Consider the following 144,179-nt stretch of genomic DNA (forward strand, 5'->3'; position numbering starts at 1 on the left):
ATCACACACGAAAACGCTCTCAATCGTTTTCACTCTATCTCTTCTTATCGAGAATCTCTCCCAAATATCTCTTTGTATGTGAAATCTCTCCAAGGATGTCAAATCTCTCCCAAATCTCTCTAAGTATGTGAAATCTCTCCCAAATATCTCTTTGTATGTGAAATCTCTCCAAGAATGTCAAATCTCTCCCAAATCTCTCTAAGTATGTGAAATCTCTCCTAAATATCTCTTTGTATGTGAAATCTCTCCAAGAATGTCAAATCTCTCCCAAATCTCTCTAAGTATGTGAAATCTCTCCCAAATATCTCTTTGTATGAGAAATCTCTCCAAGAATGTCAAATCTCTCCCAAATCTCTCTAAGTATGTGAAATCTCTCCCAAATATCTCTTTGTATGTGAAATCTCTCCAAGAATGTCAAATCTCTCCCAAATCTCTCTAAGTATGTGAAATCTCTCCCAAATATCTCTTTGTATGTGAAATCTCTCCAAGAATGTCAAATCTCTCCCAAATCTCTCTAAGTATGTGAAATCTCTCCCAACTCTCTATAATCACTCAGGGCATCCCGACCCTCGAATTTGGCGAAAACAGCCCAAAAACGGAAGTCTACGCGAAAAACGGACTTAAGGAACCGAAACCCCTCTTAGGACCCGAAAGTCCTCTTAGGAACCGAACCTCCTGATAAAGAGGAACCGAACCGAAGGTACTGTTCACTACTAACCGAACCTCGCTTAAAAGGAAGAACCGAACCGAAGGTACTGTTCACTATTGTTCACTACAGTTCATTCGGTTCTGACTTCTCGCCTTTATCTCCGGACCGAACCCTCACCTTCGCTTCTGACTTCGGACCAAGCCCATCGCCCTCGTTCCTTCTTCTGGCTCAGCCTCTCGCTTCCGAATCAGCACCATCCTGACCGAACCTCGGCCTAGGGACCGAACCTCGGCCTAGAACCGAGAGGTCTCGCTGGGAAGCCTTTTTCTCCCGGTTTTCGATTAAATTCGCGTTTTAAGCCCGTTTTTAATTGTTTAAACACAGGATTTTCACCCAAAACTTTATTTTAAAATATAAGACCCCTAAATTAATGATTTAATCACATTTTAAGGATAAAACCTTATCCAAAAGAGAGTAGGTAAAGTACAAAGGTAGAGTGTTGACTTTACCTTATTTTATGACACAAGCAACCCCATACCCACTCCATGATTAACCCACACTCCTCCCCACCATACCTTGTCACTTCCTTGTACTTTTTACCCCTCTCACAAGCCATCCCCACGTTCTAGGGCTGGTCACTCAACCTCTCTCCTCATTTTCTTTCAATCACTCTCATTCCACCAAAGATCCAACTCCAATTTTTCTCTCCAACTTTTCTCTCTAATTCAAGATCCCAAGGCTGATCATCAAGTGTTCTTCCACTCTTGGTAAGTGTAATTCATCCTCCTTGTGATTTTTACACTTCATTCTACTCAAATCATTGATAGCTTATACAAACTCCATAACTATGATGCTAGATTCCCAAAACTCTTCAAGGCATCTCCAAGTGTTCTTGAGTTAAACACCTCCATTCTGCAACAATCATCTAGTGAAAACACTTAAGGTGAGTTCATACCCCTACATTTTTATGTTTTCTTAAGTTTTTAGGGGGGGAATACAAGTTAAAACACCAAGAACATAACTAAAATTTTCTAACAGCTTTCATCAGAAAAGTTGGACTCCATTCACGGACTGTTTTGGACAACTTAAACATTTTTTTTTTTGAAAAACTGTTTTAGTTGTAAGTAGCTCCAGTTCTTAGCTTTAAAATGACTACTTGCACATCTCCATACGATTTTTCTACAATTTATGGTGATTTTTACAAAACTGCCTATCATTTCAAACACCAATCCGGACCAGTCTGTGATTATGGACTTTTTCACCCAAGTTGGAGGTCATTAAAAATCATGATAAAAATTATGAGTAAACTAGACACATTTTCGGAACTCTCAGAATTTACGGATTTAGTTTTCAGCTTCGTATGATTTTTCTATGAATTTTCAAAAACAGTGTAGAAAGGTTGAAAATTTGTTAACAGCTTATAACTTTCATAACACTTTGTATTATGTTGAGCAAAGTGTATAACGATAAGTTCCAAATATTGAATGTGTTTCTATGTTAGTTTATCATCATAAACTGAAATATAGTCATTCATGATAAGATTATTCATTCATTTAGAACACGTATATTAAGCTATAATGAGCATAGTTTATGGATTCATAGCATTAAAGCATTCATAAAAGAATTCTTATACATTACAAACGTTTTGGATAAACTATAATAGGTATAGTTTATGTATCATTTACTTCTCAAACTTATTTACCAAAGGTTTTCAGTTTAGTTCACGTAAATCTGTTAATGAATAAATTTGTGAGTCATCCCCTTCGGGTTACTTCCAAAGTAACAAAGTCAAAAGTCCTGTAAATTGTAACCAGAGTCTCTTGTAGGGAGAACGTGATAGTTGTATATAGATCTATATTGGGTTTGACAAACCCACACCAGAGCTGCTTGCAACAGTTAGACCGGCAGGTCTGTGGTGACAAGTGTCATTTAACGGCGACGCCTGAAGAACGTCGCATTACGAGGCCGTCTATGTCAAGTATGGTTATAATAACTCACAGAAAGTATTAACAAACTTAAGAATTTACGAGAATTTCACTAATATCATACGCGTTTATATTGAAATAAACTCACGTTATTTCTGTAAATAAGGAAGATTACTCATACGTTTCAGTCTTTGGATACAAGACTATAGTATTCATTTTAAGGAAAATATCGGATTTTTCTGGAATAACTATACAATTACGAGACAAGCTTTTTTTCATAATTATATACAAAAACTTATGAACTCACCAACCATTGTGTTGACACTTTCTCAAACTACTTGTATTCTCAGGAAATCGCTAAACAGGTAACAAAGTACTTTTGAGGATGGGGCGTTGAGGCGTCAAACTTATCATATTTTGACAACATATTGTAATTGATTTTGAAACATGTAATTCATACAATGATGTAACTCATTCAATTATATATATGTTGGTTGTGTTTACTTTCATCACTATTGCCATTGTTGTTATGATACTACACATGAAGTCCTCCACCCCCGGACGTTTCCGCCATCCTTGGTTTGGGGGTGTGACAAATAAAGAGTATTCATTTTAATGAACAATTAAACTCATAAGTTATGAATTGAAGAGTCTTGAAATAGTTTCAAAACTTGCCCTCAAGTTTTGGAATTTGTAAAATCTTATACTCTATTACTTTAATTCCAAATTAAAACCTTAGAATTTTAAAAGTTTAAAATTCAACCCTTATACTATTATTATAATTGAATTATATAGATATGTATAAGATAAAGTCAATCTTACCATTAGTAGGCCTCATTCACAAAACCGGTCTATAAGGGGGGTATAAGGTTACTGTCTATAAAATGGCAATTTAATGGGTCTCCACTCTCACCCACCGCTTCCTTGACTGGTGAAGGGTTGTTAGCCGAACGGGTAGGAAAGGACTATAATTCTCCCTTCATTAAAAGTATAATGATAAATACTAAGTAAGTAAATACTTATAAATCCCTAATATCAATTACTTAGGAAAATGTGAAATAGGTGCTAACTCATGAAATTACACTTTGTACCTTACCAAGTCGTTAGTGGAGTGTGTGTGGTTAACCGGCACACTAATAAGGACTAGTAAGAGTGGCAAAGGCTAACTTGACTTTATTATAGATCGGTGGATCGTGTCTGATTAACCGGCACATCGATTAGGTGATAAAGTTAAGGGTACCAAGTCAATTTGCATGGTTATTTACACCTTGTTTGTGATCCTCGACATCCCAGTCACAAACTTGAGAGGGCACAATAGAGATTCAAACATGCCATTGAAAGTTCAATGTATCTCAAAAGATCTACGAGTTTCAAATCCAATTAAACCTTAATTATATTTCTTTTTGATGGTGGAAATTGGTAAATCTTCATTTACCTACCTTCAAATATTTTATAGCTTGGATTACGGCATCCCTCTTACGGTTATAAATTGGTTGTTGGATCCTAGCCTTAATATTTCATATTGGGTGTTATGTTAAGGACTTTAAATTAACTAAACTTGAATTTCTCCCATTATAGATGTCTTCTTAAGACATATATGGTCTTCCCAAATCCTTAGGAACAAGCTTTACTAATGAAGATGATATCCCAAATGGCAATCAAGGTGAAAGATCAATCCTTTTGTTGTGCATTAATGGGACTGGAAAATCATGCTTCACTTCATCCACCTCCTCCTATTATTCTCCTTATCCCACAAGGTTCAAGACTTGATAAGTTCTAAGTCACTCAATCCATATTGGCAAGCAAAGTCTATATGTGCTTACATCTTAGAGGTTAATTCATATATTGACAAGTCGGGAGAGTCGGGTGTCGAAATCTCGAAGTAGATGGTTGTTGACTTGGTTCTTCAGTCACTCCCCGATGACAGATCACGACATGACCCTTAATGATCTTACCTATTTGCTTGATGATGCTGAATCAGCAATGATTCGGAGCATTTGTAAAGCTAATTAGATTGGAAGATCTACTTTCCAAACTTTCATGGACATTAACAATGATAACACTAGAAGTTCAGAAAAGTTTTCTCTTCCCAATGGAAAGGGATCAGTCATGGTCAAGTCATTTGACGCAATGGCCGGTAAAGAGAAATGCTAAGTCTGTGATAGTCTCGTGTACCATTTCCAAAGAGTCCATATGTTTCTTTTTCTAAAGGAAGGGGCATTAGTTGCGAAGCTGCCGAATTTACCTAAAAGTCCATAAGGATGGTAAAGTCAAATGTTTGACTCTACTTTAGGTAAAGCCCATTATCTAAGTCTATTAAGATCCTGCTTGGGGATTCTTAATACATAATGCAATATAATTGCATTTTGATGTTTTGGAAGAATCAAATGAAGCTTAAAGAAAGAGTGAGATGATTCTGATCGCATGGTTCGATGACCAGAATTTTGAGCCGCTGCATATGAGTTATGAAATATTGCTTAGGAATAAATAACAACAAGTTTTCATATGTATTTGCATTATAAGGATAAGTTTTTCCGCAAGTTTTAAAATAAAAGAAAATTTTTGTTTTTATTTATTTTTTTTAGTATCCTTACAATGGCATTTGTGAAAAAAAATTTGTTTATATGTTTCCATTGATAAGCACTACTAGTAAATAGATTTGATTCTTTCATTTGTGGTAGTGTCATAATTTACCAAATAAGGAAAGATTCTCATCACCCAAGGTTTCAAGTGGACAGAAACTTGGAAATCATGCAAGTCGTATAGTATGATGAATGAGAATTGACATCTTTGGAAAATTAAGACTAATCCTTTGTTCGCATGTATATGTGAGTCAAGTGAAGGAATAAGGGATCGAGTACACATTCTTGTGCACTGGTCAAGCCCACCACAAAAGATCGAGAAGACTATTCGTCATGATTTACTAACATTTAGTAAATATGGTTATACTTACAAGTTTAAGTGTATTTCTAAAGCTTTGGAAAAGTTTCAATGTATGACAGAACGGATAAGAAGAATCAAATAAGGCAGGAAGATAAAAGTTTCTCCAATCTGAAGAGATGGGAGAGTGCTTGAGTATCTTGTTTTATGATTATTATAGTGATTATGAAACCATATCACAATTGATCCTCTAATGACACCTTAGTTCATTTGTTTGGCTAAGGAGAGGAATCATGAATTCTTGAAATGGTTAAATCAAAAGATAAATCGTACTTCGCTCCAAAACCAATTCTTAGAGTCATACTCCAAGATTGTAACTTGAAAGACACATCTTAAAGAAGGTTTATTAACACTAGTCAAATGTAAGAGTAAAAGGTTTTCTACTCTTGTACATTTGAAATTGGTAAGTTGTGATGTTTTGGATACAACAAAGACGAACTTAGGCCAATTGTGTGAAGTGTTTGTCTTGATAAAGAATCCACACTATCTCTTGAATAGTTGGCAAGAGAGTCTTATATGTCAAGAGGATTGTGGGAGTCTTAAAGGTCTTGAGAACTAATCAAGAATAAAACTTGAAGTTCTTCATTAGCACACGACTTGAGGTTTATAGCCTATTGTGTTGACTTATTCTTGTTTCTGTGCCATTCCTGTTAAAGGCAGATATGCTTATGAGTTCTATGAGTTCTCAATTGTTTGTATAACAACCTGGAAGCAATGGTAGGCCCTTGTGCTGACGGGTGACAAGAAAATGAGATTGAACAAGTCCAGTCCATTTGAGTTTGGATTTGTCACTAACCTTGTCTTTTGATTATGGTTTTGACAAATTCACATGGATAGGAACATATACACCATAAAATCTAAGTGTCATAAGGTTTCTATTTGATTCATGAAAATGATGGTGAGGAAACGCTTTCACTACGAAGATTTCAAGTAGATAGCAGTTGTGATATTTTCATTCTAATATAGTTAGTGGAGCGTGTGTGGTTAACCGGCACACTAACTAGTGAGAATTGCAAAAGGTCTAGATAAACATGTGAGCTATCTAAGGAAAGGTGTATGATATTGATAAAGTCTTATCAAAGCATCTCGTATCAGAAATCTGAACTTTGGTAAGAAAGTCAATAAAGTATTGATTTCAAGAAGTCCAGCTGATTTCTGGATACATGTCAAAGCTAGTGGGAGCATAAGTGTTATGCTAATAATCATCATGTTAGTGGGATCATGATTATTATATTAAGTGTTGCAAGTTAGAAATGTTAATTATAGGAAACAAAATTTTCAATTCGGGTTTGAAAAGTTGTTTTGCTATAATTAAGGGAGAGGATTTTATACTTCATTCCAATTCTACAACCTTAGATTGAGATTTTAATAAACCTTAGTCAAGGATATATATGAATGTTATGTTGGATTGGTTCAACATAAGTAAATTCAATATATGTGGTGTTCTCAAAATTTGATTATGATTACGACATCCCTCTTCATAGTTCGAATTGTGAGAACATGGAAAATAAAAAAAAATTAGCATGAATCATGTCCCATATCCTTTGGGTATAGGTTTGATTACATGCGCTATAATATTTATCCATTCTAAAATTTCCAAATGCCTAGGACTTTAGGAGGGAAAACGAATAGAACTGGATATGACTAAAATGATTAACCAATTATCGAGGACAATCTGAGGTTTACCAAAGATTGATTGCTCATGGACAATTGGAAGTATATAGTTAGGATCATATTGACATATTTTGAAAAGTGGCAACTCTTGTTCAGAAGTGATAGTCAAAATGGTAATGAGGAATTGTTTCCATAGGTGGAAGTTATTCTTTGAATCTGTGCAAGATTAAAGAACTTAATGTAAAGAAGGATGTTCAAAGGAATGTACTTTGAATTTGAGACTTCATTTCCATGGAGTTGCTTTCCATTAGAATACTCTGTAATGTCTGTTGCCAAGTCTTTGTGACATTGTGCATAGTCATTACAAGGGGATCATTGCATATAAGTTTACAATCTAACAGATTATAGTAAATGGAAAGAGGTTGATATTCTTACATTTACAATAAGGATTGGAATTATGAAATAAACATCATAGAAATCTTGTCAATTGATCTATTTCACAAAGAGAATACCATATGTAAACATAGTGTGCATACTTGGAGTATGGCATAGTTGTTGTTTGGACGAACATAGTATGCATGCTTGGTGCATGGCATGACTATTGTTTCAATTCATGTATTAAGTTGATAAATTGAAACAATGAATAATGAGTAATCAATATGGTGCTTAGATAAAAGGGTTTTTATTTACACTCAAGAGTTTGGGACCATATAGGATTAAGTACTATTCTTGTGTTTCACTTTGCATGTTTTGACTTCCAGAATAATTAGATCATTCTTCGTGAATGATTAAGTTATTCAAACCATCCACAATCGGTCATATGTTGGAAGTAGATATGAATCAAGACTGTCACGAATATGGCTTTTAAGATTTGTCTTAGGTGCATTAGACATAGCAATGGTTGCTAAAACATTCATGAGTGCTCATAAGTTCTGAGTATTTGATTAAACCCACGCTCATTTGAATCACTTCATGGATTTTATCACAAGTGAATCATGAGACGATAATATCTTATATTCTTCAAACCTAGAGATATGAGTTGTTGACTATGAGTTGGCTATACATTGATTGCACGAAAACGCATTGGTAACTCGATGTTATAAAATGTGCCTTTGTGTACGATTCAACAAGTAGTCGGTACAAGCATATGAGTTGAAGTTTATCTGTTCCTTTTATCTTCAGGATAAAAGCGATATCTGTGGACCCCTCGATGATTTAGTGATGGCACCCATAAGTGCTTGGCCAAGCCTGGACTGAGTTGATTTGTTTAATTAGTCGGTCATCATAAATCAGACATCGGGAAAAAACAAATGGACAGAGACAGTGATTATAATCTATGTCTCAGTCCATATGATATCTAGAATGGAGGAATATATGATCACTTATCTAATGGACGTGTCATTGATTTTTTCAGAGTTCGGCAGAAGCTTTTAAGAGCTACGATTGTTGGTCGGGTTGTGAAGGCTTACTTACAATAATAGTTATTAGACTTATCCAAGTGGGAGATCGTTGAATTAGTGTCTAAGTCCATAACTATAATTGGTATATACTTGACCCGACCCGGCATGGTCCATTTGGGTTGCATGGCATCATGCATTTGGATAGACTAAAATGAGAGAAATAACACTTAAGGTTTATTAATATATTATAAGTTATAATATATTAATAAGATTATTTAATTAGTATTGATCAAGAATTAATCTAGATTTAATTAAGTGATCAAAAGAAGACTAATTAAATATATGGGTTGATTGTGTAAATCATCCATACTTGTATAGTGGGCTAATGCTCCATGGACTATCAAGTTGGGCTAAAACCCATAGGATGCTCCATGGAGTATTTGAACCCACGGATCCAAGGAAATGGAAAGCCATGCCAATTAGGGTTTAACCTAATTGTAACAACTATATAAGCATCATATTCTTGTGCAAAAATCGGCGACCATGTGTGTATGTAGAAGGCAAGCCGATTTCATGAAGTGGTCATTTCTCTCTAAGTTATTCCAAGTGCATATGATGTTGTGTAAACCATTTGAGGTGTCACATTTGGGGCACTAGGCTCTTGAGCTCCATGGAATCAAGCACCAACAAAGAGGTATGTATTTCTACTAGTTTCTATATTACTTGTACTTCATAATATGCTAGTTAGGATAAATACCTTGGAAATTGATATTTGCATGTATAATAGAGAAAACATAGATCCAAGGTATTTAGGGTTGAATGTACACAATAAGAGTGTTAGAATGCTCAAAACCTAACACTTGTATGGTCATACATAAGAAAACACAGAATTAGTTATTAATTATAGATGGGCTATGTAAGATGTATCTAAGCAAACACAATTATGGTCACAATTATGGTCTCCATCACAGCTAAAATTAATTACTTCAGTTACTACCTAAGATTTGGTCGATCCTAGCTCTAGCAATTTAATGTTCACTAAATCACTAGGTTTCAAGTTCATGTAATCTAATAATCACTAGCTACACAGAACAAGAATTTAAGCAACTAAAGAAACAAACATAAGCATGCTACGTAATAATAATCAAACACAAGCAATTTACCAACTAATCAAATCGAATAGTCATTAAGCTAAACCATATGTCAGAAGCTTCATCTAGCTAAACAAGAGTTGCTAGATTCAGCTACTCATAGTAGCAAATAAACAAACACTAATCAAAGTATAAGACATGTTCAAGTATCAACAACTGAACTAATTATGAACCTCTACTCTTTTGGTGTTGAAAACCTTTCTCCAAGACTCTGCTTTTGCTAAACTTCGTCTTCTGAAACCCTTTTCTCCAGCCAAAAGTCTTCTAAGTTGTAACGAGCAAGAGAAATTATACTATCTGATTTTACCGAGTTCACGTCGTGAATGCGAGTTTTACGTATTCGACAAGGACTCTTTTACCTGGATGCATATCTTCTAGAATACTCTGCTCACGTCGTGAATCATGAACTATTCACGTCGTGAGTACGTTTTTTATTGATTTTTTTCATCCTTCTTCCCTTCAAGCCTCCAAAGCTCCATGTTTTGTCAATTTCAATCCCTATCTTCGAGAATGCTTATATTTTGGATGCAAATAACAATTTATCCTTATAAGTACCAGTATTCTATACAAATAAGCAAAATATCAATAAAAATGTAAATAAATATTGCCTAAAAATATGTATAAATCTGGCAATATCAGTATATTATCGTGGTTATGGGTATTTTGGGGGTAGTTCACAAAGCTTTCGAGCTTACAATTTTAGTTTGTTGTTTCAGGTACTTATGGTGATCACGGGAAGGCGAAGGCATGATCGTACCACTCCTCCTGCTGTTATGATTTTATGATTTGATACTGGGAAACTCTGATAATTATTATTTTGAAAACAATTTATGTAATGTAGAATGGTTTTAAGTATTTTGAAAAAGTTTAAAATTGGCTTAAATTTTATGGTTATTAGATGAGGGTAGTATCTCTATAGACTGCAAATAAACTCTTTGAATCTCCATGTACCGTAACACCCATTGGTTTTTGAATAATTTCTTCCTTCCTCCTTTTTGTCATATCCCTGGAACACAAAACTAATGGTTTATGAATAATATCTCCATCTTCACATTCTTTAATGTCTATTTTTCCTTTCAACAAAACCTTTGGAACTTTCGAATTTTTGTTAAAGGCAATAGAGAGATCAATATCAGTCAAGGATAAGTGAGCAAAATAAGCATCCAAGAAGGCTTTTATGTGCCTATATCCAACGATGTACATAGCCTTGTCTGGAATTTGAGATTTGCTTAAATCACCAATTAACTTTGCAGTTGTGATAAGATCATCTACATTCATTAGAGGAAGTCTGCAATGGTGAAATCAAATAACCCATTATTCACCCTAACAACGTTGTATCGAATATTTTGTAATACTCCTTCAAAAAAAAGCATCTAGAGTTATCGAGACAAGCTTGATTATCTTCACCAAGGACCATACTTCTTCGTCTTTCTTCCCAAGCACATAATGAAAATGAATTTTCATCTTCTTAAACTCATCCTTATCCTTATAACTTTCTACAAGCTTGAACTAAGGAAAGACAATTAACAAATAATTAACTAGGAAATCTAGTTGATTGAACTCCGTATCTTCAATATGATAAATCTTCATTGGCTTCACAATAAAGCCCTCTTCTTCACTAAAAGTTATGCTTTGAATTTTTAATAGCACCAAACTCTGTTAGGATCGCCTTTGTTGAGTCATGGTGGATCATCCGCCCTTTGGCTCATAATACTATTCATGCAACAACCGAGAGGTTTCCATCACTAATCACCAATAGGAAAGAGTAGGAAAAATATATGTAATTGAATGAACATTTAGATTCACAATTCAAACAAAGATAAGATTTACAATAACACACGATGTAAATAAGATTTCGATTGCATTAACGAGTAAATCATAACAATTCGATAAAACGTAAAGAACAATCTGCAAACTCTTACCTATTCTTCTATCTAATATTCCTACATATAGGCATTGCATGAATAAAATAAAGTCATCTCAAGTCAACAGCTAGGACACGAACTTAAGGAAAAAAATGTGCGAGATCACAACTTAACTCACACAAAGTAAAGACATGGAAAATAGAACAATACAAGTTGACACAAAAAAAAATTACAAACTCTACAATATCCCCTTTTGTTTCAATTTGCTTCGATTGTCTTTACTTCAGGTCTTCGTGGAATCAAACATTTTTGGCATTGTATTCAACAAAACAGAATGAACCCCGATCCACCACTTGATTATATCTTAAACTCATTTCAAATGATCAGAAGAATTTTTCTTGAACTTCTCAGCATTTGAAAAGATTTTATTTAAAGCCATTAAAGAATACAAGTGCTTATCAATCAAATAAAACATACACTTCTTCGGAACTTCATTTTCTTTCACTTTCAATACCCCCCCCCCCCCAAGTTTTCATTCTCAATGAACCTAGCCTTCATAGAATCAAGATATTCAAGAGTATCCATTGTTTTCATGATAGGATTTCTATTCAAAACAGATGATATTTCAACATCCATCTTTGTGATTTCAACTATATACGCTTTTATCAACATCTTCCTATGTGAACAAATGAGTTCATACTTTACAGACATTTAAAAAGTTGGAAAAGATATGGGGGTATGAACTCACCTTATGTGGGTGATTCAATTGAAGATTTGAGTAAGGATGATAAGTTCCACAAATAAAGTCCCAAGGCAAAAACGGGTCCAAAGGAGTGCTAGAAGCAAGTTAGGAGGTTGAAAGGGTGTTTACGGTTGGGCTTGAGGTGTTCATGGCCCAATTGAAGAAAACTTAAAGATCTTGGTGTTTTGGCAAGTTTTTGAAGATCCTAGGAAGCTCCTAAGGATTATCAAGGAAAAAGGGTGTTTAAGAGTGAAAGATGGTGTTCTTGAGGATGATAATTGAGACAGAATGGGTTGTTTGCGGCCAAGAGAAGAGAAAATGAAGATCAAACACTTATATATATCGAAGTGATTGCCGCCGAGGAGTTCACGGCCGTGAACCAAGGGTTCACAGTCTGAGGGTTGATCACGGTCCGACAATCTTCATGGCTTCACAGGTTCACGACTTGGTGGTTCTTGGTCCGAAGTTCTTGGCTTCTTTCAGGCTGCGAAGCTTTGTTGGTCAATGTGAAGGATCTCTATTCCTAAGCCTTTTTCCCTTCCAAACTATAACATACTTAGATACAAGGCTTCAAATCTTGTAAACCAATAATCCACCTAATTTAAGATAGATGGAAGAAATAAGTTTGACCATGGTTGACTTTTAAGAACAAATATTTTCGGGTTGTGACATCATCCCCCCATTAGAGAGAATTTCATCCCGAAATTAGCTTTCTCAATAGTACTCTTGGGGTCGTGCTTCTCTGAACGTTAGAATACCCTCTCGTAGGCCTGGGCAACTTTGGCCTGATGTTCATGATAGGATTCATACATGGTATATCTATCAATACATTGTGTATACAAGTCATATATAATTAAGATTGGTAAGATGATCGGATGTGCGACTCTGCCCCAGGACCACAACCAGACAAAGAACACGAGATAGGGCAGAATCACACATTCTCAGTCCGCAAAATCTTGATTATATACTACTCTCACATATATATTTAGTAATGATAGGTTAACTATATTCGTCCTTAGCCTCTGTGCTCGAACATGACCTGCTGGATGAGTGGTAGTTCTGGTAGGTTTGCTGAGTATACATCGGCAAGGTTTCGAAGGGCAAGGTACTCCTCACATGAGTACTTCGGGGTTAAGGACATGAGGGAGACGATTCTAAGGTCGGGGTCAGGCTGTCGTTACGAATGACGAGGGTTTCGTTAATCGGTCGGTTAAGGCGATGGAATTTCGAAACACATGAATTTGGTATGGTGAGGACCACGCCAATCTATGAAGAATGATGGCGACATATTTTTTTATCGAAACAAATGTTAGGCCAATTTGAAAGAAACGTTTGTTATACGTTGGTGTATCCCGACTGTACTCGACAAAGTATTATGTGAAGACTTTCTAGTGCTTTTAGTTTTCTCATTGATATTACCACTGCCACAAATCGTACCGCGATAAGCGACTACTAGCAGTGAAAATGCTTTGATAACTAGTGTCGATACCTTATATTACGATCCTCCTCGGTACTTCTATGATCACTTGGCATATACAAGTTATGTATAATTTAGATGAATAAGAAGGTCGACTGAGTGACTCTGCCATAAATCCAAAACCAGACAAGGAACGGGAAATAAGGCGGAATGACTCACTCTAGGCCTCCAGAATCTTAGTTATGCATAAACTTGATGTACACACTTATCCATCATAACTCACCTGCACAAATCTTTAGTTCTCTTATGAATGTTGTGACTTGTTCAGACGAGTTAATAATTTATAATTACTTTTAAAACTTTCCCCAAGTTTAAATATTAATGTTAATATAAACTTAAATCTTTTAAATAAATTTTTAATTAGAAGACGTATTGTTGTTCACTGGTGGTTCTGGGGCAGCTTCTCCTGTAGTGATCATCAGAATTCGTCCATCCGCACCTGAGTTCTTCGTAATCGGGTAGTCCCTCTTGTAGTGCCCAGTCTCGCCACAGCCATAACAGGCCTAGTTTACTTCTACTCCTACGACTTGGGATATTAATTGTGTCGGCACCCTGCAGAAACGAGCAGTGTGCCCCTTCCTGCGGCAATCCATGCACTGCATTTCCCGGCATACTCCAGTGTGGTGGTAGTTACACTTACCACACTTCGGGTTCTTCTGTTGTTCTCTCCTTTCGCATGTTCCCCGACTTTCGTTTATAGCCCCTCCTTTTGATGGCTCGAGAACGGCGACCACCACACCATAACGAACTCCATGTTCAATGAGTCGTTGGGCCAAGCGTTCGGCGCTATCGAAGGTAGTTGGATAAATAAGCCCCATATGTACCTTTCTATCTTCTTACTCTCCGGGGTAACCATCCCGGGGCATAGTGTTGCCAGGTCGCTAAACCTGTCAGTATAGGTTACTATATCTAAGCCAGCCATGCTATGATCCCATAGCTCTTTCTCCAGCTTTTGAATTTCACCTCTGGGGTAGTATTCTTCCTTCATCATTTCTTTCAGGTTCTCCCAACCCATCGAGTTAGCCACTGATAGGGTCAGTGACTTAACATGGCTATTCCACCCTGTTAGGGCTCTGTCGGAGAAGGTGCAGGCAGCAAACTTCACTTTGCTCCCTTCTGGCCACAGATAGATTTCAAAAACTGAATCTGTTTTCTCGAACCACCGCATTAGAGGGATGAATCCCCTAATTCCATTAAAGGATTTAGGTTTGCAGTTCATGAAGTCCTTGTACGAACACCCTCGTGGGTGTCCACGGGTAAATCTGGGGTTAGATAGGTGGTTACCGCTACCAGATCCACTGGTACCTTGCACGGATCTCAGCTATGGCAGCCATTGTTGCGATTGTTACCATTGCTTGGAAAGCAGCAGGATTGGGTTGTGGTGGTGGGTTCTCTGTTGCTTTTATGACTACGCGCCTTGCAGGTCTACCGCGAGGCATCTTTTGATAAAATGAATACAAGATGAAACGGTGATAAGTCTATAGCAATGGTTATAAGTCGAATGCTAGCTGGCTAAGTTATCCTAGTTCTGAGTGTATCCGTTTCTAACTCTCATAAGGTTCTGAAAAACAATTCATAATGGGAGTCTATATAAAATAAACTTTATGAATTAGTAGCGACTACTCTCGAATGAGTCTCTATGAATTTGAATGACTGACACAAGTTGTTACGAAAGATGAAATAATCCTATCACATAGTGTGAGTAGTGTATTCACTAGCTCACTAAGTCATTTTAGATTACTATTTATTAGTGTGATGTATAGGACGTTTGGTTTCTTTGATTGATCCCTCCTTGGAAAACTCGTCACGAATCTCTTCTTGTTCCTCCTTGACTCTTCTGATGTCGGCTATCATGGAGTGGTTACATCTATCTAGGTTTCTCTTATGAATGTTGTGACTTGTTCAGACGGGTTAATAATTTATAATTACTTTTAAAATTTTCCCCAAGTTTTAATATTAATATTAATATAAACTAAAATCTTTTAAAGAAATTTTTATTTAGAAGACGTACCGTTGTTCGTTGGTGGTTCCGGGGCAGCTTCTCCTATAGTGATCTTCAGAAAATTCATAATAGGGCAGTCCCTCTTGTAGTACGCGGTCTCACCATAGCCATAGCAGGCCTGGTTTAATTCTACTCCTAGGACTTGGGAGATTGGTTGTGCCAGCGCCCTGCAGAAACGAGCAGTGTGCCCCTTCCTGAGGCAATTCATGCACTGCATTTCCCGACATACTCCGGTGTGGTGGTAGTTACACTTACCAAACTTCAGGAGAGTTCCATCATATCGAGCGACAAGTGCTGGAGTGGCAGGTGTTGTGGTGGCGTGTACAGTAACCACTTGTTGCTCCTGCGGGAGTTCCTATGTTGTTCGCTCCTTCTTCTTGTTCCCCAACTTTCGTTTATAGTCCCCTTCCTTTGATGGCTCGGGAACAGGGACCACCAGGCCATGGCGGACTCCATGTTCAATGAGTCGTTGGGCCAGGCGTTTGGCGCTATCGAAGGTACTTGGACTAGAAGATAGTGTTGGATAAGGTTTCTAAGTCCATATCTATTTCAGGTATGTACTTGACCCGGTTGACATGGTCCATTTGGGTTGCATGACATCATGCATTTGGATAGACTAAAATGAGAGAAATAACACTTATGGTTTATTAATATATTATGAGTTCTAATATATTAATAATATTATTTAATTAGTATTGATCAAGAATTAATCTAGGATTAATTAAGTGATCAAAAGATAACTAATTAAATATATGGGTTGATTATGTAAATCATCCATAACTTGTATAGTGGGCTAAAGGCTCCATGGAATATCAAGTTGGGCTAACACCTATAGGATTCTCCATGGAGTTTAAACCCATGGGTCATGGAAATGAAGAGCCTTGTTACATTAGGGTTTACATGGTGCAACCCTAATTGTAACACACTATATAAAGAGCATCATACTCCCCATTTTCGGTGACACTAGCTATACAAGAAGGCAAGGCCGAAAATAAAAGTGTTCTTATTTCTCTCAATTTTACTCCAAAAGCATTTGGTGTTGTGTGAAGCATTTGAGGCAACACACTTAGGGTGCTAGGCTCTCAAGGTTTTCAAGGAATCAAATCATCAACAAGGTATGTTATTCTATCCATCTGTTAAGTTAAAAAGTTCCCTATGTATGCTAGATAGGAATATGAGCCTTGGAAATCATATTTTGCATGAATATTAGACAAACATAGATCCAAGGTTATTAGGGTTGCATGTACACTTAGGAGTGTTAGAATGCTCATAACCCAATAGTGGTATCAAAGCCTTGACTTGTTTGTTTGTTATTTGTGCAAAATCATGTTCAAAATTGAAATTGGTTGTTGTCTGGACAGTGGACTCGCCGAGTTCATGGGGGGACTCGACGATTCCGAAGAAAAATCCATCCTACTCGTCGAGTAGGTTCATGCACTCGACGAGTAGGAGGCTCTGACAGCCGTTTTTCGACTTTTGCTTTTGGAAATGGACTAGAAACATTACCCTAAACTGTTTTGGTGTTTTAAAACTTGTTTTAATTATTGTAATGGTTGTTCTAATCCATTTACAATGGCTAATATCAAAATTCCATGATTTTATGTGTACTTGAAGTTTTGATATTCATATTCATGTTCTTATGAGATTAGATGATCATAGGAGTTATTTGTACCTTCTTGTTAGTTTTAATTCTTGATCATTATGTGTTTAACTGGAATCCATAATTTGTCCTCAAGTTATACATTACCAAAAGTTTTTATCTTTTAAAGTTCACTAAAATCACATAGGTTACATAAAATGAAGAGTCACTCATTTTAATAAACCCATTAATCTCATAAGTTATGAATTGAAGAGTTTTGTAAAGTTACAAAAACTGCCCTCATCTTTTGGAACATGTAAAGTCATCATAAAACTATTGTTCCAACCCTTAGAATTTTAAAAGTTAAAATTCAACCCTTATACTTTATAATATTATAAGTTTATATATATATATATATATATATATGTATGTATGTATAAGATCAAGTCGTCTTACCATTAGTAGGCCTCATTCACAAAGCCGGTCTATAAGGGGGGTATAAGGTTGTTTCCTATAAAATGACAGCTTAATGGGTGCCCTAAGCAACCCTAATTTGGATGCTTGACTGGTGGAGGGTCGTTAGCCGAACGGGTAGGACAAGGACTTATAAAATTCTCATTAAAAGTATAATGATTATTATAAAGTAACTAAAAGTTTTATTAAATTCCTAATCTTAGTTACTTTAGGAAAATGTGAATAAGGTGCTATCCCATGAAATTACACTTTGCACTTTGTCAAAGTCGTTAGTGGAGCATGTGTGGTTAACCGGCACACTAACCTGGACTTAACAAGGTACGTAAAGGGTGACTTAAGGTTTATCATAGGTTCATAGAGCGTGTGTGGTTAACCGGCACATTAATTGAGTGATAAACATTACGGGTACCAAGTAATTTGCATGGTTACTTCACACATCGTTTTGTGATCCTCGGTATCTCAGTCACAAAACTTGGAGGGCACATTCGAGATTGAAACATGCCTTTGAAAAGTTCATTGAATCTAAAAAAAATCTAGGAATTTCTAAAGACCAATTAAAAACCTAATAGTTTATATTGTTGGATTAGTGTCTAAGTCCATAACTATTTTGGTATGTACTTGACCCGATGGTGCATGGTCCTTTTGGGTTGCCTTCATCAAAGCAACTTGATAGGATGGATTATGGAGAGAAAGGATTAAATATGATTTATTAATATATTATGAGAATAATATCTTAAAGGATAAATCATATTGTTTAATTAATATTAGTCAAGAATTAATAAGAATTAAGTTTGTGGCTAAAAGAGATTAATTAAACTTAAGGGACTGGAATTGTAATTATAAGATAGTTGCAATTGGGCTATGGATTACCTTATAATATAAGGTTGGACGAATTCTATGGGGAAACCCATTAGAAATCGTCCAAGGCTTATTAAAAAGGGGTTCATGGGTTGCTTAGGGCCTAAGCATCCAAATTAGGGTTATCATAACTTGTTATGATAACCCTAATAGCCTCACTATTTAAAGAACCCTTAATCCCCAAAAACATGGTGAACTAATTAGTTAGGGTTTCCACACGTTTTGGGAAGCCTCCTTCTCTTCTCTTCTTCATCCTCTAGCTCTTGGTGTTTGTGAGCCATTAGAGGAGTGACATTTGTGACTCTAAGCTTTCTAACGTCAATACAAGAAGGATTTGAGATTGTTATTGCTACATAACAATCAAGGTATGATCTAAACCCTAATTCATATGTTATATTGATTATCATATATTAGATATAGGGTTGGAAGTCTTGGATGAATAGCATGTACAATAGAGAAACCTAGATCCAAGCATTAGGGTTTGTATGAGCACATAGGATGTTCTTATGGCTAAAACTCATCATATATTTCGTTTTTATGGTGGAAATTGGTGAATCATCATTCGCCTACCTTCACATATTCTATAGCTTGGACTACGACATCGCTCTTCCAAGTTATAAAATATTGTGTTGGGTCCTAGCCTTAATATTTAAAATTGGGTGTTATATTAAGGATTTTAATCATCTAACTTGGATTTCTCCCATTGTAGATGTCTGGTTTAGACAAAAATGATCTTCCTAAATCTTATGAAACAAGCTTTCCTAATGAAGATGACTTCCTGAGTTTGGCTCATGGAAATCATACTTCTCTTCCTCCTCCTCCTCTAATTGTTCTCCCTGACCCACAAGCTCAAAGGCTTGAAAAATTCAAGGTCACTCAAGCCCTACTAGCAATGAAACATGAAGATGGAAGACCGATGTGCACTCATGTCTTAGGAATGAAGGCACACATTGAAAGGTTAAGAATGTTGGGTGTCATTGTCCCAAGGAAGTTGGCTATTGACTGGGTCCTTCAGTCACTCCTGAGTCATATAGTAAGTTTATTAAAGACTACTATGTGACAGATCTCGACATGACCCTAATAAATCTTTCTTATTTGCTTATTGTTGCTGAATCAGAAATGCTTTAGTGCAATAGTCAAGAAAATATGGGTGGAAGGTCTACTTTTCAAACTTTCATGGACATGGACAATAGTAACATTGGAAGTCCAGAAATGCTTTCTCTTCCCAATGGAAAGGGATCAGCCTTGGTCAACCCGGTTGACCGGAAGGTAAAGAGAAAGTTTAAGTCTGGAATAACCTGTTGTACCATTCCCGAAGAGTCTATATGTTTTCATTGTGAAGGAAAAGGGCATTGGACGCGAAAACGCCCTAGCTACCTGAAGGATCTGGATGAAAAGAAGAATCAAAAAGTTTGACTCTGATTCAGGTAAGTCCACTATCTAATTCTGTTAAGTTCCTAATTATTGATTGTTATGACATGATGTGACTAAGTTACATTTTGATGTTTGACAGGATCAAGCAAAGGGAAGGAAACTTAAAGTAAAGTATGCTGAATTTGATCGCGAAGATGGATTTCTATCGCATGGTTGAAGATCAGATTTTTGAGCTACTACCTAGGGGTTAGGATAGATTGCTAGAAAAACATGTAATAGCATAGTTTTTTTTTTTTCATTTCAAGTTTCATTGTAAGGAAAAGTTTTTCCGCATCTTTATAAATAAATAAAAATTTGATTTTATTTTAGTTTATATCTCCTTGCAATGACTTTAAATGAAAATTGATCTTTATATGTTTCTAGCAATAATGGAAATGTGAATTTGATTCTTTTCGTTTGTGGTAGGGTCTAAATTTATCAAATAAGGTAAGCTTCTCATCACCCAAGTTTTCAGTTGGAAAAAAACATGGAATCATACAAGTTGTATAGTATGATGAATGAGAACTTTCAACTTTGGAAAAATTAAGACTAGTTACTTGTTCACATGTATATGTGAGTCAAGTGAAGGACTAAGGGACCGAGTACACATTCGTATGCACTAATCAAGGTCCACCACAAAAGGTTGATAAGACTATTCGTCATGATTTACTAAGGTTTAGTAAATATGGTTATACTTACAAGGTTAAGTATAATGCTGAAACATTGGAAAAAAATTCAGTGTATGGTAGGATGGATGAGAAGAATCAAATTAGGCAAAAGGATAAAAGTTTCTCAAATTTGAAAAGATGGGAGAGTACTTAAGTATCATGTTACGTGTTCATCTTAATGATTAAGAAACCACGTCACAATTGGTCCTCTAAAGACATCTTGGTTCATTCATATGGCAAAGAAAAGGTATCAAGAATTGCTGAAATGGTTAAATCAAGAAGATGAGTCAAACTTCGTTCCAAAACAATTCTTAGTCATACTCCAAGATTGTAACTTGAGTGACATATCTTAAAGAAATGTCTATAACACTAGTCAAATGTAAGAGTAAAGTGTGTCCCACTCTTGTACATTTGAAATTGGTAAGTTGTGATGTTTTGGATAAAACAGAGACCAACTAAAGGCCAATTGTGTGAAGTGTTTGTCTTGATAGATAATCCGCACTATCACTATAAAATTTGGCAAGTGAATCTTATATGTCAAGAGGGCAGTGGGAGTCTTAAAGATCTTGGAAATACTTCCAGATCTAATCAAGAAGGAAAAACCTATAGTTTATCACTAGCACACGACATGAGGTTTATAGCCTATCGTGTTGACATATTCCTATTTCTGTGCCCATTCCAGTTAAAGTTGGCTTTGCATATGAGTTCTGAGAGTTCTCAACTGGTTGCATAACAACTTGGAAGCAATGGCAGGCCCTTAAGCTGCCAGGTGGCAAGAACTTAAGACAACACAAGTTCAATCCATAAGAGTATGGATTTGTCACTAACCTTGTCTTGTGATTGTGGTTTTGACAAAATTCACATGGATAGGAACACATACACCATAAAATCTAAGTGTCATAAGGTTTCTCTCCGATTCATGAAAATGATGGTGATGAAACACTTTCACTAAGTAGATTTAAACTAGATAGCAATTGTGACATTTGCATTTTCAAAGTCGTTAGTAGAGCATGTGTAGTTAACCTGCACACTAACATGGACTTGTAAGAAATGTCAAAGATCTAAACAATTGCAATTATGATTACGGCATCCATTTTCATAGTTCTAAAATTGTATAGACACACATGTGTGCTATCTAATGAAAGGTGTATGATTTTGATAAAGTTGTATCAAAGCATCTCGTATTAGAAATATGAACTTTGGTAAGAAGGTCAATAAAGTATTTATTTCTAGAAGTCCAGTAGATTTCTGAGTACATGTCAAAGCTAGTGGGAGCATAAGGATCATGCTAATAATCATCATGCAAGTGGGAGCATGATAATTATAATAAGTGTTGCAAGTTAGCAATGTTAATTATAGAAAACAACAGATTTCAATTGGGAAAAAAGTTGTTTTGCTATAATTAAGGGAGATGAAATTATACTTCACTTCAATTCTAAAAGCTTAGATTGAGGTTTTAATCATATTTAGTCAATGATATGTATATGAATTTCATGTTAGAATGGCTCAACATAAGGAAATTCTATATATGGGTCTATTATTTGGAGTTTTTTACAAAAGTCTTGCACTTAGAAAAAAATAATTACCAAGTGACGGTACTTTCAAAGATATTTACATATTAATTGCACTTCAATTAAAAAAGAAAAAAAAATATTAACCACTCCTTTCCTCACGTGTTATTCTCTCTCACCGTTTCTCACGCGCTTCTTCCTCACGGTTTCTCTTCCATTGCCGGTGATATCTTCTTATCAACGACCACCTTCTCACGCCTGCATCACCCATAAGATTTACATTTTTAATGAGTCCCTGAATTTATTTTTATGTTCTTCGACTTAGTCAAGATTTTTTATTGAATTTTTTTTTGTCATGCTGATGACCTTTCTAAGACTAAAAATAGATGTTTTGAAAATTGTTTTATGTTTTTTGATTGGTTTTTTTATGATTTTATCTTGTGCACATGACATGTTTGATTATTGGTTGCTTTTATAGAGTTTGTTCTTGTGAAGCATGTGGAATTTTCAGATTTTTGTACACAATAGAATTCCCCCCTTGCACAAGATTTTTGTTTTTGGTCCGAGCCATTTGTACGATGGTTGCTTCCAGATTCAAGTTTTCCTTGCTACTGATTTGAAATGATGTTTGATCAAGTGGGATATATTAAAATACTTTTAGAGTTTTATGTTAAATGTACATACCCCCACACTAAATGAATGAAAACAGAGGACAAAGTCATTACCAGATCTTTGAAGTTCTAAAAAAAATTATGTATAGTTAGTTGTGAGCACAACCCGCCAATACATAATAGCTTTGAGAAACTTGCATCAACAAGTATAAAACCTGATACATTCGACTAGAAATGATACAGTATAATTTCAGTATTCTAAATAAAAAAAATATTAACATGATTATACAACGACCATTTAATTTATTCATGATTTTTCATAAAAAAAATTCTAAAGTTAGTTGTTTTTTATAATTTTATTTTTGTGAAAATAATAATCGATCATAGACTACATATTAAATGATTGAAATAAATGGAAATTGTCAAAAAAAAAATATAGTATTTTGGTAATTAAATTTGAGACCATCGTATTTTGGTAAATATTTTTAAAAAAGACTATGTCCAAGTAGAAAACTCCTATTATTTGCATTCTAAAATTTGATTATGATTACGGCATCCCTTTTTATAATCTGAATTATTAGAACTTGACAGATAGAAATAGAAATATTGTAGCAAAAGACTGGTCTAGTATCATGTCTTTATGTGAGTCATCATGAATCGTGTCCCATATGCTTCGGATATAGGATCGATTGCATGTGCTATAATATTCATCTTTTCTAAACTTTTCAAATGCTCAGGGCATTAAGAAGGGAAATGTCTAAAATTTGATATGACTAAAATTATTAAGCAATTGTCGAGGACAATCTAAGCTTTACCAAAGATTGGTTGCTCAAGGACAATTGGAAGTATAATGTTAAATTTTTGCAAGGACCTAAATGACATATTCTGAAAGGAGGTAACTCTTGTTCATAAGTGATTGTCAAAAGGGGAATATGGAGTTGTCTCCATAGATGGAAGTTATCTGGGTAGATTAGAAAACTTAATGCAAGGAAGATGCTCAGAACAGTGTACTTTGAGACTTTGTTTCCATGGAATTGATCTCCATTGGAATACCCTGTAATGACTGGTGACAAGTCTTTGTGACTTTGTACATTACAAGAGGGTAGTGCATATAAGTTTAAAAATCTAATAAATGATAGGAATTTGGAATTCTTACATTTTGCGATAAAGATTCAGGAGTGTGAAATTAGAATCATTGAAATTATGTTCAATTGGTTTATTTCACAGAGTAAGGATCATAGATAAACATACAATGTATACTTGGTGTATGACTAAGCTATTGTTTGAAAAATGTAGTCACCATGCTTGGAGCATGAGACAACTAATGTTTTAATTCAAGTATAAAGTTGATAAAACTCAAAACAATGAATAATGAGTAATCAATATAGTGATAAATAAAAGGTGTTCTATTTATATTCATAGGGTTTGATACCATATTAGATTCATTTATTCTTGTGTTTCACTTTGCATGTTTTGACTTCCAGAATAACTAAGTCACTCTTCCTGAATGACTAAGTTATTCAAACCATCCACAGTTGCTCATATGTTGGAAGTAGATATGAATCAAGACTGCCATGGGTTGAATTGTAGAGGTCTAAGATGTTGGACAAGGTGGTGCTACAACACTCATGAGTGCTCATAAGGTCTGAGTATTGGATTCAACCCATGCTCACTGGTATCACTTCATGGAATTTATCTCAAGTGATCGTGAGACGGTAATATCGTATAAGTCTTCAAACCTAGAGATATGATTTGTTGCCTATGAGTTGGTTATGCATTGATTGTACAAAAACGCATTGGTAACTCGATGTTATAAAACGTACCTTTGTGTATGATTCAATAAGTAGTAGAATAAGCATATGAGTCAAAGTTTATATGTTCCTTCTTGGATTAGAAGTGATATTTGGGCCCCTCGATGATTTTGTTTTGACCTATGTACCGAGCCCGGTCAGAACCTAATTGATGTGTTCAATTTAGTTCTATGTCAAACAAATCGGAAATCGGGAAACAAACTGCTGGACAATAAGTAAGACATTGTACCATGTATTTGTCCGGGTGATATCTAGAACAAAGGATTATATGATCACTTATCTTAAATGGCGTATCATCATCTTCTCAGTTCCGAGAGACCTTGAAAGAGCTACGATTGCTAATCGGTTCCTGAAGTCATATTTTCAATTATAGTTATTAGACTTATCCAAGTGGGAGACTGTTAGATAAGGTGTCTAAGTCCATAACTATTTCTGGTATGTACTTGACCCGGTTGGCATGGTCCATTTGGGTTGCATGGCATCATGCATTTGGATAGACTAAAATGAGAGAAATAACACTTATGGTTTATTAATATATTATAAGTTCTAATATATTAATAATATTATTTAATTAGTATTGACCAAGAATTAATCTAGGATTAATTAAGTGATAAAAAGATAACTAATTAAATATATGGGTTGATTATGTAAATCATCCATAACTTGTATAGTGGGCTAAAGGCTCCATGGATTATCAAGTTGGGCTAACACCCATAGGATGCTCCATGGGTGCTCCATGTAGTTTAAACCCATGGGTCATGGAAATAAAGAGCCATGTTACATTAGGGTTTACATGGTGCAACCCTAATTGTAACACACTATATAAAGAGCATCATACTCCCCATTTTCGGTGACACTATCTATACAAGAGGGCAAGGCCAAAAGTAAAAGTGTTCTTATTTCTCTCAAGTTTATTCCAAAAGCATTTGGTGTTGTGTGAATAATTTGAGGCAACACACTTAGGGTGCTAGGCTCTCAAGGTTTTCAAGGAATCAAAAAGTTCCCCATGTATGCTAGATAGGATTATGAGCCTTGGAAATCAAATTTTGCATGAATTTTAGACAAACATAGATCCAAGGTTTATTAGGGTTGCATGTACACATAGGAGTGTTAGAATGCTCATAACCCAACAGATAGTACATCTCCCTGAATCAGGGTAGATAAGCCCCATATGTACCTTTCTATCTTCATACACTCCGGGGTAACCATCCCGGGGCATAGTGCTGCCAGGTCGCTAAACCTGTCAGTATAGGTTACTATATCTAAGCCAGCCGTGGTATGATCCCATAGCTCTTGCTCCAGCTTTTGAATTTCACCTCTGGGGCAGTATTCTTCCTTCATCATTTCTTTCAGGTTCTCCTAACCTATCGAGTTATCCACTGATAGGGTCAGTGACTTAACATGGTTATTCCACCATGTTAGGGCTCTGTCGGAGAAGGTGCAGGCAACAAACTTCACTTTGCTCCCTTTTAGGCACAGACAGATTTCAAAAACTAAATCTGTTTTCTTGAACCACCACATTAGAGCGATGACTCCTCCAATTCAACTAAAGGATTTAGGTTTGCAGTTCATGAAGTCCTTATATAAACACCCCCGTGGGTGTCCATGGGTAACTCCAGGGTTAGATTGGTGGGTACCATTACCTGATCCACTGGTACCACTTGCGTGGATATGATCTATGGGAGTCGTTGTTGCGGCTGTTACCACTGCTTGGAAACAAGCAGGATCGGACTGTGTTGATGGGTTCTCTGTTGTGTTATTGACTACGCGCCTTGCAGGTCTACCGCGAGGCATCTTTTGCTAAAATGAATACAAGATGAAACAGTGATAAGTATGTAGCAATGGTTATAAGTTGAATGCTGACTAGCTAAGCTATCCTAGTTCTGAGTGTATCCGGTTCTGACTCTCATAAGGTTCTGAAAAACAATTCATAATCGGAGTCTATATAAAATAAACTTTATGAATTAGTAGCGACTACTTTCGAAAGAATCTCTATGAATTTGAATGACTGACACAAGTTGTTACGAAAGATGAAATAATCCTAACACATAGTGTAAGTAGTGTATTCACTAGCTCACTAAGTCATTTTAGGTTATTATTTATTAGTGTGACGCATAGGACGTTTGGTTTCTTCGGTTGATCCCTCCTTGGAAAACTCGTCACGAATCTCTTCTTGTTCCTCCTTGACTCTTCTGTTGTCGGCTATGATGGAGTGGTTACATATATCTAGGTTTGTCGTGCGAGAATGGGAGTGTCTAAAGAATCTATGTGATTAAGTGGGATATTATGGGGTGATCCTTACCGGGTCCTCCTATAATTATTCAGCATATACAAGTTGTATATAATTTAAGATTTAATAGACCTTCAAATAAGTGACCCTACTCTAAAACCACAACCAAACAAGGAATAGGAAATAGAGCATAAATCACAAATTCTAAGTATATAAAATCTCAATTATATAGAACCTTGGAAGTATACACTCCAGAATTATAGACCTATCAGTAAAGGTATTTTTAATTTTCACATATGTTATTTAGAGTGGCTAAAATACTCCTATAGTATTTTAATGGTATGAACTTGGTAAGTTATACACTTGTTGTGATCTTATAGTATCATAAAATACTCTTATAGTATTTTAACTATTGTGTTCTATTCTAGAAATCCTTTGTACATATTGTTAGGTAAGTTTTAAGTCTGTTGCAACACGACATCACTCCCAAACACATGTTGGTCATATCTCAAATAAATATAGTTGATCTAGCTGTATTGATCCTAGATATGATTACATAACTGTCTAGGTTTGATCGCAGTGTCAAACCTTTAAAGACTTTTGTTTTTTTGTCCTTGTGATACTTGTTCGAGTATGTATATATGTATGCAGGTATGTATAGTTTTATTAAATATTGTTATATTTTAAAAATATACTTTTAGTCAGAGCACTTCGGCCCCATTGTATTTATAATTATATATCTTTTATAGGTTGATATACTTAGTTCACTATAAACAATGCTCTGATACCAATCTGTCACACCCCCAAATAGGAACGATGGAAACGTTCGAGGGTGGAGGACATCATGCTTAGTATCACAACACAAGTATCATAGTAATCAAAGTAACAAACAACCATTGCATTAATATTAAAGTGTTTACATGTACTTGATTCACAAAAGATTGACTCCAAAAGTAAATAACAAAACAAAGACATGAAGCTACTATGCTCAATCTTCTGAATCCTTGAGTGTCTACCTATCTACTAGTTTCCTAAGAATATAAGTTATTTTGATAGAGTATATCGGCATTTAAGCTGGTGAGTTCATAAGCATTTTTGTTACAAAAATTATACTTTATGTTCTTTTAGAAAAGCTTGTCTTTTCCTCTAGAAAATCCAATATTTTCTGATGTGATGAATGATAAGTAAAAATGACTCTACAATTCCTTCTATGTGTACTAAATAGATATAAGTTATATACAATTTAGAGTAAAAAGACAATCGATTGTGTGAATCCGCCCTAAGCCCACAACCAAACAAGGAATAGGAAATGAGGCGGAAGTCACACATTCCATTATTTGTTAGATCTTCACTATATACAACCCTGGCGTATTCATTTGGTACTTACGGAGTTAAATGTAATAGTTCTTTTATATTTGAAGAAAACGTTCCTTAAGGAAATCATATATTTCCTTTAGTAAAAATGGATACCATAATAGTTCCTTCTATAATCACTGAGTTTATACAACCTATATATAATCTAATATCGAATGGACAGTTAAATCTGTGAATCTGACCTAAGCCCACAACCAAACAAGAAACAGGAAGTGAGGCAGAAGTCACACATTCCACTACCTATCGAATATTAATTATATATAACACTGATGTATAACCTCATGTATTATAGAATTTACCATTTAAGGTCCTTTATGTTATACTAGTTTAATAATGCATATTAAACCCGTTTACAGATAAGTTTCTAGTTTCACCAACTTAATTGTGAAACATTGATTTTAGTAATAAATGTTATTGTTTTCAGAAAGATCCATTGAAAACCATTTACCTTTAAAGAATGATGTTTACCACAGAAAATCCTATATTTTCTATAAAACCAAATGGATGTCTATGTTGTTCTAAGTTTGAAAATCACAAGTATACTCCTCATTGGTTATCATCCCATAACCTTTGATTTCACCAAGTGAATTGTTTTCGTAATTCACTCTGCCTCCATCCTTTAGTGCTATGTACTCTCGCAGTTCCTCCTTTCTTCCTGTCATGTGATGCGAGCAACCACTGTCGATATACCATTTAGAATCAAACTGCTCGTCACGTATTACCTGCAAAAGTTAAGCAGATTTAGGAACCCAAAGTTGTTTGATCCCTCATGAGTTTTTCACGGGAAAATAAATAGTAGGATCAACCGAATAAGTTCATTTTATTAAGTTTGTTTTATTTTTCCTTGTGATTTAAAAAATAGTAATCCTATTGTCTTTTGAGTTCGCATCCTTGGTGGATGGTTTCTTTTGTTTATTTTGGATTTGCTGTTTAACCACCTTTTTCTCAACTATCTTAGGATTAGCTTCAGATCATTTGAGAGGAACTTTAGGCTCTGAAACTATCTTTCCTTTTTCTTTAACATCTTGCGATGTCTTGGCTGATTGTGAAACATTCTTGTTAGGAAAGAAGTGAGACTTGGTTTTCTGCATAGGTTTCATATGATTTGAAAGAAATGGTTTTTGAAAAACTTTTTTATTTGAGACCTATGGAGATTTATTTTGATGAAGACTCTTAGGGTTCGTATGTGGAGAGACTTTCACATTTGGATTGGATTTTTCTATACAAACGAAGTTGGGTTTCTTGAACTGCCAGAACTGCTTTCTTTCCTTAAGATTTTTGTTATATCTAGCATTTCTTTGGCATTTTTGAGCTGCGAATTGATCAGATTATTTGTGAACACTAGCCATAGGTTTTGGATTTCTGATAGGAGATGCGGTCTAAACAGACGACGTTTCACTTGGAATGTTCTTAGTTCCACTTGGACTTCCCCTTTCGTAGCTTGAATTGACTTTGTTTAGGGGGTTCTGCGACGTATCGGCTCTTTGTTTCCCACGAGGTCATTTCAGATAGACCTTTGCTTTCGCCTGGATTGTCGATTGGAGCAGACCATAAGAACTCATCACATCCATCTTTGTTATCATCTTCGACCATGGGCGTTACTTTAACTGTTTGATTTTTGTTCAGTCCTTTAGTTGTAAAAACTTGGTTAGGAATAGTTTGGACTTTAAGGAAAACAGTTGCTTTGGCTTTTAAAACTTTATATTTGTTTTCAGAAACACATGCAAACTCAACAGAATTTTCAAAAATTAGAACTTTCGCAGAAACAGGTTCATTTTAACAAACTCAGAACAGTCAACCTCATCCTCCACATAGATTTCACTCATATCAATTTCATCGTCGAATTCATAAACGTTTTCAACATTAAGTTTATTTTCTGAATTTAACTTCTACTAGAAAAACAACCTTTTATGACGCGCAATGCGTGATGTAAAACGCTCAGACGACGCGCTTACGACACGCATTTATGACACACTTTTGCACGTCGTCTATTTACGACGCGCATTTATGACATGCATTTTTTATGCACATTTATGACACGCAATGTGTATCAAGGAAGGCCTTGTCATAAAGGAAGACGACACGCATTTGTGTGTCGTAACCACGCGACGCGCGTGTTTATGACACGCAATGCATATCAAGGAAGCCCCTGTCATAAAAAGATGACACGCATTTGTGTGTCATAAACTTCAGTAACCATTTTCAATACGCATTTACGACGCGTCTTTACGATACTCATTTATGCATAATACAAATATATGTAAACAAATATATACCAAAACAATCAATTTCATCCAATAACATCATGCAAAAAAATTGTAATACATAGATATTAAGGGGATCTAATTGTACATTGTTATTAAGAGGTTTTCCCTAACTATATAACCTAATACTACATTGCTATTAAGGGACACCTTCTACAATGTAATGCTATACAAACTAAGAAGATATACACAAAGATGATAAACATCAAATTCCAACTAAGTAGAGTTGCATCTTGCCTTTCATAATTCTTTAAGACTAATGAACCCTTGCTCCGATAATTCTTGTGACCTCATCAAATAAAAGTAAAAAAAAAATTAATATGCTAATATAATTATTAGAAGAATCAAACATGGAATGTCAGTTGTAAAAGACGAAATTACCCTTTTCTCCATCCAAAGAATGTGGGACCGCACTTGAGATATGATATTTGATCCATGTGGTGTTCCGGGTTCCATTAAAATATGAAGTATTTATCAAGTTTAATATTCAACCATTAAATGTAAGCTCAAAGCCTTCTAATAAGAAGACAAAAGGGATCAATAGGATAAAAGAGATGATGGTCCACTAGTTTGATTTTTTAGATTTTGGGTCCACTAGTTTGATTTTTTACATGTGATGTAAAAAAAGCATATGAAAATTCATTTCATTCATACAGGCCAACCAAATATGATCATGGAATGTAATGAGTCATTCCATTCCTTTGTTAAAGAAAAAGTATATTGTTATTTATTGTATATAATACTTTTCTTTATGGTGTTTATGCATGGAATTATTGAGTGTGATAAATGTACTGACCTCAGCAGATATGATAAAATTAAGACCCATGCTCCTCCTTTCTTCAAGAAAAGCAGATGTGCAACCACTTGAGTCAATCTTGCCTCTAAGCCGACACTGTCAATGTAAAAAAAAGATTTGTTTTTAAAATGTTCCTTTATTAACTCCAAAATTTGATGCCAATTTCCCAAACTTTATTTAAATAAAGAAACATAAAATATAAATTATATTGAATTGACTTGCGAAGTATATAATAATAGCCAAAGCCGGCAGTGACATCTCTTGACATGTAATTGTACATTAAATTAGATGCTAATGAAACCTACATTCAACAAAGGAGACAAAAGTAATGTAATAAGCCAAAAATTAAAACCAAACATTAATATAAGATATGGGAAATCTTTTACCTGAATATAACTAGCACCAAGAAAACCACCATTTCCAAGCTGGAATTGAGTCCAATAGTCTATACCCTATATACAAATTTCAAAAACAGTTACAAATAAAATTACATAATTTAATAAAAATGGAAAACTTGTGAAGCATATTCCTTGTAGACAAATCGACTTACTTTCTGTTATATTTGAATATGAGTGTTCCTTTTTGACTTAATAAAGAATGTCAGGAAATGAGATTTTCATATATTATTTATCCAGACAACATTTAATTCAGTTTTGAACACTTAATTCAGTTTAAATCAAAGTACTTGACATTAATTACATCATCAACTCTGTCAGTGAGCCAATGATACCCATCCTTGTCTCTGAAACAAAATTCAGTTCAAATGAAGCAATAGAATAATGCCAAATAACTTTCCACTAAGTAATTATGACATTTGTGGTTTATATATTACAAGGTATGTGGGTGTTTTTAGCTAATAAAGGTTTGAAAAACACAAATTATGAAAATTTTAATGGCATCTACACATGGTATTATTAAGTATTATTATATATTATATTTGTTGGGCTAATGGTGTTGCGTCATGGGCTCGGTCCTTAGCCCAGTTTTGGTTGCCGGTTTGGGCCTGTCCAACCGTGCATGTTTTGTACTAGGGTTTAGTATTTAAGCTGCATGCATGCAATCTTTTAAGGAGACAAGCTTTTATTACTTTTCTTGATTCAGTTTTTGTAAACCCTAGCTCGCCTCTACAGTGGAAGTTCTTCATCGAGCTCTGCTGAGGCGTGACTATATTTGAATCATAAGCACAACATTGATTCCATTCTGTGTTCATCACATTATTGTGTTTGTTTTTGTTTGCTCTTTATATTTTACATGTGAAAGATCTAATCGATCTAAGTTTTATTCACAACAATTGGTATCAGAGTAGGAGACTATGTAATTCATACACATCTCTTCTGTCGAAGAAGTTATTAGGGTTTTATTCCTCATTGATTGATATTAATTGAGCCGTCATTCCATATTGACGTATCTCATTAATCGTCGATCTAACTCTAACGATATATTACAAGTCTGATCTTAAACAGGTAATCGATCAAACATCATTGCGATGTCAATGGATGATTCTCAAACCAATCCAATCAACATCTCCAACAACATTGGTTCTACCACAAGGATTCCGATCTTGTATACTCAAGATTATGAAGTTTGGACGCATCACTTTGAAGATTATGTGATTGGATTGGAGGATAATGGGTACCTAATCTGGGAAGCTATCACTGTTGGCCCATTCGCTCACTCAAGCACCTCAAAGATTGTCAAAACTCAGAAGGAGCAATCAGCTTGTGAATGATGTAAAGGACATTCCTCAAGACGAGAAGGAAAAGTTTCAATGCAACATCAAGGCCTTGAGGATGATTAGGTTTTCTTTGCAATCAGATACGTTCCGTTTGATGAGTTCTTATGCTACTGCTAAAGAGATATGGGACAAGTTAAAAGAATTGTATTCCAATGATGAAGATTTGGAACATTCAATTCAAACTCTTTTGCTTTCTGAATTTGATGATTTCAAGCAGAAGCCCGAAGAGAAATTGGTTCAGGCTTTTGATCACTTTAATCATCTCTTAAGTAAGATGATAAAGCATGGGATCGAAAGGAAGGTTATTGAACAGAAGGTTACTTTCATGAACGATCTAAGATCTGAATGGATGGCTGTTGTATCCACTGTCAAAGCACATGAACAGTTCAAATTGTATTCTCTGGCAAAACTGGTAGGAATTTTGAAATCCCATGAAAGTGCACTGTCTAAGGAAACGAGTGTGGTTTCTAATTTCAGTTCGTTAGCCCTTGTTTCTAAAGGAAAAAGCTCTGTTGATGAAGAAGAAGAATTGGATCTTGCTAATTACGATCTAACTGGTGAAGAGTATGCCCTGATGGTGTCTAATCCTAGAAAGTTCATTAAAAGAAAGTTCCCATCCAAAAAGAACCGAAACTGGCAGGGAAGTTATAGCGCTGAAAAGCTTAAGGAGGAACTGAAGGTAGGGTCGAAATCAGAAGAGTCCAAGAAAGAAGTGAAAATCGGTGGAGACTCGGGATTTGATTGTCATTACTGTGGAGGCAAGAATCACTTCGCCAAAGACTGTATGCTGAAAAAGACGGCAGAAAAGACAGACAATGATAATGAGGAAGCGAGCCTCTTGAAACGACTAGAGGAAATCAAGAAAAGAAAGTCATCTACTAACAATAAAACTATGAATGCTTTGATTGTATAGGATACTGGTGAACGTGATGAATTCGGTGGTGTGGAAGTATGGTCCACAGATTCAGAGGATGAAGAAGTCGGAAAACCCACTCATGGAAAGGCGATGCTGGTGAAAGAAGAACCTGTTGCAGGAAGGTGTTTAATGGTGACCGAAGGTGTGTCTCCAATGAGATAATATGCAACCGATGGTGGGATAGAAGGCGAGAAGGAGCGAGAGGACAGGTGTTTTGCTGCTAAACCTGTTAGTGCACAGATCAACGAATGTGATGAGTTGATCAAGAAGGTACAAAATATTCTTGCTTCTCTAAATATACATGTTACTAACTATGAAAATGAATTAAATAACTTAAAATCTAAATTTTCAAGCATAAGTAGCAGTCTTACCCAAATCCGTGTCACAAGTTCTAACCTAACTGATCAAATTAGCAGGATATCGTCAAAGAGTGAGGAAAAGAGGATGTGGATTGAGCAGAAGGAGAAAGAGTTGATTAGGTCTAAGGATGATTCGATTTATTTGCAAAGAGACAATCTTAAACTTTTAAAGCAACGAAATGTGTTCTGTTTGATTGCTAAAATACTTTATTTTAATATCACTCAGTTGCATCTTGATTGTGAAATAGGAAAGAAGATACATCGCATGATTTTACCCTTTCTTGAGTTAAAGGAGGATGAAATCAATGTTGAAGCCTAAAACTGTGAAAGCGTTGTATCTTCTGACGAGGTCTCTCCTGCATATAAAATTGGTCTTGACAAAATTGAATCCTACATAAAGTCCAAAGACCACAAGGACATGCTCAAAAATCTGTTAGATGAGAATGATAAATTGAAGTTAAGAACCGAAACTGTACAGAAATTTGACTCATTGAATGCCAAATTAAGTTCAGAAAATAAAATTGATGTTGAAAATGCATCTAAACTTAATGAGGATGATGATCTGAGTGAAATCTCTGTAGAGGATATGGTGGACTGTTCAGAATTTGTCAAAAGCGAACCTGAAACTCGCAAAAATCTGATTTCTGAAAATTCTATTGAGTTCGCTCGCTCATCAACAGACAAGACCAAAATTCTCAAAGAAAAAGTTGTTGTGTATCAAAAGGTTTAAACCACTCCAAATCAAGTCTACACGGTTCCAGGTGTCACTCCACAACAAACCGCAGAATTGACAGTTATGGTGGAAGAAGACAATGCAGCCGGATGTGACGAGTTCTTCTGGTCAGCACCAATAGACAACGTTGATGAAACGAAAGGCCTATCTCAGAAGAACTCATGGAGAGTGAAAGGTAGATATGTACCAGAACCTCTAAATGAGCCTGCAAGATATGAGGTACCAAGCACAAGTGGCACCAAAACATCACTGGGCGAATCGGTGCAAACTACCAGTGAAACTTCTTCAACAATGAGCGAGAATTGGGCTCGTGCTTTACAGAAAAAGGCTAACATCCAAAAAAATCCAAAACAGGTGGCTAATCGAAAACACCAACGAAATCTGAGATACAAGAAGAATCTCGCAGAAACAAAACAGGTTTGGAGGTCACAAAATCCTCACTATGTCAGGAACGAAAGGAAGCATAAGTCTCAAGAAGAATCAAAGAACCGAAAGGGTAGTTTCGGTCCCTCGACTGAAAGGAACCAAAAGGGTCACTTCGGTCCCATGACCGAAAGGAACCGAAAGGAGAGTTTTGGTCCTCAACCCAATACGAACCGAAAGAGCGGTTTCGGTCCTCAATCCAATACCAACCAAAAAACGGCTTCGGTCCTCAGCCCAATATCAACCGAAAGAGCGGTTTTGGTCCGCAACCATACAAGTTCAATCAAACGAACAGAAGACCCAACGTCACTTCTAAACCCAACTTTTCTAATTCTAATTCTGACTCCTCAAAAGATTTAAATGGAAAATGAAAGCTCTATCCAGAAGATGACAGAAGTCCAAAACAGACACGAAAGAATGCTGACGCAAAAATCTCAAAACCTACATCCAATGAACCTAAACCAACCAAAATTAAAGTTTTCACTATAAAAAGAAAAGATGAAACAACTTTAGTTAAACGTACTTATTTGGTTGATATCTCTCTTACTATTCCCTGTCCTGTAAAAGGCTCACAAGGACCCAAGAAACTTTGGGTTCCAAAATCAGCTTAATATTTGCAGGTAATTAGTGACGAGCAGTTTCACGAAGAATGGTATATTGACAGTGGCTGCTCACATCACATGACAGGAAGGAAGGAAGAACTGAGTGAGTTTTGGTTTCTCAAGGATGGTGGTATTGTGAACTACGTAAACAACTCATTTGGTACTATCAAAGGCTATGGAATGATCACTAATGGCGATTTCTCTATAAGAAAGGTGGCTTTTGTTGAATGGCTCCAACACAACCTTATCAGCATATCACAGCTGGTAGTTGGCACTGGATTGAAGGTATCTTTTGATGATGAAGGCTCAGAGATTGTCGAGAAGAAGTCAAATAACATTCTGCTGAAATCGAAGCGAAAAGGGGAAATGTACCCTTTAAACCTCAACCCAATTCGAGGTAAGCCGGCAGTCTGTTTACTCATGAAGGCCCACTCTGATGAAAGTTGGTTATGGCATCGAAGACTCTCTCATCTTAATTTCAAGGACATCAACAAGCTGGTTTTAGGAGATCATGTTTGAGGTCTTCCAGTTCTTAAATTCGATAAAGATCACCTATGCGCAGCCTGTGAAATGGGAAAGCAGAGTAGACAAAGTCATCCCTCTATTATCAATACAAAGGTGATAGAACCATTGGAGCTATTGCACATCGATCTGTGTGGTCCTTCTTCCATTGAAAGCATTGGTGGTAACAAGTATATTCTGGTCATAGTGGACGATTTCTCTCGATTCACTTGGGTGTTTTTCTTGAAGCAAAAATATGAGGCTACTCCAAAGCTCAAGCTCTTCATAAAACAGATAGAAATTCAACTGAGGAAAGTTGTTCGTAACGTAAGAAGGGACAACGGCTTGGAATTCAACAACAAAGATTTCGAAGAGTTTCTTGCTGAGAAAAGAACAACACATAATTTCTCAGCCCCTATACTCCACAGCAGAATGGTATTGTTGAAAGGCGAAACCGGTCTTTGTGTGAAGCGGCTCGAACGATGTTATGATTCGCATCATTACCTTTATATTTCTGGGCTGATGCAATCGCTGCTGCTTGTTACACTCAGAACATATCATATCTGAACAAGTGATTTTCTATCACTCCCTACGAATCTTGAACAATCGCAAACCAAATGTGAAATTCTTCCATGTGTTTGGTTCAAGATGCTTCATCCTCAACTCTAAAGAGAATCAAAATAAGTTTGATGCTAGGGTAGATGAAGGAATATTCTTAGGTTACTCCCTGAATTCTAAGGCATATAGAGTTCTAAACAAGCGCTCTAAGAAGATTGAAGAAACATACTATGTCACTTTTGACGATAGTTATGTTAAAAAGATGAACACAACCGAAGGTGCCGCACATGAAATCTTTCCAAAGACTTGTCAAGTTACAACCTCTATTTCAAATCTTTTCGAGCAATATATGCTTCTTTTTGACGAGCCTCAGACAGCAATTGATTCTGAATCAACGGCGAACGACAACAAGGTTGATTGTCTAAGGCAAATCATCAATGATGCTGCTCAAAAGATGGATGATAATCCACCTAAAACAACCGAGAGGCCAGACAGAAGCGAACCTTCGAATGACCGTCCTAATGTCCAGGGGAGGGTCCGTTACTACAACACGATCAAGGTTCATCATTCCAGGGGAGAATCTATCGTCACAATCATCAAGCTTCTCTGAGAATCCAGTAGAAGGAGAAGATACTAACCCAAATTCTGAACCAGCGTCATCCTTCGAGGGGGAGAACACCAATCTCAATGATGACGACATGCTATCTGAAATGGAAGAGGAAATCAATGCGGAATTGGATCCCTCTTGTGATCCAAATTACCCGCCACTTATTAAATGGACAAAAGATCATCCTCAAAGTCAAATTATTGAGGAATCTTCTTAAAAAGTGTTAACTCGATCTCAGATCAACGCGAAACAAGTTGCACTCTTATCTCAAGTGGAATTTTGTATGTTCAACTCCTTTGTTTCCAAAGTTGAAACGAAGACTGTTAATTCAACACTTGATCGCTCTAACTGGGTGCAAGTCATGCAAGATGAGTTGAATGAATTTGAAAGAAATAAAGTATGGCATCTTGTTCCAACTCCAAAGGATGCTTCAGTTGTAGGTCTCAAATGGGTATTCAAAAACAAGATGGATAAGGAAGGGTACGTGATTCGTAACAAAGTTCGGTTGGTTGTGAAAGGCTATTGTCAGGAAGAAGGTATCGACTATGAAGAAACCTTCGCTCCTGTTTCAAGATTAGAGTTCGTTCGAATCTTTCTTGCCTATGCTGCACACAAAAACTTTGAAGTCTATCAGATGGACGTCAAGTGTGCCTTTCTCAATGGAGAACTTGAAGAAACTGTGTACATTGAGCAACCGCCAGGCTTTGTGAACGAGAAATATCCAAATCACTGCCACATACTTGATAAAGCGGTATATGGCCTGAAACAGGCTCCCAGAGCATGGTATGAAACTCTAACTCGGTTCTTTAAAATGTCTAAATTCAAACAAGGTTCGGTTGACCCAACCTTCTTTCGAAAGAGAGAGGGTAACCACCTTATGATAGTCCAAATTTATGTTGATGACATTATCTTTGGCTCCACGAATCCCATCTTAACAGTTGAATTCAGAAAGTTGATGGAAACTAAATTTAAGATGAGCTCAATGGGTCCAATTAACTTTTTCCTTGGTTTAAACATTAGACAAGGATCCGAAGGCATTTTTATTAATCAGGAGGCATACACCAAGACATTATTGGCCAAATTTGGTATGACGGGGGACTCCAAAGTTAAGGTTCCAATGGCTTTTGGGACAAAGCTTTCGCCCTCATTGGAGAAGTCGGCCGCTGACATGACACTCTACTGTCAAATGATTGGGTCTCTAATGTATCTCACAACCAGTAGACCTGACATCATGTTTTCAGTCTGTTAATGTGCCAGATTCCAAGCTAACCCACGAGAACCTCATTTGCAAGCCGTGAAAAACATCTTTCGCTATCTGAAGCGAACATCCTCTCTCGATTTGTGGTATCCAGCCAACTCATGATTTTTTGTTCAAGCATTCTCAGACGCTGACCTAGGTGGCTGTGGATTAGATCATAAAAGCACTACTAGAGGATGCCAATTTCTAGACGGTAAATTGGTAACCTGGCAATCGAAGAAACAACTTCTGTTTCTCTCTCTACTGCAGAAGTTGAATACATCGTTGCAACGTCATGCACATCTCAAGTTGTATGGATACAAAGTCAGCTAAGAGATTACGGGCTGAACATGAAGAAAATCCCACTATATTGCGACTCTGAAAGTGCTATTAGGATTTGTCATAACCCAGTGCAACACTCAATGACCAAGCATATAGCACTAAGGTATCACTTTATCAAGGATCACGTGGAAGATGGCAACGTGGAAATTCACTTTGTAAGGACAACTGATCAATTGGCAGATATATTCACTAAGGTTTTACCTGAAGCTAGCTTCAACAAGATTTTGCAAGGCCTAGGATTGATGGAAGCAGAATCAGTACCAAAATCATCTTCGCTTCTATAAAGGTAAGAAGCGAAATAGAGCGAACCGAAATGAACTGAACGTTCGGTTTATTTCGGGTTCGGTCTATTTCGGGTGAAGCTCAACCAAGAACCGAAATGAACCGAGTGTTCGGTCTATTTCGGGTTCGGTCTTTCTGAACTTGTCCGCTTCTTTTTCTTCTCAAGGCATTTTGATTGTATTACCATGTACATTTTTTTCACACTTCTTTTTATATTCATAAAATTCACAAATATTTTTCCTTTTTGTTCAATTAAATATTTTTCACAAAATACTAAAATATTTTTTCATTTTACATTTTTTTAAGTGTTATTCTCAATGATGAAAGATCCAGAAGGTATGATTTTTTTACACACAGTCTATACGTCCCTAGAAGCATGTTGTTGTATGTTGACTAAAGCCTCGAAAGATTTTGAGTGAAGCCTTAATAACATGATATATACAAATCATGTTTTCCCAAGCTAGGCTGCAATATTCACTCTAATCATGAGCTACCTTACTCTACTCACATTGAGCTTAGAGTTTTCTACTTAGTCCTTCTTTCATAGCAGAGGTACATCTGTTTCTTATACTACCTCCATCATTTTTCTCCATTATACTTCGTTTCACCAATATAACCCTTGAGACTCTCAACATTTACCACTGAGGTTTATGGTTATACAAAATCAGTGTTAATGATCTTAGTTTCGTGCCATTATGTACTAATTGAAACCCATCATTCAACACCATTACTGAATTGACGGTCAATGATCACTATCTTTCAAATTTTAAAAGAAATCTCTTTTTATTATGAGTGATTCTTCTGAAAATTTCTATACCAAGAATTTTTTCTTCCCCAAGGATCCAGTTAATTTTTTTTTAGATTTCTCTCCTATCCAACAGTCAATACATATCTTTCCTACCTACTTGTTCAACATATCACATTGATCTCACAAGTACTTCGTTCAATTTCGGTCTTATATTAAGTATCGAAATCATGAATTGCAGCGAAAGCCACCCGTTATAAGCTTTAATTTAAAAGATGCCTTTCAATACTTCTTAACAAGTACTTGATCGTTATTTAATGGGAAACCAAACAAGCTCTTTAAAGTCTCTCTTGACTTTGAAGGAAGAGATTCGTGCCCAGAATCAACTGCTTTATGTCTTTTTTAGACATCACAAGTTATCCCAAAATGTTTGCTTTATTTCTTTATCTTTTACACTCCTTGCACGAAAATTTTTAATTTTCCACAATCTGGTTCTATTAATGGTGATTTACTTGTTCCAGCTTCGTTTCATAAGTATTTCAATGCTCGATAAAGTTAATAACCAATGACGGTTCATGTGGAATATGGGGTGTCGATTGGGATAATGTTAAGGGTGACTCAGCAGCTATCCAATCGTCTTTACAATTTGAAAAAGCGATTCTTATGGAATGGCGTGCAAAAAAGGAAACGTCCTTTCTCTTTCCTGCGTCATCATCGGGTATGACAATTGTACATCCGTCAAGTTAGGCGCACTTTTTGAAATAATCCAAGATATCAGTCAGATTTTTCTTTCTCCTCCAGTATGTATAAAAGGTTTTGGCACGCTGATCTTTATCCTTTTATCACTCACAAAAATCTCTCAAAGAACAAAGGCGATTTATCTCACTATTCACCATCCTCTCCAAGCTTCTATAATGGCAGATTATTCTTCAGTTCATGATACCACTATTCACCAACCGCTTCTCATCATCAAACCTCAACAAAACTTGATTATCAATCTTACTCCCTTCATCTATGAACCCTACATGCTCTATGTCGTCGAGTGCCTCAAATACTCGTCTCTCGTCGACGCTCTGACCAAAGTTGAAGTCGTTCCCATGTCCTAACTCCCACTTATCTACTCCACTACCTATTACGACAAAACTGCTGAAAGGATTCACTTTGAAGTCCACAACGAGAAGACTTCTATCTCCAAGCACCGCTTCTCTTCCCTAATTGGTCTCTCTCAAGAACAAAACTTGGTTAACCCTGATTCGATCCCTACTGGTCAGCTCTTCTCAATGTTCTATCAAATGGGGTATACTGAAACCCTAACCACCATAACCAAGTTCAAGAAGTCTTTCCTTCCTCCTCAATGGAATGGCATTTTCACTCTGCTGTTCAAAGGACTCTCTGAGTGAAGCGTCGGCTCAGATGGAGCAAGCAAGTCATTTATGACTGTGCTTTATGGTTTGTACCATGGGATAGATTTGGATTATGGAACCATTATCTGGCAACAACTGGTTCAAAGCTTGGTCTCTTCGTTAAGACACTCAGAGATCTCCCGTGGGAGATATTGGTCTATTATCACTAAGTGGGCAATGGATCGTCTTCACGTTCCAATCATGGTGGACTCTCTTCTCTCCTCCATTGCCACTTTTCACACAACCAAGACTATTGTTACAGATCCCACTAAGTTCTCCTTCATTGGATCTATTCCTGAAACAATGCTTGCATGTGTGTCTGCAGCAAGTAATGTCTTGCAACAATACAGGAAGATTCCTTCCTCGGGTCCACGGGAGCTTACACCAGCCATGGTTCGCTCTATTGACGACGATGACAAACCAGCGAAGAGGGGAAAGAAAGCTGACACTCAGAAGGATATGCAGGTTACTAAACCAACCAAGGGGCAAACCCCTAAGAAGCGAAAGTCAAATAAAGTTGCATCATCACAAACTCAACCGAAGAAGCAGAGAAAGCCCGCTAGGAGACTCATACTCCAATCTTCCAGTGATTCAAACTCAGAGTATGTTCCTCCCAAAAATAAATCTGCACCTCCTTCAGAATCTGAGAGCGAAAGCTCTGATGATGAGGCTTTGGATCGTGGTGATACCCCGTCTCACTCCCCTACCCCAGAAATTCTAGTTCGCTCCCAACCTCCTTCTCCTCCACCTATTACTATCCCCGTATCCATCCCTCTAATATTTCCTATCCCCACCTTTTAACCATCCACCACTATTCTCATCCCTACTCCAATATTCACAGACACTACCACCACTACTACTACTACTACAGGGGCTCATTCTACAACTCCCACCCCACCCATTACAACCGAACCACAGGTAACAACCGAACCTCCTACCACTACCAAACCATTATCTCCTACACCTTCTACTGACACCATCCTAGTTCTAGTCGGTGAGAACTTGGAATTTGATTCCACCTATTTTAGTCCTTACCATGTACAGAGTGATGAATATGATGATGATCCTATTACCAAGTGTCATCTCAAAGCAGTCAACGACAAACTCGATCAACTGCTTTCCTTCTCTTCCTCTGGGGCTTACTCAGATGCTGCTCTCAAGGCATTGTTCTCCTCTGTTGTCGAAGAAACATAATGCCTCCCTTACTGCTGCAGCTAAGGCTATAGACGCCTCTACTTCCCAATGCCAGAAAGTCTCCCTCGCTGTTGAGGCTTCCACCAAGGAGTGCAAAAAGGTGACCGAAAAAGTCGATAAACTAATTTCTGAGGCTCACTTAGTTTTAGACTCTTTGCAGGCGGCTGCTCAGAAGAATTCTCAAACTGTTAATGCTTCGGTGGATAATATTCAACGTTCTCTTCAAACTGAACGGTCCAACCTTGAAGCTGCATGCCAAGAAATCGAAGCTGCCAACGAAACTATACATGCTAATGTTAATGATCGCTTGACCCAACTGGAGGCAGAGTTGGCTGTAGAGAATCGTATCATGGATGAGCTTGACAACCGAACCTCTCAGCTGAAGATGCAGAATCTCAAGCTTCGTGCTGCCACTGCTGAGCTCCATGATGTCAAATCTGATAGAGAAGTTATACGAAGTTCTGCTAGTGATGTCCACTCTATTTTACTTCATCTCCTTGAAGCTCATGATCCCATCATCACCATTACTATCCGACGGCACTTGGCTGACAAACTCAGGCCAGCCTTGGACATCCTTAGTCGTATTGAGGGTGTTCCGGTGATTGGTGTCCAGCCGAAACAAGGGGGAGAGAAGGCAAAAACTCAACCTCCTCCTGCACTGAAACCATCTACTGAACCGAAGGATAATGAAGCTTCGGTCAGTAATAGAGACAAGAAGAAAAAGAAAATTGGGGGGATGACACTGATAATGAAGATGATGTCTATGTTGAAAATCGCGAAAAGCCTTTTAGAAGACAAAATCTTTTGATAAAGAGCTAGCAGAAAAGTTCAAGAAACAACAGGCTGAGCTTGAGCAAAAGCAAAAGGAACAGGAGCTCCTAGAAAAGAAGAAGTCTATTTTTCCTGAATGGACTCTTGATTCGCTTCAACGGTGTGCCATTGTTGAGCCAAGCACACTTTGTCTTGAGCCTGTGATGTCGTTTGGGCTTGATAACTCCAAGGATGCACAGTTTGACATGTCGATCACGCAAAAGTCATTCAGCTTTCATTGCTTCAATTCGACTATTGTCATCCCGTCTCCAGACCCGAAGGTGGATAGGGATATGTTGGAGTTCTACCTAGAGTTTGCTCAACCCCAATACTTGACCTGGAGTTCGAACAAAATTACGACTATCAAGGTTCTAAAGCCCGACTCAGCTGGGAAGTTTATTAATGTGAAATTCAAGGTGACTCGAGGCTCTGAAGGCTCGGCTCATAACTTCACCCTTGCTGATCTACCGAACCTCAATCCCCACGACTGGATACTCCTTAACAATATCTTACTGTCAAATCCACAGGAGTACCAGCCGATCATTGACCATGTCAAGCGAATGCTTGTGTGCTACATTCACGAGGTAGCAAAGATGGACCAGGAAATTGCCTCTACCATTCACAAGCGAACCACGATCAAAACTATGGGCAGAGCAGGAAATGTTAATACAATGGTTAAGGGCTAGATTGATTCAAAGTACCACACTGTCATGTGCATCAGAAGCGAAGGATAGAAATGTCTGTTCACTCTTATTGACAAACACCTCTTCTCAACTACTTGCTTGGAGCAAATATTAGAGATTATTCAGAGGTATGATCAGAACACTACAGCCGACAAGAAGATGTTTACTGATATGCTGAGATGGTACATTCAATTTCGGCAGACTCTTCTTGCTATTATCCCTCGGCTGTTCAAAATGGTCAAGACTGTGAAGCCATCTCAAAGAAAGTGATCTCTCGCCTCATTTGACGCAAAGGGAGAGATTGTTGGGCTAATAGTGTTGCCTCATGGGCTTAGTCCTTAGTCCAGTTTTGGTTGTCGGTTTGGGCCTGTCCAACCATGCATGTTTTGTACAAGGGTTTAGTATTTAAGCTGCATGCATGCGGTCTTTTAAGGAGACAGGCTTTTATTATTTTTCTTGATTTAGTTTTTGTAAACCCTAGCTCGCCTCTATAGTGGAAGTTCTTCATCGAGCTCTGCTGAGGCGTGACTATATTTGAATCATAAGCACAACGTTGATTCCATTCTGTGTTCATCACATTATTGTGTTTGTTTTTGTTTGATCTTTATATTTTACCTGTGAAAGATCTAATCAATCTAAGTTTTATTCACAACAATATTATTACCTGCTACAGCCATCACCACTAAAATAATAGCCAGGTAATGCACTGAAATAAGTTGTTTCATATCTTTCATGATCCCCATACAGTGTCCTAAATGCCCCTGGCCATGACTTTCTAACACATAGATACCTACTGCATTCACCTACAATCTCCTTGCTCTTTTCATCCACTATTACAACCTGCATTTTTTATTTTATGGTGTGATGATTTTAGAAGATTCAATTATTTGAAGGAAAACCAAATGATTTTGTTTTATAATAATAATAAAAAAAGATACCTGAACCCCGAAAAATGGAAAAGTAGCAGAACCAGGTCTTTGAGGCCATGCACCGAGCAAGGGCGTAATCTGGAAAAAGAAAAATGATCAAATTCAATTGTTAATTACTTAATTATCAAATTATCATTAATGCAAATAAGTGTAAATAATAAATACCATGAAACCTCCTGTTTCTGTTTGCCACCAAGTATCTGATATTGATATTGGACACCTTGAGTCTCCAACTACATTGAAAAACCACATGTCATATCAACAAAAAAAACAAAAAAAATCCATAAATAAAAAATTTCAATTAACCCCTAAAAATAAAAACATTAAAAAATTAGTCCCAAAAAGAACCTCCATGCACTTGGATTAATCGGCTCGCCTACACTTCCAAGAACTCGTAAAGACTTACGTGAATAACGAGTCACATGCTGCATTTTAATTTTAAACAACAAAAAATAATTATATCTTAATCTATATAAGCTAAATAACAATGTTTATGATGAGGTTTTATATAATAAATAAGAATAATATAATAAAAAACTTGCCTCGTCACCAGTGTAGGAGCAGTTTAAAATATTGTCACCTTGTATTTGTCAACAATATCCCAACATCGCCCAAAATCTGGATAATTGGGAACCTGAAAGCAGTCAAATGTCATGTATTATATATAAAATCATAAAATGTTATATCATAAAAATAAAAATAAAAACTAAATTAGTTTACCCCTTCATAAAGCACAACTGTTGCTCCATTAAGCAGAGGTCCATAAGCAACATAGTTGTGTCCAATAATCCAACCACAGTCAGCTGTACACCTACGATACAAATATACAATAAAAATGTATTAATAAGTTAAAAAGATTCACTCACTCATATCATATATTCATATACAGCTTAGCTTATTGGATTAAGTCAAAAGATTAACCAGTATACAGTAGACTCCATTTTGAGATGACTCTGAGAGTGCATAATCAACAATTTACCTTTTAGTCAAAATTGATCATTCCATGAGACATGAATGGCTCACTTGTAAGCTGAGAAGAAAAACAAAATGAATTATCGATAACATTCATTCAGCCAAAAAATGCTTGATGTGTATTATATGTAAATAATAAACTAATAATTACTAATCTACCCTTTTACCAGAGCATTGGTCTTCATGGTAAGATTCTCAGACAAGTCACATTTCACTCTGGCATTTACTCTTCTATCAGTCGAAACTCTTCCAATAAGCATTAACTACAACACAACATGATACAGGTAATGATAAGAAACAAAGAACAAGGACCCAGAAAAGAAAAAACAGAAATGAACATAAATAGTATATGAATTGATTGCCTTTAGCTGGAGAAGGGCGATCTAGATCATGACCAAATGCCTTAGCATAAGTGTCATCAGATTCCTCATAAACTGCCCTTCTGTAAGAAACAACCCTAGCTTTGTTCTTTATAAGATCGATACCAACATGCTCAAAACATATTAGATAAACATAAAATAAAACTTGCAATCAAACACAGTAACAAACATCAAAAACTCAAAATAGGTTACACCAAATGGAAAAAAATCAAAAGTCAAAAGTGTTGACTCATCGAATTCAGATTCCAGAGTTTGAGATTGAAGAAATGCGGAAAGATAACTGATAGGGACATAACCTTCAATGAATCCATGTTTTTCTTCCTTAATTCCACAGTTGAATTCCGTTCTTCTCACACACCCATCAGAGAAATCACCAGATTCCATCATTCAATGATTTAGGCACAAAACCAGTCAAGCAACTACAGAAATGTATTTGTACTTCTTTTATTTCCAGAAACCATGATTTCGTAACCAAGAATCAGGATTCAAGAATCAAAAAAAAATGAAATCTGATTTTTGATGTTCTGGAAATTAAATTGAATAAAAATTGTGATGGAAGGGAAGCCAAATATAGGTCAAATTACAGAGTATAAACTTAATTTTAAAGGCTCGCTCATAATGCGATCGAATACAGAGAGAAACGTACGCCAATTAATTGACTTTTCAAATTCCCAATCACGTACCCAATCGATTGCAAACACGTTTTGGAATCAAGGAAGTCGTGATACAAATAGCATCAGGTACGATTGAATTGCAATTTTGGAACGCCAATTTCAGATTTAGAAACGCGATCCCGAGCGTTCCCTGTACACGTTTGTATCGCGTTTCGGTACGGACGAATTGGTACGCAGATCGCACCTCACCCACCGATTTATGTGACTATGAATTGGCACTAGCGTTCTCAATAGCATTGATTGAGTATACAGCTCCAGGATCATAATCAGCTACATCAACAGCATAATACCCTTTAACATCTGTCTTCCTGAAATTTTGCTTACTTCTACACATACAAGACAAACCAAGTGCATTCCTTCTACTCACCTCATCCATTGCCTCTTCCACAGCTTTGACAAAAATTTTAGGTGGTTTTTGTTTTTTTACCTCGCAAAATGTTTGTTTTTTTTTTCATCTGCGGCTCCTTAAATAAACCTAAATCTAAATAAACTTATTTTTTTAAACTTCAAATTGATTTTTTAATATTTTTATGACTTTATTATAAATAATTAATGAATCTATATCAACTTTTATATATTATTGTATAAGAATAAAAATAAAAATGGTATGAATATATATATATATATATATATATATATATATATATATATATATATATATATATATATATATATAGAACAACTTTGGTTGCAAAGTTATAACTAAACATTATAATTAGTGATCAAAAAATTTGATACATAAATGGATGGAAGTAAACTTCGATTTTTTCAATTAAATTCATTAAAAACGTACCATAAATATTTTCTCGAGAAATTGACGATATTGTATTAAGTAATGTTTTACAAAAGTTGGCAAAAAAATATATAAATATATTATGATTTTTTTTTCATATTTATATAAAAAACTACAACTACTATTATTGTAATAAATCTTTATTTATAAATTTGTTAAAAATATCATGTTTGTATCGTCGAACGTTTTTTTTTAAAGCTTTGTATTTTTTTTTCAAATTGTTTATCATTAATAATGTTGGAAAAAATATAAATTTAAAAAAACTTAAAAAATAAAGATATATATGTTTTTTTAGGTTAGAAGATGTTAGAAGACTCTGGTCCACATCTGCGCCAAGAAGAGGGCGCGCAGATATTTTTAGGTCTGCAGTCTTCAAAAAAACAAATAGTCTGCGAAAGCTAATGTCTGCGCGTGGTCTGCATGGCGCAGACAGAAGAGGTCACGCAGATCTGTAGACAAAAACAAACACTACCTTAGAGTAAGTCTGCCGAGACTTTTCAGCAAAATTTGATTCAAGCATAAGTTCTAAAGGATCAAACCATCCATAACTACTATCTCCAAAGAAGGAAACCAAGAGAAGACCCTCCCTTTTTGATCTTCGCACAGAAGTGGTTGCAAACTCTTCGTTGAATACATGACCAGGCCACCAAGGGTGAGACTTCACTTTTCCCCAAACCATATCCCCCACTTCATATCCATGACCAGGCGATCCCAATGTTGATCCCTCCATTGATGACCTAACCTCGATGGCCACACTCCCATTTGCAGCAAAATCATCAAACATCGAGAGCATTAAATCATATGCAGGCGATACTGATTCTTTTGACTTCGTCTCTTTTCTCCGTTGTCCCTTCTTCTGCTAGTGGAAATTACCAGCTAATGGAATTTGGCAACTCGATAACATAACGGAAGCCATCTGGAACAGTGGGGTGGTTAGAAAAATTATATCGAGATGGAATCAGACAAACAACAAAAGAAGGGAATAAGAACAACAATAACCAAGTACACCAAAGCGTGGGCGCCAACACGCTCGGAAATGTGGAGTTTTCTAATTTTTTGGGTTTCTAATCGGAGGTTAATAGATGTTTTCAGACTAAAATCAAAGATTAGAGAGCCGAAGAAGAGAGAATCACAGAAGCGTGAAGTGTGGATTGAGTTTTTAAGGTTCAATGGATGTGGCGGTGGCGGTGGCTTAGGGTTTATAGAGAGAAGGAAGGAGTGAATGAAGGGAGATACTGAGGAGAGAGAGTTGAAGCAGCGTTCTTCAAAATTTTAGAATATCAGATGATTTCGTTTTCCCCCTTTAAAAACGCGCATTTAAGCAAATATATATATATATATATATATATATATATATATATATATATATATATATATATATATATATATATCTACCCTAATAAATAAGAATGATTTTGCCACTTGTCATTCTCCCATTCAATTGGCCACATGTCATTTTGTCATAATTTTGAGATATATTTTTTTTCCACTTGTCATTTACTTCATTTTTCATTTCCAATATGTCATTAATTTAGTTTCCATAAATTAAACCTACAATAATGACTATTCATTTCAAATTTCAAATTTCAAATTCTAAATTTTAATTTCAATTTCAAATAAATTTACAGTTTAAACCTTTGTGTTTAACATTTTGTTATAATTTATCCATTTAGTACACAAATTTGATAACTAAACACATAATTTTAATTTATTTATTTTTTGCATGTTTTTTTTTCTCATAATTTTCAGTTATTTTGAATTTCAAATTCAAATAAAGTTTTCATTTAATCGTTTATATTAATATTTTGTTTTAATTACCCGTATAATATACGGGTCTCACAACTAGTATATATATATATATATATATATATATATATATATATATATATATATATATATATATATATATATATAAAGTGACATTTGAAGAGGACACACGTTTAAGATAAGCGCCCTCCGTGTTTGTATTTTTTTCCTTTTCTGACACTAATTTCAGGGCACGCACAAATGCGTGTCCTCTATCCTTCAAATTTTAGAAGAGATGACATTATTTTTAGGGCGCACGCTTGTTCGTATCGTAAATCACTGCGTGTCATTGTTTGCGTGTCGTAAAAGACTGTTTTTCTAGTATTAATTAGTGTTTAATGAGTCAAAGTTTTGCACAGTTTCGGATTTAATTTGCCCTTTGTCATTTTCATCCAAAAGTTGTTTGAGCATGTTTTTGTGATCTTTGGACTTAATGAATGATTTCATTTTGTCCAGTCCTACTCTATATGCATCTGAGGTTTCGTCTGATGAGACAATGGATTCACACATGTAGCAGTCAGCATCGATTTCGTCCTCTTTCAATTCAAGAAAGGGCAAAATCATCTTGTGAATTTTCTTTCCAACCTCATAATTAAGATGCAACTGGCTGATATTGAAACAAAGTGGTTTGGCAATCAAACAAAAAATATTACGCTGTTTTAAAAGTCTCAAATTATCTCTCTATAAATAAATAGACTCATCCCTAGATTTAGACAAATCAGACTCCAACTTTTCAATCCATATGCGTCTCTCTTCACTTTTCGATGAAACCATGTCGAGTTGATCAGTTAAGTTAGAATTTGTTAAACGAGCTTGTTTTAGACTATCACTGAAACTTGAAAATGTGTATTTTAAGTCATTTAGTTCAGATTCATATCTAAAGATAGGAATATTTAGAGATTCAATAATTGAGTTTACCTTGTTGATCACCTGCTCGCACTCGCTTATCTGCTCAAGAACATGTTTCGCAGCGAAATAGTTAACATCGTCACGTCCACCATCACTCTCAAATCCTCTAATCTCTGACACTTCGTTTGTAACCATCAAACACCTTCCATTGAACTGCGAACTTTCATATTTCTCTACGAAGCTCCTTCCATGAGTAGTTCTGCGAACCTCTTCATCTTCAGAGTCAGTTGACCAAACCTCGACTCTGCTAAAATTGTCTTCAGCTTCGTTTTCCTCCACAATTAAAGCAGGCATGGTGTTATTAGTATTCTTCTTCTTTTTTATCTCCTCTAGCTTTCGGAGATAATAAGCTTCATCATCCTCTCCCTCCTTCTTCTCATTTAATCTTCTCAGCATACACTCCTTGGCTAGATGGTTTTTGCCATGACTGTAGCTACAATCATAGCCAGAGTCCCCCATAAGCTTCTTATCTTTCTTCGTTTCTTCTTTCTAAGAGTTATTCGCACTCTCCTCCTTTACCTTTTCAGAGATATAACTGCCCTGCCAGTTTCGGATCTTATTACGACCGAAGTTCTTCTTTGCGAATCTATTTGGAATAGATACCATCAAAGCAAAATCCTCCTTAGAAAGTTCACAATCTGAGAGATCAGACTCCGAACCATCATCATCCACAACCTTTTTACCCTTCACAACGAGGGCCAGTGATCCCATCCCAGAAACTATTTTCCCCTCTTTCGTCACTTCAGCTTCATGTGACTTCAATATTTCAACAAGATTCGTCAACGTGTAGATCTTGAAATGTTCATGCGCTTTCATAGTAGAAACAACTATCTTCCACTCAGATCTCAGCTCGTTCATGAACGTGACTTTTTTCATAATTAGTTCACGTCCAATCTTGTGCTTCATCATCCTACTGAGAAGATGATTATAGCAATTCAAAGTTTGATCCAAACTCTCTTCGGGCTTTTGTATAAACTCTCCAAACTCAGAAAGAAAGCCTGGGTAGAATGCTCAAGATCAGCATCAGTTGAGTATAGTTCCTTAAGACTATCCCAAATGGCTTTTGCAGTGTCATACGAAATAACCAAATGGAAAGTGTTTGGTGGAAAAGCAAATATGATGCTCCTCATCACTTTAACATTGCTTATCATCCTATCTTTCTCGTCTTGTGATACGTCTTTAACATCAAGAAGAAGCTTGTTATAGTCGGCTTGAGTTTTGATTTCTCTTCTTGTTCCTGTATCAGTAAACGCCTGAACAGTAACGGCTTTCCATATCAAATAGCCATTGTCTTCAAGCCCAAGGACGTAGTCTTCAAAATGCAACACCCATACTTCATATTCATTGGGAAAAAGAATGGGAATTCTGGTCGTAGATCCAATGCTGCTTGAAAGATTTATTGAGTTAACATGAGAATTGTCTATCATGTTTAGAGATTGATAAAACTTGTATGAATCATATGTGTAAACTAAATGGCTTTTCGGGTAATATAAAGATCAAAGAACAGCGTTGATAACAAGATGACGGCTGAACCAGGTCCTATAATAGCGGAAACCCTAAAAACTCTCTCAACTGAAGAGATGCATATAGATTACACGGTCTCCTGCTCTGATACCAATTGATGAGTCGAAAACTCTTAAGATCGATTAGATTCAAACAAGTATGAACAATCAAACACGGAATATGAATCAAGAATGTGTCGAATGATTATAATTCACAACCTCAGTAGAGCTCGATAAAGAATTGCTATTGTAGAGGTGTGTAGGGTTTACAAAGACATGATTTACTTTGCATACAATTCATGCATGTACCTTAAATAGTAAAACACTAATCCTTAATCACGAGTGGACAAGACTAACTCGGATATACAAAAGACTAAATACAAAGGCCCAAAAGACGCAACAAATAATACTAGACAATGTTAATTCATGCTCCAGTTTAATGAAAAATATGGATAAAATACCAAACAATGTCCAAATCGTCTGAATATTTACATGTAATTCTTATTTTGAGAATAAATTAATAATAAAAAATTTCATATTTTTATCTCTCCTGAAACGATTATTTGAATTTATGGTTATTAAATCATTATTTTTATAGAAAAATAAGGATTTTGTTTAAGCACTTGGGATTTCACAGAACACCTCTGAAAACAACTTACTTTCATAAAACAATTTTTCTCACAATTATTTCAAATATGAATGGGGTATTCAACCTCCACAAATTAGGGAATGTAGCACTATATAGTGTATGAGTTCTAAATCTAGCTGAAAGTTCACGAATTTGTGTACAAAATTCTATGGGGTTTTAATCCATGAAATTTTGGGAATTCTTTTATGGATATGTTAAGTTTCTAAAATATTTTCCAACAGATTTAGGGTGAGTTTTAAGACCCTTGATCATGTAATGCAAGACTAGTGATCACAGAAAAATACTTGTTTCTAACCATTTGATAAACGATACTAAACTTTTGAAAACTCGGTTTTTGGTGCTAGATAAGGTTTGTATGTGCTCACCTTTGCTCTTGAATTTGGTTTGATCATGGATCATCACCATTTACAGAACATGAAACATGTTTTTGTTGGTGATCTACAAACATCAAGATCAAACAAAGGTTCTTTGTAAGAACATGCCTTAGAAATTGAAAATTAGAAGGAGAAAGTGAGTAGAACTTGTAAAAGGTGTTATAGATCTTCAAGAGGTGTATGATAATCAATTACCCTTTGATATGAAGCCTCAAGAACAATCAAAATAAGGCTGAAAAATTGGTGGTTGATGGGCTGATTTTTAGAGAGAGAAAGTGAGGTTTATAGAGAGAAGGAAGAGATAAAGTGAGACGTTGTCTCTCTGGATAGACCATTCTCGCATCGTCTCTTTGGGGCTATACTTCACCAAAATCGTCCACAAAACTCCAGTAATGTGAGCTAACTTATGGAAAATGAAATGGAAAAATCTCTCCTAGAGAATATGTCCCTAAGATCCATTTTTTCTCTCATATTATCATGCAAAATTTTTGGGGAGATGTAATGAATGAGAGATAGTGAATAAGAGGTTGTGCATGGCCGAATTTTTTCGGGAGAAGAGAGGGTTATGAGGCTTTTCCTAGTTAGGGTACCCTCTTTGAATCTTCCCTTAACTTTTATAAAAATTTGGCTTTAATTTTTATAAAAACTCTAAATATTTTCATAAACTTCCAAGAGTTTATTTCTTGGTTGTTTTTTTTAACTATTTGTTTTTAGAAGTAAATTCATAAACTTGAATTATCTTGAATTAAGTTATAAAAATGGTAACTTATGATTTGATTTTTATAAAATCAATTTTTTATATTTCAAATAAATGAAATAAAGGTTCATAGCATATGAATATAAGATTAGACAATCCTTGGATTATATTTTTGGCTTATAATTCAAATTATGATGTGTGGATATTATTTCCAACTTGTAATTAAATCAAAGTATGATTTAACTAAATTGAGTTTAATAAGTTATCAAACTAGTTAAACAAGTCATATGTTCCGATTAAGAAATTAGTATTCTACATACGCATGAGCTTTAATCTTCCGAACATGGTTTTTGTGTTTAGTTTTGAGATTGAACTTTGCATGCTACAACCTAGTTGGTGTATACACATATCAATGTGACTGCTTAGTACAAGCTAAGTGACACTACTTGTTCCAAGGGATCTATTAATTCACGATCTATCTCAAGTCATTGCATCAAAAGCTAAGTTATGCGCACACATGGAAATGACAAGGTTCAAGATGAGTCCTAACCTGAGTTTTGACAGTTGTCACAGTCTCCCCCAGTTGTGGGAATTTCGTCCCGAAATTCAACTGGCGGTACCACTGGTTCATACGTAGAAAATAGTTGAGGATATTTGTTCTTCATGAAATCCTACCATTCCTATGTAACTCAGGTTTGTGCTTAGAATTCCAACGAACGTTCATAATCGGGAATTTGATTTGTTTAAGCTGCTTATGATGATTTATATGGGCTCATCCACAAATTTTAGTCGATTGTTAATGTGGAGGTCCTCGATAGGAACATTCAGGGACTCCTCCGCCAAGCACATTTTGAGGTTTGACACATAGAATATGGCGTGTATCGCACTAAGTTCTTCTGGTATCTTGAGCTTATATGTCATTAGACTGATCATTTCAATAATGTCAAAGGGTCCTACATAGCGAGGAATTATTTTTCCTCTTTTTCGAAAGAGTACAATTCTTTTCCATGGCAATACTTTTAAAAGTACTTTATCTCCTACTTGAAATTCCAAAGGTTTCCTATGCTTATCAGCATAGCTCTCATTACGATCGCAAGCACCTTCCAGTCTATCATGATTTTATTGGTGGTTTCTTGAACTATATCAAACCTTATTAATTTCCTATCGCCAATTTCCAGGCAACAAAGTGGTGATCCACACTTAAGCCCGTATAGTGCTTCGTAGGGGAGCACATTTAATGCTAGCGGGATAGTTTACATTATAGGAGAACTCAAATAATCGTAAACAGGTATTCTAGCTATCTCCGAAAAATGATTATAATGGGCTCGGAGTATGTCTTCCAAAGTCTAGATAGTTCGTTCGCTTTTCCAAACATCTAGGATGACAGGTCGTACTTATGTTTAGTTGTGTACCAAGGCTTCCTAAAGTAACTACCATGTCTGTGACGTAAGGTGACTATCTCTATTCAAAATAATGGGAGTAGGTACTCCATGACGACTACAATCTTGATGGGTTTTGGTCATAAGACATCCTATGTGCTCATACAAACCCTAAAGCTCGGATCTAGGTTTCTCTATTGTACATACTTTGAATCCAAGACTTTGAACCCATATTCTAGCATATGGAAATCAGAATTCACATGTAATTAGGTTTAAGAACATACATTGATTGTTATATAGCAATAACAATCCAATTCCTCCTTGAATTGACCTTGGAAAGCTGAGAGTCACAAGTGTCACTCCTCTAATGGCTTACAAACACCATAAGCAAGTGGAGAAGGTATAAAGAGAGAGAAGGGAGGTTAGAATTCGTCCTTAGGACTTCTTGGGAAGGGTTGGCCGAATTCCTAAGCCCTAGGGGGTTTATATAGGTGTAAAGATTAGGGTTTTAGTCCTTATCCTTATCTAGTTGCTTGTCCACCAAGCAACCATAAGATAAGTCCTAGAAATCCTTATCCTAGTCGAATTCTAAGGGATTTACACCTCAAATTCGTTCACCATATATATAAGATAATCCTTACCTTATTTTGTAACTATCACATAATTACAATTCATCCCCTCTAGTTTAATTAATTACACTTGATCACAAAATTAATTCTTAATTAATTATTGACCAATATTAATTAAACAAATATGATTTCTCCTTTAATATATTATTCTTATAACATATTAATAAATCATAATAACTTCTCTCTCTTTATTTATTTTTCCAATCAAGTTGCTTTGGTGAAGGCAACCCAAAAGGACCATGCACCATCGGGTCAAGTACATACCAAAATAGTTATGGACTTAGACACTAATCCAACAGTCTCCCACTTGGATAAGTCTAACAACTATTCTGCGTATGACTTCGGATCCCGATCTGCAATCGTAGCTTTCCAAAGCCGCTGTCAACTCTGATCATATCAAATACGCGTGTCCTTAGATAAGGGATCATATATTCCTCCATTCTAGATATCATATGAGACATGATTTCAAATCATTCTCTTTGTACTACTTCTCGATTTCTGATTTATGACGACTGACTAATTGAACAAATCAAATTAGCCCTAGCCCGGCCGAGCATTTACGTTTGTCATCACTAAACCATCGAGGGGCCCAAAGATATCGCTTTTATCCTACTTTGGATAAAAGGAACGGATAAACTTTGATACAATGCTTGCTTGCACTTACTAACCAAATCACACACAACAATATGTTTTATAACACCAAGTTACTAGTGCGTTTACATATTATCAATGTGCAACCGATTTGCAAGATACAACTCACACATCTCAGTTTCAAGAATATAAGATGTTATCGTCTCAATCCAATGCTCAAATCATAATTATAAGCACTCATGAACGTTGCAGCAAACATTTGCTTATGTCTAATACTTTTCTAGACAATCCACACACCAATTCACGACAGTCTTCATTCATATCTACTTCCAACATATGAACGACTGTGGCCCGTTTGAATAATTCGATTATTCTTAATAAACTCAATTATTCTGGAAGTCAAAACATGCAAATGTGAAACACAAGAATAATACTAATCCCATATGGCCTCAACCCTTTGAGCATAAATAAAACATCTTTTATTTATCACCATATTGATTACTCATTATTTGTAGTTCCGGGTAATCAACTTCTTACTTGAATTACAACACTTGTCCCATGCTCCTAGCATGCACACAATGTTTACCTATGGTTCTTACTTTGTGAAATAGATCATATTGAACACATTTCCAATCATTCTCATTTCTCAACTCCAAATCCTTTTTCCATAAGTTAAAGAATATCAAATTCTTGCTACTTATAGAATATGCTAGATTCTAACATTCACTGCAACTTATCCTTTCGTAATGTCACTGCACCAAAGTCACAAAGACTATTGCCAATGATATTACAAAGTCCTCTATCGGAGATTGTTACAAGACAATTCCATAGACGTGATGTCTCTCACTCAAAGTACATTCTTTGAACATCCTTTTGCATAGAAGTTTCTAATCTAGTCATAGATTTTTCAATATTCAATTCCCAATATGGACACACTTCCATATGTTCCATATGAAAACTCATTCTTAATAGAATCTTATCTATTTGTTATGATGTCGATACGGTCCATCCAATATGGAAACATTTCCATATTTTCCAATACTATACTTCCAACTACTCACAAGCGACCAATCCTCGTCGAACTTTGATTGTCCTTTGATAGTTGTTTAATTATTTTAGTCTAGACCGATTCTAGTCCTTTTTCCCTCTAAATGTGCTCGATATTTGGAAAATTTTAGAATGGTCAAACATTAAAGCATTTGCAATCGATCCTATACCCGAAGCGTATGGGACACGACGCATAGTGTTTTATTTGCTATGTTCTCAAAATTCGAATTGTGAAGAGGGATGCCGTAATCATAATCGAAATTCTAAGAACACACTTTGTACCTTTGACTAAATTTTATTAACATTTCTCAACCTAAACCTTTAGATTTGAAATGAAGCATAATATTCTCTCCCTTAATTATAGCAAAACAACTCTTCAACTATTACGACTTTGCAAAGTATGACTCATGTTTTCTATAATTAATATTGCTAACCTTGCAATACTTTCCTTAATAATCATACAATCATAACATTTATGCTCCCACTATCATGATGATTATTATAAAACATAACACTTATGCTTCCACTAGCTTCGACATGTATTTATAAACATCTTAACTTTCAGAAAACAATACTTATTGAATTTCTTAAGTTCATGTTTTTAATACTTAGTGCTTTGATAATCTTTTATCAAGGTTTCTTGAACTTATACACATTTGCCTTCGATAGTTCATATGTGTGTCTAAACAATTAGGACTAATTGCCAAACCTCACAATTCAAATTATGGAAAGGGATACCGTAACCATAATCGAATTCGAGAATGCAATTTTACAATCACTATCTTTCTTAAAATCTGTCTTAGTGAAAGCATTTCCTCACAATCATTTTCATGAAGGAGGAAATCTTATGACACTTAGATTTAAACAGTGTATTTGTTCCTATCCATGTGAATTTGTCAAAACCAAAGTTTACGACAAATTCAAACTCTTATGGATCGAACTTTCTTGATCTCGATTTCTTGCCTTTATGGTAGCACAGCTGCCCACCATGTCTTCCAAGTAGTTAAGTAGCTCACCCTTTCCTATCAATGTACCTTTCATTGATTAAGGTGCTTTGCCTTTTATGCGTTCAAAATGAGAACTCATAGAACTCACATGCATAATTAACTCGATTGGATTGGCACAGAATCAAAATAATGTCAACACGATAGGTTGTAAACCTCAACTCGTGTGCTAGTGATGATCGATAAGGTTTATTTGATTTGTTCTTGAAACCTTTCAAGACCATTAAGACTCCCACTGACTCCTTGACATATAAGATTCTCTTGTCAATAAACATTTCTTGACAAACAAATATTCAAGAGTTAGTGTAGTTTTTATCAAAACACTTCATAAATTTGTCCTAGTTGGTCTTTGTCTTATCCAAGACATCACAACTTTCCACATTTTATGAAAATTACAAACCTTCTTAATACCTTTCACTCAATGTCACAATCTTAACTTTAAGATTTGTTATTGGAACGAAATATGATTGACTTATTGATTTAACCATTTCTTCAATTCTTGATTCCTCTTCTTAGACATACAATTGTACTAAGACTCACTTAGAGGATCAATTGAGATATGGTTCTTAATCATTAAGACTTACCATAAAGCATAAAAGGTACTCTCCCATCTTCTTAGAATGGAGAAACTTTTATCTTTCTGCCTACTTGATTCTTCTTATTCGTTCTGTTATTGATCTAAACCCTTTAATCAATTCAGAATTACACTTAATCTTGTAAGTATAATCATATTTACTAAACCTTTAGTAAATCATGACGAATATCATTTTTACTCTTATGGTGGACTTGATCAACACGCAACATTGTGTGCTCGATCTCTTAGTCCTTCACTTGACACCTTGTCAACGAATTAGTCTAATTTCCATATATGAAATTTCCCATTCATCGTGCAACCAAGTTGCATGATTCCAAATTTCTGTCCAATTGAAACTTGGGCGATGAGAAAACTCTCCCTATTTGGTAAATTCTCGACTTTTCCATAAACACCATAAATAAGAATCATATCCATTTGTTGTAGAAATATGCAAACACCAATTTTCATAACGATTTCATTGCAAGGAAATAAACAAATAAATAAATAAGTCAAACGAAAATTTATTTTATTTATAAAAGCAGCGGAAAACATATGTCCTTACAATGCAAAATCCATTGAAAACTATGTATTTCAAAAGAAAATTTTCTAACAACTCTATCATAACTATCTAAGATCTAATCTTCAAGTCCATGCGATCAAGATCCATTCCTTGTGATTTGATTCATCTTGCTCTTTCACCAAGCTTCCTTTCTTTTCACCGATCCTTTAAAACATTCAAATGCAATCTTATTACATTATGTATTAAGAATTAATGAATAGGAACTTAATGGAGTCAGATAGTGGATTTTACCTGAAGCGCAGCCATACTCTTTGACTCTCCCATCTTCTGGACTCTTTAGGCTCTTTGGGCAGACTTGTATCCAACGCTCTTTCTTTTGGCAGTAAACGCAGGTCGGTTCTCCTAGAACGTCCTCGGAAGTATGGTCGATTGACTCTCCCAACAAATACGCTCCATTGCTTCGCCAAATCATTTCTGATTCAGCAGCAATGAGCATGTAAGTTAGGTCAATGAGGTTGTCGTCATGATCCATCATATAATACTTTCTTTTGAACTCATTATACGATTCTGGAAGTGACTGCAAAACCCAATTTACAGCCAACTCATTCGGGAATGACACACCCAACATTATCAACCTATCAATGTGTGATTTCATTCCTAGAACGTGGGCACACACGGGTTTACCATCTTCATGTTTCATTTCCAATAGGGCTTTAGTGATATTGAACCTTTCAATTCTTCGATCTTGTGGGTTAGGGAGAACAATAGGAGGAGGAGGAGGAAGTGAAGCATGATTTCTCGTTCCTCGATTGAATCGTGGAATACCATCTTCATGTGGAATGCTTGTTCCACGGGATTTGGGAAGACCATAGTTGTCGAACTTTGACATCTACAAAACGGGAGAAAAACAAATTCAAGTTAGTTGATAGATTGAGTCCTTAGTAAGTCACCCAAATGAAATACTAAGGCTAGGACCCAACACAATATTCTACAACTCGGGAGAAGGATGTCGTAACCCTAATTGCAGAACATTTGAAGGTAAGTGAATGACGACTCACTAATTTCCACCACGAAAAACGAAAAAGAAATTTAAGTTTTAAATCTATGAAAACTCCTAGATCCTTTGAGATTCATTGAACTTTCAATGGCATGTTTAAATCTCGATATGCCCCTCTTGTTTGTGACTGGGATGCCGAGGATCACAAAGCGGGTGTGAATAACCATGCAAACTTACATGGTGCCCTCACATGTTACAGTCACCTATTCGATGTGCCGGTAAACCACACACGCTCCACCGAACTATGACAAACATTGAGTCACCCTTTGCTACCATTGCTTAGAACCATTTAGTGTGCCGGTAAACCACACACGCTCCACTAACGTCTTTGCAAGGGCACAAAGTGTAATTTCATGGAATTGCATCAATTCACTTTTGCCTAAGTAACTAATATTGGGAATTTTATGAAACATTTAGTTACTTTAATAATTCATTATACTTATAATGGAAGGTTTCGTCCTATCCTACCCGTTCGGCTAACGACCCTCCACTAGTCAAGAGTGCGGTGGGTAAGAGTGGATACCCATTCAATCGCCATTTTATAGGCAATTTCCTTAAACACCCCTTATAGACCAGCTTCGAGAATGAGGCCTACTAACGGTAAGACTGACTTTTACTCATACATATATATAATGTTAGACTTTTAATGTTATATATAGTATAGGGTGTATTTTATACTTTCAAAATACTAGGTGGTCTAATTTAACAACTATACTTTTAATTCAATTAAATTGTAAACCTAAACTTTTATGGATTTACTAAACCTCTTTTAATTATACACCTTAATTAAAAAAACCATAAGGGTGTGATGTGAACTTTTTTCAAAACAATACTAGAGTTTTAGAATTTAACATTCATAATTAAACTTTTAATCAACTTTTAAATTCCAAAACTTGAGGGCAAGTTTTGAAACATTTCAACACATTAGGGTTTAGAATTTAAATATGCATCAAAATTAAACTATTTAATCAAAATTTAAATTCCAAAACTTGAGGGCAAGTTTTGAAACCTTTTTCAAAACATTAGGGTTTCAACTATTTAAATTTCAAAACAACAAAACTTTTGGGGTTCAAATTTAAACAATAAAACCTAAAGGGCCAAATATGAAACTTTTCACAACAACAAGGATCAAATAACAAATAATTCAAATTAACATTTAATCACATAATTATCCATATTTGATGATTTCTTGCAAAATAATTTATCAATTTACTTAAAATAATTAATCAATTATCTTATAAGGAAACAATTATCTTATTAATTGATAAATATCTTCAATTAGATTAAAAATATAGTCAAATATATCATATAATCGGATTAATATTAATCTAACATGATAAGGTAATTATCCCAATGCAAAAACAGCAAGAAATCCCGAGATAAGCACTATCTGACGCACCGACTCGCCGAGTCACCCTCTGGAACTCGCCGAGTAGGGCTGACTCGCCGAGTCCAAGAGTGACTCGCCGAGTCAGGTCGAACAGTGAGGCCAAAACACGATTTTCAGTTACATCAAGCATCAATACAATAGAAACCAATCATGGATCTGATACCACTGATGGGTTTTGGTCATAAGATATCCTATGTGCTCATACAAACCCTAAAGCTCGGATCTAGGTTTCTCTATTGTACATACTTTGAATCCAAGACTTTGAACCCTAATTCTAGCATATGGAAATCAGAATTCACATGTAATTAGGTTTAAGAACATACCTTGATTGTTATATAGCAATAACAATCCAATTCCTCCTTGAATTGACCTTGGAAAGCTAAGAGTCACAAGTGTCACTCCTCTAATGGCTTACAAACACCATAAGCAAGTGGAGAAGGTATAAAGAGAGAGAAGGGAGGTTAGAATTCGTCCTTAGGACTTCTTGGGAAGGGTTGGCCGAATTCCTAAGCCCTAGGGGGTTTATATAGGTGTAAAGATTAGGGTTTTAGTCCTTATCCTTATCTAGTTGCTTGTCCACCAAGCAACCATAAGATAAGTCCTAGAAATCCTTATCCTAGTCGAATTCTAAGGGATTTACACCTCAAATTCGTTCACCATATATATAAGATAATCCTTACCTTATTTTGTAACTATTACATAATTACAATTCAGCCCCTCTAGTTTAATTAATTACACTTGATCACAAAATTAATTCTTAATTAATTATTGACCAATATTAATTAAACAAATATGATTTCTCCTTTAATATATTATTCTTATAACATATTAATAAATCATAATAACTTCTCTCTCTTTATTTATTTCTCTAATCAAGTTGCTTTGGTGAAGGCAACCCAAAAGGACCATGCACCATCGGGTCAAGTACATACCAAAATAGTTATGGACTTAGACACTAATCCAACAAATCTCGTTTATGTAAATCCATGAAATATTATCCATTCAGTAATCTTCTTGAATGGGAAGGAAGTGTGCAGATTTTGCCTATACATCCACCTCCACCCAAATCCGATCTTTCCTTTAGCATTCCTTGGCAATCTCCAATAAAATAAATTGTATCTACGACCCGGTGGTTTAAGCACCGTATATATGTTGCTAGAGAATCGACACCATTTGTACCATCAAGCACTTAGAGTGCTAAAATTATTAATGGTTAAGGATGATCATATATGCTTGCCGGTTTGGAGACAACCAAGAATTTGAAATGAGAATTGTTGAAAATGTATGAAGCACCCTCTACTGCAAACAAGGTCTACGTGATTCGTTGGCTATGGAATATGAATATGAAAAGGTAGTTATGTGACGATTCATGAGAATAAACATGACTCAGTAACCTCAAGACTAGCCTCTGTTGCCATTGGGTTAGAAGACGTAGCCTTGTTTTTGTCACTATTATCATTTACTTGATAGTTTGCCCAGTACCGGGGCAATAGTTAGCAGCTTTATTAGGGTTGGATAGCTAAATTTTTAAAGCATTCATGATTGGATCCTTGAAAAGAACATGTATAGATAGTGTTCCAAGGGAAACATCAAGTGGGGGAGAAGATGTTAACTAAACAATTGGAAAAACATCTCATGTTGGAATTGTAATGATAACCAGAGCTCCTGATGTAAAACTACAAAAGAGGTGAATGTTGCAAACAATTCTCATGATGATGATCTTATTTACTGTAGTGATGGCTAATAGAATTCTAATTAATAAGAGATGGGGTGTCACTTCCTTCTAGGCATTTCATAAGTTCCATAAAGAATCCCAAGAACTACAACGGGATAGTTTGAGTAGCACACAATATGATATGAGGTATCATTATCATTGGGGAAGCGGTCCCTAAAGCCACCTTTGGTACAAATTTAGAACTTGCAGAAAGTCAAGTTCTTTCCAGTCCTAAAGAGAATGTCGATACACATATACCACCTCATCGATGAGGGTCACCAAGCTATTTATGGTGGTTAGCCATGTAAAGCAACACAAATAAACTTAGTGGTTTCTAGAGATCATAAACAGGGTACACTCTATTTGGAGGAAGCTTGTAGTTATGAAGTGCGTACTGATGATGAAGTTGATTATAATGGATAGAGTAAGAATACTTTACTACATAGAGAGAATGATTCATAAAGGGTTGATAAGGATGCAAGAACATTAATGGAAGTAAACATTCCAAGTTTGACAAGAGCGATGCTAGAAATTCCGTAAGGAAACTAATTAAGTTGTTAAAAGCGGCTAGTGAGTATTTTGAAAATGACCCAAGGTTTGATACTATGTTTTTCTTCTCACATAGAAAGTTGCATTGAGTGAATGAAATAATAGGCTTGGGTCAAGAAGCTAAGTGTACAATGTCCAAAATCCATGATCCTTGTTTAAAATTTAAATTTGATTTATAAAAATACTCGGAAAAAGAGATAACATACAATTCACATGTCAATTAATAATAGTTAAGACCATAATGGTAGGAATTTGATGAAAAATATCAAAGTTTTAAAATTTTCTAATTTTGGAAACTTTCATGATTTATAATACGAAAAGTGACATAAAAGAGTAAATTAAGAGATGTTTTGAAATCAACATTTTGGTAGTGTAATATAAAATAATAGGACCAAAAGGTTTTGAAATGACATGCTCAAACTCGAGAAATCATATTTGGGCAAAGTGGAATACTTAAATGAGACCATTGTCAAAAATGTCAAAGATGAGTATTATGCCCTTACTGAGCATACATGAATACTGAAATAGATATCTAAGAATGAAGCCAAAGATACAGTTTCAGATAGCAAATCCGCAATTGTAGTCCCTGAAGTCTCATTCATATCAATAGGAGGATTCAAGTGATTCACTCAAGTCGGCAAGCTTCCGGTGAGGTATACTGCATTTACAAGCTACTCATTGCCTTTGCCTCATGTTGAGCATCTTCGCTCTGGGATATGTTGAAGGCCTTTGTGTTCAGTAAAGATTGTGCATTTGGTTTCATTGACGTACTGTCTATAGATTTTAAGGGCGAATACTAACGTTCCTAACTCTAGGTCATGTGTGGTATAGTTCTACTCATGCACCATCGATTGCCTCGAAGCGTACGCAATAATCTTGTCCTTCTGCATCAATATGGAATCTAGGGATTGGTGCGATGTGTCACAATATTTTGTGATATTGTCCACTCCCTTTGGTACAATCAAGGTTGACATGTTGCACAACTTGTATTCTACCAAATTGAAAACATCCCCTTATTTTTTTTTACCAAAAGGACTTCCTAAATTTTTGGGTCACTTCATTTAGTGGTTGGGTGATCTTAGAGAAGTACTAGGTATTTTATAGTTGATCGAACAGATCGTTGATTCGGGGAAGAGATTATCAGTGTTTGATCGTCAACTTATTCAGTTCTTTATAATCGATGTACATTCGATCGATCCATCTTTCTCTTTAACGGATATCTCTAGTGCACCCCATCATGATGTATTTAGACGAATGATCCCTTTTGCAAGGGGTTTCTGGACTTGACCAGATAGCTTTTGTATTTCGGAAGGGTGCTAGGCGGTATGATGCTTTAGTTATATGTTTTCCCCATAAATTATGTCAATTATGAACTTGACATGTCTAGGCATGGAAAGTTTAGGCAATTCCTCTGGAATTATATTTAGGTCGAAGGTGAGACATCTAATATGTTGGTTTTTTAGTCTACTTGTTGGATATCAAAAGGTTAGAAAAATAGTTCCCTAGATTGGTTGAGGAGAAGGACCTAAGGATTGCTATGTAAATATTAGGAATGGGCATAGAGAAAAATATAGTTGATGGTATTCTAAAACTCACTTGAAAGAAGTATGTCCGAAAATTCCAAAAAAGCTCTTATGGACAGGAGCAAGCCCAGACATACGCATTTGAGAAGTCACTTAAGACTTTCAAAGAATCCATGTCTAAAGAGAGATAGCAACCTAGAAGGAGTGGCAAAGGCCTTTTTCATATTATTAGTTGGCAGCATAACATATACGACAATATGCATTAAACTAAACGTTCCACGTACATTGGGAGTAGCGAGTCACTTCATGCATAATACAAGGAGACAACATTGGGATGGTGTCGATTAGCTGCCATGGTACATGAAGGGTATTTCTATTTTGTCTAATATCTAAGCAGATCCTAGGTTGTTCATACCGCTCACAATAACCAATTTCGGCCTTGCACTTGCTCTTCCTTAATTATAAATAGTTGATCAGACTATGAATAATTAGGGTCCGGTAGTGCACTACCCGATTTAGTTATACTAGATGGTATGTTTATTAACTCATATGTTATAGTTTAGGCTTTCCCAATGGAAAGGGAAAACCGGTATTCGATTTAACCTTCGGCTCTGATACCAAATCTATCACACCTCGTTAAAGCAAAATCACGAAGGGTGACAGGCTAAGGTCTCACAACACAAGGTAAATAAGATTACCAATCATAATCATTGAGAATTTTATGTTTACATCATATTTGAAACAATAATTACATTTTAGTTCCACAATACATAGTCTAGTACATAACAAAAGCAATAAACATAAATCATTGTGGTGTCTTAAATTGGCTCACTGACCATTTCCTGAAAAGTATGCAAAAACGAGGTTCAACTATAAAATAGTTGGTGAGTTCACAGGATTATAAAGGTGCATCATTTCAGTAAGAAAATATAGATTTGTTCAGCAAAAGTTCCAACTCTAAATGAGTGTTGAATGCCAAAGCACTTCGTTCACAACCTAGCCTAACGACCGTTCTTTCCCCATTCCATCATGCCCATGGTTCCCATGATGTCAGTTCACAGAAATATGCACTCACAGTTCTGGGGTGAGTGGGGGCTTTCTACCCCAAATAGCGTTATCCATAAGACCATCGGCTCGAATACGAGTTAATAGGTTGTAGTTCGGTTCTCGGGGACTTAACATATAAAGTTCATATCAAGAGTTCATAGCATAAACTTCATAGCAAAAGTCCATAACACTAAGTTCAGAAAAGGGTATCGTTCAAAGTTCATCAAGTTCATAAAACAATATCGTTCCAAGTTCATTAAGTTCATAAAACAATATCGTTCCAAGTTTATTAAGTTCATAAAACAAGGCTCGACAAGTTTATAAAATCGAGTTCAACAAACTCATAAAACAACGTTCACAAGTTCATAAATATTACGGATAGCTCATAAAACAGTAGCATGCTTTCCACCCCAAAACATGAAAACAGTAAAAAGGGGATGTGAATACTCACTAAGGAGAGTTTGCGGTTTGAGCTTCGCGGTTCTATGTTGTAGAGATCGATTTCTACTAGTGCCCTACGGAAAAAATAGTTTCTAGTGAGATAAAATTCACTAAACCATTATCTAAGATCTACCTATCCAACTAGTGATGTCACAAAGTGCCCAAAGTTTGTTCGGTTCATTTTTGGTATTATTGAATTTATGGTTCCTTGTGTTCGAAAATCCATAAAGGCATGAAAATGAACTCGAAAAATTGTAAAAAATTTTATTCTGGTTCTGACAAAGAGCATTGGTGTTCAAAAAAATTTTGGACATTTTTTAAGGTCATTTGATATCTAATTGTAAATTAAAGCCCAAATAATAGAGAAAATTCAAAATAAATGGTAAACAGTTTCTGAAATTCTCAATTTAATTTTTACATGTTCCCATGATTTTCCCAAGGTTGCAAAAAATATTAGCTAGGGTCTTCGAGTCCAATTACCTGAATATGTAGGTTCATGCTACAATTTAATGAAAAATATGGATAAAATACCAAACAATGTCCAAATCATCTGAATATTTACATGTAATTCGTATTTTGAGAATACACTAATAATAATTTTTCATATATTTTTCTCTTCTGAAAATGATTATTTTGAATTTATGGTCATTAAATCATTATTTTTATAAAAAAGGTAAGGATTATGTTTAAACACTTGGGATTTCACAAAACACCTCTTAAAACCACTTACTTTCATAAAACAATTTTGCTCACAATTATTTCAAACATGAATGGGGTATTCAACCTCCACAAATTAGGGAATGTAGCAATTTATAGTGCACAAGTTCTAAATGTAGCTGAAAGTCACGAATTTGTGTACAAAATTCTATGGGGTTTTAATCCATGAAAATTTAGGCATTCTTTTATGGATATGTTAAGTTTCTAAAATATTTTTCCCCGTATTTAGGGTGAATTTTAAGACCTTTGATCATGTAATGCAAGCCTAGTGATCAAAGAAAAATACTTGTTTCTAAGCATTTGATCTTACATGCAACCAAGATAGATGATACTAAACTTTTGAAAAATCGGTTTTTGGTGCTAGATAAGGCTTGTATGTGCTCACCTTAGCTCTTGAATTTGGTTTGATCATGGATCATCACCATTTACAGAACATGCAACATGTTTTTGGAGATGATCTACAAACATCAAGATCAAACAAAGGTTCTTTGCAAGAACATGCCTTAGTAATTGAAAATTAGAAGGAGAAAGTGAGTAGAACTTGTAAAATATGTTATGGATCTTCAAGAGGTGTATGATAAGCACTTACCCTTTGATATGAAGCCTCAAGAAAAGTCAAAATAAGGTTGAAAATTTATGGTTGATGGGCTGATTTTTAGAGAGAGAAAGTGAGGTTTCTAGAGAGAAGGAAGAGATAAAGAGAGATTTTGTCTCTCTGGATAGACCATCTCTCGCGTCGTCTCTTTGGGGCTATACTCCACCAAAATCGTCCATAAAACTCCAGTAATGTGAGCTAACTTATGGAAAACCAAATGGAAAAATCTCTCCCAGAGAATATGTCCCTAAGATCCCTTTTTTCTCTCGTATTAACATGCAAAATGTGGTCTCAAATTTTGAAATATAGGGGCTAAGATGTAATGAGTGAGAGATAGTGAATAAGAGGTTGTGCATGGCCAAATTTTTGGGGAGGAGAGAGGGTTATTATGAGGCTTTTCCTGGTTAGAGTACCCTCTTTCAATCTTCTCTTAACCTTTATAAAAATTTGGCTTTAATTTTTATAAAAACTCTAAATATTTTCATAAAATTCCAAGAGTTTATTTCTTGGTTTTTATTGAACTATTTATTTTTAAAAGTAAAATCATAAACTTGAATTATCTTGAATTAAGTTTCAAAAATGATAACTTATGATTTGATTTTTCTAAAATCAAATTTTTATATTTCAAATAAATGAAATAAAGGTTCATAATATATGAATATAGGATTAGACAATCCTTGGATTATATTCTTGGCTCATAATTCAAATTATGATGTGTGGATATTATTTCCAACTCATAATTAAATCAAATTGTGATTTAATTAAATTGAGTTTGATAAGCTATCAAACTAGTTAAGCACGTCATATGTTCTGATTAAGAAATTAGGGTATTCTACATACCCATGATCTTTGATCTTCCGAACATGGTTTTTGTGGTTAGTTTTAAGATTAAACTTTGGCACTTTACAACCTAGTTTGAGTATTCACATATCAATGTGATTGCTTAGTATAAGCTAAGTTACACTACTTGTTCCAAGGGATCTATTAAGTCGCGATCTAGCTCAACTCATTGCATATAAAGCCAAGTTATGTGCACACATGGAAATGACAAGGTTCTAGATGAGTTCTAACCTGACTTTTGACGGTTGTCACCAAGTCGATTTCCTTTTCTATCCACTAATGGGTTCGGAGGAACACTCATCCTCTGTGTCCTCATCAATTGGGGATTCTTGTCGTGATTGCAGTACATCTGATAATACGTCCTAGGTGGAGAGGGTAAGTAGGATAGGCTCCTCCCTCTACTAGGTCATCATCGTCCAACTCATCATGTACGTCCTCAAGTATACCCTAATCGTCGGACTTTACGACCTCCAATAGACCGTCTTCATCTTCCGAAGGGGCTTCCTCTTCATCCTCTGAAGGGTTTTCCTCTGCAACAGGATCATATGGGGCGTCTTCAGGAAAATATAAGTCTCCAGCTAAGTACATCGGGGCCTCGTGATGATCCTCGTGGTCTGCAGGATCAATCCCAGCTCGGTGGTCTCCAGCCATCTGCATCAAGGGGTTGGAAAATTTTTAATTAAGTTAGATGATTTTTAAATATATAAGTGTTTTAAAACTGTGTAAGTGTTTTAAAGCTAGCCTAGGGATTCTAAGGTACTAGGTATTTGCAGCGTATCTTGAGAACATCCTTCAATCTCTAAAACTCTCAACCATTATAGTTTGTCAAATTCGTTGCTCAAGGTTTGTTGATCACTAGCCCGACCACAAATAACATATGCGTGCATCCCATATTTACTTATGGTATGATTTATGTACAATACTAACCTTAGTTGAGGCGTTTGACCTAAAGGGTTGAGTGGCTAGTTCTTAATGAAGGGATGTTTAGAATTTTATTAAGTGTTCCCGTTACGGGTCAGAGTATATATATATATATATATATATATATATATATATATATATATATAACTATTATATATTAGTGTTGGTGAGGTTTGTAGTATTATTAAATTTTGTTTTGTATTCCAAGACTGCTAAGTACAGACGAGGGCCAGACACGAAACACCGGAGGGAAGGACCATTTTGGCAATTAAGTCGTTCTAAAATCTAGCAATCCTATGCGGCCCTTCAAACCAGATACCCCATACAATAAGCAGTCAAGAAGTAGTGTAATTTTTATGTAATACCCTGTTTATTTATTAGATAAATAAATAAGTTAATGAATGAATGGTAGCCTAAAATAAATAATTATTCATGCAGAGTGTTGGGTTCGAGGAGTTAGTTGCCACATTTTTAGAATTCGGGTGTTAAAAGCGTGACTTTGGGACTCATTTTATAAATATTTATGAAGACAGAGGCTCCGTGGTAATTATTTGAATTTAATTTAAAAAGAAATGAGGTGGGAGAGTTGATTATGTCATAATTAAGATATTGGGGGCTATATAGTAAATTTTGTACCTAAGGTGTAAAGGATTTTAATGCTGAGGGTCTAAATGGTAACTTATGGGACTTCATTTGAAAGGATTTTTGAGGCTTAGGGGATGTATGGTAAATTAGGAATTTATTTTGTAAGGAATTATAACTTTTGGGTTTAAATTGAAAATGAATGTTGTGGGGAGGGGCTGAACTTGGAAAAATGAATATAAGTTTGAAGATCACGGGATTTAAACCCGGTGACCCTCCTTTCCGTTTAAATCCATCGTTACCAAACCCTAACCCCACTTATCTCTCCAGCCGCCACCCTCACTTCCGGCTCCGCCAACTCCTCCGTTAACACCACTGTAGATACCAGAAACCACCATGGAGTTGTCATGCGATTTAGCTGTCGGCGTGACGTTCGTGTTACTGTTTCATTGCCACATCGCCGCCAGATACCATTGCTGCACCGCTGACGTCGAAGACGAAACCGCCAAGAGTTGTCGTCGTGGTCGCTGTTGTGGCTAGTGACGGACACTACCGCCCCTCGATCGAGAATGCTATCATTTTCCCCCTTCCGCTTTCGTTCAGGCTGCTGCTAGCCGTCGCCGCCGCCACTCAAACGATTCTTACTTGCTCATGTCATCATTAATCACCGCCATCGCCACCCACCACAAGTGGTGTGGGTTTCCTTTACGAGAAAAAGATGAAGTGTGTGTGTGTTTTTCGTTGCTGTGCACACCGTGTATGTGTTTGATGCCCGACAACCGCAAAGAACAACCATGGCACTACCTTGCTACCATCTTCGTTGCCACCGGCCACAATGGAAGGTGGCTGTGTGCGTGTTCCACCAATGGTTTAGGTGTGTAGGGTTTTGATGTACTATGTTGCATATATTGTTTGTCCGAATTTTGTTGGAACGCCACTGCCACCACCACCTCCGGTAGTGGCTGCCACCATGTGCCACCGTCGGCCACCATTAGGTGGCTGTGTGTGTGTGTGTTTCCCTTGCTTAGTGTAGTGTATGTGCGTTTATTTTTAGTATTTTCTTTGTAAATTGTAAAATGGAATAATGAAAGGAAATTCCACCACCTTAGGGTGGTGACTGCCGCCATCGGCCGCCGTGTCGGGTGGCGGTCCGCTTTGCCTCTTGTGATAGATTCGTTTGGGGTGCTAGAAACCCTAATGGGCTCAAAGGAGCTCTAATGGGCCCAATGAAGGTTAATGGACTCTAATGCACCCAATAAAACCCATATGGGCTTAATAATATTCTAGTGGGCTTAATAGGCCCAATAAAGCCCTAATTGATCTAAAAGCCCAACAAATTAATTAATGGACTAGTATTGGGTTGGAAACCCTAATTAGGGTTTGGAAAACCCTAATTAGGGTTTGGAAAACCCTAATACCATGAAACTCTAATTTGGGGGAATTAATCGGGACACACGGAAATTATTTAATAACTTGAGATATTAAATAATAATCATTGGCAAAGATTAATCTAAACGATATTAGACTTAATGGATTAAAGTCCTTAGAGGATTAAGTCCTTAATGGGTTAAGTAGGAAACCTAACCCTAATCATCATTTTATGTGAAATCCTAATTTCACTTAGGTTTATTGTTGGGCCTTGATGATTGGGTTATTAAATGGGCTATCCAAGATCAAGCAAATGGTCTAGAGTAATTTAATGGGCCTAAGGTAAGGTCCGTGTAAGGGGCTTGGGCCCAATTTGGAAAATTGGGCCATAGATGGGCCATAGTTAGGCCTTAATGATTATATGATGTTGGGCCTTAGAATGAGACCATGTATACGCCTAGGCCTAATTTGGAAAATTGGGCCATATGTTGGGCTTTGATTCCTAGTCAACTTTGGGCCTACGGATTGGGCCTTGGGCTTGAATAAGCCAAGCTAGGGGTAATGTAGTAATTACCCAAATAATGTACTTATGGTTATGTAATGGGACCCAATTATTAATTGGGTGATATTTTGGTGTTGACAGTTCGGGAATCTGTCAGCCAACAGCTAGGGTTGAGTCTGTGGGACTTCAGCCGTGTCGGATTGTGTCTACGGGACTTCAGCAGTGTGAGGTGAGTTACCTTCCGATAGCGGTGGGTCTAAGGCCACAATGCCGGCCCACCAATAGGAATTGTTGTTAGATGATTGTCTATGTTTGCTACTACCTGTTATGTTTATGTGCTAGCATGATATGATGTTATGTGATAGTGGTAGTAGGGGTGAAATAGTCCCCCGGTTATCGGTTGATACGGCTGAAGGGGTAGATTAGTACCCAACTATGCTAGACAAATTATGATATATGTGATATGATATTATGTGGTAGTAGTAGGGGGTGAAATAGTCCCCACTTACCGGTCGACAGGACCGAAGGGGTAGGCCGGCACCCATATATGCTAGGCAGTATATGACTTATGTGTTTATGCTATGCTTTTATGTGGTAGTGTTAGGGGGTGAAATAGTCACTGGTTACCGGTAGAGAGGACCGAAGGGGAGGCTAGCACCCATGTATGCTAGGCAGTATCCGGTCGAGAGGACCGAACGGGAGGTTAGCACCCAGATATGCTAGGCAATATCCGGTCGAGAGGAATGAAGGGGTAGGTCAGGCACCCAGATATGCCTGACAGTATATGTATGTTATATGATCGTATGGTATGTGGTATGATGGGGGAACTCACTAAGGTTTGTGCTTACGGTTTACGGTTTTGGTTTTAGGTACTCGTTTCCAAAGGAAAGGAGCCAACTTGATCGCAGTGCATCACACTATGTTTTCCGCACATGAGATCTTTGGGATTACACTCTGATATGGTTTTATGATAATATGTTTTGATTATTAACACTTTGGTTTTGACATAAGATATTAATATGAATGTTTTTATACTGATGGTTTTATATAATAATGTATTTAATAATGAAATTTTTGGACTTGAAGTTTGGGATGTTACAAGTTGGTATCAGAGCCTTGGTTTAAGGGATTGTGGCACACTCAAGGGTGTGTCTGAACTCAAACTAAGGACTTGGTATGAAAATTTTGAAAAGTAAAATCATTTTATAAAAAGAAGTTTGAAAAGAGAAAATGACTTTGAAAAGAATAAGGTGTGTGATGCGTGCAATCAGCCGAGCTCAAGTAAGTTTTCCCCAAGATACCCATACATGTTATGTTATCGTATGATATGATATGATTATGAGAATTGCATGCTAGATTAGGCTAAGGATCTAGGAGGATGCCTTATACGCCTATTGTATGTGCTCGTAGACTTGCATGCTAGTACTGATCAGTCAGTGATAGGATAACTTGTTTAGGTTATGCCTGATTGTATGAACCTTTGAATTTCATGTACAGATTCCTGATTAGAAGATAGAATGATTTGATTGGTATATGATGGTTAGATTTTCCATTGTCTGAATGTTGCTTGCTTTGTGCTTTGTGGACTCTTAGTAATGTGAGTTAGCTATTAAGTGAATATGCTAAGTCACATGTGGCACAGGCTGGATAATCTCATAGTGATAGATTTAACCCTATTGTGAAGCTCTCGTTTGAGTCTAACTGTTATAGGGATGAGTCTGTTACTTGAAGGATTATCTGATCTCTATTGCATGTGGCTATATTCATGAGGTAGCTAGTTGACATTACTGGGAATCTTTCAGCAACTGAGGACTGGGTGAGTTCGGGAACCTAGGGAAACCTAGGATATATTTCAGTGAGTTAGTAGTGAGGCTCAGTTAGACTTGGGTGTACCAATTAAGGAAGTGACTTGGAGGATCCGGGAGGATTGCTGAGGAAATTATGGATAGGTGTGGAAGGTAGTATTGGGCCCGTACTACTAAAAGCATAGGATCCATACTCGAATCAGCGAGAGTCTTGGAGAATCTAAGAAGCTTCAGGGAAGAGTTTGTGACCCAGTTTGGGGACAGAGGATGTTCCAGTTGTTGCAGCTTAGCCATTGGCAAGCAAGGTAGTGAGCGTGACAGGGTGTCAGACCCTGAAGGATATGATTGATGGGTTTTAGCCATAAGAACTTTCCTATGTGCGCATGCAAAACCCTAATGCTTGGATCTAGGCTTTCTAATAAACATGCTTTGAATCCAAGACTTCTAATTCCTAATTAGGTTAAACAAGAACATTAAAACAGATCTAGAATCATACCTTTGAGTTCCTTGTTGATCTTGAGGTCTTGGAGCTTCTAGAGTCACAAATGTCACTCCTCTAATGGCTTACAAACACCAAAGCAAGGAGGATGATTTAGGAGAGAGGAGAGGGGAGGAATTTCGACCAGAGGTTCCTTACTTTAGGTCAAGTGTCGAATTCCATCAGCCATGGGGTCTATTTATACTTGTAGACTCCTTAAGGATTACAGATAAGTCCCTATCAGATAATCTTCTCTTAAGGCTATCCAAATCCATTCCTAGATAAGCATATGGACGATTTTTAGCTTTCCTAAAGCTCTTAGAATCCGTCCAAAGTATATCCAAATGGATTTACAGTTTAAAGCTTAACTATCAAACAATTGACAGTTTATACCCCTTTATTTAATTAATCTCTTTAAGTCACCAAATTAATTCTAATTAATTCTATGACTTATATTAATCAAATAACATATATATTATTCATTATATTATTCCCATAATATATTAATAATATTTATTCTCTCTTAATAAATCATCCTATCAAGTTGCTATGGTGAAGGCAACCCAAAAGGACCATGCACAACCGAATATAGTTACAGCCTTAGACACTATTCCAACAGTCACCCACTTGGATAAGTCTAGTAACTATACAAGTACAATTCGGTTTGCAATCGTAGCTCTCAAAGACGCTGTCAACTCTGATCTAATCAATCTTGTCCTTTAGATAAGGGAACGTACAGTCCTCTGTTAGATATCATGCTGACAATCCTATGGAATGGTTAGTCAAGCATTTAGGTTTCTCGATCTCTGATTTATTTGACATAGAACTTAATCGAACACATCAATTCAGTTCTGACCGGGCCCGGCACATAAGTCAAATCAAATCATCGAGCGGCCGAGATATCGCTTTTACCTTCTTAGATAAAAGTTACAGATAAACTTCGACTTATATGCATTTACTTATTCATTTACCAACTATACACAACAATACGTTTTATAACACCAAGTTACTGATGCGTTTTCGTATTATCAATGTACAATCAATTAACAAATAATAAACCATATATCTAGGTTTTAAGACTATATGATATTATCGTCTTGCGATCACCTTTTATATCTTATTCCATAAGGTGATTCCAGCAAGCGCGGGTTTATTCCAATGCTCAAAACTAGTTCATAAGCACTCATGAACGTTGCAGCAATCCTTTGCTATGTCTAACACCATTTAGACATTCTACACACCAATTCACGACAATCTTCTTTCATATCTACTTCCAACATATGAACGATTGTGGACCATTTGAATAATTCGATTATTCCTAATAACCTCAATTATTCTGGAAGTCAAAACATACAAAGTGAAACAATAGCTTAAACAATTAACATAAGATAGTAACATTACTCATAAATAAAACTCCTTTATTTAATCATCAAATGTTAATTACATTTATCTATTACACGTTTCTAATACTATCTAATCTATGCTAATATCATCCTTCAGCCCAATACTCCTAGCATGCTGCAAGTGCTTAACCCTACTCAGTCCCTTCGTAAGCGGATCTGCTGGGTTATCTTCTGATGATATCCTCTTAACTACGAGTTGTCCTTCTTCTACACGATGTCTAATGAAGTGATACTTTCTGTCGATATGTCTTGATCTACCATGATCCCTCGGTTCCTTGGTTAAGGCAATCGCACCTTCGTTATCACAGAAAATCTCCATTGGCTCCTTTATGGCAGGTACGACTCCAAGATCACCGATGAAGTTCTTTAGCCATATTGCCTCCTTCGACGCTTCGCTCGCTGCAATGTACTCTGATTCGCACGTTGAATCAGCTACGGTTTCTTGCTTGGAACTTTTCCATGTCACTGCTCCTCCATTTAGGGTAAAGACCCAGCCCGACTGCGAACGGTAGTTGTCCCTGTCGGTTTGAAAACTGGCGTCACTATACCCTCGCACCTTCAAGTCATCACTCCCTCCGAGGACTAAGAACCATTCCTTCGTCCTCCGAAGGTACTTAAGGATATTCTTCACCGCTATCCAATGGGCTTTGCCAGGATTCCCTTGATATCTGCTAACCATGCTCAAAGCGAAGGCTACATCAGGGCGAGTACAAGTCATAGCGTACATGATTGAGCCAACTGCGGAAGCATATGGTATTTGGCTCATTTCTGCTATCTCAGCTTCGGTACTCGGACTTTGAGTCTTACTCAATTTGGCATTACTTTGTATCGGTAGTTCTCCCTTCTTTGAGTTTTCCATACTAAAACATTTTAGTACCTTCTCTAAGTAAGTATTCTGACTAAGTCCAATTAGTCTCTTACTTCTTTCTCTTATTATCCTTATTCCCAAAATGTAAGAAGCTTCTCCGAGGTCCTTCATAGCGAAGCACTTCCCGAGCCAGGACTTAACTTCCTGCAGAGTCGGGATGTCGTTTCCTATGAGTAATATGTCATCGACATATAGAACGAGGAAGCTTACTATACTCCCACTGGCTTTGACATATACACAAGATTCGTCTTCGCTTCGTACAAATCCAAACTCTTTGACTTTCTCATCGAAACAAAGATTCCATCTGCGAGATGCTTGCTTAAGTCCATAAATGGACTTCTCAAGCTTACACACTCTATTCGGATGCTTCGGATCCACAAACCCCTCTGGCTGAGCCATGTAAACATCCTCAGCCAACTTTCCGTTAAGGAAAGCGGTCTTGACATCCATTTGCCAAATCTCATAATCATGAAATGCGGCAATTGCTAACATCACTCTAATAGATTTAATCTTCGCAACTGGTGAGAAGGTCTCATCATAGTCAACTCCGGGAGTTTGAGTAAAGCCCTTCGCGACCAATCGCGCTTTATATGTGTGTACGTTCCCATCCACGTCGGTCTTCTTCTTGAAGATCCATTTGCACCCAACGGTCTTACGTCCGGGCACGTAATCAACCAAATTCCAAACTTGGTTATCATACATGGATTGGATCTCGCTATCCATTGCCTCTTTCCACTTTACAGACTCCGGGCCTGCCATGGCTTCCTTGTAGCTATTAGGTTCATCAAGATTTACTAGTGTACCATCACTAATATACGTGTCCCCTTCGGTAGTAATATGAAAGCCATAGAACTGGGGATGAACTCTAACTCTATCGGAACGTCTAAGAGGTAAGGATTCGTCAATTGGTTCAACCGGAGTTTCCTCCTCGGGTTGAGTGCCAGCGGTAGAGGTTCCTTCATCCATCGACTCTTGAATCTCTTCAAGTTCGATTTGCCTCCCACTGTCTCCTTGGCTTATGAGTTCTCGCTCTCGGAAAACTCCTCTCCTCGCAACGAAGACAACATTGTCCTTCGGTCTATAGAAGAGATATCCAAAGGATGTCTGCGGGTAGCCGATGAAAATACATCGCTCACTTCTCGGTTCAAGCTTGTCGTGAGTATCTCGTCTTACGAAAGCCTCGCAACCCCAAACCTTGATATGTGCCAACGAGGGAACTTTCCCTGTCCACATCTCGTGAGGTGTTTTGGCAACCTTCTTAGTAGGGACTCGGTTAAGGATATGGGCGGCAGTCTCTAAGGCATACCCCCAAAAAGAGATTGGTAGTGAAGCACGACTCATCATAGAGCGAACCATATCCAATAAGGTTCGATTACGCCTTTCTGCCACACCATTCAACTGCGGTGTCCTAGGAGGCGTCAATTGCGAAACTATTCCACACTCCTTGAGATATTCGTGGAATTCAAGACTTAGGTACTCTCCTCCTCGATCGGATCGAAGCATCTTGATTTTCCTGCCCAATTGATTCTCCACTTCATTCTTGAACTCTTTGAACTTTTCAAAGGTGTCTGACTTTTGCTTGATTAAGTAGATATATCCATATCTACTATAGTCATCGGTAAAAGTCACATAGAAGCGGTTCCCATCCTTCGTGGTTGATCTAAATGGTCCACATACATCGGTATGTATTAGGTCCAATAGACCCTCGCCCCTTTCACAAGTACTCGTGAAGGGCGACTTAGTCATCTTTCCAAGCAAACAAGACTCGCATGTGTCATCTTCCCTAAGGTCGAATGAGTCCAACACTCCATCCTTTTGGAGTTGGGCTATGCGTTTCTTGTTGACATGTCCAAGACGACAATGCCACAAGGAAGCTTTATCCATACTAGTGGAAGAATCAATATTCAAAACATCATTTCCAAAGTCATCAACAATCATAACAGTTTCATATATTCCATTGCATGGTATAGCTTCAAAGTAAAAGACACCATTTAGATAAGCCAAAATAGAACCATTCTCATTATTAAAAGAAAATCTAAATCCTTGTCTAAATAAACCATGAAATGAAATGATGTTTCTTGCCATTTCTGGCGAATAGCAACAATTGTTCAAATCTAAAACTAAACTATTCCTAAGCACTAAGGAATACACTCCAATCTTGGTTACAGGCGACGATCTTCTGTTCCCCATGATTAGATTGATCCTTCCTTGCTCCACATCCCTACTTCTTCTTAGTCCCTGCACATTAGAACAAATGTGATAACCACAACCGGTATCAAGAACCCAAGAAATAGCATGATTAGAATCGTTAGATTTGATTGTATATATACCTGCGAAAGATGGCTTGATCTTTCCTTCTTTGATTGCTTGCAGGTAATCCGGGCAGCTTCTCTTCCAATGTCCTATCTTGTGGCAGTGGTGACACTCTGCCTCCTTCGGGTTAGAGCAGGGCTTGGCGGGATCAACTTTGGTCCCACTAGAAGAGGCACCATCTCGGGCTTTCACCTTACGATAGTTCTTTGACGAAGCTTTCCTCTTCTTTCCCTTCCCTTGTCCAATAGCCAAGACAGGAGCAGCGGGCGGATTGGGAGTAGGTGCAACAGACTTGTCTTTAAAGTTGCTCTCAGCAACCCTCAAGAGACCTTGGAGCTTGCTTAGGGTGACCTCTTCTTTGTTCATGTGGTAGGTCATCCTAAATTGATTGTACATCGGAGGCAAAGAGTGAAGCACCATGTCGATCGCCAAGTCTTCACCGAAGTCAACATTTAACTTGCGAAGGCGGTCGACATACCTTTGCATCTTTTGCAAGTGCACGGTAAGAGATTCTCCATGACCCATCTTCGCGGAAATCATGTTAGTGAAAATCTCGTACCTCTCTTGTCTCGCGTTTTGGTGGTACCTCTCCAATAAGTCTTGATGCATCTCGTACGGGTACATGTCCTCGTAGGACTTTTGGAATTCGGAGTTCATAGTGGCGATCATGATGCAATGTACCTTCGTTGCATCTCGCTCATGAGTTTCAAAGGCGGTGATTTCGGCTGGAGTAGCGATTTCGGTGTTGATTTTCTCGAGCTTCTCATCAAGGACATACTCTTTGTCCTCATAGCGAGCAATGGTGCGAATGTATCTTATCCATTCGCTAAAGTTCGTTCCATCGAAGGTGACCTTTTGGCAAAGGCTCATCAATGTGAAAGAACTAGCAGCAGCGTTGTTTGCGTTTGACATCTATAATTAGAAAAGGACAAAGATAGATTAGAATAAGAATCCCTAATTATCACCCAATAAGAAAATTAGGGCTAGGATCCAACAATAACATTTACATACTAGAAAAGGGATGCCGTAATCTAACATGCAAATAAATTGAAGGTAAGTGAATGACGATTCACTAATTCTCCATCACGAAACTTAAACTATTAGTCCTAAGTGTTTTTGAGAATTCCTAGGTTCGGATGAGATTCATTGAAACTATTCAATGGCATGTTTAAATCTCGATATGCCCCTCTTGTTTGTGACTGGGATGCCGAGGATCACAAAGCGGGTGTGAATTACCATGCAAATTCACATGGCGCCTTCATTGTAACAATCACCTATTCAATGTGCCGGTAAACCACACACGCTCCATCGAACTATGATAAACAACGAATCACCCTTTGCCACCTTCGCTTAGAACCAATTAGTGTGCCGGTAAACCACACACGCTCCACTAACATCTTAGCAAGGTGCAAAGTGTAATTTCATGGGATTGCATCAATTCACTTTTCCTAAAGTAACTAGGATTGGGAAATTTTAAAATATATGTGTAGTTACTTGTATTTCTTATTATACTTTTAATGAGAGGATGAGGTTGCCCTATCCTACCCGTTCGGCTAACGACCCTCCACCAATCAAGCAAGCGGTGGGTGTGAGTGTACACCCATTAAGCGCCATTTTATAGGCCGCAACCTTATACCCACCTTATAGATCGGCTTCGTGAATGAGGCCTACTAACGGTAAGACTAGCATTTAGTTATACATATATATATATATATATTATTCTAGTAATATCATATTAGTATAGGGCTATATTTTTAAAACTTTTAAAATCTAGGGTTTGAAATTTAAGTTGTCTAAATTAAAACTTTTAATCACAAAAGTAAATTTCAAAACATGAGGGTAGGTTTTTAAACATTTAAAACATGGAGGATCAAATAACAAATAATTCCAATTAACAATTAATATCCTAATTATCTATATTTGATTTATTCAAGATTTCTTTTAAGATAATTACCAAAATAATTAAAATAATTAATTAATTATCATATAAGGAAATTAAATATTTAATTAGTTGATAATTACCTTTAACTAGATCAAGATAATAGTTATATTTATCAGAAAAACGAATTAATGTTGATCTAATTAGTTTATGGTAAGTTAAGATAAGATAAACACAAAGAAATCCCGAATCTGGCCATTCCTGACGCCTGGACTCGCCGAGTGCACAAATGGACTCGCCGAGTCAGGCCTACTCGCCGAGTCCACTTTGAGACTCGCCGAGTCCATGACTCAGAAACCAAAAAATTCGAATTTTGCAGGTTTGTTTCAGTTAATCAAGCAACAATTTACAGAAAACCAAGCTAGGCTCTGATACCACTGATGGGTTTTAGCCATAAGAACTTTCCTATGTGCGCATGCAAAACCCTAATGCTTGGATCTAGGCTTTCTAATAAACATGCTTTGAATCCAAGACTTCTAATTCCTAATTAGGTTAAACAAGAACATTAAAACAGATCTAGAATCATACCTTTGAGTTCCTTGTTGATCTTGAGGTCTTGGAGCTTCTAGAGTCACAAATGTCACTCCTCTAATGGCTTACAAACACCAAAGCAAGGAGGATGATTTAGGAGAGAGGAGAGGGGAGGAATTTCGACCAGAGGTTCCTTACTTTAGGTCAAGTGTCGAATTCCATCAGCCATGGGGTCTATTTATACTTGTAGACTCCTTAAGGATTACAGATAAGTCCCTATCAGATAATCTTCTCTTAAGGCTATCCAAATCCATTCCTAGATAAGCATATGGACGATTTTTAGCTTTCCTAAAGCTCTTAGAATCCGTCCAAAGTATATCCAAATGGATTTACAGTTTAAAGCTTAACTATCAAACAGTTGACAGTTTATACCCCTTTATTTAATTAATCTCTTTAAGTCACCAAATTAATTCTAATTAATTCTATGACTTATATTAATCAAATAACATATATATTATTCATTATATTATTCCCATAATATATTAATAATATTTATTCTCTCTTAATAAATCATCCTATCAAGTTGCTATGGTGAAGGCAACCCAAAAGGACCATGCACAACCGAATATAGTTACAGCCTTAGACACTATTCCAACAATGATTTCCAAGGGTTGCAGATGCGGGATCGATTTGGAGCGCTCTGAGAAGAGAGGCTCGTACCAGGTGCGTATAGTAGAGGGTCCCAGGAAGAGACCCATGACTTCTGATAATCGGGTGAAAGGCCAGCAGGGCCTGAGTCAGTGCAGCGCGTACGAGAAAGTACACAAGGGAGTTTGTCACTCCAAGGGTTTAGGCTGCTACAGGGTAGCAGGATTGGTCATATCAGCTGAAGGGGGTTAGTATTCCTCCAGATGTTGCGGGTATGTCATCTTCAATGATCTTAGGTGGATGTTTGGAATATGTACCGCTTTGGAATTGTGAGTGAGTTTGGATAAGTCAGACCTCGGGTCGGTTTTTCTGCTAGTGTTTGGGTTATCAAGGATCATATATGCCATCCTGCATGCTGAAAAGTCCTTGATGAACCCACAGAGGGATGCATTTTATTGAGTAGGTTCCGCGCGTACCATTATCATTCTGGATATTTGTCCAGATCTATGCAGGAGTATTATTTAGAGGATACTCGATCAGGGTTGGAGTGATTGTTCTCCAATGAAATCAGCGTTCAGAGGTTCTATCATTGTTCAGGTATGGTCAGTAATTGTTTATGGATGAACTTTGGAGTTCAAGGCACTACCGTTGCTAGGACAGAACTAGTGACAGGAAGAGGGTAGTGTCAGTCGCGGGTGTTAGATGCATAAGTGGTTGGTCATTACATGTTCAGGATAATTGTGTTTTCGCATGGGTTGTGTTCAGCTAGAGTTCAGTGGTACTGCAAGATTGGAAATGACAATGAGGATTTGTCAGCCAGAGTGAAGATTGAGACCTTCAATTGACAACATGATAGATGGATCGAGGTGTCAGACTGGATCAGATGTCAAGAGTACTCATCGAGATTTCCAAGGATGTGAGATCTCAAGGTTTAATCAGTGATTAAACACTAGCATTGGCAGGCACAAGATGTCATCAGTGGGACATTATAAAGCAAGAAGGATTGGAAATCCTTCAATTCTTGCGTGCAGTGAAGACTTAGTCGAATCTAAGTGGGGGAGAGACTTTTTATAAAGTTCTCCAAATGTGATTTCTGGTTGCGCGGGGTGCAATCTCATGGGCACCTTGTCAACCATAAGGGTATTCTAGTTGATCCGGCCAAGATAGAGGTCGTGATGCAGTGGGAGATTCCGAGGTCTCCATTTGAGATTCGGAGCTTCTTGGGTCTAGCAGGTTACTACCAGAGATTTACATGGGACTTCTCCGAGATTGCGGTTCCTTTGACCCGACTGACCAAGAATTCGGTGGCCTTTCGTTGAGGGCCTGAATAGCAGGCAGCCTTCAATACTCTCAGACAACAGTTGTGCGAGGCACTGATTCTCACCCTGCAAGAAGGTGTAGATGATTTCATGGTTTACTGTGACGCTTTGATCACGGGCATTGGGTACGATACGGATACAGTGGGATCACATGATAGCAGTAAGGATAAGGAAATCCACGGATTGGATTTTGGAATTACCCAGATGGATTAGATCTGGTTGAGCCAGTGATAGGACTGCAGGAGCGCCACTACAGTTATGAGATCAGAGAAGCAACAGGACTGCTTCAGGACATGTGAGATAGGGCTACCATTGGTCAGGTAGCAACTACTTCTAGCCTTGGATTTGATGATAACAGGATTCGACGTATGGATTCGATCAGTTAGATCAGAAAGTTGTTAGAGTCACAGTGGCATGATAACTAGTTACAACTAGTTCCAGAGGAAGATTTCGTTCAGAAGTCGTGTGAGGCGACTAAGTGGGAGTCCTTTGGCTCTGTAGCCGGGCCGGAACCCAATATTTCAGATGATTGGCGAGTGAATTGAGACCCAGGAGGTCTCGATAGCTTGTGGGAAGCAGCCATGTGTCAGCATACTGCTTCAGATAGTTCAGTGTTCGGGCAGTTTTAGCGTCTGGGCAGTGTTAGTATTGGTGTTTGGGGTTGCAAGTACTCACGAGATAGCTGGTCTATTGGGGAGTGACAAGTGACTCACAACAGGAGTATCTGGGCCTAGGCCAGGTACAAGTGATCTGCAGAGATAATTAGGTCTATGATCCTGTTTTATAATGAGAACCTCGAGTTATCGGAAATTGAGTAGCCGGTTGAAGGATAAAGTAGACTGGGTCCAACGATATTGATTCAGTATGACTGGTCTGCCAGGGATTCAGACCATCTTGAGACAGCATATTCAAATCGAGTAAATGTTATCTTGTTGCGAGAAATTCGTTCATCTACGGATTGTAGGGCTTTACGAGGATTGGTCATGGCTACCCTAGGAAGGCTAGGGTGTGCCCAGGATGGTGACGATGTTACTAGAATGATTGGGTGTGTAAGGAATGATAAGAAATGATTTCGAGGACGAAATCTAATTTAAGTGGGGGGGGGGGAGTTGTAATACCCTGTTTGTTTATTAGATAAATAAATAAGTTAATGAACGAATGGTAGCCTAAAATAAATAATTATTCATGCAGGGTGTTGGGTTCGAGGAGTTAATTGCCACATTTTTAGAAGTCGGGGGTTAAAAGCGTGACTTTGGGACTCATTTTATAAATATTTATGAACACAGAGGCTCCGTGGTAATTATTTAAATTTAATTTAAAAAGAAATGAGGTGGGAGGGCTGATTATCTCATAATTAAGATATTAGGGGCTATATAGTAAATTTTGTACCTAAGGTGTAAAGGATTTTAATGTCGAGGGTCTAAATGGTAACTTCTGGGACTTCATTTGAAGGGATTTTTGAGGCTTAGGGGATGTATGGTAAATTAGGGATTTATTTTGTAAGGAATTATGGAAGGGAGGGCTAAAGGGTAACTTTTGGATTTAAATTGAAAACAAATGTTGTGGGGAGGGGCTGAACTTGGAAAAATGAATATAAGTTTGAAAATCACGGGATTTAAACCCGATGACCCTCCTTCCCGTTTAAAGCCATCGCTACCAAACCCTAACCCGACTTATCTCTCCAGCCGCCACCCTCACTTCCGGCGCCGCCAACTCCTCCGTTAATGTCGCTGTAGATACCGGAAACCACCATGGAGCTGTCATGTGATTTAGCTGCCGACGTCACGTTCGTGTTACTGTTTCATTGCCACATCGCCGCCGGATACCATTGCTGCACCGCTGACGTCGAAGACGAAGCCGCCAAGAGTTGTCGTCGTGGTCGTTGTTGTGGCTAGTGACGAATACTACCGCCCCTCGGTCGAGAACGCTATCATTTTTGCCCCTTCCGCTTTCGTTCAGGATGTTGCTAGCTGTCGCCGCCGCCACTCAAACGATTCTTGGTTGCTCCGGTCATCATCAATCACCGCCATCGCCACCCATCACAAGTGGGTGTGGGTTTCCTTTACGAGCAAAAGATGAAGTGTGTGTGTGTGTGTGTTTTTCATTGCTGTGCACACCGTGTATGTGTTTGATGCCCGACAACCGCAAAGGACAACCATGGCACTGCCTTGCTGACATCTTCGTTGCCACCAGCCACCATGGAAAGTGGCTGTGTGCGTGTTTCACCAATGGTTTAGGTGTGTAGGGTTTTGATGTACTATGTTGCATATATTGTTTGTCCGGATTTTGTTGGAACGCCACTGCCACCACCACCTCCGATGGTGGCTGCCGCCATGCGCCACCGACGGCCACCATTAGGTGGCTGTCTGTGTGTGTTTACCTGGCTTAGTGTATTGTGTGTGCATTTATTTTTAGTATTTTCTTTGTAAATCGTAAAATCGAATAATGAAAGGAAATCCCACCACCTTAGGGTGGTGGCTGCCGCCACCGGCCGCCGTGTCGGGTGGCGATGTGCTTTGCCTCTTGTGATAGATTCGTTTGGGGTGCTAGAAACCCTAATGGGCTCAAAGGAGCTCTAATGGGACCAATGAAGGTTAATGGACTCTAATGCACCCAATAAAACCCATATGGGCTTAATAATATTCTAGTGGGCTTAATAGGCCCAATAAAGCCCTAATTGATCTAAAAGCCAAACAAATTAATTAATGGACTAGTATTGGGTTGGAAACCCTACTTAGGGTTTGGAAAACCCTAATGCCATGAAACTCTAATTTGGGGGAATTAATCGGGACACACGGAAATTATTTAATAACTTGAGATATTAAATAATAATCATTGGCAAAGATTAATCTAAACGATATTAGACTTAATGGATTAAAGTCCTTATAGGATTAAGTCCTTAATGGGTCAAGTAGGAAACCTAACCCTAATCATCATTTTATGTGAAATCCTAATTTCACTTGGGTTTATTGTTGGGCCTTGATGATTGGGTTATTAAATGGGCTATCCAAGATCAAGCAAATGATCTAGAGTAATTTAATGGGCCTAGGGTAAGGCCCATGTAAGGGGCTTGGGCCCAATTTGGAAAATTTGGCCATAGATGGGCCATTGTTGGGCCTTAATGATTATATGATGTTGGGCCTTAGAATGCGACCATGTATAGGCCTAGGCCTAATTTGGAAAATTGGGCCATATGTTGGGCTTTGATTCCTAGTCGACTTTGGGCCTACGAATTGGGCCTTGGGCTTGAATATGCTAAGCTAGGGGTAATGTAGTAATTACCCAAAGAATGTACTTATGGTTATGTAGTGGGACCCAATTATTAATTGGGTGATATTTTGGTGTTGACAGTTTAGGAATCTGTCAGCCAACAGTTGGGGTTGAGTCTGCGGGACCTCAGCAGTGTGGGATTATGTCTACGGGACTTCAGCAGTGTGAGGTGAGTTACCTTCCGGTAGCGGTGGGTCTACGGCCACAATGTCGGCCCACCAGTAGGAGTTGTTGTTAGATGATTGCCTTTGTGATAATTGTCTATGTTTGCTACTACATGTTATGTTTATGTGCTAGCATGATATGATGTTATGTGATAGTGGTAGTAGGGGGTGAAATAGTCCCCAGTTATCGGTTGATAGGGCAGAAAGGGTAGATTAGTACCCAACTATGCTAGACAGATTATGATATATGTGATATGATATTATGTGGTAGTAGTAGGGGGTGAAATAGTCCCCACTTACCGGTCGACAGGACTGAAGGGGTAGGCCAGCACCCAGATATGTTAAGCAGTATATGACTTACGTGTTTATGCTATGCTTTTATGTGGTAGTGTTAGGGGGTGAAATAGTCCCCGGTTACCGGTCGAGAGGACCGAAGGGGAGGTTAGCACCCAGATATGCTAGGCAGTATCCGGTCGAGAGGACCGAAGGGGTAGGTCGGGCACCCAGATATGCCTAACAGTATATGTATGTTATATGATCGTATGGTATGTGGTATGATGGGGGAACTCACTAAGCTTTGTGCTTACGGTTTACAGTTTTGTTTTCAGGTACTCGTTTCCAAAGGAAAGGAGTCGGCTTGATCGCAGCGCATCACACTCTGTTTTCCGCACATGAGATCTTTGGCATTACACTCTGATATGGTTTTATGATAATATGTTTTGATTATTGACACTTTGGTTTTGACATGAGATATTAATATGAATGTTTTTATACTGATGGTTTTATATAATAATGTATTTAAAAATGAAATTTTTGGCCTAGAATTTTGGGATGTTACATTTTAATTATACTTTTATTAGGAGCCTGTAGCATATTTGTATTTCCTCTTTCGAGGATACGAGTTCTCTATAGCCAATTTAGCTCTGATACCAATATGTACGCCCATGTCTAAGGCGGCGGAATATGTCGAGTTATGCGACTAAGTTCATGGATCACAAGCAAATTGAATATACATCACAAGTTACAACAATAACAATACAATAGTTACATTCCATTTTAAGGTTTGAATACAAGGTTCATATAAATAATACTAAGCTCATAAGTTTGCCTTAATAAGTAGGATGATATAATAAAAACTAGATAAAACAAGGTTGCCCAAAATCCATGAACAATTCTTCTACTAAAATTTGGTTCAATGATCTCCTGAGAATACATGAAGTTTGAAGGTCAACACAAAGGTTGGTGAGAGTTACATGTTTTCTGCTAACTGAAGTGAAGATACTTTTATAAAGTTTGAAAAGTATTTCTTTTGTAGGCAAAACCATGTTCGAAAATGTTTGATAAAATGAGAAAACGAATATGTGGTTTCTAGATAAATATTTTAGTTAATACTTATAGTGATTCCTATAACCGAGCTATGTGAATAGATATAGCCCCTTACGATGCTTCATTAGACGTCATAGACAAAGAATGAAGATAATTATCACCCACGTCGATTGATCTGTCGAGGTAGTAGTTAGCAACCGCAGGTGGGGTGTCAACCCGTATAGATCTATAACTACGTATCTCGCTCCGAGGATTAACATTTATAGACGAGAGGGTATACTAAGTAGTTAAATTTAGGTAATGAATCATACCTCATTATAAAGTCCATTAAATAAGTTGTACGATATAGTTTCACTATAAAAAGTCGAGTAATTTCGATATATAAAAAAAATGTATTTTACTCGCTTAAATAGATAGTGAGTTTTCTCGAGAGTATGTATGAATTTTAAGATATAAATGTTAGGCAAAACTTCAAAAATGGTCCCTGTGGTTTTCGAAAATATCAATTTTAGTCCCTAAGTTCAAAAAACCTCACAGATGGTCCCTGTGGTTTCAAAACTTTTAACAAATGGTCCTTTTCGCTAACACTGTTAGCTTTTGGCCGTTAAGTGAAGGGAATTTCTGTCTTTTCACTACCACAGGGACCATTTATGAAGTTTTGTCTTATTTAAAAAAAAAGTAATAATTATTATTTAATATTAACTCTCTCTCTCTCTCTCTCTCTCTCTCTGGTTTCTTCTTACAACCTCGTGTCTGTCTCCCCATCCAGGTTCCATACATTTTTGAGGTTTGAAAAGGATTGTTCATAATAGGGGCAAATCAAAGATGGAGATGGGGATTACCGAAGTAGAGAGGGGAGTAGGGGTGGAGAGGGGTATTTACCTTGACTTGGACCTGCAAGACTAGAAAGATACGAGAGGAACAGAGAGAAAATGGTAGTGAGGGTGGGTATTTGACCAATTTTCGGTTTTGTTTCTTTCTCCAGCGACAAGATAAAAAAGCATCGAGAAAAAGATAGGAAGGAGTCGGAGCTTTGGTGGGTGTGGGGTTAAACCCTTCTGAGATTATCTGGGTATCCTTGAATTAGGTATGACTAGTTGTTTTACATAATTAGGGTGCTGATAGCTTGCACGAATCCAGTGATGCTGTGGAATCCGTGAAATCGAGCGACAATATAGTTGCGATTTTAGGATCAGTTGACTTTGTTACAGATGGTCAAAGAGTTTTCGGTTCGCATAACGGAGTTCCGATAATGCAAAAGATAACGGCGAGCGGATGTTCAGTCACTACTCCGATTGCTGCTTTTGTTGCAATCGACCCAGCACATGCTTTTGAAGCCACGACATCTGCATTTTCTGTATTTGGTTTGACCGGCGACATCGGAATGGAATTGGCAAAAGGTTCGACGTCACTAAGAGTGCATCTGATTGATTCCCTCCATAGCCTCGATCAAGACATTGTTCTTGAAGAATTGTGATGTGTGTGTTTTTTTATACAGGAGGGAGAGAGAGAGAGAGAGAGAGAGAGAGAGAGAGAGAGGTAGGACCCCTTGCATATTAAATTTTATTTATTTATTATTTATTTTTAAAAAAAGTAATACAAAACCTCATAAATGGTCCCTGGGTAGTGAAATGACAAAAATACCCCTTACTTAACGGCTAAATGGTAACTGAGTGAGCCGGAAGGACCAAATATTAAAAGTTTTGAAACTATAGGGACCATCTGTGAGGTTTTTTGAACTTAGGGACTAAACTTGATATTTTCAAAAACCTCAGGGACCATTTTTGAAGTTTTGTCTAAATGTTATAATTCATACATATAGTTTAACATATGTGTTTGTACACGCATGATATACGTCTAAAATATTTACGAGATTTATAACATTTCTAAATCATTACAACATAAGCATGTCATGATAAAATTAGTCTATAACATATTGTTTTAACATAATATTAATTATAATTAGATATACGTTTTTGTAAACATATTTCGTAACCGATAAATATGTTTCATAAGTATTCTCCCCCAAAATAATAAAAACGTTAAAAATGGGCCGTAATAACTCACTTTTTGTAGTATGAAACTTGTCGTGAGAAACCGTTACATGACGTTCCTTGTGTTTAAAACGAACCACTTGATCTATTTATGTTACTTAATAAAACCAAAGGGTAGTTTTGGTATTAATTACTAATTATGGGGGTGGTCTTGCTAAAATAATTAATTATAGGGACCGTTTTTGTTAAATTTAACCAAAGGAGGGGTTAGAGTAATTATTTTAAACCAAAGTTTGGAGGAATTAATCTGTAAGCAAGGAGGGGGTTAAACTGTTTATTTTAATTCCAAGTTTGAAAGGAGGGACTGAGTTGTAAAATCAGTTAGGTTTCGGGTGTGTTTTAAATAAAATTAAACAATGTTTGAGTAGTGTCATCTTGTTCCTCTCGGTTACGAGTTCACACAGAGAAACAAAAACGAGACCCACGTAAACAGGCTTAATCGTCGTCTGATCAAATTCAGACTCCACAAAATCAAAACAGATAAAACGATAATGGCGGTGATTGATTACTCACATTGGTGTGGTCGGAGTTACACATCAGTGGCGGCAATGGGAGGTGAAGATGGTGGAAGTGGGCGGTGATGGTGGATCTGCGACGGCAGCGGATGGCTCCGTCGCTTCCTCTCTCTTCTGTTAGGTGAGTCGACGAGGAACAGGTGGAAAGCAGCGGCATCAGGTTATTTGATGGTGGTGGGTCACGACAGGGGAGGCGGAGGGGCTGCCACAGTCGGCTGTGGTGGCTCTCTTCGCCGCAGGAGAGAGAGAGAGAGAGAGAGAGAGAGAGATGAAAGGGAGGGAGGACGGAGTGTTTGGGCGGCATTTTCTTGCCAAAACAGTGGGAATAAGGTGGAGTTTATGATGGTTTGTGGTGGTGTTTTATGGTGGTTCTTAGTGGAGTTTCAAACCAAGAAAGTAAGAGAGTGAGGTTGTGTTTTTGGTGAGTAATGGAGGTGTCAATGGTTCCATTTTATAACCAATTGATCATGACCAAGAAGATGCAAGTTGTGGACGTGAGTTTTGGGTCCAAGGAGGTATCCTGGTCACTTTCCCCAAATGATTTCTTCTAGTTCCAAACATATTTTAGGTATCCTTAAAAGAAAAAAAAAAAAGATTTTTAAAGTAAATAAATTTTATCAAAATTATTTATACTAACTTTTAAATATAATATTTTCGATTTTAAAAATACATATATTTAAAAGCAAACATTTTCTTCTAGTTTTTTGAGATGTAAAATTTTTAAAGATATCTTCAAAATCGAACATATCATTAATAAAATCCATAAAATTTTTGGACCCCTTTAAAAGATAGTTCTGGACGGTCGTCCCTATCGTCCACCATATAAGACGAGTCTGGATTTTTTAGTCAAGTAAAAAGCCTCTGCTACACATACCTTCAATTGCAAGGGTTTGCCTTCTCATAAAAGTGTGTGTGTGAGAGAGAGAGAGAAAAAGAAAAAGAGAGAGATGTTAGTGAATGGAGTTAGAAATGGCTGGAGCATATTTTTTATATAGTGTAGACATAAAAGTGTAATTTCCTCATTTAAATATTAAAATTCCTTAAAAATGGTTTTTCATTTTGCATGCCAAATCTCGTCATTAATGTGGTATTTTTGGAAATTCACTAAGTTTTGTGCTTACAGTTGTGGATTAAATGTTTTTCATGTAATTATCAAATTGCGAAGGTAGGACTGTACACACACATCAACGGTTTTATGGTTCGAGATTCCTCATTGTTTTCCTTATAACTCTGATTTCGAATTATGGTTTATAAACAAATGGTTTGAATTGAATGTAACCTTATAAAAATAGGTATTTATTCTATTTTAAAATGAAAATTTTATTCTGGATTATGGGATGTTAAAACTTCGTTTTTTATTTTATTGATATTCGATGTCTAACGTCCGTTGATCGACAAGCTTGTTATTATTTTCCTCTTGTTCCTACTATTGACAAATCCATGGAAGAATTTTGTGTTTTCGTCCCCATCTATCAAGTCTAGTACTATCATTCTTTCAAGTTCAAGTATCCTCTGTATTCCATTACTTCTATTTGATAATTCATTATTAGACAATACTCAGTGTTCTGCAGCTTTCTTAAGTGTTGCAACTCTGTCTTTCAGTTCAAGTAGCTCTTGATTTTCTTTTTGACGATTCGTTCTCTACCACTGCTTTATTGCTTCTTTCACATATCTAAGTTTAACAACTAGGTATTTGTCGGCAATGCCATATCCCAAGAAATTCCCGCAGTCTTCAATAATCGTTTGGTTAATCCCATCAATTAATAACCATGAATTGAAGGACTTTAATGAAGTTGGGCCAAAATCCGAAGCCTCTTGTTTAAGTGTAATTGGACAGTGATGAAATAGTTCTTGGAGATGGCCATCGCAATTACATCCGGGAATGAAAACATTAAATTAAAACAAACTAGAAACCTATCTAGTTTGCTTAATTTGGCATCTAACACGTGTCATGTACGTATATCTCTCACCACCCATATTAAACTCTTGTAAACCAACCTCATGTATGAATCGATTGAAGGCAGATGCACTAGAAGGACAGAAATTTGAGTTGTAGTTTTCTTCCTTTCAATCTCACAACATTTAAATCACACATTTGAGTAGCTATTAATCAACGAAATGTGGCCTGCAAACACAGTGTATGATTGAACTTGTTAATCAAAAAATTATATAACTCAACTAAAGTTATGCACAATATTGTTAATCATGTACACCAACAATTAGGGATTGATCTAAAGGAAGTGACTTGACGATATAATAATTTTCGTTGCTTTGATCCAAACCATCCATATGACCATCCTAAGGGCATCTCCAACCCATCCCCAAACTCCATTTCTTCCCCCATTTATTCCCTCATTCTTCTCCAACCCTACCTCATGGGGGAATACTATTCATATCTTTAAAAATGGAGGTGAAGTTTGGATGTCAATTTTAGTCTCTTTCATTTTTATTTTATATATTTCTAGTTCATTTTATCAACTAATTATAATTTGAATGCAATATTTAATATTTATAATATCATGTTATATACTAATTTATATTAATTAATCATAAATATAGAGTTTAATAAGTAAAGGGGTGTATTTGACAATATATATAAGTTATAATAATAGAATATTTTAGGAATATAGTTTTTAGGGTAAAAAATAGGATAGAAAATTGAGTAGGATTGGAGATGAAACACTATTTACTCTATTTTTTACTCCATTTATGAAGAAAAAAATAAAAATTGGTTGGAGATGGTTTAAGAGACGGTTTGTTCTTGTTGTGAATCTCCAATAGGCAGATTTACTCCAAACAACGAAAAGACTCATCCCGAAGACAAAGCTTATAACTTCTTCAATCCCAAAAAACTCAAAAATCTTAGCATTAATTGAGTCATTGAAAAGATTTTTCTATAAACTTCGGGGACAACCTCTCACAAAACAAAGTCCAGATAAACCTTCCGAATGGTGCAACCTGCAAACCACAACGACCAAAAATGTAATTTACTCTAGAGTTTATTCTAAATATGATTATAAATTATATATTTTAAAAAAATAAAAAGTTCGCATTTTTGGAAAGAAATGAGTTCCCACGTGACAAAACTAAGCATACCTTGAGGGTCGTGATTCATGAATCATAACTTGTATTTCAATATAGGGGTTCGATACAACAAATAATATAAAAACGATATCCATAAGTCTATACTATAAATTTGCAATTAATTATGAGATTCGTTGTCCATATCAATATCTATTGAAAGTAAATGTATTTATTTAACGATAAATCCATTTTCTAGAAATGTTCAAAAACGAGCTTATATAAAGCAAAATCATATCCTTCAATACAACATCCTAATGCATACCCCAACACAAACCATGGCTTCCACGTTACTCTTCCTTCTCCTAACCGCCACAACAGCCATTGCATCTCCAAACATCATCCACTTGCTCAGGCCACATTCCGGCTCCGGCGGCCACAAGCATTCCAATCTCAACTGCTTGAGCTGGCGGCTGGCCGTCGAGACAAACAACCTCCAGAAATGGACCCAAGTCCCCCAAGCATGCGAAGACTATATCGGTCATTACATGCTCGGAAAACAATACCGCCGGGATTGTGACCTTGTCGCCGCCGAAGCCTATGAATATGCGAAAGCCCTCAACCTCACCGGAGACGGAAAGGACGTTTGGGTGTTCGACATTGATGAAACTACGCTCTCTAATCTCCCATATTACGCTCGCGACACCGTTGCCTTCGGGTAAAAACAAAAGTCATTCTTTCTTTATCGTTACTGTGTTTTCTGATTGTTGTATGCGTTTTCAGGGCAATACCGTTTAACTCGACGGCATTCAACGCTTGGGTGGTGGAAGCAACGGCGCCGGCGATACCTGGGTCTCTTAAACTGTACAAAAAGTTGTTAAAATTAGGGTTGAAGATCGTGTTTCTCACCGGAAGCGAGGAGATTTACATGGAAGCCCGTGTGAAAAATTTGAAGGCAGTTGGTTATACTACGTGGGAAAAGCTAATCATGAAGTGAGTTGTTTCATAAATATTATATAAATTGATTTGTGTTTTGTTATAAATTGTTACATTCGGATTAGATGTGTATATAATTAATCGTCGGAAAATGTTTGCAGGGGGGTTGGGGAAGGAAGCGGAGTTGTGTACAAATCGAAGAAAAGGAAAGAGTTGGAGGAGGGTGGATATAGGATTCGTGGGAATATGGGAGATCAATGGAGTGATTTACTTGGAAGCAACGCCGGTGATCGGACGTTTAAAGTTCCCGATCCTATGTACTACATCGGATAGCTGGCTTTTTTGCTTGAGATTTGAACCGAGGTTTCAAGACTCGTTCAAGCAAACTCTATTTGATTTAATAAAGGCTTAATAAATTGTTTGTTATGTATGTTGTCTAGTTTAATCAATAAAGTGTCTTTTTAATCCTTTTGTTGAAAAATGATACATGAGTCTATAGATAATTTGGATAATTAAAGTAGTGGTAGGTGATAGCGGTTCACGGATAGCTTTTAGCGGATAGCTGATTGCTGAAAGTTGTAATTTTTATTTATTATAACTATTTGATAAAAATAGTTAGAAGGTTTTAAAATATGTAAAATTTAATAAAAGTACAATCGTTTATATATATATATATATATATATATATATATATATATATATATATATATATATATATATATATATATATATATATTAAGAGTAATTCTAAATATTGATTTAAAAAATTTAATACTATAATTTTATAAACACTATATAAAATAATTTTTAAATTTGAAAGTGTTTCTTTAAACTAAAAATTAAACATTAACAAAATTTTCTTTTTTGGTATAAAATAGACGGTAAAAACAAAAAGTAAAGTCTTTTAAATACTTAGTGTATAATAGTGGCGGAATCAGATGGGACGTTTGGGGTACTACAGCACCCGTAAAAAATTTATTTTACATATATATAAAAAAATATTTGTAAAAAGTTCTATGCTATTATAATCCCAATTAAAAAGATTATATGATTTTAATGTTACAAAGAATATTTATTGTTAGAATATAAAAAATTTGTCTCGTCACTGTGTATAAGTTGCAAGCCCCCATGCTTTAATTATAGACCACAAGCAAGGTCCACAATTTCAAATACTGACATTAGTGTCAGTGTTTTTAGTGTCATATAGCTTCGTACATGTTGATATATTGTACGGGTGATAATTACACGTATGGAATGGATTTGCAGGTCAATTGAATCAATTTTATAGAGGTATACATAAAATTCCTTCATATACTCTACTTTTTAATTATTTTACTTTTTTAAACTTATTTTGATTTAACATATTTTGTTTTTTTCTTTTTTTTGTTTGGTCTTTTTATCTTATGTTTTCTTTTATTATTATTATTATTATTATTATTATTATTATTATTTTAAATAGTTGATTTGATTAGATGTCTTTTTAATAGTACGAAAAAAATGTAACACAACAGTAGTTTGAACGAAAAAAAATAAAACAAGCATTAGAGTAGTTAGGAAAAAAATAACACAAAACAGTTCAAACGAAAAAAATAAGACATATATAGTCTAAATGAAAAAAAATAATATATGAATATTCCAAACGGAAAAATAACACAAAATAATCGGAACGGTAAAACAATACATGGATACTCGGAACGAAAAAAAATAAAATAGGGATAATCCAAACGAAAAAATAATACATAAATAGTCCGAACGGAAAAAGTAACAAAGTGATAGTTTGAATGCAAAGAAAATAACACAAAAATAATCCGAACGAACAACAACAACAACAACAACAACAACAACAACAACAACAACAACAATAATAATAATAATAATAATAATAATAATATATTTATTAAAACAAAAAAATTAAAAAGATAAAAATAAATAAAATAAATAAATAAAAGATAAAAAACAATACATTTACAACAACAACAAGAAAAATAAAAAAATAAAAATAAAAATACCAACAAAACAAATAAAAATAAAAAAAATAAAAAAATTAAAAAAAAAAAAAAAAAAAAAAAAGTAGAAATGGGAATAGGCATAAAGAAAACCTTATTTTATTCCAATGTATAACAATAGTTTTTTTATATTATATTCAAAAATTCAAAACTAATTTAAAAAATTAGTTTTTTTTAATCTTTTTGTATTAAAAATTATCATATATATTTGTTATATATATGTTTGAATTGTTTCTAACAATCATATATTTGAATTGTTTCTAACAATCATATATTTTATATGTTTATAGTACGTAAGTCGTCACAATACTTAACCATAAGTATATACTACTACAACTTTTCTTATATAAATACTTTATGATTAGAAAGAAAAAAAAAATGAAAAAAAAAATGATTGAACTAATAAAAATATTATAACTTAGTATTGATATGTATTAGTTTTTTTTAACTTTAATTATATATATTTTATTTTGAAATGATTAAATATTTTTATTTTAATTAGTTGTGTTAATTAAGATTTTTTATTAGTTTTATTTATTTATTAAATTATACTAGTATCTTTATAAATATTAAAACAGAAACCTGATGATGTTATCTTCAACAATCAGAATTATTTATTGGATTTCTTTTATTAATTTCAACCCTTAGATCGTTCTTAATATTTCTGGTGATGTCATCCTAACAAAACAATTCATTATTTATTTTCGTCTATCATAACTACTTCCCATATTCAAATCGAAAAATCAGTCACCAAAGGCGAGAATTTAACTAACCATCAACATTATCAAGTTTTAAATTTTACAAAATAATTCTAATAGAATGTTCTATATTATCTATCCTAACTACATTTTGAAATTCAACATTTAAGGGATAAGATAAAAATGACTTTTATCTTATCCCTCCAAAAATGACTAGTATATATATATATATATATATATATATATATATATATATATATATATATATATATATATATATATATATGACATATTCCGCCAAAACCCATTTTTATTTTTCCTTCCACGCCCCTGCAAAAGGTTGGTTTTTATTGTGTTTATCTATGTTTTTACATCTTCGTTTATATTGATATTCGTGATATTGAATCAATACTTCTTCCTTTCTACAGCCTTCTATAGCAGTAAACAATTGTTAGCTTGGTTAATCAAAGGCAAAAAGGTACGCATTTCATTGTTTATCAATACTTCTTCCTTTCTACCACCTTCTATATGATAAGTGTTCATACTCTTTTTTTTTTGCTTTGTTGTTTTCTGTGAAATATATCACCATATTATGTATGTTTTGATTTGATACCATCCTACTTCTGTTAATCCATAATTGCAACCAACTATTATTTTGCAAAATACAATTAATGTTTATTTTTGTTTTTTTCATGGTTAAGTATGTCAACCAAGAATGTCTATGTTAATTCAACAACATCATATTTACATTAAAGAAAAACCTTGTGAATCTTTGAATTACTTTTCTATTTCTCATAGCACAAACGAAATGGAACATAACAGTGACAGTGAAATCTTCATTGATAAGCTGGCTGACATAAATGTCTCCAAAGAATCATGGAATATTCGTGTTTAAGTTGTCATGATTTGGAAACATACATACAAAAACAACTCAAACATGGTCAACAGCTTGGACATGCTTTTAATGGACCAGGTGGTAAGATTAAAATAATATGAAAAAACTTATGTTTTCTTTTTGTTTCATATAATAATATCTTTATCACCTACAGGGCACTAGAATACACGCAACAATCAAAAAAATCACATAAATGCATTTCAAGCCCTTGGATTTCTTTGATTGATTTCAACTCTTAGATCGTTCTTAATATTTCTGGTGATGTCATCCTAACAAAACAATTCACTATTTATTTCCGTCTATCATAACTACTTCCTATAGTCAAATCGAAAAATCAGTCACCAAAGACGGGAATTTAACTAACCATCAACATTATCCAAATTTTAAATTTTAAAAAATAATCCTAAAATGTTCTACATTATCTATCCTAACTACATTTTGAAATTCAACATTTAAGAGATAAGATAAAAATGACTTTTATCTTATCCCTCTAAAACCAACTTGGATTCAATACATATATCATAACTACTTCATTTATATTGATATTCACGATACTAAATCAATACTTCTTCCTTTCTACAGCCTTCTATAGCAGTAAACAATTGTTAGTTTGGTTAATCAAAGGCAAAAAGGTACGCATTTCATTGTTTATCAATACTTTTTCCTTTCTACAGCCTTCTATATGATAAGTGTTCATACTCATTTTTTTGCTTTATTGTTTTCTGTGAAATATATCAACATACTATGTATGTTTTGATTTGATACCATCCTACTTCCATTGATCCATAATTACAGCAAACTATTATTTTGCAAAATACAATTAATGTTTATTTTTGTTTTTTTCATGGTTAAGTATGTCAACCGAGAATGTCTATGATAATTGAACAACATCATATTTACATTAAACAAAAACCTTGTTAAACTTTGAATTACTTTTTTCACTACATAATTATCTCTAATACTTTTCTATTTCTCATAGCACAAGCGAAATGACACATAACAGTGACAGTGAAATCATCATTGATAAGTTGTCTGACATAGATGCCTCCAAAGAATCATGGAATATTCGTGTTCAAGTTGTCATGAGTTAGAAACAGACATACAAAAACAACTCAAACATAGTCAACAGCTTGGACATGATTTTAATGGACCAGGAGGTAAAATTAAAATAATATGAAAAAACTTATGTTTTATTTTTGTTTCATATAATAATATTCTTTATCACCTACAGGGCACTAGAATACATGCAACAATCAAAAAAAGTATCATAAATGCATTTCAAGCCCTCCTGGAAGAAGGAGCTGTAAGGCAAATCACTAACTTTGGTATGGCCAGAAATGAAGGAGATTACATGTTGGTTGCTCACAAGTATAAGATAAATTTCTACAAAACAACCAAAATCTATGTATCAACTCCTTTTGTTGATATGATCGATCCTTTTAATTTTGTGAGTTTTCATGATCTAACAGCCAGAAATTTTGACACTCATGTTGCATTTGATGAGCTTTTTTCCCTTAACAGTTTTGCATTTATTATATTATATATTTTTTAACCAATTTATATTATAATAATTGATTCAAATTTACTTTTTGTAGATTTTATTGGTCAGGTTGTATCTACTAAACCCATGAGAGTGATTAAGGAGAATGCAAGGAAAACAAGGCTAATGAGTATTGTTGCACAAGATCTGAGGCACTTTTTTGTATTTTTCATTAATTTTTCATGTTTAATATTTTATTCATATAACCCAAACAATCAATTATAGTGGTAGGAAAATGCAAGTTGCTTTGTGGGATGGTTTTGCATTGAAGTTGAACAACTACATATCTTAACATCAAAATGAAAATGCTCCTGTGATCATCCTCCTACGTATGGCAAAGCTCAAGACTTGTGGTGGTAATAATAATTATTTTTAGATTTCTATGCTCACTACATTAATATTTTATTTATAATATTAAATAATCTATTACTTCAATTGCTATTTATAGGTCAACCACAAATCGGTAACTGTTTATTTGGGTCAAGATTGCATATTAATGATGATATGCATCATATTATCATATTTCAAAATTTAAAAAGGCGTACGTATTTGATGACTATGATATAATTATTTACTATTTTATTTTTACTTATTCTTAATCAATAATTATTATTATTATTGATCTTCTTCATTTTTCCTTCTTATATATAGCATTGTTGATATCGATTTGAATGTTGAGTCTTCCATTAATACTACACAACTTAACACAAAAACTGTTGTGTCCAAGCCAGAGGATTACTACCTCCATTTTCAAATCAAAAACATTGATGATATTCCAGATTACAATGAGGTATACTTAGTATTATTCATATTTTTCCATTATATATAACAATTTTTAATGTGTGTGTGTGTCTATATATATATATATATATGTGTGTGTGTGTATGTGTGTGTGTATTTTTACCAAACAGGAAATTGGTTTGTCTATCATCGCTACTATAATCGATTTCGATTTGGAGGAAGGATGGTATTCTTTTTATTGTCGTGACTGTTCAAAAAAGGTAACTAAAAATGGTGATGATAGTGATGGTGAACCATTTAATTATAATGGTTGCGGAGGAGTTTCTGATGTATTCGGCAAGTAAGTTCATAATTTTACATTTGTAAACTTCTTGTCTCATGAATCTTTATTACAATTTTTCAATTTTTATTTCATTGTCCATTAACGTGTCATACAATAATATTTAGGGTAAGGGTCATAATACGTGTTCAAGATGAAACTAGGTCTGCTTCTTTTGTATTGTTTGACCGTCATGTTGAAGATCTTATTTACCACGATAATCAATGGTTGATGGAAAAGATATCAAAGGTAGCGTTATATTATACTATTATATTAATTTGTACACACGACAAGTTAACTGTGTATTGTTATTGCATTTTATTTTAATCGGGATTTATTAACTACTCACATGTTTTATTATAATATTATTTAGGATCAAGGACGCCAAAAGATCCCCGATGAGTTCAATACGATGCTTAATAGGAAGTTTGTTTTAAAGTTCAGATTTCAAAGTTTAATCTCGAGAACAATTATCATGCCTACACCGTTCATAAGATGACTACTAATGAACTTGTAGTTGGTGCAGTTTTCAAACATTCACCAACATACAAAGAAAACAGTATTCATTCTGATGGTACTCCTATCAACAAGTCTATTAAGGTAAAATCAAATTCATATAATTTAGCATTTTAACATTGTTAATAGACATTTATTCTTGATGCGGTGACAATATTAGTGTTGTTAATTAACATTGTTTTATTAATTTGATACAGGAAAAGAGTGTTTCTGTTGAAGGTGACAATATTAATGTTGTTGATCTTCATGCGGTGACACCGACAACTACTTCATTGAAACGCCCTATTGAGATTGTTACCACCACTGAATCGTTTAAATGGTCTTCCTCAAAAGATGGTGTTGCTCCTCATACCCTTAAGATTCCAAAAATGGAAAAACTCGAATAAATTTAGCAATTATGGTTATTTGACATTTATCATTGACGATTTTTCTTTGTGATACTAGGACAGCACATTCAAGATTTCATATACCAATTAACTTGAATGAGAAATCGTTTTGTTCTATTACGCCAGGTAACGATGTAGCTGCCTTGTTGAACAAAGCAAGCCTTATAATTTGGGATGAAGCCTCAATGATGCATCGTCATTGTTTCGAAGCAGTTGATAGGACACTTAGAGATATTATCCTTCCTAAGAACAATGATAAACCATTTGGAGGCAATACCATTGTATTTGGAGGTGACTTTCGACAAATTCTTCCAGTAATACAAAGAGGAAATCGTTCAGATATTATGCAGGCATCATTGCATTCATCAAGATTATGGTGTGAATGTACAGTTTTACGTTTGACTGTAAACATGAGGCTTCAGTTCGGTTGTCCAAACAATGATTTCGAAGACACAAAATCATTTGCTGATTGGATTCTTAAAATTGGTGAAGGTACTATCGGTGGTCCTAATGATGGTGAAGTTGAAGTTGAATTTCCAGAAGATGTGATCGTTCCCTCTACGAGTGACCATATTCATTCAATTGTATCCTGCATTTATTCATCTTTTCATAACAATCTTGATGATCCATCGAATTTTCAAGATAAAGCTATTTTGGTCCTTACTAATGAAAGATAAAGGGAAAACATATCTTAGTTCGGATTCCTTGTGTGAGACCGAGACAGAAGATTCTTTTGAGGAATCAGTATACTCTCCGGATGTGTTGAACGCTTTTAAGGCCTCCGGAATTCCCAACCATAAACTTATACTAAAAAATGGTGTTCCGGTCCTGTTTCTTCGTAATATCGACCAAACCAGAGGACTATGCAATGGTACTAAATTACAAATCGTAAGGCTTGGAAACACGTCATTGAAGCACGAATTATATTTGGTAGATTTTTTAACGAGACTACTTATATACCTCGCATGAAGTTGACCCTATCCGATAAAAAAATTTCATTCTGTTTTCAACGTAGGTAATTCTCAATAGCAGTTTGTTTCCTTATGACCATTAACAAAAGTCAAGGATAGTCATTATCAAATGTTGGATTATACTTGTGTAGACCTGTCTTCACCCATGGTCAGTTATATGTAGATATTTCTCGTGTAACACGCAAAAAAGGTTTGAAGGTACTCATATGTGACGAGGAAGGTCGTTCAACTAATAAAGCAAAAAACATTGTCTAGAAAGAGGTCCTGCAACGTTTATAGTTATTTATCGATTTCAGTGTTTCTTCTTCACCTTTCAATAATAACAATAGCCGTAAACTTTCTTTTATAATTATTATGCAATATATATAAATGTTTTGGTAATTTTTTTAATACATTCCCGCGTTTAACGCGGGTTATAATCTAGTTTTAAGTTAAAGAGTAAGTAAAGTGTGATCATTTCTTGTATTTTGAAAAATAAAAGGAGAACGAGATCTTGCATGGGTGGTAGAGTAAAAATGAGGAGTAATTGATGAACACATCATCCATCGTTAACGGTTAACACTATATTATGTTTTAGATTTTTTATATAAACGAAAGTCGGATGAGAAAATAAATTGTCATTATCAGTGTAATTTTTTTTTGTAAAGGCAGAATATTATTAAAAATTAGCAAGGAGCTAGAATATAAAACATTACAAAAGCTTAGAAGCTATAGTCGGGTTTTGTAACCACGAACACCAATGAAAGTTAGTTGTAACATCCATAAAAATCATGTCAAATTTAAACTTTTTAAAACATTTCAAAACCAATGATAATTACAAAACTTGTGTTCAAAATAGTATAATGTCAGAGTATCCCAGAATTAAATCATAAAATCATGAAATATGAGGAGTTGTATGATCACACCTTCACCTTCCTGCGATCATTAGAAGTACCTGAAACAATAATCGATAAATGTAAGTTCGAAGGCTTAGTGAGTTACCTCCAAAATACCAACGCCATACAGATATAATCATATCCTATAAACAAATACAACATGCATAATGAGTCATCAGTCTTATTGGACCGCCTCGCAGGCCATCAGTCTATCTGGACCGCTCTCCAAGCCTTTGGCACGTCTGGACCGCCTCTCCGGGCCTTCAGCCTATCTGGACCGCTCGTCGGGCGTTCGGCCTGACTATATACCCTCCCGGGTCTGTACTCTATCCAGTCTGCCCAAGGTATCTTGGCCTACAACACAAAGCAGGACCTACTTCAACCCAATCCCCCAATCCAACTAACATGTGCACATAAATATTATACGCTAGCTATAGCATGTACAGATAATCATACGGATCTACACAGATCACTAACATGGCAACCATCCTATAACCAGGATACCGATCTAACAAATCACTAACATAACATAATCTTATAAACCAGGATACCGACCTACCAGGTCACTAAGCATATAACAATCCTAACTACCAAGATGTAAATCGATAAGCATATCATGCAATAAATCCCGGATACAAATCCGTTAAGGGTCGACATTAGTGCCTTAGACCCTGTTGATATAGTGAGGAGAACTCACCTCACAAGTAGCTCGAAGTGATAAAGTCAAACTCCACCAAATGCAACTCCAATTCTAACACCTACATCCACCGATGATCCACTTCCATAAATTCCCAAATTACCAAAATAACCCCAGAAGCCAAACTGGTCAAACCTTGTCATAGTCAAAATTAACGGTCAAAGTCAACAATCCAGGTTGACCCAACTCGTCGAGTGCAGCTAGCAACTCGTCGAGTTCCTAGAGAACTCAGAAAGTCATAAAACCCTAACCAAGTCGCCAAGTTTCCAACCAACTCGTCGAATCCATGCGTGTCCAGAAGTCGGGGAAAACCCTAACTGACTCGTCGAGTCCTCTTACTTACTCGTCGAGTTCATGCAAAATCATATACGAGCAACCTTCATCCGACTCGCCGAGTCAGCTAAGCGACTCGTCGAGTTCATGAAGTCCATTAATTATACAGATGTTTTTAAGCCACCCCAAAGCTCCATATTGTAGATCCAACCTCCTAAGGCATGGTTTCCACGTAAAGTTGTAAACTTTACGTACAAGCATGGTCCTAAATGCCAAAACTAGATGAAGGGAAAGGTTAAATCACAGGGAAAGGCCTAAGCTTTCCAAATCTGAAAACTTTATAGCTATAGGGACCAAGGGGAGTCTAGATCTAAAGTTACAACTTCAGATCTTGCCCAAAATACTCGAAATGACTCCCAAATGTGCTAAAGATAACCCTAACCCCAAATATGAAGAGATTTAGCTAAAGATAAGCCAAGGTAATGACTTGTTACTTTCAAAATGATGCCAATATGAAGTAGAGTCAGATCCACAAGCTCCTTTTTGCTCCAAGCTTCTTATACTTCACACCTTCTTCGCACAAAGCACAAAAATCACTCTTTAAACCTCACAATCACTCAAGAACAAGGTTAATATTAATTAGGGTTTCTCTTAGCCGTCAGGGGGTGGTAAAGGACTGGAGGAAGGGACATAAGGTCCTTTAAATATGGTGCAAACCCTAAAAATTAGGGTTTCATCTCCCAGCTCCTACTTGTCGAGTCTGGGTCCTCCGACTTGTCAAGTAGATCCAATAATCCACGCGGGCTACCCGCGTCTACACGACGAGTTGGGGTCAACCGACTCATCTAGTAGGTCCACAAATATGTATATAATTCTTTTAAACTTGTACCTGGGAGTGGGGGTGCTACAATTCTCCCCTAGTTAAACTAGACTTCGTCCTCGAAGTCTACTGCGGTGAACAATCCTGGATAGTGCTCCCACATCTCTGCCTCCGGCTCCCACGTCCACTCGGATCCCCTCATGTGCTCCCACTGTACCTTTACCAAAGGTATTTCCTTGTTCCGTAGTGCCACACCCCCAAACCGAAATGGCGGAAACGTTCGGGGGTGGAGGACGTCATGTGTAGCATCACAACAATTGCATCATAGTAATCAAAGTAAACACAACCATTACATTGAATATATAAAAGGTATTTACATCTGTTTGATTCATATTTATATACATAAAAAGTAGCAAAATATAAAGACGTGACTTTATACGTTCCGTCTTCTCAAAAGTCTGTTGGAGTACCTGTCTACTGATTTCGTGAGAATACAAGCGATTTTTGAAAGAGTATCAGCATTAAGTTGGTGAGTTCATAAGCATGTTTTTGAAATCAAAACATGTTAATGAATCAGTGAAAATGTTTGTATGTTTCCAAGAAAATTCAATATTTTCTAACAGATGAGTTCGTTACAGTGTTCCATAATGTATTAGTTCGTATACCTGGTTACCACCAAATGTATTGTATAATGTTATTTTGAACGAAAACCTTTTTGTATGAAAACCCTGGCTAATCACCAGTATGTGTAGAATGTGTTGTTTGAAAACCCTAGATAACTCCAATATGTATAGTAGTTTTATTAATTAAAATAAAACCGTGAGTTGAAATCCCTAGAATCCTCCAGTTGTATTATGAAGTAGTTCTATTAATGAAAATAAAACTAATGAAGAATGAAATCCCGTAAACAAAAAGGTTAGTTTATACTATTGTGAGTCATATAACCATGCTTGATATGACCTAGTGACCTTTACGATGTTCTTCAAGTGTCGGATATATGACATTTGTCACCTCAGGCATGTCTGCCTAACTGTAGCTATCAGTTCAGGTGTGGGATTGTCAGTCCCGAATAGATTTATTCACAAATCTCATGCTCCCTCTCCAGGAGACTCTGGTTATACTATGATAGGATTTAGTTCAGTACTCCAAAGGGTACAAATTGAAGTAGTGTCTCACAATCCTGTATTAACTAGTTTACGTGTAGATCTGTATTGTTTTGTTGTATTTGAATCTGTTTGTATACTGTGTAGAGTAATAATTATACTTAAAGAATTATTTAGTAAAGTATTCTTATTACCTAAGAAATATCATAAACTAACTCTGTCATAGTTTATATGTTTATCAATGTATAAGCTCTGAATTTGTAAAGCTATATATTGAAACCCCAAACTATACCTATTATAGTTTGCATGAATGTTATGTATTTGGTTCATGTATTGATTTGAAAAATATGCAATTTTGGCAGTAAGTTGAAAATGTCCCTTATGTTCAGCATGTTACAAAAGGGATCAAATGTCCAAATATTTTATAAAAATGTGGAAACCGTATAGTTGTAACAATTGCTTCAATTTTAGGCGTGTTGAAATCCTTTTGTTAAATTCACAAAATTTTTTGTGTTTGGCTTGTATTCCACCCCCCCCCCCTCCTTGAAAATGTTAAAATAGTAAAAGCATAGGGGTATGAACTCACTGTTAGTTGCGTGAAAGTGTTGGACAATGAAACTGGGAATGAAGACCCTCGGTTGATGTACGCGACACTTAACGGGATCCTAATAACAATTAAATACATATATGCATTTTATTAGCAAAGCCATTAATTATAGTGTTGAAAAAACACTTGCTTTTGGTTAAGGAATGTTACCAGGACTCGATTGAATCGGAAAAAGCGGGTTTTCAGCTAAGTTCATGGCTTAGGGATGATTGTGGTCGTGAGCAGTTTACTACCTTAGAAGGGTTTACGGCCTTTGAAGGTTTGAAGAGTTCACGGCCTATTCTTGATGAAATATGAAGATTTGAAGGGTTCACGACCATGAAATCAAGAACAATGATACTGGATTCGATGAAAAACGCGTTTTAGATGCTCCACAACAACACCCAAAGGTGATTCTTGATGATTTTCGGAAGAAAATAGGGTACTTGTGTGTTTGCAGTTGAGAGGTTAGAGAGAGAATGAGGGAGTTTTCGGCCAGAAAAGTGTAAATGAGGGGTAGGAGCACATATATATATATATATATATATATATATATATATATATATATATATATATATATATATATATATATATATATAGGGGGTTTCATGGTCGGTGGTGGGGCCACCAGCCATGAACGGGTTTACGGCCGTGATCGGGTTCACGGCCGTGAACACTAGTCAGACCGATTTTCGATGATTTTCGAAGTAACTCGGGTTTTCGTGCAATGTTGGTTCCGACTCATAAAAGAAAATTCAATTATATAACTTAAATGATATTCCAAACCATAGGAATTTGACAGAACTAAATAAAATTCAAAAATTTATTTAACGGAATCGGGCTAATGTTAACGGAAAAAGGTTCAGGTTGTCACACGTAGAACTTTCACCTTCCTCTCAAGAACAGCCACCGACCTCTCCACGTAATTCAGGCGTTCATCGGCCTGAATATCATCTAATGACACTATTGCATCCTCGTCCAAAATGCACTTCCGCAACTGTGCAACATGGAAAGTGTTGTGGATCTAACTAAGCTCGTCAGGGAGATCTAATATATACGCCACCTTGCCAACTCTGGCAGCGATCCTGAATGGTCCGATATATCAGGGACCCAATTCCCCCCCCCCACCTCCCCCCTCCTGAGGCGGATCACACCCTTCCAGGGTGAGACCTTCTGGAGTACCATGTCACCCACCTGGAACTCCAGCTCAGATCGACATCTGTCAGCGTAACTAATCATGAATTGAGTTGTTTGATGAATATTATATAAATCGATTTCTGTTTCGTTATAAATTGTTACATTTAGATTAGATGTGTATATAATCATCGAAAAATGTTTGCAGGGGGCTGGGGAAGCAAGCGGAGTTGTGTACAAATCGAAGAAAATGTAAGAGTTGGAGGAGGGTAGATATAGGATTCGTGGGAATATGGGAGATCAATGATCGGACGTTTAAAGTTCATGATCCTATGTACTACATCGGATAGCTAGCTTCTTTGCATGAGATTAGAATAGATGTTTCAAGACTCATTAAGGCAAACTCCATTTTATTATATAAATTGTGTGTTATTTACGTTAAGTAGTTTAATCAATGAAAGTGTTTTCTTATCATTTTGTTGAAATTTGGTATATGATTTGATAGGTAATTTGGATAATTATCAAATATTTAAGAGTAGATTACATGAATGGTCCTTATGGTTTGGGTAATTTGCACGTTCGGTATTTAGCTAATTTTTTTAACTTAGAAAGTCCTTACTGCTTGTTTTTGTTGCGCGTTTGGTCTCCGTCTTACCTAAAAAAATTATTTTGTCTTTGATTTTTTAATTTATCTAAATAAGCACACCTCAACCTCACTTCCACATCACCTTACCTTATCTTACATACCCCACACTATTTAAATAAATTAAAAATCAATGTCAAAATAGTCTTTTTAGGTAAACATGGACCAAGTGTGCAACAAAATCAAACTGTACAGATCTTCTGAGTTAAAAAAATAAGTTATAAACCACACGTCCAAATTACCCCAAACCATAAGGACCATTCGTTTAATTTATAGACGACAACTAGACCTGGCAAAACATGACAAGACATGAAAACCCGACATGAAATTAGCGGGTTAAGGTCAGAGATTTCGATACATTTATGTAAACGGGTTGACACGACACGACACGATAGTTAAACAGGTAGGATTAGGGTCAAGACTTTCAATTCGAAGATGACTCGAATATGACCCGTTTAATTATATATTATTTATTATAAATTTCATATTTTTATAAATATATTATATGTTATAGACTTATAGTGGGCCAAACTCAATAATTAGAAGTAATATTTAAATTTTCAAAGTTACTTAAGTTTAGTCATCCTCACCACCTATCCTTTGCTCCCCAACTTTAACTCTTTTCATTTTTACTTATAAACTTACTATAAATTTTGTCATTACATCTTACAACTCCAGTGTTTCACTTTTTCTTTTTGCCTCCACAACTTCTACTTTCCAACCTTTAAAATATTTCTATCCAACATGATACAACATATTTATAAGGTCTAAACTTTAACCCAAAACCCAAAACGAAACCGACACGAAAATAAACGAGTTGACACAGAACGATACGATAATTAAACGGGTCAGGATATGGTCATGTCCTTTCAACCCGTTTAATGTCTTGACACGACACGAACCCGACACGATACTAACGACAACCAGATCTAACGACAACCAATGTCAACAATGGCCGTCACACGCGTAGTGCTCTGCACAGTACATGGTGATATATTATACTGGTGATGGGTTGATAACTACCGGTATGGAATGTGGATTTGAAGATGAACTGAATCAATTTAAAACCAATGTAGCCTTTTATTTATTTTTTTTCTTTTTATACTGAAAATTTGAAACCAATTTACAACATGTCTTTTATTTTTTTTTTATATTGAAAATGTAGCCTATCCCTTTGCTCCCCCAAATACACATGTCATAATCTAACCATAAGTACATATCACTATATTTTTATTATATAAAATATTTTATGATTAAAAAGAAAAATAAAATAAAAAGATCAATGACGATACTAAAAAAAGTATTATAACTTGGTTTTAATTGTTGTTGTGTATTAATTTTTTAATTTTAATAAGATTTTTAACTTTATTAGTTTTGTATTTATTAAGACTTTTTATTTATTTATTAAATTATATTATTTTAAGTTAACTTTATAAAAAATATTAAAATAAATTAAATGAAATGTAACCATTTTTTGAATTTTGAAAAAACAAAAAGGAGAGAACCAATGGTCTCCTCCAGGTGGCAAAGTAAAAATGAGGAGTAATGGATGAAAAACCCCTCCACCATTGAGTTATATTATGTTCTAGATTTTTTATATAATAAAAATTAGAACGGAAAAAAATCATTGTCTTCAACAGTTTAATTATTTAGTTCGAATTTTTATTTTAATATTTTCGTGGTCCATTTGATATAATATAATCGACACTGTACGTATATTGTATATTGTTAACATTTGTAAATCACATTGTATATATGAATTACAAAAAAGTTGCATGCACATTAAAGTTATGATTTTTATTTGTCCCTTACATAATCTTTTTTTTTTTTTTTTTTTTTTTTTTTTTTTTTTTTTTTTGACGAACGAGCTATCCAATGCAACGTACAAAGTAACTTAAATACTAGTTCTATTAAACATATATTTATCAAAAGGATACACTTTCCTCCCCCTAATTATATATATTTGATAATTGATAATGCATACAGCTGTCGCCTGGAGTTTTCGAAAATTATATAACTGCAAAACTAAACGTGTTGTGTCAAATAAGACAGGCCATAATATTATAACGCTTTATAAAACACACCATGGGTTTCACGTTCCTTATCCTCATTTGGTTCATAAGAGTTTGGTAGCTTATGATTTTATATATAATTTTGGTTCATATACCGGCTAAAGAATATTTATTTATCAAAAAATAACATTTTGTATGGAATTCTATTACAGCATAATTAGTTAAACCAAAAAAAATGTTAGAAAGATAGGATACCAATTTGAATTTGAATTTTAGTTATCGTGTATGCTAATTTTCTTTGTTTACTATTTCGACGCTATCTTGTTTTGATTTCACAAAACTCAGTTAAAGATGATCAATCAAATAAGTTTCAAATTTAGGCAGAAATCCAAAGCATAAATTACTTACAATATAAATGATTGTTTTTCAATCATGAGATTTGACAAGAAAAAAGCTTTTCGGAAATTATTAACGATTATATGGAAATTATAAACGTTTATGGAACTAGTCTTGAAGCAATCGGCTGAAGCCACTTGGAAGCACCTTCTTGACAGCAACATTTGGCACTGGAATCTTGCCAGCAGCAAATACGACTACGGAAGCCATCTATTTTTCAGCGGGAAACATGGTATGGTACTAATTATTTTTTTCTCAAAATGTGTGCTTACGAAGATATAAACATATAACTTTTATTACCGTAAGAATAATACTTTTTACCAAGTTATTTGGCTACCAATAACTTTAATCGGTACAAATTAATAATGATATATACCAATAACAAACTAAAATATTTGTTTAAGTAATATTTTAATTTACAAACTATTTTGTTTAAGTAATTTAGTATAAGGTATGTTTTTAACCTAGTAATCCACGTATTTGTTTGGTCGTTGTGTTAAAATCATAAACATGCTTGAAATATACGATTTAGTTTATATATATATATATATATATATATATATATATATATATATATATATATATATATATATATATATATGTGTGTGTGTGTGTGTATGTGGAATTAGTCGGTACCGTAAAACCATGGTATTAAAAAAATTATATCGTTTTCGTACCATGATTATGCATTTGGTACGGTATTATCAACTAAAAATGTTTGCTAACAATTATATTGGTTTCAGTTGGTAACATACTGCTCTAGAACTTGTTCTTATGATCAACAGGGCCACCAAGAAGGGATCTTCTCCCTTAGACCCCACAAGGGGTGCTACCCCGGATCCTTGTCTTTTGTCATGCTGGTCAAACTAGTGTCGTACGTAAATGTACACTCTGTACCTTCTAAATTGTATTAGATTATAGTTGTGATCACTATTGACACTTTGTTTATTCAGTTAGACCAAATAGACAATGGCACTAAAATCAACAACAATCATCATTTATTTTAGTTTAACCCATGAATTCACACAATACTAAAGTAGACAAACCAAAACTTGTACGTAAACAAAAATTTCAAATTGATTGAATTTTCATGTTAGTATCTTGCATATTCCAAATATTCAAGAATAAAGGTGTTCTAAAGACTGAACTCTTCAACCCGTTTAAACACCTGAAGATAAGATACATACAAATTTGTATACTCGGCTAGTAAATAAAACTTAACACAGTTATAGACTCGTGTGTCCCAATCCTCTCATGACCGTATAAAGGCCAAGTCCCCAACCATTTGAACTATAGCTAAACTTCACAATCACATATGTAATTTCTGTACATCATGTACATGCAACATTCTTTTAAAAGACATTATTAAAAAGATAAACTTCAAGCGTAAACACTACAGTACCGAACACAAAATTGGGATGATTTCCAAATGTGTTCCAATATATTATAGGGGAATTAGATATCTCCCCATTACAAAATTAAATGGACTTTAATCTTGTAACGTCCCGAATTTCAAAGGCAGATTTTTCATTTTTATTTATTTAAAATCTAAGTCTTACAAAATATTACAATTTATATAAAAGTGTATTTTAGCGGAAGTCTATAAAACTTTATTGATGCTTCGATGCTGATACAGTCATGCATAAGCCTTTCCACGATCTGATGAGCAACCTGTAAAGTGGTTATTCAACAACTATAAGCAGAGGCTTAGTGAATTCCCACAAAATATTTCATACCACAGCACACATACAATGCATACACACAATGGACTTCAACATATAGATGGTCCACCCCTCGGCCTTTAGCATATAGCTAGTTCGCCCATTTTGCCTACAGCATATAGTTGGTCTACACTTTGGCCTTTAATATGAAGTTAGTTCGCCCGAATCTGTTGGCCTTTTGTAACGTCTGGTTCCTGATATGTATTTTAAATTAAAAGTTTCATTTTTGCAAAGGGACTCGACAAGTCGGAGGCCTCAGACTCGTCGAGTAGGAACGAAGGATTGGACGCAGAATTGAAGCCTACTCGACGAGTCAAGAGGCCTCGACTCGATGAGTAGGGCTGCCAGAGTGAAACCCTAATTTTCAGGGTTTACACCCTATTTAAACACCTTAACTGGCCTCAACTACAGCCTCCATCACCTCTAAGCCTTATTCACAAAACCCTAATCCATTTTGAGTGTTCTTGAGCCTTTGTTGTCTGTTCTTGGTGATTTGAAGCTTTAGAAGGAAGATGAAAGCTTAGGGATTCAAGAGGAGGCGAGTAGATCCAAAGTTTGTGCTGCATTTCCAACTCATTTGAGGTATAAATTTTATACCTTGTCTATTCATTTATTAGATCCCTTCATGGAGTATTTTAGGGCTTTAAGGAACCATTTTTGGATCCATTCATGGATGCAAGCATGTTTGGGGCTAAGACTTCAGATCCAGAGCCTTTGAGGGTCTCCATGGCATAAAGGTGCCAACTTAATGGCCATGGGAGTCTCATGCATCATATGAACCACTTTTTAGGGCTATTTGAGCTAAATAGCCCATGCATGAACATAAAGTTTGTAACTTTACGTGTTATATAGACCCTAGGATGCTAAATCTTTGTTTTGGATGCATTAAGCCCGATTAAAATCGACTGTATGGTATTAGACTTTGGGGGACTCGACGAGTCATTCATAAGACTCGGCGAGTTGGGTTCTGTTACCGAACAAACCTGTTGAGTTTGGAAGAGGACTCGTCTAGTTGGACGTGTTTATATATGTAAGGATCAAAGAACTTGACGAGTCCAAGGATGAACTCGGCGAGTTGAGAGAAAAATGTCCCAACTGATATGAAGATGAACTCGACGAGTTCAAGGATGAACTCGGCCAATTGTTAGTGAAATACCTCGATTATGTATGAAGGAGAACTCGACGAGTCCAAGGAAGCACTCAACGAGTTCAAACGGAAAGTCCCAAATCTGTCATGAGGAGAAGCTCGACGAGTTAAAGGGTAACTCGATGAGTTAGATCGCGAATTCAAGATTCTCTGAATCATAAGACTCGACGAGTTGACAGACCAACTCGGCGAGTTAAGTCAACTAGAATGTTGACTTGGACCAGAAGGTTGACTTTGACCAGAGTGTTGACCTTTGACTTGACCATTGACCAGAATCGACTCTTAAAGGGGTTATAAGTTTGAAAGATTAATTAAAAGAGATGTTATGTGTAGGAGTTTGAGGAGAGTTGATCCCAACACCGAGAACAGTTCAGCTACTTCATGACATTGAGGTGAGTTTGTTGGATTAGTGTCTAAGCTCGTAACTATATTTGGTAAGTACTTGACCCAGTTGTGCATGGTCTTTTTGGATTGCCTTCACTATAGCAACTTGACAGGGTAATTTATATATATATATATATATATATATATATATATATATATATATATATATATATATATATATATATATATAGAGAGAGAGAGAGAGAGAAGATATTATGATTTATTAATATATTATAAAAATAATATATTAAAAGAGAAATCATATTATTTGAGTAATATTGGTCATAAATTAATTAGGAATTAATTTGGTGACTAAAATAGATTAATTAAATAAAGGGGCATAAACTGTCAAATGTGTGATAGTTGAGTTTTGGGCTGGGAAACCTAATGGACTAAGGGGAAATGAAATTATGATGAAGGATCATCATATTTTCGTCCAAGGCCCTATTCCAGAAGGTTCCATGGGCTGCTTGGTAATTAAGTTGTCCATTAGGGTTTTAGCAGAAACCCTAGCAGCTCACAGTATAAATAGGACCTTGGGCTATGAAAATCGGCTACACTTGATCCCAGGAGAAACCATAGGGCCGATTTTAGCATCCTCTCTTCTCTCTCATAATTGCCTTCTTGCTAGTTGGTGTTTGTAAGCCATTAGAGGAGTTACACTTGTGACTCTAAGCTCCAAGACAAGAAGGAATCAAGCAATCAACAAAGGTAATCATCTAGATCAGATTTGTTATGTTAAATTTCGAATTCATACTACTAGATCTAGGGTTTGCAAGTCTTGGATTCATTGCATGTACAATAGAGAAGCCTAAATCCAAGCATTAGGGTTTACATGAGCACATAGGATGTTTATTTGTGTAAAACCCATCAGTGGTATCAGATCCTTGCTTGGCTTCTGTTGTATGTGATGCAATGCTTGTTTATCTGCTGAAAATCATTTTTCTGGCCTCTGCCCGACCTGACTCGGCGAGTTCATGTAGTGACTCGGCGAGTCTGGGAGTCGGGCAGAGGATATTTCAAAATTTTATTCTATTTTTGCTTAAGGATAATTGCCTAAATCGTTTTTAACTTATAAAATCCGAATTTTATTGTTTATTTATGATTATCCTTGCCAAAAAAAAAAGATAATTTCTAATTATTTGAATAATATTTTCCTTATAAGATAAAAGATGATTATTTAAATTTTTTGGTAAATTATCTTGCAAATCAAATGGGTTAGGTCAAATATAGATAATCATTAAATTAATTGTTTAATTTAAATTATTTGCTATTTGATCCTTTGTGTTTTGAAAAGTTCAAAACTTGTCCTCGAGTTTTTAAATTTAAATTTTTGCCTTAAAAGTTTAATTTAAATTATTTAAATTTCAAACCCTAGAATTTTACAAGTTTAAAATTCAACGTTATAATATATGATATTACAAGATATATATATATATATATATATATATATATATATATATATATATATATATAAAGTAAAATGCTAGTCTTACCGTTAGTAGGCCTCATTCACGAAGTCAATCTATAAGGGGGGTATAAGGTTATGGACATTTAGTGGGTGTCCACTCTCACCCACCGCTTCCTTGATTGGTGGAGGGTTGTTAGCTGAACTGGTAGGATAGGGCAACCTTTTCTCATTAATAAGTATGATGAATCTATATAAAGTAACTAAACATTTTTACAAAATTCCCAATCTTAGTTACTTTAGGCAAAGTGAATTGATGCAATCCCATGAAATTACACTTTGTACCCTTGCTAAGAAGTTAGTGGAGCGTGTGTGGTTAACCGGCACATTAATTAGTTCTAAGCAAAGGTGGCAAAGGGTGACTCATTGTTTGTCATAGTTTGATGAAGCGTGTGCGATTAACCGGAACATCGAATAAGTGACTGTAACAATGTGGGCATCGTGTACATTTGCATGGTTATTCACACCCTCTTTGTGATCCTCGGCATCCCAGTCACAAACTAGAGGGGCATATCAAGATTTAAATATGTCATTGAAAAGTTCAATGAATCTCAAAGGAATCTAGGAATTTCCAATATATTTAAAACTTAAGCCTTTTTGGTTTTTCATGGTGGAGAATTAGTGAATCATCATTCACTTACCTTCAAATTATTTTCATGTTAGATTACGGCATCCCTTTTCTAATGAGTAAATAATGTTGTTGGATCCTAGCCCTAATTTCTCATTTTGGGTGTTTAATTAGGGATTCATTTCTAATCAATTTTGTTCTTTTCTATTTCAGATGTCAAACTCAAACAACAACAATGCTTCCGTCTCGAACTCCTCCGGCTCGTTCTCACTCATGAATTTGTGTGGGAGAGAGATCTTTGACGGGTCCAATTTCAATGATTGGATTCGTAACATCCGAATGGTCACTCGTTACGAGGACAAAGAGTATGTCCTCGATAAGGAGCTGAAGGAGGTGAATATCAACACTGCTACTCCTGAAGAGATCGTTGCCTTTAAGGCTCATGAGCGTGATGCTACGAAATTCCATTGCTTCATGCTGGCGACCATGACTATTGAACTTCAAAATTCCAACGAGGACTACTATCCCTACGAGATGCACCAAGACTTGGTGGACCGGTAGCACCAAAGTGCGAGGCAAGAAAGGTATGAGATCATCACTTCAATGATCACTGCCAAAATGGGTAATGGAGAGTCTCTTACCGCTCATCTGCAAAAGATGCAGAGATATGTTGATCGCCCGCTGAAGTTGAATGTGAATTTCGATGAAGAGCTGGCAATTGACATTATCCTTCACTCCTTGCCCCCCTGCTACAACCACATGACCTACCACATGAATAAGGAAGAGGTCACCTTGAGCAAGCTTCAAGGATTGCTTAGGACTGCTGAGAGAAATCTCAAGGACAAGTCTGTTGCATCAACTCCCACCCCAACCGCTGCTCCTGTTTTGGACATTGGGCAAGGGAGGGGCAAGAAGAGGAAGGCTCCTTCAAAGAGCCACCATAAGGGAAAATCTCAAGATGGTGCCTCTTCTAGTGGAACCAAAGTTGGTTCTGCAAAGCCCAACTCTAACCCAAAGGAGGCAGAGTGCCACCACTGCCACAAAATAGGGCATTGGAAGAGAAGCTGCCCGGAATATCTGCAAGCCATCAAGTATGGGAAGATCAAGCCATCTTTTATAGGTATTTACACAATTAAATCTAATGATTCATCACATGTTATTTCTTGGGTTCTTGATACAGGATGTGGTTTTCACATATGTTCTGATTTGCAGGGACTAAGAAGAGATAGGGATGTGGAGGGTGGAAGAATAAATCTAATCATGGGGAACAGAAGATCATCTCTTGTCACCAAGATTGGAGTGTATTCTATAGCGCTTAGTAATGGATTAGGTTTAGATTTAAATAATTGTTGCTATTCGCCAGATATGGCAAGAAACATCATTTCATTTCATGATTTGTTTAGACAAGGATTTAGATATTCATTTGATAATGAGAAAGGTTCTATTTATGCTTATCTAAATGGTGTTTTATATTTTGAAGCATTGCCTTGTAATGGAATTTATGACGCTGTTATGGTTGTAGATAACCTAGGAAATGGTGTATTGTGTGTGGATTCTTCCAATAGTATGGATAAATCATGCTTGTGACATTGTCGTCTTGGACATGTTAACAAGAAACGCATAGCCCAACTCCAAAAGGATGGAGTGTTGGAGTCATTCGACCTTAAGGACGATGACGTGTGCGAGTCTTGTTTAATTGGAAAGATGATGTGACAACCGTCAATTTTCAGTCAAGTCAAAGTCAACGAAAGTCAACACGTCAAATCGGTCCGCTCATTTTTCCGTAAGTACTAGAGCTTATGATAAGAAACTCCTAAGCGACTCTTTATTCTAACGAGGGATCCTAAATCAAAAAGTACGTACACCTAGATCTCCTTAACCTTAAACTGAGGTACGTGGCGAGCCAAACCGATAAAACAATGTCGCATACTCATCGGGAGTATGCAAGATCCTTAAACAAGGCGTAACGGGATTTACGGACCTTGCAGTGCGTAGCCGGACACTCAAAAAGGACACCAATGAGACCTCTCTCAATCGTTTTCACTCTATCTCTTCTTATGTCAAATCTCTCTAAGTATGTGAAATCTCTCCCACATATCTCTTTGTATGAGAAATCTCTCCAAGTATGTCAAATCTCTCCCAAATCTCTCTAAGTATGTGAAATCTCTCCCACATATCTCTTTGTATGTGAAATCTCTCTAAGAATGTCAAATCTCTCCCAAATCTCTCTAAGTATGTGAGATCTCTCCCACATATCTCTTTGTATGTGAAATCTCTCCAAGAATGTCAAATCTCTCTAAGTATGTGAAATCTCTCCCACATATCTCTTTGTATGTGAAATCTCTCCAAGAATGTCAAATCTCTCCCAAATCTCTTTAAGTATGTGAAATCTCTCCCACATATCTCCTTGTATGTGAAATCTCTCCCACATATCTCTTTGTATGTGAAATCTCTCCAAGAATGTCAAATCTCTCCCAAATCTCTCTAAGTGTGTGAAATCTCTCCCATATATCTCTTCGTATGTGAAATCTCTCCAAGAATGTCAAATCTCTCCCAAATCTCTCTGAGTATGTGGAATCTCTCTCAAATCTCTCTCGAAATCTCTCCCCAACTTTCTATAATCACTCGGGGCATTCCGACCCCCGAATTTGGCGAAAATAGCCCAAGAACGGAAGTCTACGCGAAAAACGGACTTAAGGAAACGAACCCTCCGAACCGAAAGTACTATTCATGAACCGAACCGAAAGTACTATTCATGAGGGTCCGAACCGAGAGTACTGTTCATGAATCCGAACCGAGGTGTTGACTGATGAGCCGAACCGAGAATACTGTTCATCCGAACCGAACCACGCAAAGAAGGAAGGTCCGAACCGAACCTCGCATAGAAGGGAAAATCCGAACCGAAAGTACTGTTCATTACTGTTCACAACAGTCCCTTCGGTTCTAGCATCACTTCGGACCGAACCCCTGACTTTCGCTTCTGACTCCTCATCGGACCGAGCCTTCGGACGAACCCCGCCTTCGCTCCTTCTTCTGGCTCGCGCCTTCGCTTCCGAGACCAGCACCTCCCCTGACCGAACCTCGACCGAGATCCGAAGGGTCTCGCTGGAAAGTTCATATTTCACCCATTTTTGCGTATTTTTGCGTTTTAAACCCATTTTTAATTATTTTAACATAGGATTTTCACCCGAAACTTTATTTTTAATTATAAGGCCCCTAAATTAATGATTTAATCACATTTTAAGGATAAAATCTTATTAAAAAGGAGTTGGTAAAGTACAAAAAGAAGAGTGTTGACCTTACCTTATTTTATGACACAAGCAACCCCATACCCACTCCATGATTAACCCACACTCCTCCCCACCATACCTTGTCACTTCCTTGTACTTTTTACCTCCCTCACAAGCCATCTCCATGTTTTGAGAGCTGGATATCCATCCTCTCTCCTCATTTTCTCTCATTTGTTCTCATTTCACAAGAAGATCAAACTCCTTTCTCTCTCACTTTCTCTCTCTAGAAATCCGAGATTCAAAGGCTGATCTTGAGTCTTTCCTCCACATTTGGTAAGCATAATCCATTCTCTTTATGTTTATCTCAATGATTTCCACTCAAATCATGGATATCTTACACAAACTCCAATATACTTGTGTTAGAGCTTCGAATCTTCAAGTGATTCTTCAAGTGTTCTTGGGTTGAACACTTCTCTCCTTCAACACTTACCTACTGGAAACACTTAAGGTGAGTTCATACCCCTACATTTTCATGTTTTCTCAAGTTTTTAGGGGGGGAATACAAGTTAAAATACTTAGAACATAACTACATTTTTTTAACAGTTTTCATCAGAAAAGTTTCACTCCATTCACGGACTGTTTTGGACATCTTAAGTATTTTTGTTTTCAAAACTTTTTTAGGTGCATGTAGTTCCACTTCTTAGATTTAAAATGACTACTTGCACATCTCCATACGATTTTTCTACAATTTATGGTGATTTTTACAAAACTGCCTATCATTTCAAACATCAATCCGGACCAGTCTGTGATTATGGACTTTTTCACCCAAGTTAGAGGTCATTAAAAATCATGATAAAAATTATGAACAAACTAGACTCATTTTCCAAACTCTCAGAAATTACAGAACCTGATTTGGACATTTTATGATTTTTCTACAATTTTTCCAATACCAGTTACAGAAAAGGTTATTAACAGAAAAACATTATAAATTTCATTTCACCTTGTAACATCTTGAGCAAGGTATACATCGTTATGTGATTATGTGTAGTTGCAATATATGACATTTTATATCCTCACATAGACATACATCAGAAAACAAATGGAATTACACCTCCACAAGCATGGGAAATATATAAATGACATTACGAGGCTATATCCATTATAAATATAAACATTGGTAAATTATGACAAGAAGGGACTATGCTCACTACCCTTACAAACAATTGAGAAACTATAATAGGTATAGTTTAGAGTTACTTATATAACAAACACATTATCTAAGGGTTTACACATACAAAAGATTTATTGCCACTATGGACAATTTAGATAAACTATAATAAGTATAGTTAAGCCATTATACCCCCCGTAAACGAACGCGTTAGTTATAATCGGTATAGTTATGGTAAATACATACTATAAGCAAAGTAATAAACTGTAATAGGTATAGTTTATGTTTCATCTACCCTAGGAACTTAATTACAAGAAAGGAATTCATCACCACTCTTGATAAGCTATTCATATGCATAGTTCAGGTTCACTAATCCCTATCACTCCCCGGTGAACTATGATATGTATAGGTTACAACCACCATCACCATCACTTTTGATAAGCTATTCATATGCATAGTTCAGGTTCCCTAATCCCTATCACTCCTCGGTGAACTATGATATGTATAGGTTACACTCACCATCACCATCACTTTTGATAAGCTATTCATATGCATAGTTCAGGTTTCCTAATCCCTATCACTCCCCGGTGAACTATGATATGTATAGGTTACACTCACCATCACCATCACTTTTGATAAGCTATTCATATGCATAGTTCAGGTTCCCTAACCCCTATTACTCCCCGGTGAACTATGATATGTATAGGTTATATTCACAATAGATTTTCGTATTGTTAGACTTCAACTATAATCGTTGAGCGTATATGCTTGAGTCATACAAGAATTTAGTTTGGATTGGCTTGGAATTGGTGGTGCCCGCCTCATCTCCTGTTCCTTGTTTGGTTGTGGACCTAGAGCGGACCCATTATATTCGACGTTTTATCTAACCTAAATCTTATATAACTTATATATGCTGGACAATTATAGGGGAAATCTACGGGTAAATCTAGAATACATCAACGCATCATACAGGATTATTCGGTATACACGTAATTAAGAAAATATTAGATTTTCTGGAGATCAAACTCTATCGATTTTAAAAAAGGAAAACGGTTTCTACTCCAAACAAAACTCTTATGAACTCACCAACTTAAATGTTGACACTTTTCAAAACTACTTGTATTCTCAGGGAATCAGTGAAACAGGAAAACTTCAGCGCTTTGAGGATGGGACGTTAAACCGTCAACAATTTATTTTTGTCATCATATTGTAATTGATTCTGAAACATGTAAACAAATACCTTGGTGTAACTTTTTCAATTATATTTATGATGGTTGTATTTACTTTGAGCACTATTATACATATTGTTGTGATACTGAACATGAAGTCCTCCACCCCTGGACGTTTCCGCCATCCTTGGTTTGGGGGTGTGACAGATTGGTATCAGAGCATTGTTTATAGTGAACTCAGTATATCGAACCACATAAGATATACAAACTATAAATACATTGGGACCGAAAGTCTCTGATTTAAAGTTTTCAAAACAACTATACTTTTAGAAACAAATAATTCCTCGGTAAAAGTAGGAGCATGTGCACACACACTAGGGTCAGTATCACGATGGGATGGGACAAAAGTAGTAATTGTTGAACAATACGAGTAGGCTTGGGGATGTATAGTCAGGACTGGGAATGACATAGCCTGATCAACTATGTCTCACCCAGAAATGATTACCATATGCCCAGGAATGGTCTTAGGAGTTGCAACAAGTCTAAAAACTTACCAACACTACCACAATGAAATACCATAGGGGTATTTGGAATTATTATAACTACTTATTTGAGAACTAAATAGATTTTTATCAATAGGTCAATAACTGCCTAGAGGATACAATAAAACTATATGTATCCAGGACGTTATAGGCTTAGAATCTGTGAATCTTTGCTTTACTTCATGTTCTCGTTGGATTGGGGATTTAGAGTTAGGATCGCTTATTCGAAGGTCTATCCTGTCCCAAATACATGTGACTAGTATGCACTAAATAATATATTGAAGTACCTGATAAAGATCACCTTATAATTATCTAATTAGTACGTCTACTTAGTTATTTCTTATATCCCCATTTCTCGCAAAGATATTATGGCTGAATTCATTCTCCACGACGACCCGTACTACCCTAACCACGGCGATACTGAATGGCTCGGAGAGGAGCCATAGAGTGAGTACCGAATCCCTTTGGATGGTCACCAAGCTGAAGGCTTTGCCGATGGTCCTGACCCCGACCCTGAAGTGGAGAACCTACCCTGATGGCCCTTGTTCCAAATCCTAACCCTCGTCCGGTTGTTCAAGGCCCAACGCCTCCTTGAGTAGAGTGATTGGAAACCTGGAAAGAAGAACACGACCAACCTAGGTTGTTAAGTGGAGACATCCGAATCCTTCAGAATCCGAAGACTACACTATTCAAGGGAACCGTAGCATTGCCCAAAATCTTCCTTACGTTAATGAGATGTAGACCTATTATCTCGAACCCTATACTACAAACAATTTACATATGGTAACTCCAAGAAATTCTTAATATATACCAAGTAATTTTAGAAAGGGATCAGGCGAAACAAATCACTAGTTGCATTTGAGTCACCACCTCTAAAATTCATTCACAAGGACTTTGTTGCGAATTACATACAAAATACTTTTAAGACAGAACATGATACAGACAAGTCTGGCTTGATAACTTCTGACTTGTCACTATTATTAAAAACTTATCGTTTGTACGTCTCTACCAACTTATGACAGGACTATGCCGCCAAAGAAAAAGTCCAGACCCTCCGGGAGCACAGCACCGCCCCCTCCGCAATTTGATCCCATAATGTTTCAAGCTGCCGTAATAGCAGCAGTGGCGGCAGCAATGTCGCAAATGGGTACAAATGGTTCCGGCGGCTTCGGATCCGGGAATACTAACTCGAATCAGGGGGACAACACAGGACGCACTAAGGAGTGTTCTTACAAAGACTTCACAAATGGCAAACCCGATCCTTTCGATGGAAGCGGGGGCGTCATTGCGCTGATGCAATGGTTTGAAAGGACCGAAGCAGTCTTCGAAATCTGCGCTTGTCCCGAAGCGAACAAAGTCAAGTATGCGGCATTCACTTTTACAAGAAAAGCTCTTACTTGGTGGAATAGCCGAGTTAAGTCACTTACTCCTGCAGTGGCTAACTCTATAAGCTGGGAGGATCTAAAAGCTTTAATGCTAAAAGAGTATTGCCTAAGAGGCGAAGTGCAAAAACTGGAAGAGGAACTCTGGAACCTAAAAATGTCGGGAATGGATCTCGAAGCTTATACTGCCCGATTCAATGACCTAGCACTCCTCTGTCCTGCAATGGTCACCCCAGAGGAGAAAAAGATAGAACGATACCTTTGGGGGCTATCATCCCAGATCCATGATAGTGTATTGGCCTCAAGGCCAACTACCTTCGACAGCGCCAAGGAGTTGGCACAACAACTCATCGACCATCGAGCCAGCCGTGACACTTCGACAACCACGCCAATTGTTGCGATTCATGCTGCCACAGCCCTCACCACGCCAACTCCCATAAAGCAATACGCTGGAACCCTTCCGAAATGTAACAAGTGTAGCTTCCATCACACTGGGGCTTGTAGAGAATTGCATTGCATGAACTGCAATAGAAAAGGGCACACTACCCGTTTCTGTAAGGCACCGGTACGACCCATCAACCAGTTCCCCGGCTCTGGAGTAAGCCCAGCCTGTTACAAATGTGGAGAAACAGGCCATTTTAAAAGGAACTGCCCAAGAGCAAGGGATGCCAGTGGTGGTGGAAGGGTGCTTGCGATCACCGAAGGAGAGACCACCCCGAAACTGCCTGCAAATATTAGTACGTGTTTCTAACACCGACGTTTAAATTCCAAATTTCTTTATTTAATTAAGTCTAACATCGATTTAAGCATGCATAGTAGTAATGCCAAAGATTAAACTGAGAGCATAAACAATAGGAAATTCCAAGGCCGTCATAAGACCATTCTAGGAATTTGCTTCGACTCCGCAATGGGCCTGCATCATAGGGATGTAGGTCAAACTTTCGAGAACATGCTTCTACTTTATAGGTGAGCGGTTAAAATACATCTAGGTTTAATGTTAGCCCTGACTAGGAACTCTAATTCATTAAGAAGGATTACTAAGTTATTTGTTATGATTTCCTCGCTTATACATTCCCCAGTTATATATAACGAATACCTGGTAGATAATAAAATGTGAGAATTCTGACTTGGTTTCTTTTCCTCGTTGGGATGTGAAACTGAAATAGAATCACACATTTTACTATCCGCCCAGTATTGGTTATATCATAATGTGTATAAGCTAAGTTTTCATGTATGATAACTCGTCTCTTAGTCAGAATCAAAATAATGTAGAGCCGACCTTAGTCATTTTCAAACTCCTTGCCTAAATTCAAATTTCGGGACGAAATTCCCTCTAACGGGGGGATGATGTGACAACCGTCAATTTTCAGTCAAGTCAAAGTCAACGAAAGTCAACTAGTCAAACCGGTCCGCTCATTTTGCCGTAAGTACTAGAGCTTATGATAAGAAACTCCTAAGCGACTCTTTATTCTAACGAGGGATCCTAAATCAAAAAGTGCGTACACCTAGATCTCCTTAACCTTAAACTGAGGTACGCGGCGAGCCAAACCGATAAAACAATGTCGCATACTCATCGGGAGTATGCAAGATCCTTAAACAAGGCGTAACGGGATTTACGGACCTTGCAGTGCATAGCCGGACACTCAAAAAGGACACCAACGAGACCTCTCTCAATCGTTTTCACTCTATCTCTTCTTATGTCAAATCTCTCTAAGTATGTGAAATCTCTCCCACATATCTCTTTGTATGAGAAATCTCTCCAAGTATGTCAAATCTCTCCCAAATCTCTCTAAGTATGTGAAATCTCTCCCACATATCTCTTTGTATGTGAAATCTCTCCAAGAATGTCAAATCTCTCCCAAATCTCTCTAAGTATGTGAGATCTCTCCCACATATCTCTTTGTATGTGAAATCTCTCCAAGAATGTCAAATCTCTCTAAGTATGTGAAATCTCTCCCACATATCTCTTTGTATGTGAAATCTCTCCAAGAATGTCAAATCTCTCCCAAATCTCTTTAAGTATGTGAAATCTCTCCCACATATCTCCTTGTATGTGAAATCTCTCCCACATATCTCTTTGTATGTGAAATCTCTCCAAGAATGTCAAATCTCTCCCAAATCTCTCTAAGTGTGTGAAATCTCTCCCACATATCTCTTCGTATGTGAAATCTCTCCAAGAATGTCAAATCTCTCCCAAATCTCTCTGAGTATGTGGAATCTCTCTCAAATCTCTCTCGAAATCTCTCCCCAACTTTCTATAATCACTCGGGGCATTCCGACCCCCGAATTTGGCGAAAATAGCCCAAGAACGGAAGTCTACGCGAAAAACGGACTTAAGGAAACGAACCCTCCGAACCGAAAGTACTATTCATGAACCGAACCGAAAGTACTATTCATGAGGGTCCGAACCGAGAGTACTGTTCATGAATCCGAACCGAGGTGTTGACTGATGAGCCGAACCGAGAATACTGTTCATCCGAACCGAACCACGCAAAGAAGGAAGGTCCGAACCGAACCTCGCATAGAAGGGAAAATCCGAACCGAAAGTACTGTTCATTACTGTTCACAACAGTCCCTTCGGTTCTAGCATCACTTCGAACCGAACCCCTGACTTTCGCTTCTGACTCCTCATCGGACCGAGCCTTCGGACGAACCCCGCCTTCGCTCCTTCTTCTGGCTCGCGCCTTCGCTTCCGAGACCAACACCTCCCCAGACCGAACCTCGGCCGAGATCCGAAGGGTCTCGCTGGAAAGTTCATATTTCACCCATTTTTGCGTATTTTTGCGTTTTAAACCCATTTTTAATTATTTTAACATAGGATTTTCACCCGAAACTTTATTTTTAATTATAAGGCCCCTAAATTAATGATTTAATCACATTTTAAGGATTAAATCTTATTAAAAAGGAGTTGGTAAAGTACAAAAAGAAGAGTGTTGACCTTACCTTATTTTATGACACAAGCAACCCCATACCCACTCCATGATTAACCCACACTCCTCCCCACCATACCTTGTCACTTCCTTGTACTTTTTACCTCCCTCACAAGCCATCTCCATGTTTTGAGAGCTGGATATCCATCCTCTCTCCTCATTTTCTCTCATTTGTTCTCATTTCACAAGAAGATCAAACTCCTTTCTCTCTCACTTTCTCTCTCTAGAAATCCGAGATTCAAAGGCTGATCTTGAGTCTTTCCTCCACATTTGGTAAGCATAATCCATTCTCTTTATGTTTATCTCAATGATTTCCACTCAAATCATGGATATCTTACACAAACTCCAATATACTTGTGTTAGAGCTTCGAATCTTCAAGTGATTCTTCAAGTGTTCTTGGGTTGAACACTTCTCTCCTTCAACACTTACCTACTGGAAACACTTAAGGTGAGTTCATACCCCTACATTTTCATGTTTTCTCAAGTTTTTAGGGGGGGAATACAAGTTAAAATACTTAGAACATAACTACATTTTTTTAACAGTTTTCATCAGAAAAGTTTCACTCCATTCACGGACTGTTTTGGACATCTTAAATATTTTTGTTTTCAAAACTGTTTTAGGTTCCTGTAGTTCCACTTCTTAGCTTTAAAATGACTACTTGCACATCTCCATACGATTTTTCTACAATTTATGGTGATTTTTACAAAACTGCCTATCATTTCAAACATCAATCCGGACCAGTCTGTGATTATGGACTTTTTCACCCAAGTTAGAGGTCATTAAAAATCATGATAAAAATTATGAACAAACTAGACTCATTTTCCAAACTCTCAGAAATTACAGAACCTGATTTGGACATTTTATGATTTTTCTACAATTTTTCCAATACCAGTTACAGAAAAGGTTATTAACAGAAAAACATTATAAATTTCATTTCACCTTGTAACATCTTGAGCAAGGTATACATCGTTATGTGATTATGTGTAGTTGCAATATATGACATTTTATATCCTCACATAGACATACATCAAAAAACAAATGGAATTACACCTCCACAAGCATGGGAAATATATAAATGACATTACGAGGCTATATCCATTATAAATATAAACATTGGTAAATTATGACAAGAAGGGACTATGCTCACTACCCTTACAAACAATTGAGAAACTATAATAGGTATAGTTTAGAGTTACTTATATAACAAACACATTATCTAAGGGTTTACACATACAAAAGATTTATTGCCACTATGGACAATTTAGATAAACTATAATAAGTATAGTTAAGCCATTATACCCCCCGTAAACGAACGCGTTAGTTATAATCGGTATAGTTATGGTAAATACATACTATAAGCAAAGTAATAAAGTGTAATAGGTATAGTTTATGTTTCATCTACCCTAGGAACTTAATTACAAGAAAGGAATTCATCACCACTCTTGATAAGCTATTCATATGCATAGTTCAGGTTCACTAATCCCTATCACTCCCCGGTGAACTATGATATGTATAGGTTACAACCACCATCACCATCACTTTTGATAAGCTATTCATATGCATAGTTCAGGTTCCCTAATCCCTATCACTCCTCGGTGAACTATGATATGTATAGGTTACACTCACCATCACCATCACTTTTGATAAGCTATTCATATGCATAGTTCAGGTTTCCTAATCCCTATCACTCCCCGGTGAACTATGATATGTATAGGTTACACTCACCATCACCATCACTTTTGATAAGCTATTCATATGCATAGTTCAGGTTCCCTAACCCCTATTACTCCCCGGTGAACTATGATATGTATAGGTTATATTCACAATAGATTTTCGTATTGTTAGACTTCAACTATAATCGTTGAGCGTATATGCTTGAGTCATACAAGAATTTAGTCTGGATTGGCTTGGAATTGGTGGTGCCCGCCTCATCTCCTGTTCCTTGTTTGGTTGTGGACCTAGGGCGGACCCATTATATTCGACGTTTTATCTAACCTAAATCTTATATAACTTATATATGCTGGACAATTATAGGGGAAATCTACGGGTAAATCTAGAATACATCAACACATCATACAGGATTATTCGGTATACACGTAATTAAGAAAATATTAGATTTTCTGGAGATCAAACTCTATCGATTTTAAAAAAGGAAAACGGTTTCTACTCCAAACAAAACTCTTATGAACTCACCAACTTAAATGTTGACACTTTTCAAAACTACTTGTATTCTCAGGGAATCAGTGAAACAGGAAAACTTCAGCGCTTTGAGGATGGGACGTTAAACCGTCAATAATTTATTTTTGTCATCATATTGTAATTGATTCTGAAACATGTAAACAAATACCTTGGTGTAACTTTTTCAATTATATTTATGATGGTTGTATTTACTTTGAGCACTATTATACATATTGTTGTGATACTGAACATGAAGTCCTCCACCCCTGGACGTTTCCGCCATCCTTTGTTTGGGGGTGTGACAGATGACCATGTCACCCTTTACTGGCACTTGTGAAAGGGGTGAGGGTCTTTTGGATCTCATACACACTGATGTGTGTGGTCCCTTTAGATCCACCACAAGGGATGCGAACCGCTTCTATGTGACTTTCACCAACGATTATAGCAGATATGGGTATATCTACTTAATCAAGCACAAGTCGGAAACCTTTGAAATGTTCAAAGAGCTCAAACAAGAAGTGGAGAATCAATTGGGCAGGAAAATCAAGATGCTTCGATCCGATCGAGGGGGAGAGTATCTAAGTCTTGAATTCGACGACTACCTCAAGGAATGTGGAATAGTTTCGCAATTGACGCCACCTAGGACACCGCAGTTGAATAGTGTGGCTGAGAGGTGTAATCGAACCTTGTTAGACATGGTCTGTTCCATGATGAGTCATGCTTCACTACCTATCTCATTCTGGGGGTATGCCTTAGAGATTGTTGCCCATATCCTTAACTTAGTCCCTATGAAGAAGGTTACCAAAACACCTCACAAGATGTGGACAGGGAAAGCTCCCTCGTTGGCACATATCAAGGTTTGGGGTTGCGAGGCTTTCGTAAGACGAGAGACTCACGACAAGCTCGAACCTCGTAGTGAGCGGTGTATATTTCATCGGCTAACTGTAGAAATCCTTTGGATATCTCTTCTATAGACCGAGTGACAATATTGTCTTCGTTGCGAGGCGAGGGATTTTCCGAGAGCGAGAACTCATAAGCCAAGGAGATAGTGGGAGGCAAATCGATCTTGAAGAGATTCAAGAGCCGAGCAATGAAGAAACCTCTAACGCTGGCGCTCAACCCGAGGAGGAAACTCCGGTTGAACCAATTGACGAGTCCTTACCTCTTAGACGCTCCGAAAGAGTTAGGGTTCAACCCCAGTTTTATGGTTTTCATATTACTATGGAAGGGGATACGTTCATTAGCGATAGTATACTGGTGAATTTGGACGAACCTAACAGCTATAAGGAAGCCATGGAAGGCTCGGAGTCTGCAAAATGGAAAGAGGCAATGGACAGTGAGATTCAGTCCATGTATGACAACCAAGTTTGGAATTTGGTTGACCATGTGCCCGGACGTAAGACGGTCGGTTGCAAGTGGATCTTCAAGAAGAAGACCGACGTGGATGGGAATGTGCACACATATAAGGCGCGATTGGTTATGAAGGGTTTCACTCAAACTCCCGGAGTTGATTATGAGGAAACCTTCTCACCAATTGCTAAAATAAAATCTATTAGGGTGATGTTGGCCATTGCTGCATTTCATGATTATGAAATATGACAAATGGATGTCAAAACCGCTTTCCTTAATGGGAAGTTGGCTGAGGATGCTTATATGGCTCAGCCAGAGGGTTTTGTCAATGTGAAACATCCCAATAGAATGTGCAAGCTTGAGAAGTCCATTTATGGACTTAAGCAAGCGTCTCGCAGATGGAATCTTTGCTTCGACGAGAAAGTGAAAGAGTTTGGATTTCTGCGAAGCAAAGATGAATCATGTGTATATGTCAAAGCCAGTGGGAGTATAGTTAGCTTCCTCGTATTGTATTTCGATGACATACTACTCATAGGAAACGACATCCCGACGCTGCACGAAGTTAAGTCCTGGCTCGGGAAGTGCTTCGCTATGAAGGACCTCGGAGAGGCTTCCTATATTTTGGGAATAAGGATAGTGAGAGACCGAAGTAAGAGACTAATACGAGTTAGTCAGAATTCTTACTTGGACAAAGTACTAAAACGTTTTAGTATGGAGAACTCAAAGAAGGGAGATTTACCAATCCAAAGTAATGCCAAGTTGAGTAAGACTCAATGCCTGAGTACCGAAGTCGAGATAGCAGAAATGAGCTGAGTACCATACGCTTCCGCAGTTAGCTCGATTACGTATTCTATGACTTGTACTCACCCTGATGTGGCCTTCGCTTTAGGCATGGTCAGTAGATATCAAGGGAACCCTAGCAGAGTGCATTGGACCGTGGTCAAGAACATTCTTAAGTACCTTTGAAGGACCAAGGAATGGTTTCTAGTCCTTGGTGGGAGTGATGACTTATAGGTGCGAGTGTATAGTGACGCCAGTTTTTAGACCGACATAGACAACTACCGTTCGCAGTCGGGCTGGGTCTTTACCCTTAATGGAGGAGCAATAACTTGGAAAAGTCCAAAGCAAGAAACCGTAGTTGATTCAACGTGCGAATCAGAGTACATTGCAGCGAGCGAGGCGTCAAAAGAGGCGATATGGTTGAAGAACTTCATTAGAGACCTTGGAGTTGTAACTGCCATAAAGGAGCCTATGGAAATTTTCTGTGATAACGAAGGAGTGGTTGCCTTGACCAAGGAACCGAGGGATCATGGTAGATCTCGACATATCAACAGAAAATATCACTTTATTCGACATCGGGTAGAAGAAGGATTCCTCGTAGTGAAGAGGGTATCGTCAGAAGATAACCCAGCAGATCCGCTTATGAAGGGACTGAGTAGGGTTAAGCACTTGCTGCATGCTAGGAGCATTGGGCTGAAGGACGATATTATTTTAGATTAGATAGTTTAGAAACATGTAATTGATAAATGTAATTGACATTTGATGATTAAACAAAGGAGTATTAGTTATAATTAAAGTTACTGTCTTATGTTGATTGTTTAACTATTGTTTCAGTTTGCATGTTTTGACTTCCAGAATAACTAAATTATTTAAGAATAATCGAATTATTCGAACGGCCCACAGTCATTCATATGTTGGAAGTAGATATGAATGAAGACTGTCATGAATAGGTGTGTAGATTGTCTAAAAGGTATTAGACATAACAAAGGTTTGCTACAACGTTCATGAGGGCTTATGAACAAGTTATGAGCATTGGAATAAACCCACGCTTGCTGGAATCACTTCATGGAATTTATCACAAGTGATCGCAAGACTATAATATCGTATGGTCTTAAAACCTAGATATATGGTTTATTGTTGGCTGATTGGTTGTGCATTGATAATGCGAAAACGCATCAGTAACTTGATGTCATAAAACGCATTGTTGTGTATGATTTGATTAGTGAATACTAAATGCATATAAGTCGAATTTTATCTGTTCCTTTTATTCTAAGAGGGTAAAAGCGATATCAGGGCCCCTCGATGATTTGATTTGACTTATGTGTCGAGCCCGGTCAGGACTGAATTGATGTGTTCAATTAAGTTCTATGTCAAATGAATCTGATATCGAGAAACAAACTGCTGGACAGTAAGTATTACTATGTTCCATGTGACTGTCCGCACGATATCTAGAACAGAGAACTATACGATCCCTTATCTAAAGGACAGGTTACTGATAAGATCAGAGTTCGACAGCATCTTTGAGGGCTACGATTGCTAATCGGAATATGCTTACATCATAGTTACTAGACTTATCCAAGTGGGAGACTGTTGGATTAGTGTCTAAACCCGTAACTATATTTGGTAAGTACTTGACCCGGTTGTGCATGGTCCTTTTGGGTTGCCTTCACGATAGCAACTTGATAGGGTAATTTATGGAGAGAGAGATAGAGAGAGTGAGAGAGAGAGAGAGCGAGAGAGGGAGAGAGAGAGAGAAGATATTATGATTTATTAATATATTATAAGAATAATATATTAAAATAGAAATCATATTATTTGATTAATATTGGTCATAAATTAATTAGGAATTAATTTGGTGACTAAAATAGATTAATTAAATAAAGGGGCATAAACTGTCAAATGTGTGATAGTTGAGTTTTGGGCTGGGAAACCTAATGGACTAAGGGGGAACGAAATTATGATGAAGGATCATCATATTTTCGTCCAAGGCCCTATTCGAGAAGGTTCCATGGGATGCTTGGTGATTAAGTTGTCCATTAGGGTTTTGGCAGAAGCCCTAGCAACTCACAGTATAAATAGTACCCTTGGGCTATGAAAATCGGCTACACTTGATCCCAAGAGAAACCCTTGGGCTGATTTTAGCATCCTCTCTTCTCTCTCATAGTTGCCTTCTTGCTAGTTGGTGTTTGTAAGCCATTAGAGGAGTTACACTTGTGACTCTAAGCTCCAAGACAAGAAGAATCAAGAAGGAATCAAGCAATCAACAAAGGTAATCATCTAGATCTGATTTGTTATGTTAAATTTCGAATTCATACTACTAGATCTAGGGTTTACAAGTCTTGGATTCATTGCATGTACAATAGAGAAGCCTAGATCCAAGCATTAGGGTTTTCATGAGCACATAGGATGTTTATTTGTGTAAAATCCATCAGAGTTACCCTCCAGTAGAAGTGGGTCTAAAGCACCAAGGTCGACCTACTAGTAAGAGTTATAGTATGGATGATTGTCTTTGTGATAATTATCTGGTATGTCGTTATCTGTTATGTTTATGTGCTAGTATGATATGATGTTATGTGATATGTGATAGGAGGGGTAGGATAGACAGTGTCGGTCAATAGGGCCGAAGCGGTATGTCAGCACCCAAATAAGTTAGGCAGTATATGATTATATGTTTATGCACTAGGATGCTATGTGGTAGAGTAGGAGGAGAAATAGTTCTCGGTACCGGTCGAAAGGACCGAAAGGGTAGGCCAGCACCCTGATATTCTAGGAAAGGTACCAGTTGAAAGGAACGAAGGGGTATGCCAGCACCCTGATATGCTAGGCTAGATATCGGTCGATAGGACTAAAGGGGTAGGCCAGCACCCTGATATGCTAGGCAGTTACCGGTTGAAAGAGACCGAAGGGGTAGTCCAGTACCCGGATATGTTAGACAGTGTGTATGTTATATGGTATGTGGTATGATGGGGAAACTCACTAAGCTTTGTGCTTACGGTTTTCAGTTTTTGTTTCAGGTCCTTCTTCTTCGAAGGGAAAGGAGTCGGTACGGTAGCAGCGCATCACACACATGATTTTCCCCACATGAGATTCTTGGGATTTGTACTCTTACATTATTACTATTTCATGATATGGTTTTGAGACATGTGATCTATGGTTTTAATGAAATGAATTAACTTGATGATGTTTTCTTTAAAATTGTTTTATAAATTGCTATATCAAAAATGAAATTTTTGGTCTTGAATTTTGGGATGTTGCACCTTTAACACGAGGTTGGTCCGCCCTTTACTCCATATGTAATAACATACACATATAACAACAGTCCATATAATAGACAACTAACTATCTTGGTCTAATTGCCTAAGTGCTTACTACATGGTAACTATATCCTTACATACAAAGGTTACATACTGGAGTATACAATATAGTGAGAAGAACTCACCTTGATAGATTCTCAGAGGATTAACAGTTAACCGAACAATTTAGCTGACGGCCAACACTTCAACGAGGATACTATATTTTATTAGTTCTTATGATAATCTTGGTAAAGTAAGCTAGACCTATCACTAATCCCAATGAATACTGATAGTTCTATCAAATAAGGATCATCCATGTAGGACAGTTGGGAGGCAGGACCATTTTGGTGTACAGCCTTTCTGAAATCCAACAACCAAGCCAATGTGACCATTCTAGTCACCTCTTCCGTAAGTAGATCAATCAATATAATGACTGCGAATTATTGATAAATCTTAATTATAGGTTCCTAGTAATGATTTATAACTATAATTATAAATTACATGGAGGAAGAGTAAGTGTAGCTCGCTTAGAGAGTACTATTTATGAGAATTGGGATCTAACCGGGAAGAATACTGACTCGGGATCTCCTACTCAAAGACTACAACTCAGATGAGTACTCAGGGGTTTCGCAAGGCTTCGCCATAGTACAAAAATCTAAGGAAATGGGTTAAAAGTAAGGAATACTCTAGAGAAAAAGTAGTGTAGGGGTGTGGAGGATGGAGCATATACGGAGCACACTATTTATAGGTGAGAAAACTATTTGTGTGCCATGCCCCCAGGCATGTGCATCGTGCACTAGGGTGACGTGGCTCCTCAGGTTGACTAAAACGTGTCCAAGAAGGGTGGGGTTGCATTGCTGACTTCGGGCACAAGCTATGTGCGACGTGTATGCGTGCATGGCGTTTTCTGCTTTTCAAAATTACATAAATTCTTCATATGAGCTCTGTTTTTATGTTCTTTATATCCATGGAAAGCTCCCGACAAGATCTACAACTTTCGTTTAGAATTTGTCGGCTAATTTTGACTTTATTTTTTCACACAGGCTTAGACTGTTAAAGCCCGTATAAAATGAATAACTTTCTTATATAGAGTCTGTTTTCTATTGTCTTTATATCGTTGAACTCCTATTAATGAGATATTTAATTTTTGTTTAGATTGTGTTGGCTAAAAATAGACCGATCTAAAATTCGATTTTTGAGTTGTACATTGTTATGTCGAATCTTAGAAAAATCATAACTTCCTCTAATGAAGTCAAATTTAGACATTCTTTATATACATGCTCTCGGTTTAACAACTAATACGATTTTTGTTTAGATCACTTAGGCTAAAAAAGTAATATATCAAAATTTTACTTTTTTGATACGCAGAGTCATGCCGATTTAATCGTGAAACTTTGAAGAAGTATAACTTCTTCATAAGAAATCGGATTTATGCGTTCTATATATCTACGGAAATCGTATCGGTGTATTCTACGAGTCTATGATGATTATTTTGGCTTAATAATAGTATATCTTAATTTTGTATTGTATTACAATCAATAGCTAGAGTAAAATGGGGTGTTACAAATCTCATCCTAATTGCGTACTTGTGCACTAAATATCTTGTTAGACCTTTAATCAAAGAGTCTATCAAAATTTAGTGTGTGCTAACAATGTCAACATACATTATACCAATAATGATTAATTCTCCAATTATCCTATGTATAACACCCAAATGTCTATATTTGCCTTTATAAACATGGTTATATGCTTTAGCCAAAGTGACAACACCATCATATATTGGCTTTGCCCGCAATGAAATCTCATACACCAATTTTTTTAGCCACTCTAGTTCTTTCCTGGTGGAAACTAATGCAACAAATATCATATTCCGATTGGGTCACTCAATTGTATAGATTTGATGATGCAAAATATATACACTATAGTTATAGTTAGTTAGTTAATATGAAGATATGTTAATGGAAGTTCATATATCGAAGACTGAAGAACATCCCCTGATAACTGAGAGACCCTGAAGACTCTATCAGCAGCAAAGGCATGAAGACACCATCTACTGAAGACTGATCAATATATCCAAACGTTGATGGTTATAGATTGATGACACACTGATAAGGTGATATGCTGGTGAAACCCGGATGTTAAAGCTAAAGTTTATCTACCTGGCGTTGACGTTGATGCCCTGATCAGCAAGACTCCCTAAATTTGATGCTCTGATCAACGTTTGATGTGTTGGTGCTGATATTCGAATCTAAAGAAGATCTTATCTGATCCATTCCTTATATACTAGATTGTTTTATACGTAGATTATATACAATCCCTTGATTGAAGGGATTCACTATAATAGATTAGTATATATTCATGTATTATTGTAAAACCCGAATTAGGTCTTTGTGACGTCTTAGTGTCATTTGCTTTGTGCACCTCGTTCTCTTAGTGATAACATTCTTTCTTGGTGAAAGATATATTTGTGATACTTTTGTATTCTTTTGTTCTCTTTTTAGTTTCATATACAAGTATTTGGGATTGGGACCAACAATTTTATTGTTGAGTTTTTAATACAATTTTGGCTCTTGGATTCCCAAGAAATGGCACCTCCACAAATCAAGAACACCTCATCACTAGTAAAAGAATGATCGTATATGTTGGATATCCAACTTGCATCTGAATACCCTTCTAAATAAGAAGGATATATGAAGTAGATTAAACCTTAATTAATGGTTCCTTTTGAATATTCAAATATTCTTTGAGTTTCTTATCAATGTTGAGTGCTAATATTACTAATACACATACCTAGTTTTCCTACAACAAAAGCAATATCAAGCATAGTTCTTATTACAATATACATAAAGCAACCAATAGCCTTGGAGTATTCCAATTGTGAAAATACGATTTTCTATATTCATCATCAAATTTACACTTGGAATCATAGGTAGGTTCACTGGAGACAAATTATCATAATTAAACGTATTGAGAATTTTCTCAATGTATGTGAATGCTTAATAACAATCTCTTTGTTAACCCGTGTAATCCTAATTCCAAGAATTATATCAGCATCCTCCATGTCCTTCATGGAAAATCTATATGACACAATTTCTTAGTTTTATTTAGTTGATTTTGCTCGATACCAAAATCCAACATGTTATCTAACAAATGATGACACCCAAACCAGTAGCATAAAATCTACTACAAACACATTTTTCACATTGAGTTAAAGCCAAAAAAATTGACAAAATTACTTCATAAAACTTTTGATGTTATTATTTAGGAACTTTTTTCATCACATACTGTGACAACCCGATATTTCAACTCTATGTAATGACCTAAAAAGTCAAGTATTGTAACCACTTTTTAGATAATGAAATTAACTTCGAAAATAAAATGTCCAAAAAGTTTGTATTTAATTACCTACTATGTTTGATGTCATTAAACCGTGATCGTACGTAAAAAGAACGCCCAAATCCGACTTCGTATATTGAAGTTATGATTTTTCCAAGTTCGGCTTAGCGACAGACAGCTAAAAACTCGAATCGGAGATCGAGCGACTTTTGGCCGGAATGACCTAAATGAGAATCGAAGGTCTCGACAATGGTATTTCAACGGTAAAAATTCTGGCAAAAACAGACGTCAGATAAAGAAGTTATGAATTTCCAACGAAATGTTCTTACCGCGACCTTTTAAAAATAAATAATTTGAAAATTTGCCGACGGAATCTAAACGAAAGTTGTAGAGCGTAGTCTCACCTATGCGTGGATATAAAGAACGTCGAAAACGGAGTTCGTATGAAGAAGATATGACTTTTAAAAGTTTATTAAATAAATAAAATATAAATTTTATTATTTAATCTCGGTATTATCCGAAGGAAGAGTCAGCAAGTCTATCCGAGTTACGCCCAGCGTACAGGCGTACGCCCAGCATACTCAAGGCCTAGGCTTCAAATCGTCCACGTCGCACCCTATGCGAGGCTATGCCCCGTCCCATCCGAAGGTCTGAGGCAGTCAAGGAAGCGGTCACGGATGACGCACGCGTACGCCCAGCGTACCGAGGCGGTTCCTACCCCCTATAAAAGGGATGCGAGGGTTCCGAAGAAAAGGGCCATTCTCTCTCATTTCTCTTGCGTTGTTGCCTCGTTTTCCGTGCCCATGCTAACCCGAATCCCCGGTCACTTTGCTCAAGTCCCAAAGGTCGTTTTTGCTCTCGAGATTCCCGAGAATCCCGAGAATCCCGAGAAAATCCGCTTTCCCGAGTCGAAGTTCTGCTCGGTTTTCATCTCTCCTTTCTTCGATCTTTCAAGTGATTTCATACCCTTATAATCCACACTTTTAAATGTTTTATAAATACTTTTATATGTTTTTAATGGGGGAATACAAGTAAAACACACGACTATTATCGTGTGTTATATAAAGTTTCATTATACACTTTTATCAACGGAATCATATGTGATTTATAACTATTATAGGGAAACTTTCGTATGCAAAATATATCACGATAACATCATATTTTTGGAAATGAAAAATGTGGTTATATATGTATATGTGCTCATCTTGGTACTATAAAAACTATAACTTTCAATAAAAAGTGAGCATTTTTGCTAGGGATTTCTATACAAATGAGACACACTTTTAGAAAACTATAATAGGTATAGTTTTACGAGAACATTACGAACTTTTACATACTAGAAACACTATCTCAAGAAGTTTACTTTCACATACAAGAACTAATGAACATTTTCGTACGTAAATCGGTTTTATACTAAATTTTGTGAGACAATAACTTCACGTACGTTTGAGTACGCATTTCAAGTCCTGTATTATATACCAAAATCCCTTGGAGGGGGAGCATGGTGTTTGTGTATAGATCTATACGGGCTTGACAACCCACGCCCTGACTGTTAGCTACAGTCCACCATTTGGGGTGACAAACGTCAGAACATTCCAACGCTTGAAGAACGTTGTGTATAGGCATTTCTAGTCAATAGCATGGTTATAAAACTCACATGGAGTATTGAAAACACATTGATTTACGGGGTTTTTCAGACGTATTGGAAATTTTATATGTACTTACATTTTCTAGAAACAAACATTGGTCTTGATAAAAGGCTACATTTATACTAGTAGAAAATATAGGATTTTCTAGTAACAAACATACAAGAACAAAGCATTTCATCTCATACAAACATTGTCATTTAATACTTATGAAACTCACCAGCTTAAATGCTGATCTACTCTTTGAAAACTACTTGTATGTCCCAAGGATTCAGTAATTACAAGTAACAAACAGCTTTTGAAGAAGGGACGCTGCGGCGCCAGTTTAAATTCATATTTTGACATCATATTGTAATTGTTTTTGAACATGTACCTTTTAACAATGTAAACTTTCAATTATATATATGATGGTTGTATTTCTTTCTTTACTATGTATTCATTTGTTACGTTACCACATGAAGTCATCCGCCCCCGAACGTTTCTGCCGTTCCGGTTTGGGGGTGTGACAGATTGGTATCAGAGCAATGTTTATAGTGAACTAAGTATATCGAACCACATAAGATATACAAACTATAAATGCTTAAGGGACTAATACTCTCTGACAAAACATTTTTTGTTTTACGCCTAAGCCACGTTTCGTTTAACTTAAAATGTTAGTTCATTTAAGTACAAATACATGCATATAACAAATTATTTTCATGATTATTAACTATACAACAAGTATTTAGACAAGTTAGACACTACGATTATGACTCGATATATGTAATCAGATTTGGGACAAATATAGCGTGATCAACTATATTTGCCCGAGATTGGACCAATGTATATCGAGGAATGCTCGTAGTGAGCAACAAGTCAAAACTTACCAAAAACATCACAAGGGTTAAACACAAGAATTTAAATACTATAGGAGTATTTGCTACATAAACTAGTTTAACTTACATGTTTAGTCTTACATGTTCCAACTTTATCAAATTCTTATAACCCTATTCTCGTACAGTCAAATGGCTGGATTTCATCACCCCAGTAACCCCTACTATCCCAACCAAGGCAACGGGGGATGGATCGAAGAGGATCCCGAGGAGGACGAAGAACCCATAGAATTGAATGATGACTCCGGTACCGAATCAGAGCCGGAAGTGATCAACGCACCACCCGCACAACCTCCTGTCTTCGTAAGGAACTTTCAAGGACCGACTCCCGTCTGGGGAAGTCACCTCCACCATTGGAGCCAACAACAAAACCTACGCCCTCCCTACGGCATGTGCCGAGACTTCTACGATGTACGCAGCGGAGGTTCGGCTGATCGGGCACTCCCAGTAATGATGGGCAAACTAGCCAATCAGTCCTACCAATCCGGAGTTCAAGCTAGCCGGATTCGGGAAGTCAACGTGGAAGTACAGGCTCACACTTCCGACATCTGTAGGCTGGATAGAATTCAGGACAATGCCCAACTCCAAACCGAGGCATTCCAAGCACAAATGATTGCAGCCCTCGCCGAATTGAGGGAACAGCAAGCCGCCTTTGATAGGCGTCTAATGGAATCAAAGCAATCGGATGCGGAGTCAAGCTCCAAGCGCAACCTACGTCGCAAGTAGTGCTTGCCAAAATCTCAAATTTTGTTATAAGTTAGGACCTCGGCTAAAAGTTTTTAATTTTCTTAAACTTTGTAACTGGAGACCCTTATATGGGTCAAATTTTCATGATCATTGTATCAACTATTATATTAATATAAGTGGCACTATTATTACTACGTGGAGTATTTCATTCAATCCTTAAAAATTTATGGAGAAACCGAATGTTTGTTTCATATTTCCAGTCTTACAAATAACTTTCATTCTTCTATGTTTGAAACTCATACTATCATCTGTTGTTGAACTATAGCAATTTAGTTCATGAGACACACAAATTTTCTATGCCATGGAATTCTTATCTTTATCTTTTTAACCTATAGTTGAAGGATACCTCCGCATAGGAACCTGAGACGAAACAACGGTGGGGAAGCACCTATACCACCACCTCCACCTCCTCAATTTGATGCTGCCATGTTCCAAGCAGCAGTCACAGCAGCTGTGGTAGCTGCCATGTCACAAATCAATACCCCTGTTACTACAGGTTCGAGAATTGGCACGCCTCCTTCCAACCATGGCGAGAGTCATGGGCAACCCCGAGAATGCACCTATAAAGACTTTACGAATGCCAAACCCTGGATGTTTAATGGGACCGGTGGTGTGATGATTTTGAGGCAGTGGATTGAAAGGACAGAGTCAGTCTTTGAAATCTGCTCATGTCCCGAGCACAACAAAGTTAAGTTTGCCACCTTCACACTTACTAATAGAGCTTTAACTTGGTAGAATGGCCACATTAAGGTACTTACTCTGATAGTGGCAAATTCCATAAGCTGGGAGAGCTTAAAAATCATGCTGATGAGAGAATACTGTCCACGAGGAGAGATTCAAAAGCTCGAAAACGAACTCTGGACCCTTGGAATGCTTGGTACCGACATAGCAACTTATACCAACAGATTCTGCGATCTGGCAATCCTTTGCCCATATATGATTGCTCCTGAGAGCAAGAAAATAGAGAGATACATTTGGGGACTGTCGCCCCAAATTCAGTCAAGCGTGTTAGCTTCAAAACCTGACACTTTTGAAAGTGCCAAGGAACTGGCACAATCTCTTGTTGATTACGGGCATCATTAGAACTCAACAGTTTCTGCACCAGAACCACAGAAGGGAAACAACAACAACAATAACAGGAAGAGAGTATGGAATAAAGGGAAGGGTGGGTCTTCCAAAGAATCCGCGAAGAAACAACAACTGGTTTCAGTAAATGCTGCTACTGTACCTACTACTGCTCCTACAAATCCCTACCCAACAAAGCCTTATGGGGGTAACCTTCCAAAGTGCACCAAATGCACTTACCGCCATCATGGACCTTGTCGGAAAATGCAGTGCTCCAACTGCAACAGAAAGGGACACACTGTCCGTTTCTGCAAGAATCCTGCAAAGCCGATCACTCAAGTTCCCAACGCTGGTGTAGGCCAAACTTGCTACGGTTGTGGCGAGGTGGTCCACTACAAGAGAAACTGCCCAAAGGCAGCAAATACCGGCGGGGTGGGACGAGTTTTGGCTATAGGCCACGATGAAGCCGTAGCTGATCCGACTGTAGTTGCTGGTACGTTCCTTCTCGATAATTCATATGCATGCATACTATTCGATAGTGGAGCGGAGAGAAGCTTCGTGAGTCAAAACTTTATTCACTTACTTAAACGTAAACCTAGCAAGTTAGAAAAATCATTCACTATAGAAATGGCAAACGGATTAACGGAAAACACTAAGTGCATATACATGGACTGTACATTAACATTAGACGGTCATTCTTTCCCAATCAACCTCATGCCGGTCCAAATTAAAAGTTTCGACGTCATAGTCGGCATGGATTGGTTAAGTCTTCTTCGTGTCGACATCATGTGCTTTGAGAAAGCAGTTCGTCTTAATCTCCCTAACAATGAAACATTAGTGGTTTACGGCGACAAATCAAGTACAAACCTTCGCATCATTTCGTGCATCCAAGCTCGAAAGTG

At 36.5% G+C, this 144,179-nt stretch overlaps 3 protein-coding genes and 1 pseudogene across 3 annotated transcripts; 2 read left to right on the forward strand and 2 right to left on the reverse strand.

Moving 5' to 3' along the window:
* Positions 1–30,567: 30,567 nt before the first annotated feature.
* On the reverse strand, positions 30,568–47,875 carry LOC111904673 (mitochondrial import receptor subunit TOM40-1-like; annotated as a pseudogene).
* Positions 47,876–59,912: 12,037 nt separating this feature from the next.
* LOC128133882 (uncharacterized) lies at positions 59,913–60,785 on the reverse strand. Its single transcript, XM_052771395.1, has 2 exons — positions 60,205–60,785; positions 59,913–60,117 (listed from the first exon to the last, which is right to left on the reverse strand). The coding sequence occupies exons 1-2, from the start codon at positions 60,611–60,613 to the stop codon at positions 60,089–60,091; spliced, it is 438 nt and encodes a 145-aa protein (XP_052627355.1). The 5' UTR covers positions 60,614–60,785; the 3' UTR covers positions 59,913–60,088.
* A 25,578-nt stretch (positions 60,786–86,363) lies between these two features.
* On the forward strand, positions 86,364–90,640 carry LOC128133551 (hydroxyethylthiazole kinase-like). Its single transcript, XM_052771035.1, has 2 exons — positions 86,364–86,483; positions 90,278–90,640. The coding sequence occupies exons 1-2, from the start codon at positions 86,364–86,366 to the stop codon at positions 90,638–90,640; spliced, it is 483 nt and encodes a 160-aa protein (XP_052626995.1).
* Positions 90,641–94,985: 4,345 nt separating this feature from the next.
* LOC111904674 (acid phosphatase 1) lies at positions 94,986–96,156 on the forward strand. The gene is made up of 3 exons (XM_023900411.3): positions 94,986–95,471; positions 95,537–95,746; positions 95,851–96,156. Exons 1-3 carry the CDS (start codon positions 95,071–95,073, stop codon positions 96,020–96,022), a joined length of 783 nt encoding a protein of 260 aa, XP_023756179.1. The 5' UTR covers positions 94,986–95,070; the 3' UTR covers positions 96,023–96,156.
* The last annotated feature ends 48,023 nt before the right edge of the window (positions 96,157–144,179 follow it).

Source organism: Lactuca sativa, chromosome 4 (genome assembly GCF_002870075.4).
Source record: "Lactuca sativa cultivar Salinas chromosome 4, Lsat_Salinas_v11, whole genome shotgun sequence".
Taxonomy (NCBI): Eukaryota; Viridiplantae; Streptophyta; class Magnoliopsida; order Asterales; family Asteraceae; genus Lactuca; species Lactuca sativa.

What these genes read in the sequence shown, in the direction of transcription:
- LOC128133882 (XM_052771395.1), bottom strand. Translation starts at nt 60,613, where the DNA reads ATGAAACATGAAGATGGTAAACCCGTGTGTGCCCACGTTCTAGGAATG. An exon ending in AGAGTATGGCTGCGCTTCAG is followed by an intron (nt 60,118 to 60,204) that starts GTAAAATCCACT and finishes AATGTTTTAAAG; the next exon opens with GATCGGTGAAAAGAAAGGAA.
- LOC128133551 (XM_052771035.1), top strand. Translation starts at nt 86,364, where the DNA reads ATGTTGCTAGCTGTCGCCGCCGCCACTCAAACGATTCTTGGTTGCTCC. An exon ending in CTTTACGAGCAAAAGATGAA is followed by an intron (nt 86,484 to 90,277) that starts GTGTGTGTGTGT and finishes TTACATAATTAG; the next exon opens with GGTGCTGATAGCTTGCACGA.
- LOC111904674 (XM_023900411.3), top strand. Translation starts at nt 95,071, where the DNA reads ATGCATACCCCAACACAAACCATGGCTTCCACGTTACTCTTCCTTCTC. An exon ending in CGCGACACCGTTGCCTTCGG is followed by an intron (nt 95,472 to 95,536) that starts GTAAAAACAAAA and finishes ATGCGTTTTCAG; the next exon opens with GGCAATACCGTTTAACTCGA. An exon ending in TGGGAAAAGCTAATCATGAA is followed by an intron (nt 95,747 to 95,850) that starts GTGAGTTGTTTC and finishes AAATGTTTGCAG; the next exon opens with GGGGGTTGGGGAAGGAAGCG.